General features: G+C 32.8%; 6 protein-coding genes across 10 annotated transcripts in view; 1 reads left to right on the top strand and 5 right to left on the bottom strand.

Moving 5' to 3' along the window:
- Nucleotides 1-11,989: 11,989 nt before the first annotated feature.
- LOC129798945 (uncharacterized) lies at nt 11,990-20,871 on the bottom strand. Of its 3 annotated transcripts, none has more exons than XM_055842460.1 (6): nt 20,424-20,871; nt 13,525-13,641; nt 13,250-13,460; nt 12,937-13,187; nt 12,427-12,882; nt 11,990-12,316 (listed from the first exon to the last, which is right to left on the bottom strand). In XM_055842460.1, the coding sequence occupies exons 1-6, from the start codon at nt 20,574-20,576 to the stop codon at nt 12,161-12,163; spliced, it is 1,344 nt and encodes a 447-aa protein (XP_055698435.1). In that variant the 5' UTR covers nt 20,577-20,871; the 3' UTR covers nt 11,990-12,160. The 3 variants fall into 3 exon arrangements, with proteins under 3 accessions (XP_055698435.1, XP_055698437.1, XP_055698436.1); XM_055842462.1 differs by having other exon boundaries at nt 11,990-12,311; nt 20,424-20,854; XM_055842461.1 differs by having other exon boundaries at nt 12,427-12,861; nt 20,424-20,854.
- An 8,361-nt stretch (nt 20,872-29,232) lies between these two features.
- Nucleotides 29,233-105,836, bottom strand: LOC129798940 (all trans-polyprenyl-diphosphate synthase PDSS1). Its single transcript, XM_055842453.1, has 8 exons — nt 105,648-105,836; nt 61,634-61,801; nt 61,184-61,326; nt 60,291-60,429; nt 40,472-40,561; nt 35,509-35,640; nt 35,247-35,441; nt 29,233-35,159 (listed from the first exon to the last, which is right to left on the bottom strand). Exons 1-8 carry the CDS (start codon nt 105,834-105,836, stop codon nt 34,938-34,940), a joined length of 1,278 nt encoding a protein of 425 aa, XP_055698428.1. The 3' UTR covers nt 29,233-34,937.
- Nucleotides 105,837-106,073: 237 nt separating this feature from the next.
- Nucleotides 106,074-117,749, top strand: LOC129798944 (39S ribosomal protein L32, mitochondrial). The gene is made up of 3 exons (XM_055842459.1): nt 106,074-106,223; nt 106,294-106,533; nt 117,337-117,749. Exons 1-3 carry the CDS (start codon nt 106,145-106,147, stop codon nt 117,597-117,599), a joined length of 582 nt encoding a protein of 193 aa, XP_055698434.1. The 5' UTR covers nt 106,074-106,144; the 3' UTR covers nt 117,600-117,749.
- Nucleotides 117,620-122,989, bottom strand: LOC129798942 (protein spindle-F). 2 transcript variants are annotated; one of them, XM_055842457.1, is made up of 2 exons: nt 122,118-122,989; nt 117,620-118,165 (listed from the first exon to the last, which is right to left on the bottom strand). In XM_055842457.1, the coding sequence occupies exons 1-2, from the start codon at nt 122,815-122,817 to the stop codon at nt 117,795-117,797; spliced, it is 1,071 nt and encodes a 356-aa protein (XP_055698432.1). In that variant the 5' UTR covers nt 122,818-122,989; the 3' UTR covers nt 117,620-117,794. The 2 variants fall into 2 exon arrangements, with proteins under 2 accessions (XP_055698432.1, XP_055698433.1); XM_055842458.1 differs by having other exon boundaries at nt 117,620-118,162.
- An 82-nt stretch (nt 122,990-123,071) lies between these two features.
- LOC129798941 (glycerol-3-phosphate dehydrogenase [NAD(+)], cytoplasmic) lies at nt 123,072-137,450 on the bottom strand. Of its 2 annotated transcripts, none has more exons than XM_055842456.1 (6): nt 137,244-137,450; nt 136,606-136,783; nt 132,593-132,988; nt 127,593-127,930; nt 127,441-127,533; nt 123,072-123,179 (listed from the first exon to the last, which is right to left on the bottom strand). In XM_055842456.1, exons 1-6 carry the CDS (start codon nt 137,294-137,296, stop codon nt 123,158-123,160), a joined length of 1,080 nt encoding a protein of 359 aa, XP_055698431.1. In that variant the 5' UTR covers nt 137,297-137,450; the 3' UTR covers nt 123,072-123,157. The 2 variants fall into 2 exon arrangements, with proteins under 2 accessions (XP_055698431.1, XP_055698430.1); XM_055842455.1 differs by having other exon boundaries at nt 123,072-123,503; nt 137,244-137,444.
- Nucleotides 137,451-141,186: 3,736 nt separating this feature from the next.
- The window catches only part of LOC129798939 (uncharacterized), an 8,715-nt gene continuing 6,731 nt past the window's right edge, over nt 141,187-143,170 (bottom strand). The window contains exons 2-3 of the mRNA XM_055842452.1: nt 141,945-142,032; nt 141,187-141,769 (exon numbers count right to left, since the gene is read on the bottom strand). Of these exons, the coding sequence (XP_055698427.1) occupies nt 141,296-141,769; nt 141,945-141,953 (483 nt within the window). The 5' untranslated portion in view covers nt 141,954-142,032 and the 3' untranslated portion in view covers nt 141,187-141,295. The remainder of the gene's footprint in view (nt 141,770-141,944; nt 142,033-143,170) is intronic.

Below are 143,170 nucleotides of genomic sequence, written 5' to 3'. Positions count from 1 at the left end.
AGGTTTGGGACAGGGGTAGTGTGGGACAAGGCGATTTTTTCAATTAATTTTTGAAATAAATGGGATTTAACCATTACTGTATCGTAGGCAATATTAAGATGTATCTTGACTAAAAGAATGGATATCCTCAGTTTTATTGTTTTAATTCTATGAACATTTTTTTTAAAAATTGATAAAAATCGTTTATTTTGACGTCTCAGTTTTCCTCTTTGTATTTTATACCAGCGATATATAATCAAAACTTTTTTATTTCATTAGGTAGCAGTGTAATCTGGGAACATATTTTTATAAAAGTTTCAGAGATTATACGTTCTTGTTTTTTACATAAAGGTTTTAAGTACCAAAACTACCGGCGGGGATGTTTGGGACACCTAAAAGGGGATGAATGGGACGTTGATTTTCGACAAGATTGTAGGTGGTATGCAATTGTTAAGTGTCAAAATGAAGAGTAATGCCCAGTTTCTACTGTAAATCTGCCTCTTGTGCAAAGTTTACCAGTGGAGCAGATTACTCTAACTACAGGGACAATTAAACCATCAATGTCTTGGGAATCAATAATTCCTTTTCGGAGGATATTCGATCTTTGTCCAATCTAGTTAAAAACTTTTTTTTTCGAAAATTTCTCGAAGAAGTTCTCCAGAAAAGGCAAGGCGAGAGATGATTCAGAGAATTAATGAGAAAACAGGTACAATGCAGTTGTCGTAAAATCAAACAAGAATCCATCAATGAGTTCAAAACTAAGAGTTGCAAGAAAATCTACTCGCCTGAGGAATTTGATAATCATGATTGCAATATTTAGAATAAAAAAAAGAAAAGAAAGGTAGATGGAAAATAAGAAGAAAATACTTTAAATAATTGATTGACAATAATTGACTCTACTCTACAAATAAAATTCATATTAATTTCTAAGTGTAAATAAAAGATGAAACATTTTTATTTCTATCAGAAATATTTTTAATCTGGTATTTAAAATTAATTAACGTGTTTCAGTAATACAAATTATGCGAGAAAAAACGCGTCCCAAACATCCCCTTTTGCGTCCCATACTGCCCCACATCGGGGAGGTTTGGGACAAAGCGTCAAGTAAAATGTTTTATCTTCTCCAAGAAAACTCAGTTGTTTTCCAAGTTCTATCGACTACTTTTTATAAAGTCAATACCCATAAGTATCCTATAGACCGCATAAAATTGTAATACACTATCGTGGTTTTTTGTAATAGTGTCTCAAAGTCAAAACATGAAAAAGTGTCCCAAACCTCCCCGGTCTCCCCTATTCCCGTAAAAACTTTCCAGCCTGTGTCATCCTCATCCTTGCAAACCAGATGACCAGCCAACCGGAGCCTATTGAGGAGTATTTTCTTGATGACAGTTACCTCTTGGTAGCGCTCATACATCTTATGTTTGTGTAGGCTCCTGAATTATCCCTTCTCACATACGGGGTCAAAAATCCCTCGTATAATCCTCCCGTCAAAGACAGACATGAGTTCGCAATTCTATTTGCTGAAGACCCACGTTTCAGACGAATACTTGAAGACTGGTAGAATCATAATCCTACAGCACTAGCTTAACCCTTTAAGGACGATTGGAACACCGGTGTCCCATAAAGAAAATAATTTTTCCTGACTACCTAAAGTTATTTTTTTCAGTAGAAGGTTGAAGGAATCTAGAATATTTTTTTGCAAGTCTCTACCTATTTGCTATGTAGTAAATATTTAAGATAAAAAATGGCGATTTTTTAAATTCTCAAATTCATAATTGATTTTATTTATTTTTTATACTTACAATTTTTTTTAAGCAAAACCCTTTTGGCAGTAAAAACTCCAATACTCATACGTAATATTTTTCATTAAAGCGAAAAATATTATTCATTGGTATCGTCAGAAAAATTACTTAAATTTTTGGGCTATTTTTGTCCCTATCGTTCATAGAAGCACAAAATACACCGAATCAGACTCTGTTGGACTTTCCAAGGTTATATGTAAGACTTATCAAAGATTATGTTTCTCAATTTAATTTTTATTGTTGATTTTCAGCCCGTAAAAGTGTCTCGTCGTTAAAGGGTTAATGATTAGGCCTCTGAACAAAATGCTATAAAAAATCTGTGAAAAAGTAGAGGGAAGTGGGGCACCTTTGAAACAAAGTACTTTTAAAATTGAGCTGTTTTCTTCTATTTTTAAATGGATTTCCGTGATATTTTTCAGCTCGATTAACTAATTATGAAGCTAAATTGCATTATGAGAAACCTCAATTCCTTTTGAAAACTGCGAGAAAAAAGTCCAATTTCAAAGGTTACGATTTTCCAAGGTGCCCCACTTCCCCAACCGCAAGGGACTACACGATAGGTGTCCGAAGAAGCACGCAAAGTGAATTCCATATTTTTATTGAATTTTAAATTTTATTCGAAATAATTTAGAAAAAAATGATAAACTTCTCTTCAAGTTTCCAAACAACACTCCTGAAAAAAATACAGTACCAAAAAAAACCAATTTGTATCAGAAATTATAAATTTTGACTTCAGGAGTTATATGCAGCATGTCCGAAATTTGGCACAGTACTTCTACTTTCTATGAGAATTGCAACTTCTGCTCTTCCGAAATTTTTATTTTAAAAATGTATTACAAATGTAAAAAAAAACTATTGTTTTAAAATTAAGACAGTGCATTATGCTGTGTTTCATACTACATTAACCACATCCCTTAAGCAAATTGCTGCTATATTTTTTATTATTAAATATGCAATTAACGTTATAAACTGCAGTAATGCAAATAATCTTCCAAGATGAAAGTGAATTAAATCTGTGACTAACGACACGCTGTAAAATATTTCATTACCAATGCAATTCCTAGTCTGACAATCACCATAATTTAATCACTAATTTGCAGATGATAATTTTTAATTTCTGGGTAATGAAAAAATGTGTAAGATTTATCTCGTAATTCGCTAATTACATCTCATGTTTCATTTCACTTTTCATAGAGACAAAAGCGTGTGGTAATTTTTTTCTGCACAACCAAATACAATTAATAAGACACCAAGCAATATTGTTGGGATCATTCGAGTGAATCAATGAGCTTCTGTTTGAATTTCTTGGCTCTATATGCTAAAAGATGGTGGTTCAGCTATAACTTGTACGTAATTTAACACTCTGGAAGATCAACACTCGCTGGTTTTCTGCTCGTTAACATGACGTGTTTGCATGAGAAAAAATTGTTAGAAATTAATTTAAAGGTATATCTCTGCAGAGCAATAAAATTGAGCATTTTTTACTACATTCGACACTGCTCATATCGGGGGGAATACACTAAATACAGAAGGTGTACACCCAAAGTGCAACCCGGAGGGAATTTCGAGGGGAACAAACTTTCTCCGCATCGCAGCACAAGTCCAGCGACAAAAAAATACAGATGCTGAAGATTATCGACTCTTGATCATCAAACAAATTCATTCATAAAAATTTCTTAATCGAAATCTCTGTGGGATCCACCATAAGGCCGGCGTCTTCTGGATCTCCAGCGGCGAACAAAAGACCATCCGCGTACCCCCAACAAAAAGTGCGTACGCCGGAAAATTCTGTGAGCTTTTGGGCAGCCAAACGCAGCTCAAGTGTTGAGGTGAATAATTATATCGGATGGATTTTGTTCATCTCAACGTGATTTGGCGCAATTCACCTTCCAGACTTTCAAAATGCTTGTGATCATGATATGCAAAATTCACGCTACATTCTTATGCTTATCCGCTTTCCACGGGACAATGATTTCAATCTCCATTTCGAGGGAATTCATTAAATTTTAATTGCATCATTGGATGATTGTTGATTTTGGGCTATAAGTTGAGATTTTGAGGCAGCACAAAAAGTACCTTGAAGAAGATTAGAGATTTTCTAAAAACTGTCTAATCAGTTTAATCCTTTCACCGCCCAGCTGCACCCTCTAACCTTAAGGTCATACCGGTTACCATATAGTTAGTTTTTTAAGTTTTACCAAAAAAAACAATTCTTTGTTTTAATAAAATAATAAGAAATTACATAAGAATTAGCTTTCAATAATATTGAATTAATTTCATTCATTATCGTTATACAAATCTGGATAGACTATATCCGATAGATTACAAAAAAAAAACAATTATTAAAAATTAAGGTAAGTATGTATTGCACCGGCTGCACCTAATTTAAAAAATAGTAATAGATTTTGTCAAAAACTAAAATATATCAAAATGGAAGGTTTTTTTTTAATAATGTAACGATATTTTTTGTATTTCAGTGATATGAAAGACAACTTAGAGAATTTTCAGGAAAATTTTATTATTTGTATTGCACATTCCAAATTATCAATTTGTGGCTAATGCTCTCTACACTGAGAAAAAAAGAAGGTGCGATTAACTTGTTTTCCTCATATCTTTAACACTTTTTAGGTGTAAAAATATATCAACATTTTTTAATGTTAATTTTACACCTTTTAAGGGTAAAATTAACATGAAAAAAGGTAACTTTAACCCCTAATACACCTAAAAAGGGTAATATTTACACCGATTTCGGATCAATACTGCAGGGTAAAATTGACATTTCCGAAATGTTATTTTAACATTTTCGGATTTCACTCACAGTGTAGTCTCTACACATCAGGAGAAATTTTTGTGGACATGAAACATTTTAAAGTAAATTGTTTGCACATGTGTAGATTTCATAAATGCATTAAATTGCTCCGTTTTTAAGAAATTTTAACCATTTTAACATTCCGCCAAATGGACTCTACACACTAGAGAAATTTATGTCCATTTTTAATGTAATTGAAAAAAAATTTAACAGTTCCTATTTCGAAAGAAAAGGTGTGTAAAGCAGCCGATTAAATATTGTTAAAATTTTGTCAAAAGGATCTTATTTTACAATTTGACACATTTTTCTTACATTTCATACAAAAAAAACCTTCTTTAACACACTTTGGACCAAGCGCCTGGCAAGTTGGCCTTTTTATATGGAGCTATTTGAAGCCAATTCCTAAATTGATCTCGGACTCAGCTCACAGTGCTCCAAGGAAAAAAATTATTTCAAGAAAAATTTAGTATATTTGTCCCTCCATACGGAAAGGTATCTTATAATACGGAAAAACTTCCCACTTTTTAAATATTTAGCATAACGATCACGAGTGCAGAAAAATTCCCATACGCATTTGTATGTGAAAGTAAGAAATTGGCTTCAACTTTGAAGCCCACTCGCCGGGAACTAGCTTTTGACAAAATCTAGACTAGATTACTACCACCGTGTTGTAGTATAGAAGAAAATCCTTTAAATTTAGACAAACGTCTTTTTTAAAGTGAAAAAAACTTGTTTACAGGATCGTAAACAATTGGACTCAGTTTGTGAATTACAGAGCTAATCTGTTGTCAGGAAATTGACTTTCGGTCTTCTTTAATTGTTTTTTTTTTTTGTTTTGAGTTTGTTTTTTTTCGGTTCAATGGTTGGGACATTCTTCAGGGCATCAAAATTTGGGAAAACAATTGTTGATTGTTTTTGTAAAAATCACTATTTTAGTGTTAGGGGAAAGTGCTCTCCCTTCGAACGTTCATGCCTTCGAATAATGTGAATTTCTTGTTTTTTTTAAGAGATTTACACTAAATTATCACGGAATTATCAACAATTGATGGGAAGCCAACTAATATTTATTTAATAAAAATATGTAGGGTAAAGTTTTGCACCTTCGTAATGTTGCAGCTTCGTAAAAGTTGATTTCTTTCCAAGTTACTAAATGAATTTCATCAATGGACATATAATCTAAAAGCTAGTCCTACATCTCACATTTCCTGACAAACTTGTAAGCCTAGGCTTTTTTTCCTGGGTCCAAAAGGCAAAAATAAAAAATGGGCCTAAAATCGTAATTCTGATGTGTAATACTTTATACATTTTTGCACACTGCAAGTGTCTTTTCGAAAAAGCAACTATTCCAGGTTATAGAGGGTTTATTAGGGTTAATATTTACCGTGAATATCTTTTTTATTTGTTTGAAAGCTTGCGAGATAGCTAGAGGCCAAACGGTAAGAGATATCTACTTCCGATCTTCGACAACCCCCTTTAAATCAATATTATCTGGGACACCTTTTATTCCTTTCCCCCACGCCGCCCCCCCCCTTCTCCACCAAAAACAAAGAGATGGTTTGTAATTTAAATCATTAGCAGTTTCATTCATGAATAATTTAAAAGTTACAGTCTTCAGAAAATAATTGTTCATCTACATACAAAAATAGATTTATTTCAATATATCGATTATAATTATTTTTAACCAAGTTTGTGTATTCTCTCTGTAAAATTTAAATTTTCCCAAAGTACTGTTACTTATTACAAAAATAAATAGTCAGAAATCTTTTACGGAAACATTAACCTACCTGTGATTGAATACCTTATCTGAGGAAAAAGGAAAAATAAAAATATTTTGCATATGCTGTATCATCTAAAGTTGGTAATGTTGGTAAACGTTGGAGGACTTTAAAGTCTTGCAGTCATTTTGTGCATTGATGATCGCACTAGGGGTTCAAGAGATTCTAAATTGGGCAAACAAAATTATATTCAACATTTAATCCCAACTTTCCAGCAACGCTTTCTTTTCATAAAACTCTTTAAGAGTGTAAGAAATCAAATTAACTTATTGTCTCATGCAAATCCATACCTTTCTCCATCTCAAAGCACATAAAATATTCCTCCCAAACAGTCGTAAAGGAGTCATTCTATCTTTCAACGTCACCATTAAGCCCATCATTTTGTGAATCAATGGGTGGAAATCAATTCCTCTTGAGACATACAATCTTGGGTCATTTGTCAGGTGGGACAAATGGAAGAAAGTCATCAAAGTGTCATCAAATCCATGGTGTTGAATTACCAAGAAATGGACTGTATCCACAAAATTGGAGTGTACGGCCGATTAATTGGACTCACGTGGGCTCCACCCAGAAGATGGTATTTCCGGTATAAAGAACAGCGCGGCAGAGCTTCTAACGGTGATAATGACCATGAATGTTATCCCGTGTACTCCGTCTGTTGCTCTCAGAAACCTGTGTCTCTTGCTCCAGGTTCTAGTGAACTCAAATCCCAGCCATGTGTACAGAAATGCTCTTGTTTATGGCGCGAAATCTACAGGAGATGAAGTTATTCAGTTCTTAACTAAATCTCTCGGTGATAACCTTCCATGGATGTTCTACAAGATGGATTCCTCAAAGTCCGTTGAGATTTGTGATACTGTGAGATCCAGCACTATCAATTTCATGTTCTTACAAGATTTACAGGTAAAAGGTTATCTTATATAAGTAATTCGTGAGAAACCTAATCCAATTACCACTAATTCGACTAATCCCAACTTGAAGGAAATTTTTCTAGTGAGGAGGATCAAAAGAAAAGCCGCCCACACTGTCATCATTCTCAATAACAGCCCACAGAATCGATCGGAGATTGAGAAGACCATGAAGATTCTCAAGAGATATTCCATACCAAACGTGGCCCTTATTTTGTGGCGCAACTCTATTGAAATTTGGACAGCTAACCACTTTCGCGAGATGTACAGCATTCTTGTTTTCTCCTCCAAGCACCACATCAACTTCAATCTTCCACCCAACTTACATGAACTTGTATTCTTCCCCAAGACCAATGATCTCCATGGAGCAGGTCTAGATGTCTTTGGATACAGCAAACCTCCCAAAATGGTCCGAATTCCCAATTATCTAAAGAGCATTTTTCCTGGTGTTACTTTTGGGGGCAGAGACGGTTTTTTGGCTCACAGTATCGCTGCCAAATTAAACGCCAAGCTCAATTACAGTATATCTCAAGTCCATAATTTGACGAGAACTGCCTCTCATGCCGTCCAATTTGTCGACAATCTCAATCACGATGTATTGTAAGTACATTTCTGTCTATTTGATTTGAATTTTGAGATGAAAGTGATATTGAATTGGGTTTTTGAAGCAAATTCCATAAAAAGCCAGAATTGATCTTGATGTCGAGCTACAGTGAGTTGTACAGCACTGACTATGAGTTGCTGCAACCGCATGAAATGGATTGCGTCGCAATTGTTATTCCCTCCAATGGAAAACCATTGTTGATTGGAATAAGGTAAGTTTAAATGATTTTCGAGTACTATTAAGTAATTCGGAATCATTATGTCTATTTTGGAATTTTGTGATTTTCTCACTATTTCAAATCTTCAAAGAGGAAAAGGAAACCATAAAAAAGTGCAAGACTTTACGTTCGAGAATACATTTTCGTTGTTGTCCAAAGTACACATGACTCCAAATTACCCCATATTACCCAAATGCCTTTAATTTATGAATTTTATGCTCAGATTCGCGAAAATACCAGAGTTTTTATGTCATGGCTAATTTAAAATACCAAAAGTAGAATATGAAAGTAATGGATAGAAAGTTACTTTCTACTATACTATAATATTAAATTAATCCAAATCGGACTAGAAAAAGGATTTTTGTAGCGAAAAAATTCAACACAGACAGAAATATATTAAATTGAATTTTCTGCCTTCTACTCCTACACAGAAAAATATTTCGTGAAAATATTTGTAAATATTTGTAAGCTTCAACTGGAGACTTATGCCCTAGACACACTTACGACTTAAGCCGAGAGACAGCTTAGTGGAAAATGATAGAAATGCGGTTTAACCATTATTTAGAATACAAATTACGCTAAGTCGTCTCTCGGCTAATCTACAAGTCTGTCAATGCCCTTACGAAACGCTTATGAATCGCATGACCTATTTTTCACAAACATCGTTTATAAGATGATCACTTAATGGGCAATTTTTGTTCTATTACTTTTATGTTCGTTAGATGATCACTTAAGGAGCGTATATTATTCTTTTACATACACTTTTTTTTGTAAATGTTCGTAAGCTCATAGAAAAATATTCGCAAAAGTTTTTCATTTGTTCGTAAAGTTTTGTCAAACGAAAGTGCACGAATTTTTTAACAAAACTTTACGAACAAATGACAAAATTTTGCGAATATTTTTCTATGTGCTTACGAACATGTACAAAAAAAGTGTATGTAAAAGAATAAAAAACGCTCCTTAAGTGATCATCTAACGAACAATGTTTGTGAAAAAAGTACAAATATTTACAACTACTTTAAAAAATATTAATTTCGTATAAAGGATCCAAATAACAGATATATCGAACAAATTTGGGATATGTTCGTACATACGGGTATCATCATGCCTAGAAGTCGAACAGTTAGTAACAGCGACTGAAAGTCTTCGGAGAATCTTACATAATAGATAAATCGACTCTATAGGACTACTATACAGCGTGACCGTTATATTTTAACCTAAAATTATATATTTTTTCTATTTATTGAAAACGCTTCTTGCGAAATTTTTCAATTTTGGATATGCATTATATAAATTTTCATTTATAAACAATTTTTTTAAAGATTACTCAAGGTAAAATGTTAAATAGCTTTAAAATACGTGTTTCTCAATAAATTAATGAAATTTACAACTTTTAACCATTTATGAACAGATAATTAATAATTTTAATTTGGATTTGAAATTCATTATTAATTCATATTTTTAGGCAAAATTAAAAGCAAACTAAGAATAAATTTAAATCAAGGTTTTATTCGATTGGTAAATATTTTAATTAAAATATTGAAATGGTAAATATCTTTAAAGAACAGTATTTTTTCTACAAAATGAAACATTAATATTTTGTTCTTATTAAAACGGTTACTTCAAAACAAATTTTTAGGGAATAAATATTACACTGAGAAAAAAAAACTAGGATGCGATTAACTTTTTTTCGTCATAACTTTAACACTTTTTAGGTGTAAAAATATATCAACATTTTTAATGTTAATTTTACACCTTTTTAGGGGTAAAATTAACATGAAAAAGTGTAACTTTAACACCTAATACACATAAAAAACATAATATTTGCACCGATTTCGAATCAATATTGCAGAGTAAAATAAACATTTCCGGAATGTTATTTTAACTTTTTCGGATTTCTTTCAGTGTAGTCAAAAGTTCTGTAAAACATTTAGATTTTACTTAAGTAGGCAATACACAAAAATTCTAAAAATTTCAAGACCTTTCCAACAATAGTACTTTTCGTTGTCGAATGAACATCTTAGAATGCGAAATCCTTAAAATGAGAAAAAAACTTATCGATTAAACCGCCATTTTTATTTTCTTAAAAAAACAATAGGGGAAAGATTTCATTCATATTTTTTTCTATCTTCATTTAACGAATCTGAATTATTTTTTCAGGAAATGTGTGACTAAGAGTAGGTATTAATATATACCATAGATATGTGTTATTCATTAAAGGAATATGCGAAAGATATGAAATGTTCGAAGCCAAAGTGTGCCCGAACCCTGAAGGCCTTCCCCTACTGTTCTAGGATCACATTTTTATAAATAATAGTTAAAATTATTTTTAAACTCCCTCTATTTTACTTAATTATTTCAGAGAAGTCCTTTCAATTCCAATTGTAAAACTCAGTCCGATAATACTCATCCTGGTTGTCATCGTATGGTATATAATTCTCATGATTAACAAACCACATCAAATGGATGGGACAAAGGTCATCTTGGATACTTTAGGAATATATTTAAGGACTAAAGCCATATCCTGTCCCAAAACTGCCTCTGAGAAAATTCTGATTATGTCACTTTTCATATTTACTATCATAATGGGAGGACTCTTTGCTGAATTTGTCTACAATAACTTGGTCAAGCCTCCTTTTGATCAGAACATCGACTCCTTGGAAGAATTGGCCGGCACTGGATTAAATATTTGGGCAGAGAAATACGTAATGGATTATCTACAGGAATACAGCGATAACATGGAGTACTGCAAAAAAATTTAATATCCTAGACAGAAATACGGCTTAGGTCAAAAGACGGCTTAGTGAGAAACTGATGGGAATGTGTCTAACTGTGTTATCACACTTGCACATTAAAATTTTAATATGATTCACATTAATTGTCGCTGGTGAGAGTCCAAATGTGTAATTTGTGTGTTTGAATCATTTTATATTCAAAATTTGATCTATTTGTTGATAAAAAGGTAGACTTGGCCCGCAAAATTTGATATGAATTGATTTATAGCATTAATGCGAAAAATTAATGCGATTTTCTCTTTAATTTTTTAATGTAAAAAATATTTGTGCTTTAGGTAAATTTAAACTTATTTTTGCAGGCCAAGTCCACTTCTTTATCAATAAATAGAAAAACCCCAAATATTAAGTGAATCAAAGACACAAATAACATATTTGGACGCTGACAAGCGACAATTAATGTGAATCACATTAAAATTTTAATGTGCAAGTGTGATAACGCCGTAATAATTATTTTGATTATAAATATTTACCTGAAGTAGTCTCTCGACTTAAGCCGTAGATCTATCCAGCACATAACCCTACTATTTAAGAGACTTAACCTTATTCTTTTCAGTGGAAGAATTCAAGAAATGATTGTCGTTAAGCATAGACCGGAGATTATAGCTGCAATCCTAGCTAAGAATTTCAGTCAGGGATACGCTCTTCTTCATAGCACCGTCGATATGTATCTCAAAAATAAGGATATGTACGAACATGGTGAAAATGTCTTTCATAAGCTTAGTGAATGTGTAATACCGATTCAAGTGGCTTTTAAGATCATTCAGTTCTCGCTTCTTCGAGAGACCATCAATGAAATGCTCCTAAAATTCGTGCAATGGGGATTCTTTCAGGTTCTAACCTCAATTATTTAGCCTACATGTTTCTAACCTCACTCTTTTCAGAATTTTCGAAGATTGGAAGCTGGTTTACTTCATAGAATGAACATTTCACATGAAATTCCTGAACCTCCTAATGAACATGTGGCTTTCACACTTGACATGACTTACTTCTTGGACATCTTCATCTTCTTGATTTGTGGACTTTTCGCCAGTTTCATGGTCTTCATCTGTGAAATCAGCGTAAATTACTACAAGATTAAAATGCGTCAGAAAAAGACCAAATAACAGTGAAATAGTATCATTTAATCTGCTTAATCTCAAGTACTAAGTCAGTAAATGTTACTACCATTAGATTCATCATCAACAATAAATAGATAACTCTCATCGTGTCCTAACTAAAACGAAATTGCTCTTTCTAGGACTAAAACAATTCTAATGGACGCTACTTTAGGACTAATTTGCTTTAGTTAGGGGAAGTTTGTAAAGCAAATCGTCTAAATTGAGTTTGTTCTTAATGTCACGCGGTGCTCCGTGTCCTGGACGACCCCAGAAACTGGTCCATGTCTCATAGTGCCGTCTACTTGTCTCCATCTCCAGTTGCTTGCTTTTCTGGAAAGAATATTCCAGTGAGAGGATTGACAAGGATTTATCCAACAAAAATAATAAAATTATCCCGGACTTTAATAGAAAATCTGTGGCTTTCTACTCAATACTCTCACCTCAAATGCTTTCTGCTTCCTATCCATCTGACGGCACAGATCATTGAGATACTGAATGCTGTAGTTCTCCCACTGACGAGCCTCCTTATACTTTGTAACATCAGTCGAGGAAAGGCTAATAGGACGCTCCTGGGCCCTTCTCTTGGCCAACAAAGGCACTAACTCAACGCCTCCCGAAATCATATATGATCTAGTCCGAAGATCCTTCCCATTCCTCTTAGGCTTTGTATTCTTAGGCTTAACCTCCGTGACCTTAGGAGTGAGTTTGTCACATTCCCGACGAATTCTCCTCGGGACAGGGTTCGACATAGGTGGTGGTGGTGGTGGTGGAGGAGGTGGTACATGTCTATTCTTACCATCCTTAACACAGAGGCAGTTGCACATCATGCAGCAAGTCGGATGAGGTTTCCTAGCCTCTTCTTTAATGTGCTTCACCTGGAACGGAAATACAAGTTTCTGGAGAATTTCAACTGAAACATTCCTTTCGTAATTCTTAAAGATTCGCTGTACCTCTTCTACGGACGGAGGAGTGACCTTAACTTTAATATTGGGATTTGTATAGGCTGAATGTGTCTCTGAATCCATCTTTTGCAGGAGTTTAGTATCTGTCCATCCCATTGATTCCATAAAAGAGCATCCTATGGCATTTGGCGGACGCCATGGAGTTCCTCCTGGACCAGCCTTACCCCAAGGATCTACTGTGGTCTTATCGCAAGCACAGTTCTCTTGTTTTCTACGCTCCTTCTCAGCCACGATCTTATCTAGAACAAAATGGGACATCACTCTAAAGTTTTCAACTAAGAAGGATATCCTATTCCAATACCTAGTTCCATTTTATAGGTTTTCTTTACTTTAGGAGATGTTTTGTACCTCAATTCAATATCTACGATATTTCTCGTTTGATCCTTAAACGTTATCGATGGATCATCCCTAAAGGTTGTAATCAAGCGCCCCGAATTACTACGGATTGGGGCTCCACCACCACCACCACGAATCTTTGGCATTGGTGGAGGGGGAACGTAGTTTCGAACAGTCTTTATGTAAAAGAAATTTTAGTCCTAGGATTTTTTTCAAAAAGGATCATACATTTTTACTTACATTTATGGCTTCAGGAAAGAGACCCTCTTTTGTGATGTTCGTCATACGAATATTGTCATTTGGGGCACCACCACCTGGTCTTCCCCATGGACAGTGCTTCTCAATCATTTGTTTGTACTAATGGAAAAGAAAGTTAAATTAAAAATTTATTTTGTTAAATCAAGGAAAAACTACATAAAGAGAAATAATGTGAAATGTACGTTTAGAACTTTAAAAAATCTTAAGAAATACCTATCAATCTTGGTCTATTATGTATTATCTTATTAATCTCTCTATTGACGTTCTCCAAGTATTAAAGCAAAAGGCTATTTAAAACCCCCTTAACCATTATAATTCATAAAAAAGTAAAAATAGTGACACTCTTGTGCCTTTAATTAAAAAAAATCACACAGAATATGAAAAAATCGTTTAACAAAACGAATACAAACATTTTTGGTTAGTTAATTAGCAGAAAAAAATCCTATTGGTCAGTAAATATTTAAAATGAATAATAAAAAATCTATTTTGGTCAGTATTAAAAAGTCATAGGAGTTTTCTTTAAAACAAAAGGAACTTGATAAGGAGATAGTTGTTAATTCTTAATGTTCTCTTTATCCAAGATTATTTCACTATTTTTATGCACTAACAATTTAATTCTCCAAATTTTATTATAAATAGTTAAATACTTAATCCTACAAGAAAATATTTAGAAGCAATGTACAAACAAGGAAAAAAGGTACATAATTAGTAAAGTTTTAAAAGTACTTAATTGATCTTTAAAAACAGTAAAAATTTAAGCAAATTTTGGCAAAAAGAAAATAAGAAGATTTTATGTACAATACTCTGAGATGTTAATTATGGAATCCAGTAGGAGAAGTCTGTAACATTATGACAATGTCATATGGCAAATTTTCATGGTGAATTCTGGAGTAGGACAACATTAAAATCCAGCGAACATCTAATGAACTATGAGGTGTATGAGCGATACCGAGAGGTAACTGTCGTCAAGCAAATACGCCTCAATAGGCTCCGGTGGGCTGGTCATCTGGTTCGCAAGGATGAGGACGACCCAGCCTGGAAAGTCTTTAGGGGCGGACTTTATGCTACGAGGAGACGAGGCCGACCCAGCCTCAGATGGACCGACGGCGTGGACCAGGACGCCAACTCATTAGGGGTGCGGAATTGGAGAACAGTGGCGCGTAACAGGCTCGAGTGGCGACGGGTCCTGAGTCAGGCCAAGACCAGTAATTGGTTGTAGCGCCAGATAAGTAAGTAAGTAAGTAAGTAAGAACATCTAATGGTCATTGTAAGCAGCTCTGTGAAGCTCTCAGTAATTGATATGAGTCGGATTTTTAATTGATTATTTCGAACTTACGACATAAAAAATTTAAATTTGTCATATGAGATTGTCAGACTTACAGAATTCCCCTACATTCGTAAAGATTTAGATTTTTATTAACTAAAATTTAATTTTAATATCACCGGTAGACTTTTTAGATCGGTAAAATTTCATGAAATCAAAATTCGCATCCCTTTCGTTTTTCATAATATTTGCATAAGTCTATCTCACTCTTTCGGACTCAAAATTGAATTGAACTGAATTTAATTTAATCTGATTTTCAAAAGAAGAAGAGTGCGAAAGAGTAGGATAGACATATACAAAACTTTTAAGAGCAAAAGGGTTGTGAATTTTGACTTTATGAAATTTTCCTAATCCAAAAGGTGTACTGAAGCCATAACTAATCAATTCTATTTTTTCTGTTGAAATGTAGTATTTTACTCGACAAGTTTATTTTTTTACCGCTCATTTATTATATTTTATTGGCCGTACTCAAAGAGAACAATATATAGCATGCCAGTGAATGTAACACCAGTTGAGATAGTACCGTAAGAGATATTGACTTTTGGTCTTCGATGACCCCCCTTAAAAAAGCATTATGTAAATACTAGAGACATTTACCGCGTTTTTATGGTCTATTTAGAAAACAACTTCAATGACTTCTTTGATTTTCAGATATGTTTAGGAGGTAACCCAAGTGAATATATCGTCCATAGATTCCTATTACCAGAAAAGTCGGAATTTCGAGTTTTTCAAAGTAAAATTTTAATTGCTGTAAAGAGATTTTATTTCAATCGATTTTATCCAATTTGATAAAATTTAAATTTCGAATTTCCAATGATTTATGACTCGGATTAAATCAATAATATACCGCGGTAAATCCCTCAAAAATACATAAACTGAACGCTTTGTTATCTCAATTTTTACCTAATAAAATTCTTTAAGATAATACACTGACTGAGAGAAATCCGAAAAAGTCAAAATAACATTCCAGAAGGGTTAATTTTACCCTGCAGTATTGATCCGAAAACGGTGTAAATATTACCCTTTTTAGATGTATTATAGGTTAAAGTTACCCTTACTTCATGTTGATTTTACCCTTAAAAAGTGTAAAATTAACATTAAAAAATGATGATATATTTTTACATCCAAAAAGTGTTAGTTATGAGGAAAAAAGTTAATCGCAACCTCTTTTTTTCTCAGTGTAGATCTCGCTTTTATATTATAATCTTTTAAAACTTTTAAAATTATTGCAAAAATTCCATTCAGTATTAACAAAATTCTCATGACTCATATAAAGTTGCGTGAAATGGCCTGATAAATTTACAAGTGGTACAATATTCATTAAAGAAAATGCTAATTGAAAGGCACAGGAAAATATTTACGGAAGCATTGACGCTTCCATCTATCTTGAGCCAACAATCTCTACCCCTCAGGCAGAACTTAAGTGGAAGCCAGAAGACGTTGCAGGGTGAATTCGTCCAGTATAAGAAAAGTATGCGGATGGAAGCTCACTTGAGTGAAAATGGGCAAAAGTTTGTCTGATGAAAAATGCCCTTTGACACGCAACACCTCATTTGCACACACTCGGCATTGAAATTCTTCGGTGTTGAGTCCACCCCCGAAAAAAAATCCACTTCAATGCAGTGCAAGTGCCTTCAAATTCACCAACATTCCGCACCCTAATGCTGTGGGGATGGCATTGGAATTTATGGGATTAGATGCTATCATTTTAATATGAAACACGACTTTGTTTGTTTTCGATTATGCTGGGGCATAAAGCATTTTAAGGGGTTGGATGAAGTGAGAAATAGTCGAAGGGGTGGTGTAAAAATTCTGCAGAAGGCCATCGATGCGTGCCGAACGCATCAATCGCTCACTTTATCAACATTTACGCAGATTGTATGGATATTGCCATGAAAATCAAATATTTACACAGAATGTCCTTAGAGTGAGTTGGTATTTAGCAGTAATTCCCTATAGTTTCACAGAGTAATTTTCCTTCATGGAAAACATTCTTAGTGAGGTTTCCCAGTGGAGGCGTCTGGTGAATATTTTATACGACCATTTGTCTGTGAAATAATGAGGTTCTCCGAGCATTTATCTCCACTTTGGCAAGAGCACTTTTGAAAACTTTAATTTTCTAGAGATAAAAAAATAAATGAAAGTTCTACTGCAAACACGATAAGGGAAACATTCAAGTGTCTTAGGTAGAACATAGCGGAAATGATTTTTTTGTGAAAATAAAATTCAATAATTCCTTGGGGAGCTATAGTTGTACAGTTTCACAGACAAGTTTTTAGTTAAAAAGACAACAGTCTTCTTTACAGAAATAACTGAGTTTTAATATTGTTTTTTTTTTCTTTATTAGTAACAACATAAATTTTCCATCAATTATATGGTAATCTTAAACTTTAAAATTTCATTAGAGCATTTCTTGCTTCAAGAATTTCTTTTGTTTCATTTTTTTTTATTTTGTAGCCTAATTAAAGCAGTTAGGAGAAAGGCTCATAATTTTGTCCAGTTTCTTATTTTAGACACTTTGAGGATAAAATTGGACACTAAAAATAAATTTATTAAAATGATGGATTTTTATTCCAATATTTAATGAATAATGAATTCTATTTAAATATTTGTTCTTTTTGGAAGATTTTAAGACTAAATACGTTAAATTTTGAATATGATTTGAGTTGACAATGCTTTGTTAAAAATTCAGTGTGAGCAATTGCTTACGAGAAATATGACAGAACTTCGTGATTACTTCAGTGTTATTTAGCTGTGATGAAGTACTAACAATGTTTCTTCGCTTTTTTTTAGTGATATTATTGAATATTCATTGAAAATTGTGTTGATTCACGTTAGTGGTGATTTGTACATTTGACCTGAAGTAAGATTTGCCTTGTGAATTAGATTTTTCGTGTGAAAAATGGGATTTTTTAAGACATTCACCAGTGTGGTGATACTCCTTATTTTGTAGAGGTGTCTTTCTCACGAAATTTTGTGAAGTTTTAGCTTTTGTGATGACTAGGTTGGACAAATGCCTGGAGAAACAAAGGAGCATCATCTCTACGAAAGAGATGTAGCGAGAAATGCCTTGAAAGGCTCCCGGAAAGGCCAGGGAATGAGCGAATCCGCACGTACTTGGAGTGCCGAAGTCAACTCACTTTAATGAATGATATGGAAAGTTTCCGGGCTTCTTGTGACATTCTACGTTTCCCTTACATGAACAGGAAGAGGACTTGGTTAGATTGGTTCATGAAATGAAGAACAATGGGCATCCTGTTGAGGCGGATTAGCTGTCCAAATTTACAGCCAAGTTATCCAAATTAATAAAGAAGTTGTCCAAAATAAGAGCCCAGGTCACCTCTACATATCAATTCATTTTTAAACGTAATAAAACTAATTTTAGTAAAAATAAGACGATAAGTAGCTTGCCAAGTTTCTAAACAACCCTTCTGAAAAAGAGTAACAAAATAAATTCAATTAGTATCGAAAATATCGCACTTCAATCTTGGAACATCGATGCTTATAAGCAGACTGGGCAAAATTATGAGCTCTTACCCTACAGCTTTTGAAAATTCACCTAACATTAATTGCTGCAAGTGCACCAAAGGACAAATCTACTTATTTGAAGGATACTGGGCATTATATGTAAGACATTTTAACTCTTCTAGCGTATGCAAAAAAAAATAATAAAACTTTTAAGGTTTAACTATGGGACCTATGGGACACACATCAATCACACCCGTGAAAGTATCCCAAAGTATCCCAGTATTTCGTTATTCTTTATATACTCTTGTAAATCTATCAGCTTATGATTTCTTAATTTCTCATATTCAATTGATCCCCATTTTAGAAATTTATCTACTAATTTAATTTCTAAATACTTAATATGTCGTAAATCTCTCTTTAAAATCTTATTTTAAACACTAAAAAATATTGGGCGGAGCTTAAAAACAAGCCCTGTCCAAAAATAATTTTCGTTAAACCCAATTCATTAGCAACGATCAGTTATTTTTTTAAATCAATAATGTTTAAGAAAAGGTAGTAATATTGGTGATCAAGGGCCAATACTAGGGTGTTTCAACAAGGAAAAAAATTTTGGCACTATTCTCAGGGTGCTGTATTTGATGAGACAAGAAAGTTTTTCTTCAACGACCATATGATCAGACGCCGTTTAGAGGTGGCTAAATGACCCTCTCTGTAGAACATTTTTCTGATTTTACACGACAGAGAGGGTCGTTCAACCACCTCTAAATAGCGTTTGATCATATAGTCGTCGACGAAAAACTTTCTAGTCTCATCAAATACAGCACCCTGAGAATAGTGCCAAAAATTTTTTCCTAGTTGAAACACCCTAGCCAATACCTGCCAGAAATTTAGTTTTGGGCGGGGCTTAATGAGGTCTCAGTTTTACAAAATAAGTCACTCCCCCATCAAACATGTAAGATATGTTAAGAAATGGAAAAACCACAATTCTAGAGATTGCCAACTAAAAGTAAAAATTAAATTTTAATTTAAATGACGGGCAAATAAATTAAATTAACCATGCCATTTAACCTCTTGCAGGTCTTGTTTACCCTAATTTTATTACTTATCCCGAAAGATTGTTCACAAGGTAAAAACAAGGTAAAAATTATTTATTAAAAATAAGAAAAATATTAGTATCGGTTCTTAATACTTCAAGCTAGATCGAGATTGAAATAAAGATTTGTCTATAAACCATAAACATTTCGTCACTTGGATCAACAATTGTCGTAATTTACTCGTCATAAATCAGTAATCCTTGTATAATCTGTTCTGTGTATTTCCATATTGTCACAAAAATTACTAATATATGATGTTAGGAAGTTACGAAAATTGCTGCTCTAAGCAAAGATATTTTCAGAATTGAAAATGTCAAACAAAAAAAGCGCAATTATTCAATTTTATAAGTAAAATTTTAACTAATTGTTTTTCTAAGGCGAAACAATTGTCAGAAATTTAAATGTCCAAAATTGCTCCTCTCGTCCTTTCTATTCAACTTTTACTCTCAAGATGCTTCATAGTCAATTGGATTGATAAAGCTAAAGCATAATTTTAAAGGATTTATATCAGACATACTTTCAAAATGATGTAATACTGTGGAAAATTGCCAAATAACTTTTCTTTTAAAAATTGCTATTACTATGGAAAGTTGACATCATACATCAGTTTGATTAAATATCTCATAAATCCTTTTGCATATGAGTTCAGAGTTGTAAGCAACAGTTTGCAGTTATGATAAGTTTTGCCAAAGGAAACAATACAATTTATATCTATAAATACTTTTCAACTCTGTTGGGAAAGCTCAAAAAAGAGGACAAAATCCATGTTGAGGAATGAATAGTGAATGGGGACTAAATTGGGTTGAATGTGAGAATCGTTGTGTGACTTCCTAAAAATAGAATTCTGTCGCTTATGCCTAATTTTTCCCAGCAAACTTTCATGGCATCGAGCCGGGGAATCCATCCGCAATTCATAAAATGCAAATGTTGGATATGGAAAATCAATGGAATCCGCGAACTTTTCTAATAAATATGAATATTTTCCGTGGGCTTACTTGCTCTCTCTCTTGGATTTTCTGCCTAAATTGCTGCTCCTTCCGCTGCTTGACAATCTTCAGACTCTCCTCAGCAATTCTCTTCTGCTCCAAACGACGTTTCTCCTCAGACCACAGTACCGGATGATCGTATCCGTGAAGAAATGTTCCCATCCTCCGATCACTAGCACTGCATTAAATTCTTTCCCATAACCACTTGAGGCAGTATCACATTTTCCCGCACATTCTTCGTCTCTCCCTAAATTGCGGAAAATGCGGAAAATCTACTAAACACCTCCCGAGTGTCTCAGGTATTCGCGCCAAGGCAATTAATTAATTGCTTTAGGATGGGGTTTGAGGTGTTTGTGGGAGCTTTTCAGCCCAAAGCGACTGTTCGTGCTGAAGAATGCAAAGGAACTGAAAGTTTCTGAGCTTTTCTCGCGCTCTCAATGCTGAATTTCGCAATACTGCACAGGAACAGAATATGCCTTTGCCAGAGAGACGCTTTTCCCTCCCCCATCCCCCCGAAAAACAACACAATCGATGCCAATTGAACGCAAGACTGTTGTAAGGCATACCACAGGATATTTTATTCTTTTCAATATTATCCTTTTTATTTTTTAATTAATTTATAAATTTATTTTTTTTTTCTTAAAGTCGCACATGAGAAACCTTTTCCATAACTTTTATAATTTTTTCTTTTCTTAAATTGTTATTTTCTTTTGTAAATTTAACCTTATTAAACACTAAACTTAATTTGTGTCTCTTTATAGCTAAATGTTATATTATATGTTAAATATAAACAATTATTTTGAATATTTTCCACATTTCCTGCATTTTCTGTTTCACTAATTTTCCGCTACCATTTATGACCAAAGTAGCGTTCTCATCTGGAATTTAGATCCTTCGACAAGATTTTTGAGAAAAATAATAGACTGTGAAAAAAGTCAGAACAAAAGAAATTACAGAAGCAATATTTTGACCTTATTAGAACTATACTTAGGATTTATCCTAGAATTACGTGATTTAAACTAGTCTCTATAGAGACGATAGTTATATATGAACTACCCAAGTAGCAAAATTTGACTATAGTAACAACTACATAAACAATCACAGAGGGTCGAATTACCCATTTTCCGAAATAATATATGGTTTCCCCGATCGTCGTTGGTTCCCCATGGATATATATTATTCTCTGGCTATAATAGTTCGAGTTCTCCGACATGAGTTATCATTTTATCATTTCCCATAAGTGCACAAATTCAGTCATAAAAACGGTATTTCAACATCTTTGAAATTACTTGAGCTCAAACACCTCTTTTTCTAATTGTTACATTATTTTCACCTGAAATAATGATGTCATAACTGATTAAAAAGATAGTGCAAGTTTCTCGAAAGTTTTACTAATATATACTTACGTAATTTTTTCGAGGTAACATTTACGTTAGGAAAACGTAAGTTTTTACAATTGCGATAATATTTTCATGCGCACGAATTTCATACTGGATTGACATAAATAATCTTTAATATCAGGATACTCAATAAATTAACTTAAGAACTTGCTTTATCATATAAGTACTCAGATTCGAATCCCCTTTAGGTCACTAGAATTTTTTTTAGGATTAAAGGTATTTCGGGGCAAGAAACTGACAATCCGATCCCTGAGAACAATCTGTTTCCAAAATCTCGCTTGAGAAAGGCTACTTCTATGGAACGATGTGCCAACAAAAAAGCGTAAGAGCCGTTTTCGAAATAAACCAAAAAAGGTTTTCAAAGGAGAGAGGGGAAAATAAAGATCGTCTAAGATAATGTACGCTTAATGGAGCGAAGGTCATTGAAGTCGGGAAGTCAATATCTCTTCCGACCTCTAGCTCGGAAACTAACTTTACGTCAAGTATAAAATAATTTCCGAAAAATGATTTAAATATTGGTAGGTGCTTAACCGATTCATTACTGATGAAGAACACTGAAGCCGGTTTCGAAATTTCAATATTTGTCCAAGAAATCCAAATTTAACTAAATCTGTTAAAAAATGATCCCTCCAAAGTGATTGACTTTTGCCCTTAAATAATTCAAAATGGAGATTTTTTGGTCATAGGAATGTATGGACGAAATTCTCGCCTAGGCTACCTCTAAAACATCGTCAGTTGGATCAGTAATTGTCGTATCTTCCTCATCATCCTACCAACAGTACTTCTAATATGAAAATACAGATACTATATAAGAACTGTTGATGCGGTGATGAGGAAGTTACGACAATTGCTTTTCCTACTGACTACATAGTTTTGGAGGTAATGGTGGAGCATGAGGGGAAATAGCAAAAATGTTTAAAGATAATGCTGTTTTTGGTGTTATCGAAGATCGAAAATTGGTATCTTTTTCCGTTTACGCTCCAGAGAGGTGACAATTTGGGGAAAAGCGAATTAACTAATCTCTCCTTGAGTTTGAGCAGTAAAATAACCTTATGGTGACTCCGTTTTGCTACTTTGGTATTATTTTTTGGTAGACTAAAAACGAACATTATACAAGGTTTACTTAGCCACTATAATCGCAATTGTGGCTTGAAATTTAACAGAAATAAGCAAATTTAGGTTCTTTTTTAGTTTAAAATGAAACTCTATATTTAGTATTAGCAGGATATCTAAATTTCTAAAATGTTTCTAAATGCATTGTTTATATAAAATATTTTTAATTTTTATATCGATAAAAATTTTATTTAGAAAATTAAAAATTTAAGTAATAAAAAAAAATTTTTTTTTTCAGTAAAAAAAAGAACAATACCAGTCAATAAAGATAACGACCAACAATAAATATTTAAATCATATTTTCCAACTTTTTTTTATTTATATATAAACAAAGTTTCATATTTTGTAAAACAGTACGACATTTTGTCCACTAAAATGAAATACAAAAGGAGTATTACAAATTTTTGTTTCAGTAAAAGAACATTTTTGAAGTTCAATACGGCTTTGTAAAATTCAATTTAGTATATAAAACCTGTTCTAAAATTTCTTAAAATCAAGAAAAATTTGCTAAGAGCTTATGCGGAAAGAAATATTTAGGGAAATACTGTAATGTATGGTTGAAGTATGCTCAACAAAAGAACCTCAGTGAAGACTTATAGGCAAAAAAATCAATACGAAAAGTTCTACCTTTTTTAATGGGATTTAGTTCTCAAATTCAAAGAATAACTGCCCAAAAATGTAAATAAACATGAACAAAAGTAGATTTCACGTGTAACTTCAATTCACCTTGGTTTTAGGCATGAGCTTCCACTCTCAGGACTATTATTCCTCAACACAGTCATCAGGACACAACCACAGGAAATCAATCGCTTTTCTGTGTGAGCTTTCGTGTAACGACTTTTCCACCTTTTAGCCCCAATTTCTCCCGCCCCTCGCACGTGGCTTCGCCAAAAGCTGCAAACCCTGACAAAAATAAAAACTTTCAGAGAGACCTTCCAACCAAATCTATTTTTGAGTTATTATTTCAATAGCAAAATTGCCAATTTAATAAGCCTATCTATTTGGAAGTGCGCAGAAAAAATCAACAGAAATATGATAAAATTTCCCACTTGAATATTTCCTCCCTTTCCTGCTTCTTGCGTGATTTGCAAATTGGCCATAAAGGAATTTTTCCTCCTTGTCTCGCCTGAATTCCACCAAGACATCCATCTAATTTGTTTACTACCAATTTTATTGAACTCTCTCGAAGAAAGTATTGATCAAGAATGTATTTTTCGGCGGAAGTCAGTGGGGCTTGAAGATGAGAAGCACGAAAACAGCTTGTTGATTGCTTCAAGGTGTGACTTCTTCTCTTACAATAGGAAAGTTCAAGGGTCAGAAGCCTCACAGCAATTCAGAAGAAATCTCCAGTTGTTTATTTTCAAAAAAAACATTTAGAATGCAGATAATTTTCTGGAACGACATAACAAAAGTCGATCAATTTCTTTGATATCTTTGAGAATCGTGCACGACAACAACAGATGTTCCAAATAAAATTATCCTCTTATATCAAGACATGGATCGTCCTAGAATTTATTATTCAAGGAAAGAATCATGCAGGTTTGGCAATAAATTCAAATTTACCTTCAGGGTCTTCGATGGAAAGATAAAAACAGTAAAATTTGAAAATGTGTATTTGCAAAACGCCTATCAATAGGCTAACGAGTAGATGATTAATTCAAATTTAACTGATATCTAAAACATAAAAGGTGAAGAAGTTATAGATAGACTTTTGAAATTTTAATTAATTTATTATTATTAGGAATTATCTTAATTAAATTGTTATCTTAAGATGTCCTTACGAAATTAATCGAGAGCCTGAATTAAAAACACAAAAATTTAAATTGTTTTTCGTGAAATTTTTAGTATATTATTTATGCATTATTTAATATGCATAAATTATTGTTTTCTTTAAGAAATTTGCAAAATGGTGGGCTAGTGAGTAGGTACTCCGTTGGAGTGCTTCATCATAGCACTCCTTAATTGGCGGGAAATGTGCAGCTCTTAGATTTTACCTGATAAAAATATCTAATAAAAAATTAAATTGTATTGCATTGTTAAACCAAGAAAAACCGAAGAAAATCGTAAAATCGGAACTTTTTCAAAAAGGGTTTAAAAAAACGCATAGGGGAAACTGGGGCACCACCAAACATGGGGTACCACCAAACACTGTGATTATTTAATCAGATATTCGACTTCTGAGGACAAGATGTACAGAAATTTATAAGCATTATAGGGATGCTTGTCCACCGAAGAAATGGTCGAGATAGTCCAAATAGTTTAGACATAAAAATTAGTGTTTGGTGGTACCCCGTGTTTGGTGGTGCCCCAGTTTCCCCTATTTTGTGATGAAATATTGACTTTATAATTCTGTAAGACTTAGAAACAAAGATAAAGTAACAAACAAACATATATAATTAGTAACAAACAAAGATATATAATTTAAGTTCAAATATTTGACAATTTTGGCATGTTCAAGACAATTTAAGTTTAAGTTTTTGTGCCCTAGACACACTTACGACTTAAGCCGAGAGGCGGCTTAGTGGAAAATTATGGAATCATTATTTCGAATAAAATTACGCTAAGCCGTCTCTCGGCTAATCCTCAGGTCTGTCGAGGCCCTAAAGACACTTAAACTTCGACGCTCTTTTGCTTTCCTCCCAATATCGTCAAAAATACTTTAAATTGACTTATGTTATTGTAAATTCACAGATGTTTATCTATCGATTTCAGTAATAATAATAAAAAATCGAGTCTGTTAATCTTGTAATTTAGGCTGAAATGTAAATGTGTTCTTAACTTGTTTAAGATTAAGCATTGGAGATTTATTAGATTAAGCATTAGAGTTTCTTACCTTTTATAATTTTTCATGAACTTTATATGAAATTCTAGAGTACCTTTGAAAATATTCTCGTAAGAAGGATAGATAAATATTCAACGAAAAATGCTTTAAAACCCAATAAAACCCCCGGTATGAGATAGAGGGAAGTACGACATTTTCTCGCATATTTCTAAAGGAAGATGACCTTGTCATAATTTAATTTAGTGAAATATTTTTCACTTTACTGCTCAAACTTAAAGAAAAAGCAGTTATATAATCAGCTTTTTTAAATTTGTTACCACTCTGGAACGTAAACAGTAAAACAATTTAATAAAAGAAAGTATCTCCAGACGCTTTCAGTTGTGATTCTTACATAGTCACACTTATATTCCTTTTTCCTCTACCTTCCTCCAATTCTTCCTAAACTCTAGCGCTATATTCTAAAAAAAAAAATTCTCCATACAGTAGAATCTCTCAAATTCGGGCAATTCGGAGCGAAATGTCACCTGAATTAGAGAAAAATTCGAGCGTCAAACTGTTTGAAATACAACAACTTTTTGTTTATCTACATTCTTAAGTCCAACGCACAATAACTTTTGTTTTGTAAACATGTTTTTGCCATTTCAATGAGAGAGAATGAAACAGAAATCTAGTTATTTCGTTTTCTCTCATAGGAAATTTTGAAAACATATTTACAAACAAAAGTTATTGTGCCTTGGGCTTTATATCAAGTTTACATACCGATATTTAACTTAATTTCCATGAAAACCCTAAATAATGCAAAATAACATCATAACTAAGAAAAACCATGGAAATTTTAAGCATATTTGCTTCATTTAACAAGAATAAGCAAATGTGAAAAATGTCAACAAACTTTTTTAAAATTTAACTGCTGCCCGAATTAAAAAATAACCCGATCAGCTGAATTAGCGAGAGTCTACTGTAATTTCCTTATCCCATTTAAAGATAACGATCATATCTCCCTAACCTTCTCTATCCTTTCTGTACCTTCTCTATCCTTTCTGTACCTTCACTATCCTTACTGTACCTTCTCTCTCTATCCTTAATGTACCTTCTCTCTCTATCCTTTCTGTATCGAGTGGCTGTGCTACTGTGGAAAATGTTTATTACAGGTGGGGTACCTCTGTGAGACCGGGTAGAGTGGTACTGATTGTAGTGGAGATCGGTAGTGTTCCACAGAAGTCCCGGTCCTTCCAAAATTCGCTTCCGCCACAAAACTATGTTTTTTTTCTGTTTATTATGAAAACAGCTCCTAACGGCCTTATCACACTTGCGCATTAAAATTTTAATGTTATTCACATTAATTGTTGCTAGTGAGCGTCCAAATATGTTATTTGTGTCTTTGAGTCACTTAATATTTGGGGTTTGTCTATTTATTGATAAAGAAGTGGACTTGGTTTGCAAAAATAACTTTAAATTTACCTAAAGCATAAATATTTTTCACATTAAAAAATTAAAGAGAAAATCGCATTAATTTTTCGCATTAATGCTATAAATCAATTTATATCAAATTTTGCGGGCCAAGTCTACCTTTTTATCAACAAATAGATCAAATTTTGAATATAAAATAATTCAAACACACAAATTACACATTTGGACTCTCACCAGCGACAATTTATGTGAATCATATTAAAATTTTAATGTGCAAGTGTGATAATATAGTTAAACAAAAGACAACTAATTTTGGAATAAATTCGATACACTACCATGCAATAAAAAATTATAACAAGTTACCGAGCACACTTAAAAAACATAACTGAAAATGTTCAACTTAAAGAATTCAAAAAGTTAGTGATACGCTTTGATATCAGGGAAACAGTTGCAACAAAAACAAAATGAATTGTATAGTCTTAAGTAAAATCTATGCATTTGTAAGGCACTAACTAAGTGTAACAATAATTTGAACTGAATTGAATTGAACTGTTATTAATCCATAAATCAAGCGAAAATATAATTAACGGATTAGCTCTATCTCGTGAGCATCAGCATTCCACAAAGCTGGGATGCTTTGCCATCTTATTTTTTTATTTATGCATTGCTCGGATCTCTTCAAATTTTGAAAGATAAGTAAAGCATGTATTGATCGTGAAGGTTGTATCTCCACTCCAAGATGAAATAATTTCTTAAAAAATTACTCAGTTTTTAACGAATTGTTTTTGCAACATTTTTTACAATATGACATTTTTCAAAAAACAATTAATAAAAAGCAGCGACTAATTTCCAAAAAAAAAATAATAATGAGGTTTCGTGGTTCTACTTGAAACTACTTGTCTTACATTTAAAAAGGATATGAAGGCTTTAGATTTAGATTGAGAATTTAAGGCCTCAGTTTTGTGTGCAATCTGCTGCAGCCTTTGGACAAATATTTACTAATTTTCTGTCACAGGTAGGGGAAAGCGCGCTACCTTTGGACGATTTATGCTTCGCACAAATAATTATTTTCAATGTTTTATAAATGAATTTGGTCCATTATAATATTATATTTTAGTAGCTATTACATTGCCTCAAATTTTCAGAAAAGAGCTACGGGTGAAATCCATAAGGAACATAGAGAAAAAAATTAATTATCCGAAGCTCGAGTCGTCCGAAGGTAGCGCAATTTCCCCTACAACTGATTATTTTACCTTAAAATTAAATAGGGGAAAGTGCTCTCCCTTCAAACGTTCAAGCTCTCGAATAATGTGATTATTTTTTCCTAAGAGACTTACACATAATTATCATTAATTTATAAAAAGCTAAATAATATTTAATAGAAATGTGTAAGTCTCTTAGAAAAAATAAAAGAAAATTCACATTATTCGAAGGGCTGGAAGGAAGAGTACTATTGATATTGATATTGAAATTTCCGATGTGTCAATTTGCCCCAGTCCTCCCTAAACTCTAAATTTTTTTTCTACAACAAAATGAATGATATCAACCTTTTACAAAGCTTATAGGATTTGACCGTAAAGCCATGTCAACATCCTCCACTTACCATTCTTTCCTTAAGATAGGTTAACTTGCTGTGAACGAAGATTTATAAACTTTTATTGAACTTCTCCTGGAAACATTAAAAGAAAAAGGGAAAAGCTCTCAATTAGCCTAAAGTTAGATGAAACTGAAATCCTCCGTTGCCGGAGACTTGAAAAATCTCATCAAAGAAAGAAGAAAGTAATTAGCTGCCCTTCCACCTGCCCCTTCTCTTCCACTTCACAGAGTCAGACTCGTTGATGGTGTCAAGATGGGAGTGTTAAGATCCGGCAGGTGAGAGTCAGACTGAACAGCACAACCTGCCACTCTTCCGAGAGCTTCGCAAGAAAATCGCGACGCTCGTGGACGCACAAGAGGTGAACTTCTTGAAAAAGCGAAAGTTGCTAAGACTGGCTGGTCTTCTGTGGGGGATTGGAGTTGGGAGGTAGAAGTGGCATGTGAGAGATGCAGAGGAATATTTTTGGCACGCATTCTTTCATGTCTTTCGTGGTCTCTCTCTCTCTGTCGGTCGAGCTTTATACATGAAAATGTTTTATTGGTAGAATTTTGCTTTTCTTCAACATTATTTTGTTACAACAAGAAAAAAGAGATGTTACAAGGCTTAAAAGAGACAAAAATTATTGCTTAAAAAAAGTTGTTTTTTTTCTCTCTTTTTTTTATATCTCTTTCATCTAATGCAATATATTTACAGAGACAATCTTTCTATCCTCTCTTGGTTATTTACACAGATACAAAGTATTTACTAACTTTTACTCATTCACACAACCATTCATTGGGATCTCTTTTTTTTCTATCTTTCGTATTCCTCTCTCTAACACTTCTTTTCTCTAATGAATTTTTTCCCTTCTTTAGAAAAAAAAGTAGTAAATCTAAATTTCTACAAAATATTTATTTTCAGCTAAAAATACCTTTCAAATAAAAATGAACAAATATTTTGGAATTGATATATTTTTTTCTCACTCTTTCCACGTCTTTCAATATTTTTTTGCATCTTCATTAAATAAAATATGCAAAAGAAAATAATCAGCAAATTAGATCAACATGTAATTTTTCTTCCCTTCGAATTTGTATGAAAAAAAATGGTAACAATTATAAAAACAAATAAAACAAATCGTTTTGCGGAAAGAAAACCATGTTTTCTCATGATACAACGAACAAAAAAAAACTATAAGGGGGGAGCAGAGACAAACGAAAAACTAACAGGGATGATTTATTTATATTGGAAATTACTCAAATTATTTATTATAATGACTAGCAATTGATTGGAAACTGCTAAAAATGACTAATTTCCTCATGTGATTTCCCACTGAAAAATTTATTTTCATGACCAGCGCGCGCTCAAACATCTTTTTATACAAATAGTTAAAAAAAAAGAATACAAAATATTTTGCATATTTTTTTTCTTCAAAGAATATTTTAAACATTCTCTCACTTTTTTTCAATAGGATTTAATCGTTTTTTTATCTCAAGCGTCTTCTTTTTATACAAATTATTTTTCATATTTTTTTTTATTTTGTTCTATTTAACAAAGTTTAAAATAATATTTCCACCTATCATCGATATGCCTAATATGTTATCGCTCATTTCCTTTCTTTCAATTTTATGTACAATACAACTTAAATATAGAAACATTCATACGTCTTTCACATTTTCACAAATTACAATTAAATTGCAATTAAATGTAAGGTGATTAATTTCTTTGCGTTCAGTGTAAATAATGTACATTCAAGTAGTCTTCTTAGTTGAATTACTTTACAAGATTTACAGAGAATTTATTTTTGCTGTAACACTTAATATTTTGAAGGAGATTTGAAGGTACACAATGCATTGTTTACATTTCGTAGGGGCTTAAAATTCGAAAACAAATAGTTTATAACTTTTAAAAAATGTTGAAAACATTTTACTGTTTAAAAAAAATCGTGATATCTGAAAAACTCAAAATTATTAGCATTGCACATTTATTTCTAAGACTTTTTACTAAATCCACTTTTACTGCAATCCTAAAAACGACATTAAGGCGAGAATTCGTGTTTGAACGATAATACGATTTTGAATTTTTTTGAGTTTCTTTATCATCATTTTTAACCGCTTATCCCTATTTGGGTCACAGAGCCATGACAGCGAGTTTAGCAGCCCACACTAGTCGATCCTCCGCCATTTCAGAAAGACGTTCGGGTTTAATCCCAAGGCGCTCCAAGGTTAAGGTTCTGAATTTGATTCAGCCACCTTATCCTAGGTTTACCCCGAGGTTGACGCTTCTTCACAATGGCTTGCATAGCTTTTCTGGGGAATCTTTTTATTTTTCGAATGTAATTTACTAATTTAGTTATTGAAAAATCCTTGAACTTTGTGCAGATTTCACTGGCCATACGTTATACTGAGGATTTAGGATCAAGGATTAGCGTTTTCAGCGTAAATTTCTATTAAATCTCCACACTTTGATTGCTGAGAGGCTTCTTAAGTGCAACATCAATGGATTTTTCGTACAGTAAGGAGCAATCTGATCTTCTCTTTACTCCAATTTTAATGCATTTTAAAATGTTGCAATATTGCGTACCATTACTTTCCATGTTTTTCACCCAATTGACATTTCGAAAAGCACCCAAAAACCTCCAAAACTAAGCTTTTTATTTTCAGAACTGGCGCTGATGTCGTCTAATCTCCTTAATTTCACTAGACCTCACGAATTTAGAAGATCTGCCTGATCCTCCAAATTTTGGGCTGATCCCTGAGTGTATCGACACCAATCCTCATTTTTCGGGCTGATCCCTAAGTCGATCCCTGTGTCTATTTTGGGCTTTAGGTATGTAGCCCGTATTAGGGTTTGAAGCTTGTGTAGCATGTTCAAAGATCAAATAAGTTCTAATCCTCCTTATTATTTACTGCTGAACTTCGACTCGGCCGTGTGAGTTTATAAATAAAATAAAAGCGGGATTTTTCGGTATAAAATTTTTGTTCCCAGATTATCCTTTCTTTGTAAAAGTTTCGATTCGGGATGGGATCTCCTTCAAGTCATGATAAGTACAGGGAAAACAAATATCAATCATTCACAAAAGCCTATTCTTCAATGAATTTTAAGAATTAGAAAATTTTAGCATTAATTTAGCGAAATTAAGCTAAAAATTTAGCTAAAGATAGTCTCCGACTATCAAGATTTTTGGAATATGTTCTTGATCTATTCCGTTCTTTATCTGATAATCTTAATATCCTAAAACATATCTGAGTGACTTTCCTTCACTTCTTGTACAGCCTACAACCTTTTCTAGAATTGTCGACGCAGGCAGTAACCGAACCCACAAATCCTAATACAAACTTCAGAGTCTTAGCTATATGGCTTAACTTCTCTAATTTCTTATGATTCAAGATTTTTTGGAAAATTATCATTTAAGATTGAACAGCATGGGCAAGTGATCCATTCAATTTTGAAAAACCTATAAAATTGGCTGCTATTTTGAATTTCGAGACCATCGGGAACTGGGCTAAACCTTAGGTCTGAAGCCGGTCTCAACTCTTTTTGAGAACCTAATAGGTCATTTATCTTTAATAATTCAAGTCAAAGTTAACTTTTTCCAAAATATCGTCATTGATAAGAAATTAGAACAGTTAAGCCAAATGGCTAAGCCTAGGTCTGAAGCCCGTATTATTCTTGTGTCGTTTTCCCAATTTTCTTGCACAATACTCCAACAGAGATTACAAAGGGAGTAGGATCTCCTACACGGGCCATCCTTCGAATATTCCAATTTTTCGGATTCAAAAAAAAATCATAAATATCGATCATCATTTCTTGTTCGAAATCAAGCCGCCTTCCTGTGCTAAGCTATTTCACATTCTGCTTACGGATTTATTCGTTCAATCCTTATCTGGATATCCTTATCGTGATCATCAGGTATAGCACCAAGTACCGCTTTAAGTCTTTCTCATCTTTTGGGACTCTTGATACACTAATTGAAATTAAAAATCATTTCTTGTAAATGATTCTGAACTATAAGAATGTCCAAATCCAGGATATTTCTTGTAGCACCTCGAATAATTCTTGCGTTAAGATATTATTGATCAAAGAATCGTGAAATTGACATTGCTGCAGATGCTGCGATTCCGAAAGGGTTAAACCTTTTAGTTTCAACTAAAATCAACCCTACCCCCATAGGGTTAAATAAACTAATTGTATACCGTGTCTAGTCCTTAAATTTGAGATTTTCTCACTGTTTAAGATGGACAAAGTGAAAAAGAAGAGCACAAAAAAGTAAAAGAGAATAAAGAATATTTTAGTTTGTAGGTCTTTTAAATCTTTTTGCTCTTCTTTTTCTCTTTGACGATCTTAAACAATGAGAAAATCTAAATGTTCAGGATTGGATTCAGTTCACAATTTGCTTATTTTACCTCCTAGTTCCATTCAAGTCCCTATGTGCCTTATCGAAAATATTAAAAATGAATGTATTAGGAGTGATTGAGGCTATTTACACCGCCGCATTAGATTGAGATTAAACTGTCCTAAAATCGGATTTTGGGACAATTCAATCTCAATCTCGGGGGTGTACTTGGACGAAATGAAACAGTTTATATTGCCGTCTCAGATTGAGTCTAAATTGTTCCAAAACCCGATTTTGGGACAATTCAATTTCAATCCAATGCGGCGGTGTAAATGGCCTCATCGACATAAGGTTTGAATGGTTCTAAAGACGAATCAAATCGAAGAGAAATTCAATATCCTAAGAAGCTTTAACATGTTTCTTCATAAATATTACGGCAAATAAAATAAAATCGCTTAGATAATGTACGCAATCCACCAATATATTTTCCAAATTGCATTTTTTCTGTATCAGTGCTTATGTTATGTTCTTTAAGACCAATTTGATGTTTTATGACCCCTGCACATTGTTTTCTTTTTCAAAACAATTTTCCATTAGGATGTTAAAACCGTTTTTGCAAGTAGTTCAAGAAGCAATTAGCAAAAAGTACGGGCAATAAAAACAATTGTAATTTGTGTTCCTGTCCAAATTTTTGCTCTGAAACTAAACGTAAGAAAAACCGATATGCCGTAGTAAAAAAAACGTGTAAACTTGAAATTTTTTCTGTTGGAATCTTCTCTTGGAATATATAAGAAGTATTTTTGCAAAATTACCCATAACTTTTTGCCTAGGCAGTATTTGAGATAGTGCCATCCATTGTTTGCAATTTTGGTTAATAACCAAAATCTTAAAGCCTGAAAATTCACTAAGAAAAAATCATCGTTAACTCGACGTTTAATTTGTGTTTGAGTCCTCAATGGGCAATTTAACTTTGTTTAAACAATTTAACAACGTTTTAATTTTTGTGAAATTAAAAATAAAAACAAAAACGATGCATTGTGTACGAACTAATCACCTCAATTGCAATTCCCTCACGAATTCCTCTTACATAGTTTACTTCCTCACGATACGTAATACATTTAATAAGTTTTCTTGCGTATCTGTCTCTGATATCAAATAATTATTTGTCAATTAAATAAATAATTAAACTCTTGATTAAAACGGCTGACTATTTTTTCTTTTTCTTTTTTTGGGAAATTAATTATGTCCTCTTTGAGAAAGGGAAACCTTCCCACGAGATGTCTTTCGAGAGAGAGATTTACAGGTGAGAAAAATTATTCTTTGCCCTCTTTTCAATAATAGTTACGAACAAAAAATAATTATTAAGGTGTTTTGTTGTTGTTCTTGTTTTTGTTGCATTTAACCATTGCATTCACACTTGATTCGCACAATCGCACATCATAAATTATTACTTCATCTTTTTTTTTACCTTTTTATAAATTGTTTTTTATTCAATATCCAACAAAGTTATACCAAGTGAGGAAGTGTACTTGCATTTTTCGTGTTATTCCTTCACGTGCATTCCCTTTGGTTGTTGCCTTGTCGGATATGAATTCTTCAACATCAACTCTCTGCCTTTTTGGACGTCGTTGAAGTGGAAAGAAAACTCAACCACCAGATAATGGTACAGAGTTTTCTTCTCCTTGTTCAACGACTCCCTGATGGTGCAGAGAAGAGACAGTTGATTGTCTTATTTGTAGCACTCTCGGTCACAATCACTTTCAACGATAAAAGTTGCATTCGCACGCACAAAACGATCAACACAAAATCTCATTCATGCACACAAGAGTATTCACCCACCCCACGATTTTTTTTGTGTTTCTTTTAATTGTATATGCTTGAGATAGTTGTATAGTTGGAAAGTTGTTAACTATTTCATTCTATTGAGGACTAAATCGCCAACGACCACCAGAGCCTTCTGATACGGCGACTCCGCCAATTCTTGTGCTAATCGAATCGCCTCAATGCAGTGTTTGCGCGCCAAGAAGCGGGTCTGCTCCAATCCCTGGGATTTATGCACCAATTCGAAGGCCTTTTCAACATCGCCTGGCTCTTGAAATCGTCTCATTATCATTGGATTTAATTCAGGATACTACAACAAAAATACACCAATCATTTCTCAATTCCAACCTCAAAATCAACTCAAAGACCAAACCAAGACCCATCCCAGAAAACTCACTTTCTCACAAGCGAAGAGAACTGGAGCTGTGGCCAGTCCCAATTTGAGGTCTGCCGCTGTTGGTTTTCCCATCGTTTCGGCCGTCGACACAAAGTCCAGCAAGTCATCAACCAACTGAAACGCTAACCCTATATTCCTGCCATACTGGAAAGCAATCTCTGAGATATTCTCATCTGCATTGGCCAACAGGGCGACCTACACCAAAATAATCTCAATCTAAATTCTCCTACTTTTAGTAAAAACTTAGTTAAAGTAAACTTACCGATTTTAAAGCATTGGCTATCAGTGAAGCTGTCTTTCTGTACGTTTTGGTCAAGTAATGTGCAAATCTCTCATTTTCTGTCTCCTTGGAACCAAGCTGCATGAGTTCTCCCTGAACCAAGTCAGTAAGGATCTAGAAAGGATTACAAACATGTTAAAAATACAATTTTTCAATGAAAGAGGTAGCGAAGTATTTCAGTTTTGCGAAATGCTCGTATTTGTTACTAATAGGCTATAGAGAAGGGATTTAGTAGCTTCAGGAATGCGAAAGGGACCAACTCACTTTTTGGCGATTTTGAGATTTTAATGCACTCAGAAAGGGAATTTAATAAATTTTCAGATGATATGAGTCAATTAGTAATTAATCCAAATTTAATTTTCAAATAGAATTCGTAAGTTGTTAATTGCAGTAGAAGCCGAAAACTATCACTTATTATAGAGTGTGCTATTTATATTGTCCTCTTAATATGTGCCATTTCAAAAATTTTTTTACCGTACTAAATTTCTTGATAGAACTTTCAGGTTTTTTCTTCATATTCAAAATGTAATTATATACAAGTTTATTTATTATTATTACTTTCATCATTTAAAAGCATAAGTTTTCGAAAAACAAAGCATATATTACAGTGTCCGAAACTGTGCTATTTATCTTGTCGCCACTGTAAATATGCGGTAAAATTATAAGCAGACCAATATTTTTTTTCCTTTCCTCTTTCTATAAACCCCCTTACCAAGGTCTTACGTCATGAGACCTATTTTGTTGACCAATTCCTGATACATAAAGTGATGATTTATGAAACTGTAGACATTTAACAAAATAAATAACTAAAATCATATTTTAATATCTTATTCAATTAAAACTTATTAATTAGGCAAAAAAAATATCAGCACGAGAACTACGATGTTTTTACTCATTGGAGGCTACGCATGGGTTTTATCTCCTCTAGAAGCTATGTCTGTCCCCAGAATGCACCCATATTCGCAACAATATAAGGCTAAGGATCCAACTATCTGGATAGTCCTGTTTAGGGCACAGTACCATTTAACTTTCATATTTGAAAAAAATATCTCAGTTTGAGATCTTTCCTCCAGGGGTCTTTTTCCTTTCCTTTTTTTTAGAAAGAAGATTCTTCTTTTACAATAGGGTTTGTTATCCGGAAATCTCTTTTGGGAGGTTAGATCGAAATTCTCGTCCAGAATATTGCACAGCTTCAGCAAACTTGAGTGGAAAAACCGAAGGAAAGTCAAAGTAGTGATACCGATTATAGAAGTGATAACGTTTGAAGTTCAATTTGAGAAAATTTACTTTTAAAAATGATTTTAAATAATTGACTAGTAGAATTTTATAAGTTTGATAAAGAGGATATAATTCCTTTAAATTCACTCAACAGATGATGATAACGGATTGATCTGTAAAAACTGGGAGATGGAACAGATGCCTGGTGACTGAAATGCATCAATAGTCATCCCACACTAAATATACAAGAAAAGTAAACATTTCGACTGCAAAAACTACAAGGAAATCGCGCTCTTGGATAGTGTGTTTGTCGAAGTTAATTCTTGGGGCAGGCTTCCGGCCTGGGAACTCATACGTGAAGGACGCTACCACAGGGGATTTCGGGATCAGGATAAATCATGAGTTAAAGTAACTATATACGGAGAACTCAGCTTTGTGGCCGATATCCAGACGAGAAGAAGAAGCTGGCTTTGTCATGTGTACCGAATTTATGATAAGATAATACCCAGAAAGCCAGAATCTGGAACCAGAGGGAACAATGTCGAGAGGCCATCCGAGAAGGAAATGCGAACCGGATGTGTATCGATGCTGGCGTACGACAATGGCAAGGTATGGTGGTGAAGGCCTTGTCCCTCAAAGGGACATAGCACCACCTAAGTTCATAACCGTTCATTAACGGTTTATTAACTGCTACACTCTTAAAAAAGTTTATACATCGTTACTAATGAAAATTAGTTGATCGGGTGATTTATTATCAAATTATTTAAAATGGTTCTCATAATCTTAAAAAAATCTCATAATAAAATTTTATTAGTAATTAGAATATAAGGCATTATTAATAATATTGGTCAACTATTTCACTTAGTTACCCTACCTAAATATATGGATGGGTCTATGCTTATTATATTTTATAGTTTCCATAACTGTATATGAGGTTGTTGAGACTAAATTTTTTTAAGAGTGTAGAAATCGGTTTAGACATCAAAGAACTTTCCAACGAACCTAAAGTTACTGCTACAAAACAAGAAATACCCTCCCTAGAATTGTTCTAATATTAATCTTGTAAAACTGTTAAGAAATAAGTGATTCAAGATTAATATCGGAGATGAACGAAAAACCAGCCCAGACAACTTTCAAAACGTTATTTAAAAAAAAAAAAAATAGGGTGGGGAACCACGATCACATTAATGATGCGAAGTTCGACTTATAACAATGATCCCTTGGAGACTTGCAATCTCTATCTCTAACCATTTGCCTTCTATAGCTCTCGTAATGGAATGGCCAAACAGAAAAAATCATAACATATTTTTTTGTTCCGAAATTATATAAAATTATTTCAGATCATTTATGAACCGGATTAAATTGATAGAAAATTAACGAATAACTACACACAACAAAATTCGTTAAATTTTAAAACTAATTTATGGCGAAATTTGAAATAGAAATTTTTGGCGAGAAAGTATTTTTCCGACCCAAAGGAACTTAGTAATTAGTCTTTGAACATTTTGCCTGGTTCCGAAAGAATCACAAAAAAGTTATATCTAAGTTTGGGCTTAACTTGGTTTAAAAAACTTAATGAAAAGTATAGACTCAACGCATTGGAAGATTTAATAAATTAAAACAGACTTCGTAAGACCGAAAAAAATTGCTTGTTCGGAAAAAAACGTTTTCAATTGTTACAAGGTTTAACTAAACGATTGCTAAAATTATCTTCGATGTATATGGTTTTCTTTGAATTCTTCCTACACTGGTAAAAAGAAAAGGATCAAATTGATCCAAATTTGATCCTTTTGCAAAGGATGGATCAAATTACGAACTCTGAATGCACATTTTTCATAATACAACATGTGAATTTGATCCATCCTTTGCAAAAGGATCAATTTGATCCTTTAATTTTTACCAGTGTAAACATTTCTTTTAAATTATAAATGGCTCAAAAATGTTTTTTTTTTTCTTAGATATCCAGAGTTCGGAGCCCTAAGAGACCCGAAAGGGTCAAACATTATTTTCTATTGAGCTTTCTAAAGTTAAAGTTATTTATTGAAAAATATTTTTTCAAGTGATAAGGATATTTTCTTTCAAAAGTATCAAGCGTTTCTGCTGTTTCTTTTCCATTATCACGATACAAACGATAACAATATTTTTTGGTTACTTTATTCTTTAAATTTATGAGAATGACAAAATTTTGTGATTCTTTGAAAGGACCAGATATCCAAAAAATACATAAATTCAATACTTTTGAAAAAAATCCTTTTCATCCTTGTTCCTAGTGTTCTTTTACCGTGCCTAAAAAGTTATAATGTTAGTAATATCCTCTGAAATAGGACGAATTCTCCTTATACTTTATTACTTCAGGACTCTCTTGCTCAAACGCTATCTTTTCAACTAATTTCGTTTTTTTTTTGTATTTGCATTGCGGCAATTTTGCAATATTGCGGCTTCCATATAAGAAATATGTTATGATCTTCAGTGGAGGAAAAACCTCACCTGTGTTTTTTAGTCCAAAACTTATGCAATTGTTTGCATCTTTATTTGATTGACATCCATTTCAGACACGCGAAATCCATTTAATTGTATAAAAAAAATGAGGAAATTGTGAATTAATTTTTAAAGTTTTAGTTAGTCTGATGTCACAATTAAAATGATACAACAATCGTCTGAATCAAAATTTCAAATCATTTCACCAAAATCCACAAGAAAAATTCTCATGAGTGTCTGCCCAAAATGAATATGGACATTTCCTTCTGTGAAAAAATACTCTCTTCATTCATACATTGTGCTATCTTTTGAGGTACTGAGGAATGAGAGAGAGAATGTGTCAAATTAAATAAAAGCTCGCACAAGTTGAGGAATTTGCTGAAATCGAGGACATTGGAATAAATTATGTTTCATTATTTGTAAAATCTTGGCTGATTGTATGTGTGTGCAAGAAATATTTTATTAACTCCATATTTCACAAGTTAAATCTCCCTCCATTATTATGAATGAGAAGATTCTCGCAATGGGTTGCCCAGGAAAAAATATAAAAAATATATATATTTCATGAAAATAAAATATTGGTAAAGATATATGGAAAAGCTTATAGAGATTAACTTATTTGAAGAAGAATAAACGATTGATTGTTTGCACAAGGTAACACGCCCCAGACTGTTGGCTAATTTAAAAGTCAATGTTATCTCTTGGTACCAGGAGAGAAGATAAAATCTCGGCACATGTGAGAAATCCCTCTTGGTCAGACGGACGAAAAAGACCCCCAAAAAGACCCAGAGACAGAGATTCGCACCCAAAGAGAAGGAGGTTGACACGGTGAGCTAAAGCGGATATTGAAATTTCATCAGATGAGAGTGAAGTTGAAAGTAAAAGCCAACAAATACAGCCATCATCATCGTCGGCCTTTTTTTTTTCTTGGCAACGGCACATTTTTTAGTATCAGACTTGCACAGCTTTAAAAAAAAACCACGAAAGAATGTATAAAGTTGTCGGTCTCATCGTCGAAAAATTTGCAATTTAAATGGCATTAAATGAAATAAGAAGAAATGGGAAAAGAGAAAAAAGGAAAAGTGAAGAAAGTATTCAGCGAAAAAATCATTCTTGGGTACAAAAAATTGCATTTTTTGATACTTTTGTTTTTGCACCAATTTGATAATAATTGGACATACTTTGCGGAAAAATTACTAAAATTAAATACGAGCTTTCAACAAAACTTCCTCTTATTGAAGATATTTACCTTACTGAGGCATATTGTAACGTCATCATGCTTTAGTCGGGCAATTGCAATGGAAGCTATGGCCAAAATATAGTCGCCAGCCATCGTCACCTGAAAAAGCAAGTTCCAAAAAAAAAACACTCAATTAGAATGAGCAAATTGTTACATACACATTTTACAGCTCACAACACGATAAAATTCTTACTCCCAATAAAAGTAATAACAATAAAAACTAATAGATCTTCAAAAGTAAAGCAAAAATTTAAATCTCAGGGATACTGTCTGAATTTCAGTTAATTTTATGTTGACAAGATAATATTTCCTCTCACTTTCGAATATTATTTCTTTTAGTTCTTTAGACTTTCTGCAAAATTGTTGCAACAGATGTGATGAAATGTAATCCAATGCTCTCGAAAAACTTCATATCTCACAAGTCTTTTAGTCTCAATAAAAAAAATTAATTCGATACCACAAAAACTGGTCGTAAAGAGGCATTCTGGGTTAATTCGTGACTTAATCATAATGCATCTTCAACGCCCCTGGCGGAAATCTGAGGAAACTTTTACATTCTAAAATGTTTGGTTTTTTTTATAGATCTTTTTTCTTTGCATTCTAACCGAATGAGAATAACTGATAAGGCACTGATATGGGTATTTGAGCCTTCAAGCAAAAATCAAAATTGGTAGGGTTTGTTCGATTAGAATTTCCTTATCAATCATTTCCACTGCAGGAGCTTATGCACCCACAACAGAAATTTAAAGAGGTCTTTAGGGGTAGGTCGTCAGATTTCAAACACTTCAGCTTTCGAATATTAAAAGTTTCCTCTTCTAGCAAAAATTCTGTTCTAGTGACGTTCTAATTTGTTAATTTGTTGATATTGGATTTTCAAGATTTTTTTCTGAAGAATGCAAAAAATGCAATATTTGCAAGCTGATGCCCTTGAAAGTTGACCACCTTCCCCTATTCTTTTATCAATTAATCTAAATTGTAAATCAAATAGAAAAAATATTTAATTATAAAAATTAAGAAGAATCGTTTACAATTTAAATTATTTAAATTAATTCAATAATCTAATTAAATTAATTCAATAATTCAAAAATTTCTTGGCAATAATAATTCTTTTCTAAATTATGCATCGTTTAGCATTTATCATTTTGCATAAACTCTGCATTCGAAATACGCAATAATTTATCAATAAAGATTAAATCCTATCAATATCTTACACTCAATTAGTTTTGGATGTAAAGCAATTACACACAAACTTATATCAAATGATTTCTATATTATGGTGCTATTGCACTGAAAAAAAAACAATATTTCTTTTTAGAACTTTACTATTCTCAAGTGCTTCTGCATAATAGACTTTTCTCTGTGGTAGTTCCGTTCATGACTGTTTGGTGATTTTGGAATACTACATGGACTGGGGATAAAAGTCAAGACAGGAAACAACAAAAAGAAATTTGATAATGCAGAAGCAACTTTAGACCAATCATCAGGAGAAAGATTTTCCCTTTTCAATTTTCATCGGAAAACCACCATTACTCCTTATTTGGCCACAATGAGCCTTAAAAATTTAGTGACCGTTTGCAAAGCCGTTTGCATATTATCTGGACTTCGGAGCCTTTATTAGGCCTTTCAGACTTAATAAGGGACGAGTACTACGGATCGGAATGTTAAGAGACATGCTCGATATTTAGTTGAAAATATAAGCTTCAAAAACACTGTTTGGTATTTTTGTGTGCTAATCGGTTTATTAGTGATCCATTTAACTATATCTGTGCATTTGCATTTTAAATTTTTACAATAAATTAATAAAAAGAATAGGTCTAATTGCAAATATGTACTCTGTACCTCGGACCGTCATGAACTTAATCAGCTGTCTCACGAAAAACTGGTTTTGTAAATTAAATCTGAGCTAATGCACTACATTCTTGTGAACATTAAATGGTAAAAAGTAGCTAATAATTTTTAAATATTCATTTTATTTGAAGCTACATTACAATATTAACCTGACGATCCGAGGAACACTGCCGATCGCTGGTGCTCTTCCCTTATCTCAAATTTCTTATAAATCGGGAATTAAAAACAGCATATTTTCCTGATATCTTTTTTCAGCATAATAAATTAAAATTTAATTCGAGTTCTTAAGCATATAAAAGTATGACATTTGAAATATATTTTCTGAAATTTTCATTTTAAAATTTTAAAGTTCAAGTACGAGTTTAACTCATCAGCTCACAGGAAATATTCTTTGCTTTCTGATTAATACACTCTGAGAAGTCTTGCCCACGGAAAAGTATGTTTTTTTCAAAATATGTCTCCGAAAATCAGGCTCCAATGGCTCAATTTTAAAGATTTTCAAATGAAACATTCAGAAAATATAATTTAAATATTGCACTTTTGTATGCTTAAGAACTTAAATTAAAATTAAATTTTTTATGCCGAAAAAAAATTAGAGAAAGTCTGGTGTTTTCCAGTCTTTTTGACCCCTTTAAGAACAAATCTAATGAATAAATCTAATTAGATTAAAAACTCAGCTAAAACAAAACCACTAAAACTGTTTATTATTTAGAATTTCAAGATATTTGAGAACTGAATTAAACCTCCTATCTGAAACCGAAATTAGAATCCTTATCAAGATATATACGGGCTTCAGATCGAATACTTAACCATATTGCTTAAGTACTGTAATTCCTTATCAATCACGACTTTTTGGAAAAACTTAGGATTGAATGATTAATGACAAATAACCTAGGAGGAAGTGGGACACCCTTTAATTGGGGGAGCTTTAAACTTGAGATTTTTCTTCTATCTTTAAATGAAACTGGACCTTATCATAATGTAATTTACCTTGACAAACCAATTGTAAAGCTAAATTATATTACGGTCCTCAATTCCTTTTAAAAATAGGACAAAAATGCAAAATCTCAAAGCTGCCACAATTCAAAGGTGCCCTACCCCACCTATAAGATTTTGGAAAAGCAATAAAATTGGTTTACGATTTTGAGACCTTAGAAAACTCGGCTAAACCTCTAGTATGAAAATGAAGACCGCTTTAAAATCAGAAATCTATTTATAAACATTTTCTTCAATTTAAGATAAGCTTATTTTGATCCGATAATGGTAACAGAACCTGTTGTCAATTAAAAAAAAATTAAATTAAATTTTACTTTTTTTGCTAAGACTAATTTAAACACCACTAATTAGAATCTGCAGAAATATCCCTGTTCTAAAAGGTCATTAAGTTCAAGATAAACTATTTTTTTAAATAGAAATTATAAAGAATAACTCTAACTCGACCTAAAATTCAATCAACTTAAATTTAAATATAATTGTGAATATATTCCGTAACAGTAACTTCAAAGAGCCTCTATGGTAATAAATAAGAATTTCTTATATTTTAAAGAGTTGAAAGTTTATGCTCAAAAAGTTCATAGTTTTTAAGCCCCTATGAATGTCTGTTAAAGTTTTTATATCCTAAAGTTTTCTCAATATTTCTAAAAAGCTATTCCTTTTTGTTGTTCAAAGTCAATAACTCTTGACCGAGATAATGAGAGTTTGAACTTCAACTTGAATCTCCTTACTAATCGTTTCTCTTGCAATTTATCTTTTCCAAAATAAAAAAAATCAAAAAACGCGGTCCTGAGGAAAGTGTTTTTGGTAATTGTTAAACTTTTTTGTACATGAAAAATTCTCTTCAATTACCAGCTCAAGCGTTGAAGAACCGTTAGTGAAAATTAATAATTTACAAGTCTTTAACATTGAAATATCTTTCTCTCTCGTGATCTCTATCTTCATCAGCGAGACTCCAGCACATGGAGAAACAGAAAGTAAGTGCTAAATTGGGGAAAAACGAGTGAGAGAATCAATGAATGAAGTAAGGTAAGAGAAAAAAAAAGATCTTCCAACAATCACGCGCCATCAGGTCGATTGAAGCTTGGATAAAAGTGAAAAATTTTTGAGAAGCATTTTATGAATGGAAAAATGCGGTTGGATGATTGACCATGAGTAGTTCGATGGACTTTTTGTGTTCATCTCTCTATTGAGCTCCTTCAAATGCGTAAAGAGCGAAATGGCAAAAAAAAGTGAGATGGCACTTGCGGAGATTTCTTCATCTGCCAAATAGGTTTTGATTGGCAAGACACAATAAATTCAGGTGTGCTCAATTGCAAATACAAGTGGCTCATTTGCAGACATCACACATCATTTGCACCTCCTCCGGTGGAAGTATATCGCGCAGGTTAAATGAATCTCTTTGGGGCCTTGAATTGTTAATTTTAGACCAGGAGAAGAAAAACCTGAAAAGAATTTAATCGTATCGAAGAATAGAAAGTGGGGAAAGTGGTCCATAAGTTAAATGCCAAGATACGAATTGCTTTGGCTTCTGATCATTTTGAAATTGTGGTGGAAATGAACACAACTCCGTGAAAACGTATACACATCAACAGCAGAAATCATCAAGAGGCAGCTCAAGAAAATTGGACAGGGTTCCACGAAAAATTTGCAGATTGAAAACTTCAAGTACAATAGGGACAAGCAAGGTTTTTCGGACCGTGATTGTTACGAAGATCGCAATTTGTTCACACGAATAACAGCTTAATCAGCTAAAACCAATAAAGACCAAACACTAAAAGAAAATTTAACGGAGTTTACAAATTAATAGACAGCGGGGCAGCTTCAGATAAGCAATGGTAAAAACTTTTTTTTTATTATTATTGACAACCTATCACTCAAAAGAGGCAAATAGGCAGCAGTTAAAAAAAAATTCAGTGTTTAAAAATTCTATGTCCGATATTAGGTGAGATTCTTAACAATCTCACCTACTATAATCCTAACAAAATTTCATGTCGTCCGATCGACCTCAAACTTGGCCAAAATGTGTTTCAGCACTTCCTGATCACGAATATATATGTGGCTAATTTACGTTCCCGGCCGGCCGGCCGGCCGGCCGGCCGGCCGCTCTTTGGAGCTTAATAGCTCCTAAACTAAAAAAGATATCGACTTGCGGTTTTCGGCAAAGGTTATATATCGTGTGAAAATTGCAACTTGGTGCATAGACCCCCCACCCCCCACCCCTCCTTCCGCCATTTTGAAGACCCACCTTTTTTTGTTTTCTCAATAGCTCCGCCCCTATGGCATTCAGCGGACTCAAATTTTAGGATGTTATAGCTGGGCCTTAGAGCTTTCCATCAATGCCAAACTTAAGGTCCCCCGACCCCCCTGACCCGAGCTATAAGGGTCCAAAAAAAATTTCTTAAAATGGCCATAACTCCGGTTGTAATTGTCAGAATTTAAAAAGTGAGGGCTTTTTGGAAAGCTCTCGTGAAATGCCACTTCCCCTTCTAACATCGCAAGTTCATAAAACCACCGCTAGGGGCGCTTTTTTTAAAAAGAAAATTTTTAAATCTTAAAAGTTAAATAACTCAAAAATTCCATTGTGCATCGGGCTGAAAATTTAGTATGTTGTAGCCGTTGATTATACCTATCAAACAAAAAAAACCTTAAGTCGATCCATAACCCCTGACCCGAGCTATAAGGGGTCAAAGTTCGAACATTGACCGGCCTCTATCTCCGGTTCTAATTAACATAGCGACCTAAATTTTACCTTTTTGGTTTCGTCTCGATGAGCACTTTCAGATGGAAGTTCAAAAAGTCACCACAGGTGGCGCTGTGATAGCGTCAAAATTCATCGAAATTCAAAGTCACTTTTCTCAAAAACGGCATTGTGCAAGTTAATGAAATTTTAGTATGTTGTAGTCCAGTCTAGGACGTTTCCAAAATGGTGCGTATGCGCGCTGTGGTTTCAATAGAACCGGAGATATGAGGGGTCAAAGTTCACGAAATTCAAAAAATCATATCTCCGGTTCTATGTGACCGATTTTGATGAATGAGGACTTAAACGAAAGATCTCACCAAATGCTACAACTTTCTAGAATATTTGAACTTCGTGGGACCAACACCAGGGGCGCCACAGTCGAAAAACCAATTTCAATATCACATAACCTCAATTATCTCGACTGTCGCTGAACCGATTTTGATGATTACTTCAACATAATTGTAGAGCACATTTGTCTCTATATTTCGTCCATACATCATTTTCCGCTCAGACTACGCTATCACTCCGATTTTGCCGTTTAAGTGTGAAAAAATTGATTTTTCCAATAATAACGCTTTGAAATCACTCAGATGCCAATTTGACTGCCTCTACTCCACAAAGACACTTAAAATAGGGTTTTAAATGGAAAGTCCCGCAAAATACAACAATTCTTTGATTTAGTTGAAGTTCAACAAATGACTACTTGGGGCACTCTGGATGAAAAAACGAGTTAAGAAACAAAAAACCTCGCTTATCTTGGCTTCTGAGTAATCGATGAGTTCAAGTTCTACGGCAAAATTATAGAGAACATTCTGGTCTACATTTCACCCATATAACACTTTTCTGTCAGTTCATCCAAATCCTTGATATTTTGGTTTAAATGCAAAATTTGTACAATTTCACGAATTTGATTCAAGATAACTGAATGGCGTCTCCCTACTTCAGCATCAAATCGAATTTGCATGCACTCCGAGTTAGCTCACGTTAAGAATCTCACCTACATAAGCCGGTTAGGATTATCTGTCCCTTTTAAGTTATTAGGTGAGATTCTTAACAATCTCACCTACTATAATCCTAACAAAATTTCATGTCGTCCGATCGACCTCAAACTTGGCCAAAATGTGTTTCAGCACTTCCTGATCACGAATATATATGTGGCTATTTTACGTTCCCGGCCGGCCGGCTGGCCGGCCGGCCGGCCGGCCGGCCGGCCGCTCTTTGGAGCTTAATAGCTCCTAAACTAAAAAAGATATCGACTTGCGGTTTTCGGCAAAGGTTATATATCGCATGAAAATTGCAACTTGGTGCATAGACCCCCCACCCCCCACCCCTCCTTCCGCCATTTTGAAGACCCCCCTTTTTTTGTTTTCTCAATAGCTCCACCCCTATGGCATTCAGCGGACTCAAATTTTAGTATGTTATAGCTGGGCCTTAGAGCTTTCCATCAATACCAAACTTAAGGTCCCCCGACCCCCCTGACCCGAGCTATAAGGGTCCAAAAAAAATTTCTTAAAATGGCCATAACTCCGGTTCTAATTGTCAGAATTTAAAAAGTGAGGGCTTTTTGGAAAGCTCTCGTGAAATGCCACTTCCCCTTCTAACATCGCAAGTTCATAAAACCACCGCTAGGGGCGCTTTTTTTAAAAAGAAAATTTTTAAATCTTAAAAGTTAAATAACTCTAAAATTCCATTGTGCATCGGGTTGAAAATTTAGTATGTTGTAACCGTTGATTATACCTATCAAACAAAAAAAACCTTAAGTCGATCTAAAACCCCTGACCCGAGCTATAAGGGGTCAAAGTTCGAACCTTGACCGGCCTCTATCTCCGGTTCTAATTAACATAGCGGCCTAAATTTTACCTTTTTGGTTTCGTCTCGATGAGCACTTTCAGATGGAAGTTCAAAAAGTCACCACAGGTGGCGCTGTGATAGCGTCAAAATTCATCGAAATTCAAAGTCACTTTTCTCAAAAACGGCATTGTGCAAGTTAATGAAATTTTAGTATGTTGTAGTCCAGTCTAGGACGTTTCCAAAATGGTGCGTATGTGTGCTGTGGTTTCAATAGAACCGGAGATATGAGGGGTCAAAGTTCACGAAATTCAAAAAATCATATCTCCGGTTCTATGTGACCGATTTTGATGAGTGAGGGCTTAAACGAAAGATCTCACCAAATGCTACAACTTTCTAGAATATTTGAACTTCGTGGGACCAACACCAGGGGCGCCACAGTCGAAAAACCAATTTCAATATCACATAACCTCAATTATCTCGACTGTCGCTGAACCGATTTTGATGATTACTTCGACATAATTATAGAGGACATTTGTCTCTACATTTCGTCCATACATCATTTTCCACTAAGACTACGCTATCACTCCGATTTTTCTGTTTAAGTGTGAAAAAATTGATTTTTCCAATAATAACGCTTTGAAATCACTCAGATGCCAATTTGACTGCCTCTACTCCACCGAGACACTTAAAATATGGGTTTAAATGGAAAGTCCCGCAAAATACAACAATTCTTTGATTTAGTTGAAGTTCAATAAATGAACACTTGGGGCACTCTGGATGAAAAAACGAGTTAAGAAACAAAAAACCTCGCTTATCTTGACTTCTGAGTAATCGATGAGTTCAAGTTCTACGGCAAAATTATAGAGAACATTCTGGTCTACATTTCACCCATATAACACTTTTCTGTCAGTTCATCCAAAACCTTGACATTTTGGTTCAAATACTAAACTTGTATAATTTCACGAATTTGATTCAAGATAACTGAATGGCGTCTCCCTACTTCAGCATCAAATCGAATTTGCATGCACTCCGAGTTAGCTAACGTTAAGAATCTCACCTACATAAGCCGGTTAGGATTATCTGTCCCTTTTTTCATACACTGAGAAAAAACTGGGGTTCGATTAATTTTTTTTCCTCATAACTTTAACACTTTTTAGGTGTAAAAATATATCAACATTTTTTAATGTTAATTTTACGCCTTTTCAACGGTAAAATTAACATGGAAAAGGGTAACTTTAACCCCTAACACACCTTAAAAGCATAATGATTACACCGATTTCGGATCAATACTGCAGGGTAAAATAAACATTTCCGGAATGTTATTTTAACATTTTCGGATTTCTCTCAATGTATAAATAAATATTCCTAACAAATTTACAAACAATTTTGTAAATATATAATGTGGCATTTTCTTTGCCTTGATTTTGTAGACGATGTTTGTCTGACCGTCCGTTACCAGATCTAAAATCTAAACGGTAAAAGATATCAACATAGAGCTTTGCAGGAACTCCTTGTAAGTCAAATACAAAGTCGAATAATTGACATATTTAATTTTCTTTGAAAGTTTGCTTTCAAACCAATCTGAAACGTTTTTATTGATTGACTAACTAGATTTATTATCAGTTTTCTCTTGATCGCAAACGGCCACATCCGTCTTAGGGTCTATTTGAACCTCCCGGACAAAACCGATAGAAACTCCCTTCGCTGACTGTATTACTATGCAATCGAACATAGGCACAGATAATTTGCATAGGAAGATAAGTATGACCACAGATAGAGATTTAGGAAAACCTAGTCTAAAGTAATATTGGTTATACGCAAATTTATTTTTACAACTTCCAGACTACTTTTCCAAATTTTGAGGAAATTTTCTTTATAATGTTGATGATATTATTCTTACCCTTTCATTCAAATCTTAATGTGTTTTACATTAAGCCCTATTTTAAAAGTACCCCACTTTAAAGGTGCTCCACTTCCCCCTATGATCTTGGTTAACTCATATAGTCAATACTCCAAGAGTTTACACTATTTAGTCAGAGCAAGTACAATATCTATTAATCGACTTTTATATATTTATAAATTCAATACGAAGATTGCTATCCATCCATGATTCATCATTACATCCCCTACATCCCATTAGTAATCTAGCCCTATGGTATCTGCCTCTATAAAACCGTTGTATTCAAATTTCTTAAACGGCGGAGCAAATGAATAAATGTTAACAAGAAGAAACTGAAAAAAGTGAGAGATCTGGCGGAAATCTCTATGAATACAAATTGTGGACATTAAGAAAATTAAAAGCTTCCCAATAGGAATCACACATGTCACACACACGTGGAGTGAATTGATAAGGCAACGTGGTGAGCAAGAGTTAAAGAAGAAATACCAATGTTGCGTCAAATATTTCTCAGAGGCCCTCTCTCTCTAAGTTCATTTTCAAGTCATCTCCCAAGAAAGTTTTTTTTTTAGTATTTCAAATGCGTCTTTTCATCATCTTTCTCGCCCAATGTCACTTTAACTTCTTATGCTACTCCCAAAGCAAAAAAAAATAACAATAAAAAAACAATTATTGTATTGCAATACAAATTTTACGGTTGTCTTTCTTACATATAACATATCGATTGTATTCAATGATCAACTTTCAGGTCAAATCGAAGGGCCTGCCATGGACCTCTTTCATCCACACAGGCCTATCAATCCTCTATCTCACTCTCACTTTCCTCTAGAGACTTTTCTTGTCCATCGTATTTAATATAAAAATCCGACAAGACTAAAATTTTATGCTGTGTGTGCCACTTATGCAAGAAAAACTCTGGAGATCGATGAACAAACCACGTAATCGACAACTTTTTAGCTGACGAAAAAAAATTACGACATAAAAAACTTCCAAAAAGATATCTTTTTTCTGAAAAAGACGAAATTTATCGGGTGGAATAGACAAAATTTTGTAATTAAACATTGATATATCTTCCCTCAAAATCCCATAATCCTCGTTTCAGTGACCAAACAACAATAAAATAAAATAAAATTGAAAATTTGAAAGCTTATTTTTCTAAGCAAAATTGCATTCAAATAATTTTATTTTTATAGATATTCACTCTATTAACTCTTCCTTTAAAACAAGGTTTCGCCGAAATTGTCGCAATTGCCATATTTTTTTTTCTAAAGTCTTCATAAAGTTGCAGCTCTTTTTTTTTTCAAGCATAGAAGAGACAAATTCACAGTAAGACACTAATCAACATTACAAAATGTTCGTGTGCTCTTGTATATGGGGGATGATGAAATATGTTGAGTTTTTTTTTTCGTACACTGGTGTGTCAATTGAGTGTCTTCTTCGTCATAACATCTCTTTTGGATAGTTTGACGCTCATAGGCATCACCAATTTATACAATGCTGCAATTGTAGATGCTGGAAAATGCATTACTTATGCACAATGCCATCAATGAATTGAGGCATTTCATGGAAAATTTGTTATTTGTCACTTATTTACTTTACATTAGCATTGATCCAATATTTCAGTTAAAACAAAAATTAAAGTGACATTCGTGGGAAGTTCTACAACTCCTCAATGTTGCAATATGTTTTACAAACATAACGACCCCCACCGAAATGCTTTCTTTCTTCTGTTTATAATATTCAAAATAAGTTGAGATTATGTACAGAAATTTTGTAGTGACGATTTACATTAATTTTTTGATTTATAAAAAAACATGTTTAAGCTACTAAAATCCATTTCCACAAATTTTTTTGGGCCAAGTCCAGCTTTTTGTCACTAAATTAATCAAATTCTATTAAATTAACTTATTGAAATCATTACTTTTAGAAATATATTCCGGAATTTTGAATAATAGTATAATATCACTCTTAAGATTTAAAACTAAACAGTTCTAGATATCGACTAATAGTGTTTGTGGAAATTTTTCTTCGATAATAAGTTAATAACAAGTAATCAACTCTGCAACATCAGTAATTACCGCTCAACATGTTTCCCTTTCTTTGATTTATATTTTTATGATCATACTCATTTACATTGATATTATTACTTTGTTACACAGTGACCAAAGAGCTATAATAGCTAGACCCGATTCTGTACCATTGAAGTACTCATAGACCAGGGGCCTCTCAACATTTCATTTTACCATACGTTTTCGCATAGAAGCACTAAAGACTATTGGCAAGTTTTTTCCTAAAGAGAATTGTCTTATAAGTCTGATATATTTCGAAATCGTGCATTAAAAGATATCTAAAAATACATATTTCATAATGCTCGCCGAAATAATACAACAAAATAATACAGGAAAAGTGAAAAATATCTTCACTTTATATTAGGCTTGATGGGCCCCTGTCATAGATAAACTCTCAAATAAAAAATATTTAAAAGTGTAAACCTAAAATCATACAACTTGTTTTTATCTAAGAAGTTGGCATCAACGTTAAGACGGCGATGGCCACAGGTAGGATTAATTGTTAATGCCAACGAAATTGTTTTACTTTAAAATACTTAACGATTTCATCTATTAAGTTAGTCAAAAGTGTTGCGTTAAACTAAAATTAGCAAAGTGCTTCTCGCAATTTATAAAGATTTATACTCAAAATTTGTATTTGGTGCTCATAATCACAAATAATATATACACTCATTTTTGACACTTTGAGAACATTGTTTTACATTTTTCTTTTCTCAATATCTCAGCTCCTTATTATTATATTAATCGGGCTCAGGTCTTGGTATGTTAAAGAGCCTTCAACTTTCAATAAAAATTTTTATCCTCAGAGGGGTGCAATTCTATTTATAAGGGATGAGAAAAATTGAATTTCTTCCGTGATATATCTTTGTTAGAATGGAATAGTAAAATAGCAAAGAATGGGGTAAAAAGTAACAAATCGAAAATTTCAAAATTCATTCTCCGAAAAACAAGGATACTAATTTGTACCATAGAGGTCCTGGTCAAAATCTCGAAAGCTAAAATCCCGAACGCCAAAATCCCGAAAGCCAAAATCCCGAATTCTTAATCCATATAATTTCATCCCTTTCAGGACTTTGAACATTCGGGATTATGCCCCTTTCGGGATTTTGGCGTTCGGTCGGGATTTTGGCTGCCTCCCCTAGATAGCATTCATGAACCTCCTTAAGCGTGTAAATTTTAATGGATTTAAACAAGAAAATAGTAAAATAAAAAACAACCTTGAAATATTACCCCCTGTTCTTAAAAATTTTCTTTACAGGAAATATCAACATTGACTGACTTAATTAAAATATATTTCTCATAAAGATAGAGATAAAAACAGGGGGAAAAGTATCCTATGCTTTGCGAAACGCTCGAACAAGAGACTTACTTACTGATTCATAATCAATATAAAACGATTCATAAATCACTCAGAAAATCGCCCAAAATGGCTTAGTAATAAAATTGATTTTCGGATAAAAATGAGTTATCGGTGCATAATCAGTTCATTCCCGGTTCGGAATCGATCAGACCGGATTGAGTCTTATCAGAAATTCCAACACTTTTCCAAAAAGCCCAACAATTATTAACCCCTTCGGTTGAGAAATACACTCTTTAGAGCATGTTTAACCTTTTCCATTGCTGGAAAATTATTTTAATAATTTCTATGGCATTTATTTTTTTATTTATCTTAAGAGACGTAATAATATATGGTCATAAACAGCAACATCCGTTCTGCATTGATCTAATCTTTAGGGGAAACCAGAGAAGAATTATCCAGAGGTAGAATTTGACTATAGGATTTTTCAATCTCCCTTATACGGGCTTCAAACCTCTTCAGACTGTAGCAGCCTTGTTCCCGAAGGTCTCAGAATGAGAATCTTAAGTGGCAACCAATTTCATTGTTCTTTCAGAATCCAATGAGTCATTTGTCCTTAATAATACAATCCTAAGTTAAATTTTTAAAATATCTTGACTGATAAGAAATTATAACAGCTAAGCCATATGGCTAAGCCTTAGGCCGTTTTCAGACCAGAGGTTTAGCCTAGTTCCCAAGGGTCTCAAAACCTTATACAGCAACCGATTTTATTGATTTTTCAAAATGTAATAGGTCATTTGGCCTTAATAAACCAATCCTATGCCAAAATTTTCCAAAAAATCTTGACTGATATGATATTAGAGAAGTTAAGCCATATGGCTAAGCCTTAGGTCTGAAGCCCGTATTAGGTCTGAATCTGAAGACCGTATAAGACTTAGCCACATGGCTTAACTGGTCTAACTTTTTATTAATCAGGATTTTTTTGAAAAATTCAACTTAGTAATTGATTATTAAAGACAAATGATTTATTAAATTCTGAAAAAAAAAAACAATAAAATTAGTTGCTCTTTAGGGTTTTGATACCTTCAGGCACTAGACAAAACCTCTAGTCTACAGACCGCTTTAGAAACAACATTGAGCAAACCACAATTTACTTAGACCTCCCTATTCATTGAAATATTTATCATATTTATCAGCCTGAATCTAATACTTTTTTTTACGAATTATACAGAACGGAAACTTTCATTTGAGAGTAAATTCTACCACGGTCTTCCCCTAATGTAATAATTTGTTTACTTGACAGGTTTAAAGCTGTTATCCTCATTACTCTTTCACAACAAATGAATTTTATGCAAAGATTCTTATATCTATGACTAATCTCCACAAAATAAGTCATTATAAATAATAAGATTCTGAATAACAAAAGATACAAATAATGATTTTTATAGAGGAAATATATATTAGATAAGTGCATAGAAGTTTATAATGTTAAGAATATAAAACTGCAAGGTTACCAGTAAATAATAAGATTAAGATTTAGGTCTGCAATTTAGCAAAAGGAAAAAAAAATGGATTTTATAATTTGAAACGATAAAGCCATAAAAAATGTGAGTTTAATGAGCTTAAGATCAATCTCCTCTTGCACATTGTGAAATGGTCACCCTTTTGAACAAAAACCTTGAAACACTCACAATCTAAGCGTATGTCTTAAGATATTTTATTGATTCCCTCTTCTAATCCCATTCCCGCAGTCATTCGACATCCAAAAACTGCAGGCTAGAGCAGCATCAGATCAAACTTGGACCAAATGAGATGAAGCAAGAAATACTGAGAATAAAACCATTCATCTTCTTGAAAAAAAATACACGCAACTTTTATCACTTTCTATCTCCTTGAGCTGAATAAGAGATTTCTATCATAATTCATCGAAATGTATTACCCTCACGGAACTCATTCACCTCTTTTGGTGAGAGTGCACCAGAGATATATTATAAAACCTTTTACGAAATTAAGCCGCCCAAAAGGAGTTCAGAGGGTTCAAGGTCTGCGGTATGCAAATGTCTAAAATTTCTGAGAAAAAAATAAATTTGTCATAACAATTTCTTTTGAAATCACTAATTAATGTGAATTCTTGCGCAAATAATCTACCACAAATTCCCCAGACTAAAGTACACCTCTTGACTCCTCCGGGAACTAAAATGACTGAAGATCTGTATCAACAGAACAGTGGGATTTTTCACTTCAAAAATCCCACTAAAACTCTTGAATTTTCTGTGCAAAAATTCCCAGAAAATATATGAGTTCACAAACAAAACTTATACCACAAGAATCGTGTGCAATTCAATTACAAATAATATTACTTTCAATTGTAAAAATCAGTGAAGTTAAAAGTAAGTCTGTTTCTTTCCAATTGAAAGATCACTCTCGATGCTTCACGGTCTAAATATTGTGAGCTCTCGAGAGCATTGAGGTACCACGTGAAATGGAAAAGAAATAAATATATTCATTGAGGAATATTAAAGCTAAAAAAAAGACGAAAGTGATGAAAAAAAAGTAACAATTAAATCCACGAAGTAATTTTGTTATCTTCACTCTTTTATCATACTTGTATTATTTTCAATTCCACCCTCTTTGGAATTTAAGTTCATCTCATGCTGAAAGTTATAACTTTAGGCATGGATGCACGCAAAATCTAAAAAAAATTTCTTTTCTTTTATATTTCTTAATTTTGCAAAAGAAGCATCTTTGATAGAGATTATCTTTAGTACCTCCTATTGCACTATTGTCTTATGCCAATGAGAAAGACAACAACACTTGCATTTTCGGTGTGATTCTTTCATAATCACACCTATTTCTCTTTCTTTTATAAATTCCTTTATCAAGTTCATGACTAAATTGAAAAATTTCATCACATTTGAACCTTCCAATCTAACGAATGTTGCATTCATGACATTATGTTGATTGTTACCTGCATGAAGTCAGTATGGTTGGTTCGATTGCCAAGAAAACAAGAAAACTTGTCTAAGATGGTGTTTTTTTTTATCTTCTACTTCTTTCAAGCTCTCCACCATCATTTGAACTTCTTAATAGGAGGTAAAGACTCCAAAGCCGATGGCTTTTGACTAAGTTGAAAAAAAAGCCCAACACACATGCATCTAAAACTCAAAATTGGTGCCAATGTGACTATAATTAGAAATATTGGTTATTTCATCATATTCCCCAACGACCGCATATGACATTACGCTCTTGGAACTCCTTGTCTTATATGTGGTTTAAAATGCAATTACGCCACAATTGATGCCGGCCAGAAGCAACTTAGTTGTGTTGGCAAAAAGAAGTGGCAAGGTTCGGAAAATTGTTTGAAAATTGCAAAGTACTTCGAAAACAACAATCTTCATTCACTATATAGCAAAATGCAAGTTGAGCGCGAGCAGCCAAAGAGCCGATGGGTCTTTTAGTTATATAGAGATAGGAATGGGAACAACTTGATCATTTTGCTCAAATCAAAATGATCTTGGAGTTGGTGAGTCAATTGGTAACCAATGAGCCATATGAGCCCCATTACAGGTACTAAATGCATTTTTAATGACTCTTCATACGAGAATCTCCAAATGAATCTTAATCGAACAATTTTTATCAGTTTTTTTTTCTCTTCAGTTTATGCAATAACACTATTATCACAAATTTCTTAATTGAATTCCTAAAACACTGGAATGTGACCTATGATTCGAACGTTCCAACCTTCTAATACTGCAAATCTTATCCCAGAAAATAATCCTTCAATATTAGACATTAAGACCATTTACACCGCCGCATTGGATTGAAATTGAATTGTCCCAAAATCGGGTTTTGGGACAATTTAGACTCAATCTGAGACGGCAATATAAACTGTTTCATTAAGGCCAAGTACACCCCCGTATTAGATTGAGACTTCATTGTCCCAAAATCTGATTTTAGGACAGTTTAATCTCAATCTAATGCGGCGGTGTAAATAGCCTCATTATTTCTTGTTCGGAAGCTTATAAAGGCTTCAGACCTAAGGCTTAGCCAAATGTCTTAACTACTCTAATTTCTTATCAATCATGATTTTTTGGGAAAATTTAACTTAGGATTGTATTATTAAAGATAAATAACCTATTAGGCTCTCAAAAAGCAATTAAATTGCACGATATTCAGGATTTTGAGACCTACGGAAACTGGGCTAAGCCTCCAGTTTTAAGACCACTTTACCGTTTTCCCTTCGTTTCAGTATAGGGGAAATCTTTCAGGCTTCGCACATACTCTTTCTTCAAACACTTCATATTTTTTCCATATTCCTTTAATAAATCTGAGGTAGTGGCAATATATTTTAACAGGTAAACATATATTTCTTGTGAAAAAAATGGATCAGATTCTTTAAAAGAATATGAGAAGAATATGAAGTGTTTGAAGCCACAGTATGTGTAGGATTATCTGTCCCTTTTACCTTATTCTATAAAATCTGGATATGTTCAAAATCAAAATCGTAAATTCAACTTAAATTAAAATTTAAGCCTAGGATTTAAAGAAGAAAATGAATATCCCTTATACTTTTTAATTTATTTTTTTATACTTTTGGAGTCGATCGGAGGACATGAGATTTTGTTAGCATTATCATTTTTCAATATCATGGATTACAAAGCTCTGCTGACCATATTTTTCAACAATTTGGGACAAGTTAGGACTCATTGGAAATGTCTTTAAATTCCGAAAAATGAAAACAGGATTCAATTAATTGATTCAACAAATTTTATCATATTTTCACGTGATTCACGAATCAAAACGCTTGTAAACTGGTAAATACTACAAGAAATAATTCAATCGAAATGATCTCTCAAAGTCGTAAACGTTACAATTAAAATTAATCAAGTGCACCTATTAAAAAAAAGGTTAATTGAAATCGATTTAATAACCAATAAAACTGCCATTATGAGATAAAGGGAAGTACGATATTTTTTCGCATATTTCTAAAGGAAGCTGGGACCATACCACAATTTAATTTAGTTCCACAAATTTTATAGAGCAAAATTACAATACGTTCAAGCTCAACTTACTTTAAAAATAAGTAAAAATATATATATATCCTTATATATCCGCCTCTGAATTGGCACACATTTGAAATAGTTTTTTTTACTGTTCGAATTCCACAAAGAAAGCAGTATAATCTCTCGATTTTTTCACTCACTAAAATTTCCATTTTCCACTTCCTGGAGACCACTTTTCTCAACATTATCTTCGCGTTTTAGACAATTTCTGAGATATGATATCACACTGTTTGTCCATCCGTCCGTTTGTCACGATTTTGTCCGTTCATCCGGCCGGATATTGCCAACTCTAGAGGCCAAACGGTAAGAGATAGAAGCTTGGGACCTTAGGGGGATCCTTCTATAAGTCAACCCTGGGAACGTTAATATTTTTCCCCATCTTTCTCCTACCCCTCCAAAACCATGTTTTTGAAATGAAAACGCGTCGTGTGATTTTTTTATTTTTGATCATGTTTTCATCAGGCGAACACTTCGTCCTTATTCGAAAATACCATTGAATCATTCCTAATAATAGTTTTTCAAGGCCAAAGGTTTCAAAAGCTTTAGGTCTTGGAATTTTCGATAAAACTGAACTGATTCCAATCGGTTATAAACAGGTTCACAGCCTAAAATTAATTGTCATCCGAAACTCAATTATATTACTCCTAAGTTATTTTAGCTATGCTTTAAGTGATCTATAAATCGATTGTGAACCGATAATGAACCAGTTATGAGCCGATAAATAATTTTTGTCCGAAAACTCAATTTTATTATTCTTAAAACTGTTTTGGAGGATTTTTTGAGTGACTTCTGAATCGGCTTGAATCGGTTGAGAACCGGTAAACGCTAAATAATGCAAAAGTACTTTTGAGGTATAGCATCTAAGTCACGAGTTCGAGCATTTCACAAAGTCTGGAACGCTTTGCCACCCCTTATTTAATGGAACTGGACCTCACAATGAGATAATTTAGCTTCACAAATCAATTATAAAGCTATTGCAGTAATCATAAATCTCAGTTTTATTTAAAAATAGGAGTTAGAACTCTATTTTAAAGGTATCCCTATTCAAGGGTGCTTCACTTTGCCCTATCAATGTAGCCCCTTTTCCTTCAATGCCAAGTAAAATTGATTTTTTGGCGGTTATTCAAACTTTCTTGTCTGTTTTTTAGCCAAATAATTAGATTACTAAATTAAGTAAAGATTATAAAAAAAATTGTGAAATAGTTGAGTTTAAAAAAAAGTCATTCATTTTCATTTGATACCTTTTCTACTTTTTACCAGAATTTTTTTCAGATAATTTCCCGAAAATTTCCATTGTTATTTTTGTCTAAATAGTGTCATTAACATTACAAGGTTTTGCTTGTTTATTGTTTTTTAAATGAAACCGCTATGAAATGAATTAAACAATAATTTCTTTTTAGAATGTTGCTCCAAAAATCCACAGTTTATTGGCATAGTTCAAATAAAAACAATCTTAATGCTTCCATCTAAACTTAATAATTACTGTCTAGATCTAAATGTTATAAAATCGTAAAGAACATTTTTTCTTAATCTTGTGAAGTTAAAGTAAAGTGAATAAATTATCTAGGGAATTAGTTAAACAAATTATCACACAAAAAAAATCTAAAGATTTTCCACTCGATTCTGAACTAAATCTTTAAAAATTTAATATTCTAAAACCGGTTAGAACCTGGTTCATCTTCTTTGGCAAAAACCTTTAAAGTTAAATTCGAATTTCTTATTCAAGTTTAAACAATTCAATGATGAAAATGTTCATATGAGCTTGTAATTAATTATCATTTAACACCGAATAGGAAATATTTAATTTTGCCAATAAATATTTAACTTAAATCGTTAAGCTTTCTTGACCTCAGAGAGTTGTAGAGATTTCTTTATAATTTGTATTTAATAAAAAAAAAGAAATATATTTATTACTGAAATCTTTAAGATACTGTATAAAGCAATAAATGCAAACAAATAAAAATATTAAATAAAAAAGATTATTATTATAATAAATCTTTTTCGTAGGTCTTTTTTATATGATTTTGCAGAAAGTTTTGTGGTTTTTACATTTCAAAATCTCATTGTATATTACTCAAAACATTTGAATTATTATATTGGGTAGTTAATTAAAAATTTGAAACTCACCTTCTTGTGATTCCACAGAATATTTACACTGGGCTTACCCCGCCTGCAATCTGACTGGTCTATGACATCGTCATGTACTAAACTAGCCGAGTGTATCATTTCAGAAATCATCGCCACTTGCCGCTGCTTATGCAAGATGCTACAAAATCGAGGAAAAATACATATATTGAGTTTGTGGCAACAATTAAATTTTCTATACACCTCTCTACTCCCCCCCCTTCTGAAGCCTCTTTTTTTTGTTCCTTCCCCCTGCAAAGAAGTGTACTCTATTGTGTCCCTCAATTGATTAGAGGTTAATCTTCATTGTCTCTTTGTCAACACGAAAAATAACCCTCCCGGCATTTATATTCATTTATCTCAAGTCAAGGTTTAAGTGTTTATCAACGCTTCTGTGCCTCAAGTTCCCTTCCTCCCAAGCAAACTACCAAATAAATATATATATTTTTCCAGCAGACATTGGCAAAAAAATTGCGCTATATTTTAAGTATCTCTCAAAGCAAAATACTTTATAGAAATATCCCGAAGAAAAATAATAAAAAAAAATCTAAATTCATTGATGACTTCAAAGAAATCATAATTGTCATTGAATATATTGGGAAAACATTGACTAATTTTTTTTCTCTTCTGACCTTAGACACCTTCTAAAAATGTTTTTCTTTGCCCATACACAGCCCACCCAAAGTGCTTGTGATTGAACAATTATGAGGAAAGTTTGTGTTACACTAACTATTGACCGTTTTACCTCTCCACGGACGTCCAAGATCAAAAGCAAGTGAATGGTTTTTTTTACAGGTGGCAGAGAAGGTGCAAAATAGAGAAACATCAAACAAGTCCTAGACCTTAACTTCGCAAAAATATTGTTGTATAGGAGACAAAAAAAAACGTCAATTTACCTATTGTCTTTGTTCTGAATGTGGTAGTTGATTGCTTTTGCCATCAGAAGCGTCACCATAGGCCGTAGGGCTTTGCCCTGACCATCAAAATAATATGAGGCGATTGTATCAAGTTCTGGCTGTTTTGTTGCATTTTCCAACATCTGCAAAAAATTTTAATTAACCTAAATATCATCTCTACGGACTTATTAAATTATAACCCTATTCTACCATCAAAAGCTTTTTATACATGAAAAAAATACAGCATATTAGTTATGTGCAAAAATTAGACTTAAAATGACGTCAATATAGTTAATTTTTTTTAATATTATCTAGAATAAAAAAAAACACACGTGCTAAAGCACCGGCAATGTCAAAGAAAATGTGAATAACAATTGAATCTTTGGTTACGCCAGTGAATCCCAAAATATTTCTCCTAATACAGAATTAATAACCCAAAACAAAACTTACCTGTCGAATATCATCGTAGATGAATTTGAGTTCATCCTCAAGGATAACGTAGGGATCAACCTGCACTTGGTAGTCTCTGACTGGTCCTGCTGGTTGCTGTGTGTGAACCGAGCTGTACTCCCGCATACATGGATGTGTGATGGGCAACAATGGTTTTGCTGTGCATGGCTATAAGTGCAAGAAAATACCTTGCCATTAGTCAAATGACTCAATTTACTAAATCACCATCCTCTATATTCACTTTCTTCGACCATAAGACATTCCAAACGGCCGAGGTCAATGATCACCGCAAAATTACTAGCAATTTTTTTTCTACCCTCATCAAACTATTGCAATTGATATAAATCAATTGTCTTATTTATTGCTGTCTGAGTTTTTGATTAACTAAATTCACTTTAGGTCAAATTCAGCTTCATAATAATCATTTCAGCAGTATATACCCATTGATTTAAACAAATCAGCAAGATTTATGGGTAAACCTAACCACATAAGTACACTATAACTTATAAAATAAATTAATAAATTTTATCGATAGCTTAAATTCCATCAAAATTATCGTAAAAAGCCAGAAACAAATTTAAGGGATCGTTGAGTAGTAACTTATAGCGTATAATTGAGCATCAAAGAAGCATTAAATAAATTAAATTTAATAATTTTAAGTTCCATTCTTTGCACTTTTACACCATCAAAAATAAGTGTAGGGGCAAGTGGGGCACGTTTGAAAGCGAGCCACCTTTAAAATTGGGATTTTTCTCCTATGTTTAAGTGGAAGAGAGCCATAACATAATGTAATTTAGCTTCTCAATCTCTTTGTGCAGCTAAATTATATCACGATAAGACTCAACTTTATTTAAAAATAAGTGAAAAATCCCAATTTCAGAGGTAGCCGACTTTCAAAGGTGCTCCACTTCCCCCTACTAGCTGTTGCGGTTAGGAAGATCATCTTTTGTTGATATTAACTCTCAAACGGACACGAAAAACGTATCAAGGCACATAGGGGAAAACCTTAACCCTTTACCTCTCTAAGTAACTCTTCTTATTATCACAAATATATTTAAGTTATTCATCCTACAAAAATAACACAGCAAACAAGTAAACTAGTCGTCTGGAAAATGTTGTGCTTTTTTACCTTTGTGGACGATTGGGTCATATATGACCCATAGTTTTCCAGGACTTCTAAGGGATAGGAAAGTTTTTTTCTGACCATAAATCTGTTATTTAGGCTAAAATATCGAGGGAAAATTGATTTCACTGAATTTCGCTCAGCGGAAAGCTTCTCGTCCTTAAAGGGTTAAGGCCTCGCACACAATCTAACCTATATATGGCAATAATTAGCGTTAAGCCACACATCTCCTGAAAAAATCGGTCTGATTCATTAAAAAAAATATATGGGAAGAATATGTAATGTTCGAAGCCAGAGTGTGCGCGAAGCCTGAAATCCTTCCCCTATTACAGCTACAATAAACATAAATGTGCATACAACAAATTCCATTTGACTTGCAGCCACTATTCCAGGTTATTTCAATCTTTTTTAAGATTAATTGTTGACAATTAATCTTTTAATGAGAGCAATAAGGAAATTGTTGAGAAGGTGGTCAGCTTTCGAACGTGTCAGCCTTCGATTATTGCATTTTTCTTAGCTTTTCCAAGCCCAAAATACTACTACTATTTTCATTTATAATAACAGTAACTTTTAGGGCAGGTTGTCTACTTTCGAACAACGAATGATGTTCAATACTTAAGAATTTCTTCTGAAGATTGGGAAAAATCGCAATATTAGGACATATATGGATGTCAGAATATTCCAGAGATCAGCTTCCAAGCCCGTGCATTTGGGAACTCACCTCCTTCCTTTACAATGATTATAAAAAATATACTTGCTTACACTTTTTTAGTAAATTATTATCAAAAGTTTTGCGCTAAACACTTTCAATAAACTTTAAATGACAAATTTGCCTTTATCTAATTCATCGAAAAGCTTATTTATTAACAATTTACAACTATACATAGGGGAAATGCTCATAATTTTGTCCAGTTTCTTATTTTGGACACTTTGAGGATAACATTGGACACTAAAAATAAATTGATTAAAATGATGGATTTTTATTCCAATATTTGATGAATAATGAATTCTATCTAAATATTTGTTCTTTTTGGAAGATTTTAACACTAAATACGTTAAAATTTGAATACGATTTGAGTTGAATCCCTATGTAAATGCTGCATCGCAATAAATTACAAAGTATCAACATTGGCCAACAACCAATATATACTTCCCAAAAAATTTACATACTCTTATCTCCGTACTCAATTTCTTTCTTTTGTGATATACTTTCTTTAAATCACTTATTGTTTCAACTCAATATAATTTCATAGAACATTTCCGCATAAATCATGCCACAACTCTATTCTAGATTACGTCAGCTTTCTTATAACTTTATTTTGGAATGCATTACTCCTTTAGTTCAGGTCACACATAAATTTTAATTTAAAATTTAATTTAATTTAAATTTGAGTATTTTAATCTGGATTAAACTGCCCTACCGACTCTCACCAGAAAGACAAATTGTCCTGTAATAACATAGTAACTGGACAATTAAAAAACGCAATAGTAAAATAACAGTTATTTTGGAATATTCATTAGTTTTGCCAAATTTGTATTTAATTCGAGTTTTTCATAAGGTTCTTCTTATTTCGTAACTTTTTATCAGTACCGGCTTATAAGCGGTTTAAATCCAATCATTACCTCAAAATATTACCATAATACGATAAAATTCTATGGCATTTTTTAATTTATTACTCGCCCATAACAAATCGATTACAGGATCATAACTGATTAGAACTGGTTCAAATTTATCAAGGATTCAAAAACCTTTCCAAGGACGTTAAACTTGTCCCAATTAGTTGAGAAATACTGTGTGGAGAGAGTTTCAAAGAGATTTTTGTGAATGGCCGAAACATACACGAAATTAATTGATATATTCTAAAATTAAAAGAAATAATCTAAAAGTTGACTTGGAAATTATGGTCATGTTGTTACTGGTCCTTGAATCGATATTTGAAGATACCCAGAATTCTATCTCTAATTGTTTAACCAATAAGTCTTATGACACCTGTACGGATCATATAAACAAACGTATGATTCCAGATGAGTACTTTCAGATGAGTTCGAGAATTAACCCTTTGATGAAGACTGGGTTATCAGTAATCCAGTGTTTCCATCAGTATTTTTATATTTTTTAAAATTTATTCTTTAATAAAACGTCTTTTGATAATAAATCTAGTCAATGACAAGTTAACTGTATCTAAAATAGCAAATATTAACACTAAACCTACCAATACCCAGTCAAATTGACCGGTGTAAAATTAACACACATTTAAACGGTACAATGTCACTATCAAACTTTATGAATTCCTTAATATATGAATATAATAATATTTTTCAATGTTCAAATTTTAATTTTTTGCTCTTTTTCAAGACAAATTTGTTGAGAATCCTACCCTACCGCGCTTTGTCATTTGACAGAAAATCGACAAAAAACGGTCGGTAGGTTTAGTGTTAAAACAAATATCCTGAAATAATAATTTAGCACAACCATTGTAAAAAAAAAAGAAAAACTGGGGCACTACCGGACATGGGGTAGCACCGAACACTGACATTTATTTCTACAGAACTTGAATTATGTCCAACATTTTTTCAGTGGACCTGCATTCCTATACACCATTTATAAATTCATATAGATTTCATCCTCCGAAATCTAATATCTAATTTAAAAAAAAAACGCAGTGTCCGATATTACCCCGTGTTCGATGGAGTTACCCTTATCATAATGTAATTTAGCTCTACAATTGTTTTATCGAACTAAATTTATACCATGGTGAACACCAGTTCCATTTAAAAATAGATGAAAAGCCGTATTTCAAAGGTACCCCATTTCTCATTACTTTTTAATGTAGAACTTTTTAATCCGATTTTATAAAACGGTAAACACCAAGCCCAATAAATTCAAATTACATTTTTTGGAATTTTGAATACAAAAAATATTTGTGTCATATTCATGTAGTACAAGAACAACTCTTTGACGTATTGGCCCCTAAAGTATGTTGACCAGTTTATGCTCAATGACTTAACATGGCAAGCATTATATTTCACCTATTTTTAGGTAATACCCAAAAAACGTGTCTAATGCATTAACCTCAGAGTACAAAGTCCCATATATGCTAAGTCCGAAGTTTTGTTTTCAATTGCCCTGAGGGCTGGAAAATGATATGGGTATAAATAAATGGCATGGAATGTTGAGGATGTGAATCAAATATTTCACTGGAAATACCGGTGAAATTCTAAAAAAAAACAAATTGTTGGTATAAGAAAAACCAGTGATTCAAATGAAAGAGACTCACTCACAAGTTGTCGCAGAAGGTTGAGTCTTTAAGAGACTGCGTAAAGTGTGTTAAAGGAGGGATAAGATCCGTGACACATTTAATATCTTATTATTAGTTCAATCAACAGTCAATAAATAAATTCCACCCATCGCATCACTACCATCGGCATCTTCAGCAGCACATACTATAAGAGAGGGAGACCTTTGAAGTGCTTTTTATGCTGGGGACACATATACATATGTATATATACAGATATAATGGCGATATTGAGAAAAGAGGTGCCTTCAGAGGTGCCCCAATGCATTTAATTGAGGAAGTGCAGCACACGTCAAATATGTACTTTTGCATATTGTGCACATATTGAACATTTGAGTTATATAAAATTAATAATTGTTGCAACATCAAACCACCACCTCCTGCTCTTTAAAATACTATATATGCATATATATATGTACACACAATTATTGTGCACTGGCCAACACAAGTTGATTATCAAATAAGCACACAGATATTGAATTTACCAGTGTGAGCACGATATAAACAGATATTGATTAAAAAAAAACTAATTATATAATAGAATCGATGAGTTTTTTTTTACTCCTCCTATTCTTCTACCCATTTAAAAATTTCATAATCAAAAACAATCAATGTACTAAATAATACCCAGTAGTCAATCAAAGGGTAAACCAAAGGATTATTTGGTTCATGTGAGATACACAAGAAAAATATTGAACATTTTCGCAAAATGCGCGTTCAATTCAATTTTTTTTCTAATGTTATTTCTAAATACCAAAGAAAAGAAAGAATGAAATGGAAAATAAACACATAATGGATTGTGCACCTGTAAATTGAACAATTTTCGTGTTCAATGAAATACAGCAAAAAAAAAAGAAAATATACATAAAAAAGAAAAGAATGATTTCATGTTTCAGAGGCTAGCAAAATAGGTAGAATAAAGAGAATAAATCATGTCTCTCAATCTCGCATTAAATCATACAAGACAAAAAATCATACGCTCAATTTGATGGAAATTATCAGATAAGAATCATTCAGAAAATATAATGGTCAAGAACTTCAATAATTCATCCTGTATTGCAACAGAACAATTTTCTTTTAATATTAAATCTCATCTAATTGTACGACACCCCATCAATGACACTAATATTTTTGTCTAATTAATAAATTACAGAGTATTGTGCTCAGTGGGTGATGAAGAAATCCTCCTTTTAGCATAACACAAATTTCTTTGTGTCTTTACAGGTGTTTCCATATGTTTTCAATACACCTTAAAACCCAAAGTTGAGCCAGACGTGCAAAATTTCTAGATTTTATTGAGATAATAGATTTTCTAACAAATTCCAAACTCATCATTTGGGTCTTTGGAAATATTCTTTAATTATTTCAGCACTCTTTTTTTTTTGCTCAATTTTTTCCCATCTCTCAGCTTGATCTAATCAATCAACCGGAAAAGTATGTTTAATCATATTTGTTGTGAAAATAATACAGTGCCTTAACTAAAGCGGTTGTCAGATCAAATGACCAACTCAGTTCCAAAGGCTTTTAAATTTATAAACAACAAGTAATTGTAGTGATTTTTTCAAGATCTAATAGATCAATTGGATTTAATGACGCAAAATTAAGTGAAATTTTTCCCAAAAGTTTTGCATATTATGAAATTAGAACACGTAAGCCGCATTTGAATATCCTTGTGGCTCCGGCACACCAGCTGGTCGAAATTTGGTACAGTTACCCTACATTGTTTTATTTTAACTTCGAGCAACAAATGAATTTGTTAAATATATATTTCAAATTTTATTTATATATTTTTAATTTGCTTGAATTTTGGATTTAATGGCTCCGGCACACCTTTTAGATCAGTATAATTTCATGAAGTCGAAATTCGAAACCCTTTCCTTCTCATATGTTTTGCATTTGACTATCTCATTCTTTCTCGTACCAAATTTGATTGAGCTAAATTGAATTTGGAGTGATGTTTAAGAGAAGAAGAAGAGTGCGAGAGAATGAGATAGACATGTACAAAACATGTGAGAATGAAAGGGATGTGAATTTCGACTTCTTGAAATTATCCTGATCTAAAAGGTGTGCCGGAGCCATTAGATTCAAAATTGAAGTAAATTAAAAATATATAAATAAAATTTGAAATATATATTAAACAAATTCATTTGTTGCTCGAAGTTTAAAAAAACAATGTAGGGTAACTGTACCAAATTTCGACCAGTTTGCAATTTCGGCCACTTCATTTATTTCTCAAAATTCTATAAAATTTTAATTTTTTTGGGTTTTTCGTTAATCATCTTGCTTATGCTTCATCTCTACGTTCAAATTTAATATTGTCACATTTCTTTTTCTCATATAATTTTCTTTTTTTTTTCTTTATTGCCCGTCATGCAATTGTAAGAAGATTGTATCCTATTTATTGTGATTTTTCAGAAAACTTTAAATTAAACTTAAACTTTTTCATTCTCTATAGGTTGTAAAATGCAATAAAAACAAAAAGATGTCGCTGCTACGAACGAGATGATGTGGAAAAGACTTTAGAAATGCTCCGGAAGGGCAAGGAACTATACGAGAATAAAGGTGGTGGAAATGTCTATATTTTTATTCATTTTGAAATGTATTAAGAATATTCTACAAAAAACAAAGACGATAAACTATCTACAAGATTCCAAAAAATACTCCTAAAAAGAAGTAACAAAGAACACTAATTTTTATTAAAAATTTTGACCGAACTTATGAACTAGGACCAAACTTATGACTTTGGTCCTTACATACAACTATGCCAAAATTTCGCACACTTACAATACATAATCCATAAAGGTTGGCTTTTTTTATTTCTTTGACTCTTTACTGTGACGCTTATCCCTAAAGAATTATACATCGTATCATTTGTCTGTTACTGACCTAGAAACCAAACAGTAAGAAATATCGACTTTCGGTTTTCACTGACCCCCCTCCGTAAGTGCATAAGTCTATTGATATGTTCTTCCCGTGTTCTTTCCACGTCTTTTATCATTTATAACATAGTGATTCCTTTAAAATTTTCTTCTTTTTAAAAAAAAACATGAACAAACTTCATTACATGCGATTTAATATACCGTTGCTTGAATCAGCAATTATCGTAATTTAGTTGGTTCGCAAATTAGCAATTCTCGTAACTTAGTAGGTCAATACGCAGTTTGGGCTTCTGATTTACGTAAAGACTAAGTTACAATAATATTACTGATCGGTCGACATTCCATCAAAATGTCGCTTAATTTGTCGTCTTTTGTCAATTACAAATATATAAATGTATAAGTGTCAAATAGACATAATTTACAAAACATAACGTGATTGTAAACCTAAAGCCCTTATACGCATGTTCCCATAAGTTGCATGAGACTTTAGACTTTGAATCATAATTTAGTCCCTTTTGATGTTTTTTTTAGATAAAATACTTTACAATCTCAACTTTTGTAGTCACAAGCGAAATTCAACCTCGTTAGATCGTGCTCAAACTTTGTATAAACACGCTTTGACACTTCTAGATCACGAATATGATGTGTGCTAAAAATCGTTTTTTCGTGGACGACCGTCCCGTCCGTCGTATAATCGCTTCTAGAAAGAGAATGGAGAGAGATATCGACAAACGGTTTTCGGCAAAGGTTAAATATCGATAGAGGTGGCTAGAAGTAGGTAATTTCAGATTAACCCCCCACCCCCCCCCCCTTCCGGCATTTTGGAACGCCCCCAAAATTTTTTTCTCAATAATTGAGCCCCTATGACATCGATCAAACTCAAATTTTAGTATATTATGGCTGGACGTAAGACCTTTGGGCTTATCGCTGGTTTTAAAGATATTGTTGAAAATTCAATTCAGTTGAATTTATAGAAAAATATGAATTTTGGTATCATTAAACAATTATTGATAAAATCATTTTGGATTGTACTGTGCTCCTCTTCCTCGAGATCAAACTATTAGTTTGATCACCTACGAAGGGGAGCTCTGTACAATTTGTGATTGAATTTCACTAGGTAAGTTCGTTTAATTATTAAATTAAACCCAAAAACAATTCAATCAAAATTTTCCAATTATTTTAAGTTTAATTACCTCGAAAAAACTTTTAGGCTTAAACTATTAAAGCTGACCTATAACAAATTGTTAATTTTGTACTAATTCTCTTTTATTGTTTTATTCCTGGTTTTAAATATAATAAAACCAATAAAAAATTTGTTCCAAAACAGCACCCAATAAACATTTACCAATTTATTGAATTTTTTTACAACCTAATATGACTTAATAAAAGTTTATAAATCTATTTCTCAACATTGTGTGTTTTTATAATTATTGCCAGTACTGTACTGGCCGAAAATTGAGAAACCTATAAATTTTATATCTATTGTGCCTGGTGGAATCCAACTCTGATGAAATTCAATTTCTTATAATGTCGATGCCTCTTTGAGTTGCATCTATGTTGGGAACAAGGTTCTTGTGCACGCTGGCCACACCTTGATGCACATCTTTGGTATTTTATTTATCACCTTAAGATAAAATATCATGAAACGCACATTAGATTTTCATCTCTTCTTCCCACCCAAAAACGGCCACTTCTTTCTTGGACATTATTGATGGATAAAAAGCTCTTGGACTTTGAGCCTTCGACTTCTTGCAAACATACCATAAGACCAGAAATATTTGGGTTATGATCAGATAATTTATTCATGAGGCAATCACTATAGAACTGTTATAAAAATTGTATTAATTTCAAAGTTAACCAGTTTCCATGAGAGCTTTTTTTTCCTCCTCCTTCCAATACATACACACACACATTCTTTCATTTGGAGTGCATTTAACTCTTGAGAAAAATCCAATTTGCATTGCACGCGTTTAACATTGATTATTCCTTGGCCAAATATAATTTTTCAGAGTTGAATTTCAAAAGAATCTCTCTTTTCCGAGCACAAATAAATCGCATTTGATGTGCTTCAGTTGGAACAAATAAAAATGATTTGCCTATATATTTTTGTAAAGTCTGTGGAAAGGTGTTTCCCACAAAAAAAAACACCATGTTGCAATTGTCTTGTGAAAGAGATAAAAAAAGGGTTTGGCTTGGTTCAGAGATGTTTTAGAAGAAAAAAAAATGAAGAAGATGCTCACACCCGCCAAATATTCGCATAATAGACCAGCACATCCATAAAATGAACACCTTGGTATCAATTTCACGACCTATGGCTGCTGTTTAAACTTCACCTACCCATATTGAAACCTCATAAAACAATGTTTGATTGCTACTTCGGGAAATGAGAGCTTTTCTCAATGAACATTATATAGTATATTTTCATAATATATTGAATAAAAAAACAAACCGACGCATCTCTTAACTAAAATGACCATGACTCGATAGATTGAGAAATTGCAACAACTTGCTTTGTGACATCAATAAAATCACATTTATTTCCCTCAAAAGTTTCTTTTACGAGTCAATGCTTGTAAATAAATAAAAAGGTTTATTTTCTACCATATATATAATACGCGAAAGAAATGATGAAGAAATCGAAAGAAATGACAAAATTGTCACCTTTTGAACAATGCTCATCAAAAGGTATTTTTGTATTTTTATATATACGATCTCTTGCCACATTTCTCAGTCCCATCCACGAAATATATATCCATAAGAAAATCAACATTAAGATCCTCTCTTGTATAAATGGACTTGTAATTGCGTTGTATCTCAATTAAGTCGCCATGAAATAAACAAAAACAAAGCACCAAAAAATGCAACATTTCTCAGTTACAACAATGAAAATGACTTGAGCTATTGTCAATAAAATTGCTACCTCAAAGCTAAAGCAAAATTCCATTTGTACATAGCACTGACAAAAAGCTCTCTCACCACCAGGCGTCTCCATATCTGAGGAATTTGTGTGTAAGATCAATTTCACAGCTTCTTAACGATGACAAAAGCGTCATATACAATAAATTAAATGAACTCTATTTATAATTTGATCATTGCATTATATGCATTTTCATGTTATACCAGATATACCCATTTGTGGGTAATTTATTTAATTTCTCTAACCATTTTATGTGTATTTGTGGTATGTATTACTATCTTTGTGGATAGAGTTCTCTCCCCAACAACAAAATTATGAAAGTATTTCGCAATCTCTTTGGTGGATTTTTAGCTTCAAGCAATATACTGAAATGGAAAATGTATTCACTAAACCATGGTAAATGACAAGAGAAAATGAGAAAATAGGCTTTTCAGCTTAGAAGAAAATTTTTACGTACGCATTTTCAATTTGCAAAAATCACGCATTAATGTTGTTATAGACTTTTTCCTACCTCCACCTTAACTTTTGTCAGTTAATCTCGCTCAATGTCATTGCGGGTGGAGTTATATTGTTATCAATTAAATTGTGTAAAAGAAAAATGTTTATAGAATTCTTTAAGATTCTATAAAATAAGATTGACCTAAAAACTTTTTTATAAATGATTTAAATTCACAAACAAAACCACAAAATATGACAATGACCTTGAAAGAACCCACAATGTATTTCAAGGTCATATTGTCACAAATCAAATTTACACAGTAATTTACACAATTACACAATATACCACCAGATTAAATGAGTCCTACTCCACTTTAACCATTGGATTTCAACAGAAATATTGTGAGCACATCGCAAAGTCTCTTTTAAACCCACTCAGTGCATTTTCACTTGCAATTATTTTCAATCCACTGCCAACTTGTACATAAACACTCAACATATTGCAGCATCAATTTTTATTGGATTACCATCGAGACGTATTGTCTGCACAATTACTAAATAAAATGGAATGCAAGTAGTTTTTCAACAATATTATTTAAATAATTCAATTGATTTTATTTTTCTCCACATCATGAAGAAATATAACAACTTCCCAATAGTGTACAAATGTTTGCAAATTACATGATATCAAAAGAAATTTAATAAATTTTTGCCAAGAAAAATAAATGTGTGGTGTTGGAGGTAAGAGAGTGAAAAGATGTAGATGTTTCCTTGTACTTAAGATGGCATGTTTTGCTCTTTAAAATTGTGCAAGTTGCTCTCTGCAGATGATTAAGTGCTTTTTAATGATATCGGCGCACAAATGCATCATTTATACTTCTTGGAGTATTGATTCAAAAATTAAATCAGCCACAATAGCTCATCATTGTGGGGGCATAGAGAGTTATATATATGAAGAAATATCCCAAGAGAGACAGGTGATGGAATATCGTTCCAATTTGTCTTATTTTGCCATCTCTATATTGAACCAGCTCTATAGACGTTTATATATGTCTTTTATTCACTTTCTCTTTGAATATCTGTGTTCATTGTGTTTTTCTTCCACTTCACACACATAACATTGCTTTTAAACTTCACTTCATTCGACGTATCGATGGAATATAATCATTGATTGAGATTTTGTGTGAATTCTCTGAATATACTATAAGGTAGCTAAAGAGATAAGAAAATCACTCTTTGCTCTCCATCCACTGAATTTATTAGATATTTTCTTATCCAAAAAGCATTTAGTAAATATTTTACAATACCCATATTTGATTAATCTATTAGAGTACTTATCACATAAAAATTTTCTTTTTCTCTTGCGTGAGGTGAGAAAAAGAAGTCCATAGTATATTATACCTCAATCATATTTGACATTGACACAATTTTGCACAATATTTTGGGTAGGAAGAAGAATGATCTTCTTTTCATTTAATATTTGAAAGTTAATGTGAAGCACTTTTTTGTTGTACTTTTTTTACGTTTTCCTTCTTCTTCTTCTTTTTCTTCTTCTTCTTGGGGAGGGACAGAAAATCTCTAAAGAGATTATTTGTTTGAGATATTTAGCGTGTATAGCAAATTCCATTTCGACGCAACTACATATACAAGACATTCCATGTGAAAGCTGGCTCAATCTGCCAAGGTGTAAATTTTGATCGTCAACAACATGACGAGATCGAGAGAAAGAGAGACTATATGCTCATGACCCGAAAATTCAACTATACAATTCACCAATTTTTCCGAAGTAGCATTTAAGAAGGAAAAAAAAACTCTTTAAAAGTTCACTACGCAATCTTCCCTCGAGTTCGTGGGTTTCCTTCCTGACCTGTCATTGAAATCTTTTGAATGTCTCTTAAAAGCTTTTTGCCAAACTACAACTTATTTTGCCAAATTATTAATTTGGACACCTTTCATCATTTAAAGTCTCTTATTTTTAATGCAAAAAAAACACCCCATCAAAAATCAACATTATAATATGACAAGCAATAGCCTTAATCCACATTAGGTGGTCAAAAATTTTCGCATGTGCTAATTGATAAAATGTTCACCCTTGACACTAAAACTTTTAACTTGTGCCGTTTTTATTTTTTCAATATATACAATGCATCTAAGCTAAAGTGCCACGTAAACTTCCTACAAATCATTCAAGTAGGTACTAATCGTTTCTTCATCTTCATCATCGAAAGCCGCACACATTTTCAATCACGACACTATTAAGTTCAACATAATTAGAGGTGAATCGAAACATCTTCACGCACCAAAGATGAGAGAGAATTGTGAAATACCACAAAACTCTCATGATTTGTTACAAGGATACACTTGTACGACTTATTGTGTAAAGTGGTCAAAAACAAATCATATATAATATAAAAATAATTAATAAAATGACGATAGAGATTGAAGAGGGACGAGGAAAAATTTTTGCGTGCTCAAGATGACAATATAAATTGATTAAACATCCATTTGTGATATTTGTTAAATTATCATTTATGAATGAATTTCGCAAGAATTCACGCCTTTCGACACATTTCAGAGTAAACATGGCATTAAAATAATATATTGTGGCTTTTGCGTCAATTCACATGTTATTAGCTAATTATAGAAAGATTTTACTACCAGTCAGTGAATCATTTCACCTTTCATTGAAGAATTCTTTGCACTCGAGACACGGATTCGCCACGCGCGCTAAAATTAGAAGGAAGGTGGGGCAATTTCATGAAGACATTCCGACTTAGAATTTGCATGTTGAAGGGACTTAAAACTTGCTAATGTTCTATTGATTGCCTAAATCTTAAAAAGTCCTAATAAAATTTTATCCTTCGAATTATCTTTCAAAAAAAAACGGATCCGGAAAAGTTTATAATAATTTTGTAAATACCACCGAAAAAAAGTAGATATCTTAATTTAACATTCTATGATAAGTGATTTATCCTTGTATAGTTAAAATAATAAAATCATTCTCTTTAATTAATAATTTTCAGTTATATATCTTATGAAAAGAACAGGATGTAAAAAAATATTATTATAATTTTCATTTTAGGCATATTAGAAGCGGAATGACGATTTATTTTAGATAAGACATTAGAATACAATAGCAATATCTACAAAGGCAAAAACTTGTTAGTTCAATAGGATTCTACTAGAAAATTCTAACACAATTTCTTTAAGAGTAGACAAAATTATAGTCGGTAGTATCGGTAAATATTGCAAACTAATTTGACTTCTTATCAAAGAGTAGATAACATGCTCGGAAGATGTGCTCATGCGCACTCTTTTACAATAATACCTCCTTATCGTTGTTTACAAAATTAGTTTTGAATCTTTAAATCTGCTAATTCGTTTTTTTCTTTAGATAGGGTAAGTGTGCCAAATTCCGGCCAGCTTGCAATTCCGGCTACTTTTTTTGTTCCTCGAATTTTCATGAATTTTTAGTTAATACATACTCTAGAGATTATACAATGCAAAAGAATGATAAGAAATTAGCTTCGACAAACGAGATGACGTGAAAAGGACATTGAAAGAATTCCCTAAGGGCAAAGAACTATGAGAATGAAGGTGGCCGAAATAGGGCACCAAAGCTATGTCTACATTTTTATTCATTTTAAAATGTATTAAGAATGATTTTAGAGTAAATAAAGACGATAAAATGTTTACAAGGTTTCAAGCCACACTCCTTAAGACGAAGCAATAAAACAATTAATTTGCATTAAAAATATTAAATTTCAAACTTGAGAATTTAGCGCTTGCATGCAACTATGCCGAAATTTGGCACACTTACCCTAAACATTTTTAAGTTTCCAATTGTTAAACTGCCAGTCTAGAGAACAAGCCTCATAAAAAAATAAACCGACATCGAAAAACGGGAAGCTTCTTATGGTAAGATTGCATCTTAAATGTCGTTCTTAACACTTTCTAAACCTTTAAATACTTAAAATTCGTAGAATAAATGTATTAAAAAAAAACATTATTAACCTTTAAACTACAATTAAAAATGACCTCAATTCTAAGACCAAAATCAAAATCAAGATCAATAAAATTTCAAGATTTTGGTATTCTGAAATCTAAAAAATCAAGATCAAGACGTCAAATTTCTTGTTTTCTTGAAATAAATTCCAAGAATCTCTCGGAGGTCCTTAGAATTTTCAAGATTCTAACAATTTGAAGAGTTTCATTGAATTGAATTGAATTGAACTAAAAAAGTTTTTTAGAAAATTTCTAAAGAAAAAAATAACATAATAATAACATAGATATAAAATGTCCTAGAATTACTTTGAAACATTTTTTTTTAATTTTATGAAATGAATTAAAAAACATATTTTAATTTACAACTATACTGAAATATTGATAAAAGTAAGTATATATTTACAGTTTGAAAGCACTTTTTATAATACTTTCCTAAGTTTGAATCTTAGATGCTTTTTAAACCAAATCCTCTTATTTGCATTTTTTTTATTTTCATTGCTTTCAAACTCTTCAAATGTATTTTTTCCTATTATTTCTTCACTTTCGCAACTGTAAAAGAAGTGACCCATTGATGTGATTAAATAAACATTACTAAGAAACACAAGTTTGTTTTTGTTAAATAAGATACTTTTAGGAATTTTCCGATTTTTAACACCAACAGAACAAAAACATTAAAAAAATAAAAACAAATAAAAAAGAAATAGGGAAGGGTTTCAGGCATCACATACAGTCTGGTTTCGAACACTTCACATTTGTCCCATGTTCCAATAATAGACCTGACCTATTTTTTTCAGTAAATGTATGCTTACTCTGTTATCACACTTGCACATTAAAATTTTAATATGATTCACATCAATTGTCGCTGGTGAGAGTCCAAATGTGTAATTTGTGTGTTTGAATCATTTTATATTCAAAATTTGATCTATTTGTTGATAAAATGCCAGACTTGGCCCGCAAAATTTGATATAAATTGATTTATAGCATTAAAGCGAAAAATCAATGCGATTTTCTCTTTAATTTTTTAATGTGAAAAATATTTATGCTTTAAGTAAATTTAAACTTATTTTTGCAGGCCAAGTTCACTTCTTTATCAATAAATAGAAAAACCCCAAATATTAAGTGACTCAAAGACACAAATAACATATTTGGACGCTCACAAGCGACAATTAATGTGAATCGCATTAAAATTTTAATGTGCAAGTGTGATAACGCCAGTTACTAAAATATGCCATAGATAGGTCATATTATTTAAAGTATTTAAAGGAATATCAGAAAAAATTGAAAGTGTTTGAAGCCAGAGTATGTGCGAAGTCTAAAAGCTTTCCCTTATATGTAATAGGGTTCTATGTACTTCAGCCCTAAAGTTTATCCCTATGGCCTAACTGCTGTAATTTGGATTGTAAATTCGGATAAATTGACCTTAAAGTTATTGAAATTAAGCCGTCTCTCGGCATAAGCCGTAGGTCTGGGTAAAAGAATCTAAGGATAATTTGTTTTCATTCTTACAAGTCAAGATTTTCCCTAAACTCGCGCATGTTATGGTATTATTTAAATTAATCCATGTGACTATTGTTTTAAATCTAAAAAGGAAGCGTTTTTAAACGTTTTTGTACTACTACTTTTATCTTTTAACAAAAAAAAAACGCCTATATATTACTATCCTGTCTTTCTCTAATCGGTAAACCAAAAAACACAATACCTAGCCTCCATTAGGTAAATTTATTAAAAATGCGATCAATAGTCAGTCAAACAATATTTTCGGAGGCAATAAACTTTTAAATATTCACAAATCTTCCGTTTGCTGAATTTCTTTGGACCATTTCAAATTCATTTCCAATATTTCTTATTTCTTCTGACAACAAAAATTTCTCAGAAGCATATCTTCATTAGCATAAATGTACAAAACACTTTGTTTTGCGTACCATGAAGGGGAAAAAGATTCTAAATGAGATACTTAGAAGAAAGGGATCAATGGTAGATGATTGTTTGGGGAAAACACACAAAAAAAAATCACGAGGTGAGACTTGATGTCACGTTTATTCCCCATAGCATAAGACAGTTGAAGAAAAACGTAACGATGTACGTTTCATACGCGGAAATCACCGAAAAGAGTAAATATTGTATGAGTGTGCTGGAAAAAAAATCAACAAGCTCTCGATGGGGAGCTTCATGGTGAAAAATCCCGAAAAATCTTTAAAGCGTTGATGTGGAAGAAAAGACTTGAAAACGTGCAACAATTCAATATGCGTCCTATGTCATCATTTTATGGTAATAATATGTGAAACACCTTGAAGTCACAAATTCCTCCTCCACCTTTTTAATACCATCTTCAACATACAAATACTCTCAATTACATATTCATCGCACAGTCTCTCGTCAAACAAATGTTCATACAAGAGATTGCAAAGAAATCTCCTAGGCAATGAATGGTCAGAACACAATCTCAATCATAAATAATTAGCAACAGAATATCTTATACACTATGTATGATCTGACCATCTTTGTCGCTCTTTTTTTTTGTTCCATTTTGCATGAAAGATCATATTAGTGATGTCTTGCATAAGAACACTCTTTTTACAAATTAATTTACACAATTATTTGCATATTATTTCAATCAATTTCCCAGAGACAAAATTATCTTGACATTTCATATATCTTATTGTCCATTCACGCAAATATATTTATTTGTAAGAGAGCAAGAAAGAGAAATACATACATTATCACAAAGTTACACACGTAACATCAAGTGGACATAGTAAGTATATTAAAATTAAAAAGTATGGGAAGCTACTTAATGCATTCCAATTTTGTAATTTTAATAAACACTTCAAGCCTCTTTTATACTTCTTTCATCGCACCTATATGTCTGCCCTGAAGCATTTTATTTGCACATTTTATTGGAAAACACCATCATCATCATCACCGTGAGAATACAATCTTTTTATTTCTCAAATCATCTTCATGATCATCTCTTTTCAATTCTTAAAGAGAAGTTCAAATGCCAAGGCACGAGAAAAATCGCCAAGAAGAAGTGCAAAAAGAAAAATAAACATATAGTTATGTGGTAAAATAATAAGGAAATATTTGATATAATATAAATATCAATTCAATTAACCATTGAGGTGTGATCATCCACAATTATGTACATAGCAACAATGTGAGAGATAATTAAAGAGCAAATAGATTACAATTTTTTGGTTGACGGAAATTTTTTTACATTCAGAATTTAAAAAAAAAAGATGTTCAACGATCCACGCATCTTTACACTGACATTATTTTAATCCCAAAATGAAAGTCCCTCCTAATGACTACTCATAATTTAACAACATAATATCTTTCAACATAACAATATGCATAATATTTTTAATTCCTTCCCACAATATCTTAAATACTTTTGATTAATCTCATCAATTAAAAAAAAAGAGTTTTGTAACTGATATTGTCTAATTTTTACCTCTCTCAATTTTTCCTCCCTCATTTTAGCACGTGCATTATACAGCTACTTTGTCGTTTCACCTGCATCTCAAATATTTTCTCACGACATGAAGATGATGAAGAGAGAAAAAAAAGTGTTGCATGAAAAATCGTGATGGATTTTCGCCACCTTGAACCCAACGACATTCAACGATTGCACCTTAAATAACAAAACTACTTCCAAACTTAGTGCAAGAGTACATTATGGCAGAAAAAAAAATCATCTCACTTGTATCTCTTTTACTTCATACCCAATTGGCTACTAACTTCAAATGATTCCCACCGCAATTTGAGAGGCATTTTCAGAAGAATGACAGACATCACCAAAGGGAGATTGAGTAACAGAATAAAAACTTGTTTAGGTTCATTCATATTCCAACTGAGAATGAAACTAAACATTAGTCTACAAAGTGTTAATATTGAATGGATTTTTCAAAAGCTGCAATATTTCAAATATGAATCATATAACCGTATTACAATGAGATTCCAATAAGCCAATTTAGCTAATAAAAAAAAAAGAAAACCCGACCTAGTCTGACTGGACCCAAACTTTACATAACACTCATTGATCGTTAAAATGATATCCGCTAAAAAATCAATTTTCCGGCCATCCGGCCGGTTTCGGTCATATAATCACATTTAGACAGATAACAGTATATATCCATCCTATTATTTATGCGAGGTTTGCTAATGAGAGTGATGATAATTTAAGGTTTTTAACAAAATCTTAAAGCCTATCTGAATCGATACAAGATGATAAATACCGAATATTTTAGCCCTACTAAACCTTTTTAAAAAAAAATAATAAAAAAGAAAAAGTGGCCGATATTGCAAGCTAGCCGAAATTTGGTGCAGTTAATCTGTTTGGAGGACCAATACCTATAGGACATTTTTGAAGTTTTAGAGTTTCGGAAAGTATGTCATGGCGTCAGTTCTTTATAATTAGCGGTTAAAAATAAGTTTGAAATCATATATCATAATTTCAAATCATGTCTAATTTGGAATTTTGCGATTTCCTAACAGTTTTAGATGGCTAAAGGAAAAAAGAACGAAGAAGTACTATCGAGTCTTGTACTTCTTCGTCATTTTCTCTTTGACCATCTGAAACAGTAAGAAAATCTCAATAACATGATTCCAAATTATCCCATCTTCTAATTCATTTTAGAATTAAAAATAAAAATTTACCGGTTCATTCCCGATACTAAACCGGTTAGAACCAATTTTGATTTTGATCCAAATTTAATTTTTTTTAAATAAATCCCAATTTATACCACTCAGTTAAGGAAATCCTCTCTCTGGAGCCTTTTTATAATGATTGCTGTAAATGCGAGTGAAACTGTCCTCCGAGGATCACTTTGGCTCCCTACTTTTTGCAAGCTTTTCATTAATTCTAGCATTTAAGGATGGTATTTAACAATCGAACATAGTAGATCAGATCAATGAAGACCATCTAAACCTGCTAGAATTAATAAAAAGCTAACAAACAGCAAGAGTCAAAGTCATTTCCCCCTACGATAGTTCAAAAAAAAATTGATAAAGAAGCGTAAAAGCCATTGCCGGTCTTCTTTAGTCCGCCAGGCTCTTTCATACAACTGTCACATTTCTTTTTTAATTATTCGTTATTAAACAATAGAAAGTAATATTTACAAATTAGCTATAGAAAACATCAAATAACGTTTTGGGACCTCTGTAATAGTTTCAATTTTTATGGAGCATTTTTCTTAACTCATACAAGTTAAAAATTAAAGAAAAAAAATTGGAACCATTTTCAAGATATTTTGAGAAAGAGAGGTCATGTTTTTTTGTATTTTTAAGGGTCTATATTTTTAGGGGTCTCTCCTCAAAACCCCAAGTTACTATCTCTAATCGTTTGGCCTTTAAGTTTGAAATCGAAGGAAAGGACGAAGAAATAGTACTGCTTTATATTTTATAAAGCATCATATTTACAAAGCCACATGGAAATAGAACTCTCTTGTGGGTCTGCAACAGAATTTAAGAAAAAAATTGAAAATAGAGCGATTTTATGGAATGTAAGAATTTAGATTAATTTTATAAATTTGGCCTAAATAAATTAAAGTCACTTATGTCTTATTTAGTTACTTATCTACTAGGGGAAAGTGCCAATGCTTCAAGTGCGTCCCAAGCTTTGTAATGACTAAATTTTTCCTATGTTTCTCAATAAACGTGCCCAATTTTTTAAACTCTATTGCGGAGTCACATTTATTCAGAAGCATAGGAAAAAATTAGTCATCACGAAGCTTGGGATCATACGAAGCATGAGCACTATCCCCTATATCATTTTGCATAATATATAATAAAACTTATGACATCTACACACTAGAGAAATTTATGTCCATATTGAAGGGTTTTTCCTAAACAATCCTAGGGAATTTACTTCAATATGGACATAAATATCTCTAACAGAGGCCATTAGTCCTAGATCTATTTTTATTAATTTTTTTTGGTGGCTAATCTCATTTCCATTCAAAGCAAACAGAAAATATTAAACGGTTTGCAAAAAAGATAGAAATTAATCCCCTGTTGAAGTGAGCTACCGCTTAGATTGACCATAATTGCCATTTACAAGAAACATCATTGCACTTACAGAGTGCTAAGATAGACACTGTATTCGGACAATTTGACATTGAATAACGTTGATTCGAATTATCGGAGGTACAATTTAATCGCTTCTTTTCACTAATGTTTAATGTTTTTCAGCGAAACGTTCCACTTTGATTGATTGCAATAAAATTGTACATTTCACCATTCAACCATCTGTCAACAGCCATTAGCAGACCCAGACGAAAAAATATATAGCAAATAGTGGTAGTGTACAAAAAAAAAGTCTGGGGATTGTAATTAATGTGATTGAATATTTCCTTAATTTTCGTTTATCACTCATTAATTTAAACCTTTTTTTACTCTTACTCCGACGTAAAAGTTTTTGAAGCTTATTTTTTTGGGCATAAGTGTTCACTTCCAAATCTTTTTAATTAATATCTTATTAAGTAATTGTATCGCGATGACTAATAAATTAAACATAATAATAATAAATAATAATAATAATGCTGGCACGACATTCCATTAAGGAACAAGGCCTTCCCGCAAGGGGATTTCTAGACATGCATTATTATTTTTCTTGTACGGGATGAGGTTGTCAGTCCCATGCCCGTGGAATCAAGTGCAGTGAACCTCACTGGATGCAATCCGAACACCTTTAATTAAACATGCTTTTCATAATTCATTTGACGAGTCATACATTTCAGGCGAATAAATGAAAAATTTATTTGAAAATACAACAACAAAAAATAACTCAAAAATTTCTTGTTATGAAACTATCCATTGACGATATAATTTGAATAAATAATGATGATCTTCTCTTTTTACGATTCGAAAGTTTTCTACTTATTGCGTTTTCTGCGGATTCAACAAAGGAGAAAAAAAATGAAGTTGAAGTATGAAAAAGTGATTCAAGATTTTTCCAACCTGCAGCGCAATAATGGAACTTACTCAAAATTTAATTTATTGCAAATGCTCTCTATAATATGCTTAATAAAATCATTTGATTATAATTTTTTTTCAGATAATGGAAAAAAACTCGGAAACTCCAAAGGATTATCGCGTATACAGCAAACTAAAAAATTAATTATTATTAATAATACACCTTCCACTAGTAATCGCCAAATTTGTGTCAAGTGAGAAAAAGTGAAAAGTTGTGAATGAATTTATAAATTGTCGAATAGTGTGAATTTTTTTCACCTCTCTCCCCTCCCATCTTAAATTTATGTTACACTGTAACATAACAAAATATAGCAGGTCAATGAAAAGCTCTAAGACATTCGACATAACACGAGATCACAGTGCGAAATGTTGTTAAATTTATACAGCTCAAAAAAAATCAAAAAAAAAACACTACCGTATATTAAAAAAACATTAATAATTTACACAATTTATTGCTTGATCTTAAATAGAAGAGCAATACACATAACGTATCAGCTTTGAGCTTTTAAGCACAGATAATAGTATTTTGCTAAATTTTTAAGGATTTAAAATTATGGGGAAAAATATGCTTCGGTATTCGTCCATCTAAATATCCTTGTGTGTGTCGAATGGTGATCAAACAGAGATAACAACTTCAGATTTTCGGAAGTATCTCTCTCTCTCTCTCTCTCTCTCACCAGTTTCATTTTGTATACCATCCCTATAACAATCTTAATGCATTTGGTATGAAATTGGCCCAGCAATTATCGTAACTTAATGGGCTCACAAACTAAGAATTCTTCTAACTTAAGAGAACTAAGGAAACTGTACCAAATTTCGCCCAGCTTGCAATTTCGGCCACTTTTTTGTTCCTTAAATTACTATGAATTTATAATATTTGCATGGTCTAGAGGTTATAGAATGCAAAATACAACAAAAAACGTCGCTTCGACGAACGAGATGATATGAAGAAGACCGAAACAATTCCGCAAGGGCAAGGAGCTATAAGAATCAAAAAGGCCAAAATATTACCCAAAGCTATGTCTATATGGGTCCCGGTAAAAAATTCTAAAAACCAAAATCCCGAAAGCCAAAATCCCGAACGCGAAAATCCCAAAAGCTAAAATCCAGAATTCTTAAAAATGTCATACTACTCCCACGATTGTACCTACGCTTGCTGAAAGCAAAGGGAAATTTTCTGTGTTTCGGGAAATTATTCTAGGCATTATTATCCTCCATATAATTTCATCCTTTTCAGGATTTTCAACATTCGGGATTTTAGCCCTAAGGATTTTGGTGTTCGGGATTTTGGCTTTCCCGATTTTGGCTGCCTCCGGTATATATTTGTATTAATAATGATTTTAGAGAAAACAAAAACGATAAACTGCAAGGTTCTAAGCAACACTCCTTAAAAATAAGTTTAAAAAAAGTTAAATTTGTATTTGAAATATTATATTTCAAACTCGAAATTTAACGCTTACATGCAACCATGCCGAAATTTGATACAATTGCCCTACATCAGTTTACACAGGAACTGCTAATTAATAAAACATGTAAGTGATGGCAACTGCTGATCCAAACAATGCTCTTATACAGATAAAGTCATAATCATCAAATTGTTACCATTAAAATAAAACCTAGAACCGGGGCAGCTTTGTAAAAATTATCACTAAATTTTCATTTTCCTGTAGAGAAAAGTCCAACGATTTCTAGGAATTTTGTAAAATAGAATTACAAACCTAATAGTAAGAGATTTTTGCGACTTAGTGGTATAATTGATGCAACTTGTGTTCCATTCAGTAAAAAGTCTTGAAACTTGGACATCATTTTCTATACAAAGCTGCACTAGTCCCCTATACTGCTCTTCTAACCTTATTATTGGTTCATTTTCTAAAAGCTGAAGTCACTATCCTCTGGACAAAGTATTTCTTAGGCAATTTGAGCAAGATATCATATCCATTTCAATGGTTTTAAAATACCCAACAAACATGGATCATTCTAAAATCGCTAATGAATATTTATTAAGTCTGTTAGGGTAAGTGTGCCAAATTCCGGCCAGCTTGCAATTCCGGCCACCTTTTTTGTTCCTCGAATTTCCATAATTTTTTACTTTTTACATACTCTAGAGATTATACAATGCAAAAGAATAACAAAAAATGTAGCTTTGACAAACGAGATGACGTGAAAAAGACATTGAAAGAATTCCCGAAGGGCAAGGAACTATGAGAATGAAGGTGGCCGAAATAGTGCACCAAAGCTATGTCTACATTTTTATTTATTTTAAAATGTATTAAGAACGATTTTAAGGTAAATAAAGACCATAAACTGTCTACAAGGTTCTAAGCAACACTCCTAAAGTAGAAGGAATGAAAAAAGATCAATTTCTACTAAAGATATTACATTTCGAACTTGAGACTTTGGCGCTTGCATGCAACTATGCCGAAATTTGGCACACTTACCCTACTTAATTTTTATCACAAAATCAAATGTTTTAAGTATATTTGAGATAATTTGCAAATTAAGCTAATTAATTGATGCAGCACAATATTATGTAGAAGATCTAGGCCTTCTCCCAATCGAGATCTCCAAATATGCTGTATTTATTAAGAGCAATAATATTCTAGAAAGTTTCTGATGACCCAAAAGGGATTTGAACCAAGGCTATTGCAACATAGAGTAAGTGCTCTACCACTTAACCCATTGCATGTCGAAGCCTTTTAAGTTCGAGAACTCCGCAAATTGTCTTTGCCATTGTTGTTTTTGTTAAACCCCATGCAAAAAGGTGAATTTAAAATGAAAATGAAAACATTTAGTGATTTTCCACAACACGTCTCACAAATTGTGGCTTTGGCATTTCTTGCTTATTCTCCGTTCATCTGGCATATGACTTTTCTTGCGCGTCCACTAAGCTTTTATATCACTCTATTCACCATTTGATATAATAACAAATTCAGAGACACTTTTGCGCAATATTCTTCAATCCAGTTTCAAAATAGTTCGACTGCACTTTGTAAAGCTTTTGCAAATCTACCACACTAATATATATACACAAGAGTCCAACTACAGATGACTAAAAAAAAAGAGCAACCATTTAAGACATTCTCGTAGTGTGTTATTTAAAAGTAATATGATTAAATCACAATTGTGTGTTTGCAAGAGTTCAGCAACAGGTGGAATTTATAATTTAAATAAATCACACAATTTTATTCCATGCCACTCTTTTTTCCCTTCTATTGTATGTCAATGCTGTTCCTCATGCTCTTTTTTTATATTTCTCTTCATTTCTTTTCACTGCGCCACGGAAGTTCATTGAGACCTCCTCCACGTCTTTTTGAAGCGCGTGCTCATGACCAAAAAGTCAAATTTGTTTGAGAGGGAAATGGCACAAAAATCTAAAAGAGACTCTCTCGCATGAGAGCAAAGAAGGTGAGAGTGAATAGCAATTGTGAATGCAAAAGTCATTCCAATTCATTGTCATTTGATCGCGAGGAATGTGATTTCTATTTGATTGAATTAATGAGAGATAGCACTTTTACCCAGGGGTTAACTAATCCACCAAAGGGTCACTATAAATATGAGAAGTACGAAAAATTGCCTATAAAGAAGGTCATAAAATTTGAAAATTTAACATTAAAGTAACAGTTACGGCAGTTCAAAAATCAATAAAATTTAAATTAATTTAACGTTCAAAATTGTCACTGTAATCTGACAGCTGTCAAATTCTTCTTGACAAATCGACATAATAACACTGTTAAATATGTAACACTGTCTTTTTCAAGCAATATTTTTCGGAAAAATTCAAATTTTAAATCATTTCCTATTCGATTTAACAGATAAATAATCGAAAAAAAAACTATATTACAAAATTAATTAGCTTTCATTTCTAGTATCACGTGAATAAAAAATCAACCCAAATTTAAATTTGATAATACTGTATATTTGTTATAAATCTCTTTTGATCCGTTGCCCTAAGCATCAATCTACAACAAGACACATGTAAATGAGCATACAGATTATTTTAATTGACTGGAAATCGCATAACTTAATAAGTGGATTTCATAATAAATTTTTCAGCTGATCGAGTTATAAATTTATCTAGAGCAGACTCTACATTATGTTGCATTCTTTTGATGAAAATATTTTGGCTGTGACAAATACGTTTTCTACAATAAAATTATATTTAAAAAATCTTTCTCGAATTTATAGATAGTAAATTAATTTTTCCCAGATTGTCGCTTTTTTAGATTGATAAACCCTTTTCTCATGTTTATTTTTATTATAGGAATTTCCGGGAATAAATTTAAATCGATGAAATAAACTGAAGAGGAAATTTTTCCGTCAAAATAGAAGCATATTTATTTGAAGATTCTGGAGACTCTTTTCGTGTTTTATCGCATCTTCTTTTTTTTTCAAGAACACCAAGTTTCAATTGGTCTTCTGCTAATTGTTAAGCGGAAAAAATTAAATATTTGCATTTGTCAAATTTTTTCAATCAACTCTCCTCAATATCTCGTCGAAGGTCTATATCAACCTAAGAAAAAGTCACTGAAACATGAAGTTCATAGATCATTTTACTCAACATGCTCCCCACTTTTTAACAGTTTGGTTAAAGGTAAGAAAAAAATCTTTATGGGTCTGCATTTTCAATCGTATGATCAATATTTTCCACCTCCTGGCGAGTCTGTTCGAGTGGCTATTTTAGCTGATAAATGGCATCTTCCTCTGGGCATAAAATTTTGTGAGAATTTTTTTTTAGCCATATCTATATACATAACACACCCGAATATCAATGGTATATGTGCGTGAATTTTAAAATATTCTAAAGTCAACATCATATAACTCGAAGTATAATTATCATTAAAATTATATAATCATTGAAAGAGCTGGTTTTTGTCAAGTCCCAGATTCAATGGACATTCAATAAAGTGCCAAGATATGCAATCGTATCTGAGAACTGCAAGAGATACTATATACAAAAGAGATTACATTGTAAGTCTGGTAACTTTTAAGAGATTGCATTTTTTCACTTCTTTAGTACAATCTCAGCTTTTGTGGCCCGACATGATGTCTCACCTCGTTCAATTAGGCTTACATTTTAATAACCTAAATATCATTTTTTCTGATTAGTGCGAGAGTGAACGGAAACAGATCATCTGTTGAATCGACCATTGTCGTAACTGTATTTGTTTTGTATCTGCATTTGGTTCAAGCTACGATACAAGCGTCGCATTTTGCGTGAAATGCTAACATAAAAAATGCAAATACAACTACAGGATATTGACAAGTGATTTTCTGCAAAGATTAAATATCAGGTAGTCGATAAAATATAGGGATGTCAGATCCATCTTCTCTGCCAACTCAACCCCATTAGTGCTACTTTTTGAATACCCCAATGGCAAGTATAGGGCTCAATTTTTAGTACGTTAATTAGGCCTTAGACCTTTGATTGTTGCCTGAATTCCTCACAAGCTTGAGCCAATTTCAATCGGTTATAAATCGGTAATGAACTAGTTCATAATCGATAACAATTTTTTATCCGAAATATAGGGTAAGTGTGCCAAATTCCGGCCAGCTTGCAATTTCGGCCACCTTTTTTGTTCCTCGAATTTCCATGAATTTTTAGTTTTTACATACTCTACAGATTATACAATGCAAAAGAATAACAAAAAATGTAGCTTCGACAAACGAGATGACGTGAAAAAGGCATTGATAGAATTCCTGAAGGGCAAGGAACTATGAGAATGTAGGTGGCCGAAATAGGGCACCAAAGCTATGTCTACATTTTTATTCATTTTAAAATGTATTAAGAATGATTTTGGAGTAAATTAAGACGATAAACTGTCTACAAGGTTCTAAGCAACACTCCTAAAGTAGATGGAATGAAAAAAATCAATTTCTATTAAAGATAGTACATTTCAAACTTGAGACTTTGGCGCTTGCATGCAACAATCCCGAAATTTGGCACACTTACCCTAATTATATTACTTGTAAGGTGTTTTGGGCTCAATGTTATGAATGATTTATATATCAGTTCAAATCAATTGCGAACCGGTAATACACCAGTTATGGACCGATAAATTATTTTACTCCGAAAATCAATATTATTACTCTTAAGACTATTTTATAGGATCTTCTGAGCGATTTGTTGATTTGAATCGATTCGGTTCAATTCGATTAATAACCGATAAACGGTAAATGATACGAAAGTATTTTTGAGGTATAGCATCTAAGTGACGAGTTCGAGCAATTATCGCAAAGCCCGGGACGCTTTTCCACACCCCTTTTAGTTTTTCAATGCCTAAAATTTATACCACTTCAAATAAATAAAAGAGCGTTTAGTCTATACGAACGAGATGCCATTTAAAAATCCTAGAAGACTTCCGGATCGGAAAGGCTAGGTACTTTAAGGTTCCATACAAAACTCTTGCAAATGAAGTAAAAAATAATAATTTCATTTAAAAATATCACATTTCAAACTTTGACCTTTAACTGGGAGTAATTTTTGTAAAAAACTGCGTTTTTAAGAAGATTTCCCCTATCATTGTAGACAGAAACGGTATTTTTTTAAAGGCCACTTTTGACGAAAATTGCTTTCAATGTGTAGAGGCCATTTCAATCTGTCTGAAATTGAACACAGTCCACCCCCCTCCCCTATAAAGAATCGAAACCATAACTCCTGTTTTAATTTTTTAGATTTTGAATCCACATGGAGTAAATGAAGAGTGTAAAGCGATACACCTCCTCAGAACAACAAAACATTGTTAGGGAGCTGAAATAGAAAAATCGATTTTCGAAATTTCGATGTCGAATATCTTGAAATATATTTGATGAAATTTTTCTATCTTGTACTTCGGATCTAGACCTTTTCAATGATAGATTCTACTCCGCCTCGATCATCCCAGACCTGAAGTAATACGATCATATTTTAACCATATATTTAGTGATTATTTATCGATATCGATGAACCGTTTTTCTTTTTTGTATTCTGAATTTAAACTATTTAATATAAACAAAACAGTCATAAACCCAAATAACCTTATGTTAGCTAAGATTATTTACAAGCAAGAAGTGTACCAAGAACCCGGTATGTTTACTACTTGGAATGCGTGACAATTCGATTTTGAGTTGAATTTTGGGATTAGAGAATCCGGTCGAGCCAATCAATTTCGACTGTTGAGATTAACTTCCTCAACGGGTTCTTTTCTGCTTAAGTTCAACACTGAAACGAATTAGTACGCAAGTTGCCTGTAAAGAATCTTAGCTACCAGAAGCTTATCTGGGCTTGTCGGTGATTTTGAAATATAAACTATTCTTCCAAAACCTCAAAGTATTCATCATTAACCAATTGTCATTGTGGTAATTTTGTAAATAAATTTTGCTCTTTCTCTCTCTTCATCTCTTTTGAGTCAAATTGCCCAAAGAAGTTTCCATCCAAGTCAGGCAGAACAGGAATATTGAACTCTAATGTTGGAGGAGAGAGAAGGTGATTTTTAACTAAAAAAAAAAAGTTGTGTCTCAGGCCACAGAGTGAGAGTTTTTCGAGAGACTTTACTTTCAATCTCCATGGTGCAAAAATCCACCTCTCACGTGCACCAATCATGTCTTTTTAGCAGGTTGTTTGCTCTTTTTCTCCATCTCCTTCTCAACAGAATCCAACACGATTGCCCATATAGTCAAGAAGGTAATAAACCAGTGAATTTTCTCGCTACGGCCTTGATTTCGTTAAATTGCCGAAAGTAGGTTAACTTCTTCACCAAAACCACCGATGGACTTCTTTGACTCCACTCTTGTAACACGATATGGAGTGTGCAAAAAAATGACCACTCATATTTTACTTCAATATAGTCACTCGAAATGGTGTAAATTACTATTTGTCTCTCTGAGACCACCTTCTTTTTTTTTTCTTGACACCTGCAAAGTTCGTTTTATGATTTATACTATCACATGCATTTAATTGACGACTCTAAAACCACATTTTAAGATCTCAATTGGGGTATTTGAAGCGAAAAAAAGCACACCACTAAATATTCATCGTTTTGCACTGAAGAGAATTTTGTAGGCAGAAATTTTCAAAAAGCATCACACACAGGCACCAGGCGTCTCCATCAAAAAGCTCTTTTCCTCCTACAAACAGATTTGATTTAACACAGCAATTAAATCTATGGTATGCACAATAAAATATACATTTTCCACGTAATAAAAAAAAATCAACATGGATTTTTTTGTGGGCTACTCTACTGGTGAATTGAATTTTAACGACCTTTCAATTTTCGCCTGACTTTTACAGCATTATAGAGGCATCATAGGGCGTTCAAATTGCTTGTCTCATTAAAATGTTTATTTAATTACAAAGCCTAAAATAAATGAAATTAATTTTTCAAAAACTCAAATATTTAATTAGTTTCATAAATCTTTTAAAGTACAGAAAATAGATTGTCTCACTTATAAATTCCTTTAAGAAAACAAGACGGAAAAATTTTTGCTGATACTTATTTAAAAACCAAAAATATGTTCACATAAATATTAACGACATTAGGATATTGTAAAAGATTAGCCATTGTCATTCTGATATTTAAAAAATAAAATGAAATATAATCCATTTTATAGGAAAGAAGATTTATTCCCATATAAAGTTTCTAAAACATGTTTAAAAGAAAATAAAAATATTGTGAATGAAACGGTGCATACAATAAGTTTTGTTTCGTAAATAGGTATCCAAAATTGCCAATGAGAGGGACCGATATGACTAATATTTACTGAAATCTGAAATGTCAAACACATGTTTACAAAAGCAAAGTTATTTTGCGCTAGGCATAATGCCCAACGCATAAAAGCTGTTGTTATGTAAACATGTTGTCGGAATTGCCTATGAGGGTAAGGGAAATGACTAGATCTAGATCCAAATGAAGAAAAGTGTAATCACAATATAATCGTCTCACTTACTCTTATATGCAGTTTCCAAAATAGGCATGTTTACAAAATGAAATGTATTGTTATAAAAATTTTTTAGAAACCGTCTATCAGAGTAAGCGAAATGGCTAGATCTTTTCATTCACTCTTACTGAAATGTCAAAAATATGTTTACAAAACAAAAAGCACAAAAACATTTGTTTGAAAAGTTTTTGACATTTTAATGAGAGTGGATGAAATTTAAATCTATTTATCTCGCCCATTCTCGTAGGCTATTTCCAAAACATGTTTACAGCTTTTGTTCTGTAAACATGCATTTGATACTGCCTATAAGAATAAGCTAGGTGACTAGATCTAGCTTTCGTTCACTCCCACTAAATTGTCAAAAAAAAATGTTTTGTAAATAAGCTTTCAAAAGTGACTCTAATGCCCAGCGCACAATAACTTTTGTTTTGTAAACATGTTTTTGACATTTTAATGAAAGTGAATGAAATCTCGATTTAATCATCTCGCTCACTCACATAGGCTATTTTGAAAAGATATTTACAAACAAAAATTATTGTGCGTTGGGTATAAGAATAAGCGAGATAACTAGATATTTTCATTGCCTCTCATTGAAATATCACAAACATGTTTACAAAACTAAATTGATTGTAAGTTGGGTATAATACGCAGCTTGGTTAAAATATTTGCAAATCAAAGGTTATTGTGCGTACGGCATAAATCAAACCTGTCAAAACCCATTTGAGTGTTTTGACAGTTCATCAATGAAATCAGCACTTGTCGTAACTTCCTTTTGACTACTTTTCAGGAGACAAAATTTTCAGTTCTACCTTATTTTTCCTTAAAATTAGCTTTCATTGCAATACTTTTGAATCACAATAGTAAAAATGGCACGAATAGACTGTAAATTACCGTGAAAAATATCTATGTATTCGCTAAGTAATTCCTTAGTTTGTAAAGTCGTAACTTCGATGTATGGAGATTTAGGGAGTTAGGAAAATTTGCTAAAATGCATTAATCAATTTTAATTATTCTAATGATAATTAGGGCTTTTATTTGACCATATTAGTTTAATTAATTATTATCCCTATCCCTAAAAGGTTTTACTTGATAAGTTTTGTTGGATAAATTTTGTGTGTTGCTTGTTTTGTTTTGAATTTGAATTAATGACAGATAGGCCGAGAGTTTGTACGCATTTTTTCTCACAAATATTCAATTAAAATGATTTATTTTCGTATTATACACAAAGTCTTAAGATATTTGAAAAAGTGACTTGAAGAAGTTACAGCAAATAATGTTGATTAGGAAGAATTTTATATAGAAATTTAGCGTAACTTCACAAAAATGGAAGTTACGACAAATACAGATAAATTATTATTAACTACGGGCACTTACGATAATTTTTTCAAATAATTTTTTTAGGATTATAAAATTTAATTTACTCAATCAATCATTTTACTGATTTATAATTCTCTGTTCATAAATACATTTAACATTAAATAAAAAGTTCGCAAAATTCTCACAAATTACGACAAATGGTAATTTAACTGACGATTTGTTTGTAAAAACTTTTAAATAAATTAACTAAAAACTGATTTCTTTTGGACAATTGAAACTAGATTTCACACAGATTGTTGGAATAGAAATTATTTTGTCAAAGGAGTTAAATTTTTTATTGTGCGCTGCCCATAAGATTTAATCTTATTTAGTAAATGTTATATGAGAATAAGACACTATGAACACTATCTTATCTTAAATTACCCTATATTTCTTGAAAAAAAGCCTTTCAACTTCCACTTTAGATAACTTTTAACTTCTGCCTAAAAAAAATTAATTTGACTATTTAAACTTCAAGACGTCCATAAAAAAATTCATATCAAGTGCCATTTTATTAAGAGTAAACGAAAAAAGTGCAATGATTTTTTTATAATATTTAATTAAAATTCTTTCACTGCTCAACACTCTCAAAACAGCCAAAAGAAAAATATTTCAAAGGTACGGCATTAAAAAAAAAGCGTCTTACTCTATTTCAAATAATAATTGGTGTGATATTATTTTAATAAAGAAAAAGACATAAAAGAGTATGTACTAATAAATTGGCTATGTATTTTCATTTTGCTTTGAGAAAATTACTTGTATTTGGGGAGGAGTTTGGCAAGACTATTTTGTTTTCTCTTTCATCAACCAGAGCAGAATCTATAAAAGAAATTACACAAGAAGTGGCTGGCTTTTTTTCATCAATTTTTATAGAAATTCTTCTCAAATTATTTCACCTTTAAATTGCATGCACAATGAAAAGTTTTTTTTGCATATAGCAAGACACTCAATGGACGATTGCAAATAAAAATCCACGGGTATTTTCATAAGCATATTCTAGGGAGTGTGTGGTGTATTTTTTTTTTGTAATGTGCCTTTCCTATTGAAAAACGTCCTAAAAGACATATGGAATGTCGCCCCACCATCCCCTTCTTCTTCTTCTTCTTGGCCGTCAGAAAATATCTCTATGTATTCACCTGTGTGGAGTGATGAAAATGTGACATCATCACCTGCCCGGAATACGAAATGATATTTAAGTAAATATTTCACTTGTAATGTACAATTTTTATGTTACATCCGGATTTGAGAAAAAATGCTATGTATTTTTTGCCCATGAACCCCTCTTCGCCCCCTCTCTCACCTACACTCCTCACCACACCTCTACCCAAAATTTAAGAAGAAAAAAACAACAGATATAAGATTTTTTCATTCATGAAACTCTTCATACATGTCCCCAAGAGAATCTCGCCAATTTGTACAATATGAAGATTTCTCACTTCTTCAATTTCAACCTCGTATGGCTCGAGAACGTGGGAGAAGGGAGGCTGAAGAAGGTATAAAAAAAAAGAAGACTTTTCACGCCATAGAGAGAGACTTGAGCAAACATTATCAATTCTAATTAACATTTTCTTTCGTAACCGTACCGAGTCTGCAAAACTAGCTTGAGACGTTTCGACGATAGTTTGGATAGGGACAATATTTAACTTATGCGGCCATTTATTTTATTAGTTTTCTTTTTAGTTGCCTCGACTCGTTTTTTTTCTGTCATCATCTCTATACCTCAACACTTCTTCGATTCAAAGTTGATAGGTAATTTTTTTAATTGTCGATCGTGAGATAAGAAAATGGTTTTTGGCCTATTCAAATTCAAAAAAAGTTTCCTATTGACTCTATGTGGAAAATTAATCGTATTACCCTGATCGCCCTGATTCGAAATGAGCTATAAAAAATTAGTGATCTAATATTTCTAACCCGAGATATTTTATAGGACAGTAAAAAAATTAATATTATCTTACCAAAGATAACGAAATCAGATATAAAAAAATTTTCAAAACGAATCAGTATATTTTGTGAAATATTTGCAATGGGTTATGGAAGCTTGCACAATTCTTCAAAAGTAGCTAATTTTTATCTGACATTTCGAAAATCAAGAGGTGCTATAAAAATCTAATAGACATTGTTAGATCTCTCTGCTGCAACTAAACAAATATACAAGAGAATACTGAAGCATCAATTCAATTTTATTTTATTATGAAATGAATTTGTAATTGATTAAGAACAAAAAAAATCTTAAATATTTTGATGCAAGTTCACTAAAGTCAGCACATAATTCCTAACGCACAATAACTTTTGTTTAGTAAACATGTTTTTGACATTTCAATGTGAGTGAGTGAGATTTAGATCTAGTCATCTCACTCATTCTCATGGGAAATTTTGAAAACATGTTTACAAACAACATTTATTGTGCAATGGGCATAATGCTCAAAACAGAATACCCCATGTTTTGTAAACATGTTTAGGAAACTGCTTATGAGAGTAGTAATCCATGCACAATAACTTTTGTTTCCTAAACATATTTTTGACATTTAAATGAGTGTGAGTGAGATCTACACTTAGTCATCTCGCTCACTATTATAAACAGTTTTAAGAACCTGTTTACAAAACAAGATTTATGCCCTAGACACACTTACGACTCAATCCGAGAGACAACTTAGTAGAAAAAGGATGGAAATTAAGTTTAACCATTATGTCGAATATAATTACGCTAAGTCGTCTCTCGGCTAATCCTCAGGTCTGTCAAGGCCCTGATTGTGCGTTGGGCATAAATGATGACTAGATTTTGATGTCTTTCACTCCTACTGGAATGTCAAAAACATGTTTAGAAAATAAAAGTTATTGTGCGTTCGGAATAATTACCAGCGCAAAATAACTTTTGTTTTGTAAACATGTTTTTGACATTTCAGTACTGACCAACGCACAATAACTTTTGTTTTGTAAACATTTTTTAGCCATTTCAATGAGAGTGAATGAAATCTACATCTATTCATCTCGCTCATTCCCATGGGAAATTTTGAAAACATGTTTACAAACAAAAGTTATTGTGCGTTGGTCATAAGAGTGAATGAAATCTCAATCTAATCATCTCGCTCATTCTCATAGACAATTTTGAAAAGATATTTACAAACAAAACTTATTGTGCGTTAGACATAACCTAAAAATTAAATTTGTTTTGAATTTTACGAAAATATTTATGTGTGACATTGAAATATCATTAAGTCATTAAATTAACTCTTTCAGACCGAGTGGATCATCCACCAATAAGAAAATAATATTTTATTCATCCCTTTACAAAGGTAAAAGAACAAATGTACAGTTAAAAAAAAATAAATTTGATATTACTGACCAAATTTAATTTTAATCACACGTATAGATAATGTTAAAGATAAAAGTTTGACACTAAATATTTGATATATTGTATTTAACCTTCGTCTATCTCAAAATTCTGAGATCATTTTTAAAAGATCAATTTCGAATAAGTATAATGAATATCGAAGAATATTTCAACTAACAAAAGCCTTGAATTTTTTTATTACCAGTTCTTGCAGATAAAGCCATTACACCATGTAAGACCTTTCTGTCTGACAAATAAAATAAAAGAATTTATGTTTCTTGTGCTAAAATTTTTTGCACATTTCAAAGTTTAATGCCCACAGTGTCCCGCAATTTGTCTATTCTAATTACAGTGCCATAAATTTATTTTAACGATTTTCTGTTTTCTTTTTATGTAAAAACCGCCTATTTTCTCATTTAATGGAAATGATGTATTTTCTCTAAAAACTTAGAAAGTTAGTACATCTAATACAATATTATTTGAATAACAAATATTTCATTTCAATTTATAAAAACAAAATATTTATAATTGGCATTTTATGAAGTAGTCCTACGTTTGTAGCATCAAAATTAATTAAGAATTTTAAAAAAGCACGATCTTAAAGGAGCCGAATCAGCGAGAGTCTACTGTATTCTGAAGGATAAAAACAACGAAACAACTTTTTATTCTTCTTTTACTCCTCTTTCGTGATTTTCTGTTTCTCTTTGCCCATCCGTAAAGGCCCAAATAGGCTCAGGTTGATCCTCGGAAATATTTAGTCTGTAAAATTTGGTAGTCAAGATTTATCCCAAACTGTCATTATACTGAGGCCTTAAGATCATCGATTTGAAGTCCTTTACATAAAGTTCCTTTACCCAATCCTTTATCGCCAAATTTTACAGGCTAAATATTTTCGAAGATCAGGCTGAGCCTATTTAGACAGTAAGGGCCTTGACAGACCTGAGGATTAGCCGAGAGACGGCTTAGCGTAATTATATTAGAAATAATGGTTAAACTGCATTTCCATCATTTTCCACTAAGTCGTCTCTCGGCTTAAGTCGTAAGTATATCTAGGGCATAACAGTGAGGTAATCTAAAAAATGACCCACATTGAAAATGGTTCCAAATTACCCTATTTTACGCTAATTCCAATTTGATTGCTCGAAGTTTTGAATTATCTGAGAACTGAAGAATGTTCGAAAAAAATCATTCTATTTGTCCGGTTATTCATAATGGCTCTCACAGAACAAGCTTCTTGCGAACCACCCACCCCCCCTCTGAGTCTACGTTTGTATCATAAATATGACCTTCACTCTTCTCCTAACCCTGTCTATGCTCGCAGTCAAAACAAATGTTTTATTCCGGAAACGCGTCTTGCATTTTTCTGTCAATGAACCTGAACTATTCCTAATAACTTTTTCAAGATCAAAGCTTAAAAAGGCTCCATTAAGCGTATTTCTCAACCGATTGAAGCAACTTTGGATTCTTTTGAAAGGTCTCGGAATTCCAGACAAATCTGAATCAATTCCAAATGGTCATAAACCAGCAATAAATTGATAATCAAAAGCTGACATTCTATTGTGTTAATAATATTGCTGCCACAACATCCCATAGATGAACTAGACCTTCGCGCAAGCGGAATTTCTATTATTTTTTCTTACATAGAGGTGGAGTTATCAGTCCCATGCCCCGTTGAATCAAGTTTATTGCCAAACAACTTTCTGATGACCTAAAGGGGATTCGAACCCGGAACACTTGTATCGTAAAGCAAGTACTTTATCAATTGACCCATTTTGAGATATTTCCATCTAAAGACGTATATATGGGGTATGACGGAATAATTCGGAATCATGCCTTTTTTTAATTTTGAGATTTGCCCACTGTTTGAAATAATCAAAGAAAAAAAGAAAACCACGAAGAAGTACAAGACTTTACATTCGAAAGTACATTTTTCTTGTTCCTAGGTGGAAAAGTCAAAATTCTGTCAAAAATGCAGGGGCCTCTCAACATTTCATTTTTCAATGCGTTTTTGTATAGAGGCACTGAAGACTAATGGCAAGTTTTTTCCTAAAGAGAATTGACTTATCAGTCTGATATATTTCGAAATCGTGCATTAAAAGCTGTCTAAAAATACATATTTCATAATGTTCGCCGAAATAATACAAGAAGTACGAGCAAATTTGTTTAAGTTACGGTGCAATATCTGCTAAATTTTTAGAAGGAAAAATGAAAAATAGCTTCACTTTTTATTAGGCTTCAAGGGCCCTACAAAAAATGCGATTTTTGATGAAAACTGTTCCCAAATACAAGGTCATAATTCACGAATTCGTATATTCCGAAAAACTAGAAAAACTTTGATATCCATAGTTCTTATTTCTTTTCAACACAAATATTGTAATGTTTTGTAAATAATAATAATATATTTATTCTATCATCATATCTCAGATAGCGGATGTCAACCGACTTCACAACCGGTCTTCCTAAGTAAACGGCAGAAACCTTATTGGTACACAGATCGTATAATCCAAAATATAGTGCAAATAATTCATTTAAAAAATTCATTAGCGAAAAAAATTAAGTGTACAATCTCACTTATAGGGAGAGGAAGAGGAGTCATAAGTATGGCAGATGAGAGAGATGGGCTAAGAAACATTTGTGGCTCATTTCGTTGTTACTGAGTTCCAATGTATGAGTATGAGCAAGATGGCTAACCTCTTTTCGCTTACTCCCAGTCAAATATCAAATACTACCAAAATAAAACTCATTTTATGTTGATCATAAAGAAATTATGACTGCAAATTGGTATTTTTCCTATGTTTGAAGTTGTCAAAGAGAAGTTACGACATTTTTCAGATAAAAATTGTTGCGAATTACAGTAGAGCCCCGCTATTATATAGTCCACACTTTATCGACCGTTGATTTCAAAACACTGATTTTAAGTTAGGTTATGGTTTTTAGTACGCGACATGCAATGTTGTCATAAATATTTTAATATTTTTGGCAAACTTTATTGAGTAGTTGTGATAATTGTGATCCATAATAAGGAGAGCGAGGGCAAGTACCACAATCGTAAAGAAAGTGGAAGCTGTTGAGCAATTTCAATACTAAAAGTCGTTGATAATTTTAAAAAATGACATGGACTATGGTGCGACCCAAGTGTCAAATCTGGAACCAACCCGTCAAATCATTATTCTCCCGTCAAATAATATCTGCAGATATCTTTAATATTTCTGTAGAGAAAATCTACACCTCTACAGAATATCTGCAGATAAATTCTGTAGATATTCTTACGAATTTTATTTGGGCTTGGGACAAAATTCGTCAGAATATTTCGGCAGATTTTCTGACGAATCTCTGACGAATTTCTGTAGATATTCTGTAGATTTTTTCTACATTCCAGACTTTCCAGACAAGATGTGTCAGAAGAGATGGAAAAATTTTTCACTGAAGTTTGCAAAATTCTATAGAGTTATTCTTAGTGATATCACGGTGTTTATATAAAATAAGAATTCTGCGACGCCGTGTTACAAGTAGAGAAAAGTGAAGTGAAAACTTTAAACAGAGTGTCGACCAAAATTTCGTGTTTTTGTATCATTCGATTGGCGATTTTTAAGAAATTAGTATTTTTGCTCGCAGTTTTTTTACTTATCTAAAATGTGTACTCGGTAATGCTTGTTAAGCAGAGCATACAATTTTCTTTATAACTTCTACAGTTTCTTCATAAATCAACAATATTTTTGTGAAGTAATGGAGGTTATGCAGATTTTCTAGGGAGAAATTCTGCCGAGAATCTGCAGATTTTCTCTGAATGTACTAGAATATACCGTTAAAATTCAAAAAAACCTCCGAGTAAAATCGGCAGGTAGAGCAATGATTTGACGGGCTACCTGCCGATTTTACTCTGAGGTTTTTTGAATTTTAACGGTATATTCCAGTGTATTCAGAGAAAATCTGTAGATTTTCTGCTGAATTTCTGCTAGAAAATCTGTAGATTTTCGGCAGAATTTCTGCAGAAAATTCTACAGAAATTCGTCAGGGATTCGTCAGAAAATCTGCCGAAATATTCTGACGAATTTTGTCCCAAGCCCAAATAAAATTCGTAAGAATATCTACAGAATTATCTGCAGATATTCTGTAGAGGTGTAGATTTTCTCTACAGAAATCTTAAAGATATCTGCAGATATTATTTGACGGGAAATATGGATTATACACTATAGCAGGCCTGAACTAAAATAAAAGCCGAAGTGAATTGGTGGTGCCTGTTGGGATTCTTCGAAATGCCGCGAAAATTCACATAGAGAAAATTAGAGGATTTTTAATGTGAAAATTGTTTAATTCCTTAGAGTCAAGTCATTTTCACAAAAAAAAATCCTTGTTATAATTTAGTTGATTACAGTTATTTTGGGTTAATTGTGAATAATTGTCGATATTACAACAAAAACATTGGGAAGAAATTTTAAGCTGGAAGACTCATATTCTTTTGAGCTGTCCCAAAATTCAGGATAGGTTTGAGAAAAACCCTTTTGTACAACACTATTTTGGTTAATAAGGAATGCAAAAGTACATATTACAAGAAGGGACACGACCTGCTAATTAGGATAAAATAGAAAAGAAAATATTTTGTCGCACTTCAGAGATATTTTGCAACTGCAGCGCCGCCAGACGTTTGTCAAGTGAGTTATTTGTGTCTCTATCTCTCTCCTGAGTTGAATTGTGCGCTATTTAGGAAGCTTGTCATTTGAAATGATATTTGCATTTAATTTCTTTATATTTTCGCAAGATTCAAGTAAAAGGGTGTTTAGTGAATAGCTATCCGTCTTCCGACAAAAATATCAAGAAGACAATTTATTTTTATGAGAGTTTTTCTTTCTATTATGTCTTTTTGGCTCAAAAATATTCATCATAGCACCGTGAATAAGCGGGATTAGTGTAACCAGCATGTCAATCTGCATTTTCGATTAGAACTATCAATACAAAATTTCCGATACTACACGACTTTTAATAAGCACAGGTCTGCACTATAGCGAAATTCTACTGTACAGTAGACTCTCTGTTAATTGGGCATTTGGGGCAATATGTCATCCGGTTTATCGATAGATTTGGGCGTCAAAGCCTTTGTCAATTCCACAAAAAGTGCTCAATTATAAAGAATCACGATAAAATAGGAAGAACCACAGCGAATTTGAGCAAATTAGCTTCATAATTAAACGTGAAAATTGTCAACAAAATTTTTCGCCCGATTGAAAAAGAGCCAATTGAGCGAGAGTCTACTGTATGTTATGAATTTTTAGGTTATGCGCAACATAACCTCACTTTTTAACTTATTTTTATCTTGGTCTATCTTACATTGTATGAAAAAGGGACTGTTCAAATTCACATGAAACTTATTTGCATTTTAGAATTTCGTGCAAATTCAATTTCAAAATTCAGTATATCAATTGGGAAAAAAAATAATTTACAGTGTTGTAAAAGCTGCCGAAAGATGTTGAATGTCCACGCATTTCATGGCAATTTCATCAACTTTTTGGACATTTTCCCACCGAAACATGCATTGAATAACAACTGGGTTGGGTCTTCTTGAGTGTCTCTCCTCGAAAAAATTTGCATCAATTTTGCATTGATTAAAAGAAATTTATAAGTAAGGTAGAAAAAAAAAAGAAGAAAAGCTCGTTGGTGGGCAAAGAGAGTTGGGTATAGTTGTGGAAGATGCTTCTTGTCCCCCATCCCCACCGTTTGAATCGTCAAAATTGAAAAATTTCTCTCTCTCATTCACACTAAACGATTTTGAAGTCTATGTGGTGGACTTTATGATGAATAAAAGAGCTTTCCATTGGATTTTTCTTTCACAACCATATCATATATAGTTCGATATGTGTCTTTCTCCCCAGTACAGACTCATTTGGGGCTTGTTGTGTGTACAATCGGGAGGGAAAAAAGCAATACAAGTTGTGTGTATACCCAATATGAGGCGTAAGAGCGCAACAGACACCGTCTAAATATATGGGATGGAAAAATATATGTATGAAATAAAGAAAGTGACGACGAAAAATGTTATTTAAAATTGAGAAAGTCGCGGGCAAGTCACAACCACAGACCCATCGCAACTTTTATCGCCACCGTGTATAGCTCTCTACATATATATATATATATATATATGAGAAACTTATGGACACGCGACAAGCTAAATATCGCGTACAATTTTTATTATTGGATGAAAATTATTCGAATAGTTATTTCTTTATTTTTTTTTCTTTTAATGGAGACATGGGGGGCTTTCCTTTGGCATCAGCATTTTGGGTATTTTTGCATTTAATCAAAACCCGCACTTCATCTATTGAGGCAAAATCAACAAGGTTTTTTTTTGGTAGGGGAAGGCTTTGATCGTTCGCACATACGCTACCTTCAAACACTTCATATTTCTCCCATATTCCTTTATGAATCTCACATATGGCTATATATTGTAATAGCTAGCCTTAAATCCCATCTTTCCTGACCAAAATTGAGAGTCTAATCCTTTTTTCTTGGTTTCAGGAAGTAAAATTTAAAAACAGGTCCAAAACTGTAATTTTGCTGTGCAATACTTCAGACGATTGTCCACAATTAATATCACTTTTCTGAAAAACGACTATCACAGAGTGTAGAGGGGTTATTACGGTTCAGATTTATGTAAAAATCTTTTAGGCTGAAGAGATCACTTTTTGTGGGTGGAAGAAAATTCACAAACTTGACTCACATTGATCGATCGCACATAGAAGACATTGCTTCTTCGCACATTTTCCAGGAAACTTCATTTTAGATGCGATCCCTCATTTTCACATCTACTGTAATCTACCGATTTGATCCACAACTAAAAATTAAAACTTAAAAATCCTAAACTTGATAAATAAGAAGTAATTTGACTCAAACAGACCGCAGTTGAGTAATTTTTAAGCAATTTTGCATTTCTTTGATGTAAAAATATTTTTCAAGCTTGCACAAACTGAATGTGCGATGAAAGAATCACATCTACAATAAGCTCACACAATTTACAACTGGTTTTTGACAATCTTTGACATAACCTCACTTTTGTGTTGTTTTTATGTCAAAGAAAAAAAATTGTCCGTGAGAAGCTGTTTTGTGAAAATTTTAGCCTGTTCACCATCTGAAGCTCAATATCTGTGCTAAATCCCGATTCATGCAGCTGCAGGAACAGAGAAATCTTCAATGATGCGCATTCAAACGTTTTTGTGCATATCCGGCTCCGTGGAGGAATGGTGGAATCTTGTGTGATCTTCTCGCTTGCAGAGTTTTAGTCAATTTTTAGCTTGAAAAACTTATTGATTCGTGTAAATTTGGTGATATTTGGACTTTTCAAGAAAGTTATTCATCAGATTTAACCGTTTCCGGAGTGAAATTCTCATAGAATCAAGCAAAAAAATGGTTTTTAGTGTCAATAAAACATCTCTCAGAAAAGTTCCAAAAAAAAGTGATATTAAAATGTTTTATTCATTGTACAAACGGTTTAATCAAGTAGATTAGAGTTCCCTTTAAACAATGATGTGCAACTTTTAATATCCGGTGCAAAATTTACAGTGAAAATGGGGTGTTCAATGATGGCTTGAATCGTGTGCGAAGATGGAAACTTGATTGATCTATCGCACAAATCGCCATTTAATTTTCATTTTCCTCTGGTGGAAAATCTAAGGATTTCCTGGGATTTTGTGTGGTGGGATTATAACATTTTTTTTGGCATAGTTGGACAATCCATACGGTTTGCATGGTAGTCAGAAAAAATCACTGAACTTGAACATGATTTTTGTGTGCGAAACATCAAAGTTTCCCCCTAAGTATTTTTTTTAGGTGAAAACTACACACAGACACCAAAAGACGATCGCAAACACTTTTTTCCATCATGCACAGCCACCAAAACTATGGATGATCTCTTGGACTTGTGGCTTCGAAATCATCAAAATTTTCATCTATAATTGTGGGGAAATTTTTCAACAACGCGCGATTTTATGCAAATAGCGCAGATTTTTTTTTAACACCTAATTTGCCTTGGAGGAAAAGAACAGTCAATCTCTCACGATAGTTGAGAAAATAGTATTTATAATTTAAAAAAAAGTCCCATCCACGGTGACTTCAAAAAGCTTCTTTTGCACTTTTATCTTGTAGTTAACGCGGAGTTAGATAATCATTTTACATTATATATTGTCCATTTATTGATTTTTTTTATCCACCTCATTCGTACAAATATTTATCTGTAAAAGTGAAAGGAACTCGAATTTTTACATAATTTTTCATATCCAACGCGCTTTTTTTTCATCACATATCGGGACGGTTTCAAAACGGGCGGGAAATTTGCCTTTTTTACCAATTTGAATTTGAAAATTGCTGTTGTCGCTCAGTTTTGAAAGAGGGTTGCGCAGCCCTGTAAATCCCAGCGAAAAATTTGCGCTTTTTCTTATCCAAAATGAACTTTTAGGTTATTTTCCCGGATTTTTTTTTAATTTTTTACATTTTCACTCACGAGACTGTTTTATGGTAGGTAAAATCACTGCAAAATTTCTCTTTTTTTTTTTTGAATCACTGTCAGCCACGAAAAGAGGTCACAATTGGCGCGAAGACGGAAAAGGTGTTAAAGTGCAAAAGTCAGTTATGTAACAGGAAAAAGGGGGATTTTCTCAGGAAAATTCACACCTGTTGAAGCTGAATTTTGACCACACGATACCCAGAGAGTCCACAAGACTTCCCAGAAGGCCCCCATTGGGGGAAACACACAGAAATGGACTGCTAAAAGGGGGTAGATTTGATAAATCCTACCTGACGTAAGAATTTTCCACACAATCCTCTGAGTGTCTGTGGTTGTCCGGAAGCTGGTGAATAAACTACTGTGGATGGAGCTGCAAAACGCCGACGGGATTGCTGATAGTAGTTTCTATTGTTACTTAAAAACTGGCACAATTTCTCTTGCACTCGGGTGGCTACCCGATTAGAACTGATACACGCCATAGTCAAAACAATTGTGAGACGATATGTCCGTGTACATTGGCACGGGGCCCCCAAAGTATAGTCAGTGGCCCTACCACCACTCCACACCACACACCAGGTTCCCTACTCCTCTGCAGCGGCAGAAGAGGCACAAAACGAGAAAATATACGATAAAATGCCGTTGATTCAGCTGATTTTGACATCTTGTGCCACCATTTTTCCCCATGTGCTTTTGAACTCCCACCCCGAACTCTCCAATAAAAATCACCTTTTTGGAGACTTTCCCCATGCTGTCACTGTGATGCTGTGAGTCATCATAACCTCACAAAATGTTGATAAGAGTGTTTAGTGCGACAATTAGAGCTATTGAAAATGCAATTTTTCCACAATTTCCTCGGCAGTTTCCTGGTAAATACCAATCTCAAGCTTCAATACTATCCCCATCGGACCTACTTACATCACTTGCACACCATTTCAGGCCTTGCAGTAGCTGGTTTCGATGATCGTTTCCAGCCGAAGATTGGTGCCTGGGAATCCTTGAAAAACACCCTCGAGGATGCCATCCTCTGGGCTGTTCCGAAGCATCGACGCACTATTGAGCGGCGCCTTAAGAGAAAATTCGGCAGTCCTCAGTATAAAATGAAGACCCTGCAGCCAAAGCATAACCTCAAGATTTGCATCACCTGTGGACATCATCATGAAGTGGGAGTACTCTGTCGTAAGTCCAAATAGAGCCCTGCCCCTGCATACCCGACCCGACCCGCGGTAACCCGCATGATTTTTCACCCTTCAAATTTTCGGGTATTAATTAAATATTTATCCGACCCGACTTCTAGGATTTTTTAAAAACATTTTTTAAATGGCTCCGGCACACCTTTTAGATCAGGAAAATTTCCTGAAATCGAAGTACGAAACCCTTTCTTTCTCGCATGTTTTGCATATCACTATCTCATTCTTTCGCATACCAAATTCGATTGAGCTAAATTGAATTTGGAGTGATGTTTAAGAGAAGAAGAAGAGTGCGAGAGAATGAAATAGACATATTCAAAACATGTGAGAAAGAAAGGGATCCGAATTTCGACTTCATGAAATTTTCTCGATCTAAAAGGTGTGCCGGAGGCAATGTTTATTTTTTTATATATTAAACTTTGTCGAAGTTTACAGAAACATAGAAAAAAGATATGATAATCAAAGAACAATTTAAGTGATTGGAAGAGGATATGAACTTGAAACAGTAATAAAGTGGTCTGACGAAGACAAATAATAATTACACTAGATCCAGGAATTACGCACCTGACGGGATTATGCTATTATGCTCATACAATTAAGTATATTTGCCTATAATTGGAAATCAATTTGTGTATTTATATTTGATTTGAAACAGTTTAGACTTATTTTTTAGAAAAACTTTCTTTTATTAAGGTAAAATTTTTGAATATTCTAACAATTTTTTGAAGAACTCCGGGCAAAAACCAAAATGTCCTTTTTATAAATACAGCTCTTTTAGACTTAATCAAACGCAATCACCTCTAGGTGCATAATGCCATTTTCCTCGATTTTTTCGTGCGCAAAAATGTACATATTCCCGGGATAAAGATTGCAAGATAATTGCTCAAATACTTTTTTAAATCTACCACGATTATCGGAATTCTACCCCAAGACTATGTTTTCTGAAATTTAATAACGCGACAATATTATTTAGTATTATAAATTTTTAAACTTGTTTAGGAGTATAATTTGTTAAATATGTCCTTGAAAAATTTTCTCATAAAAATAAACTCCAATTTACTATTGTTCTAAAATATCTTCTTCTCAATTATTAGGAAAACTGATTATTATTTAATTAAAAATTTGATTCACTGACAAATATATGTAAGTAGATTAGCTATTGTATAATCCACTAATATCGAGCAATCCACATTGACCAATACTCAACAGCTCAATCATAAAACTACTGCGATTGCGCTTAAAATCACGCACAGCTCAATCGTAAAACGGTAAATGTGCTAAAAATCACGCACAGCTCAATCGTAAAATGGTAAATGTGCTAAAAATCACGCACAGCTCGACCATAAAATGGTAAATGCGCTAAAAATCAGGCACAGCTCGATCAAAAAACGGTAAATATGCTTTAAATCACGCACAGCTGAATTATAAAACGGTAAATGCGCTTAAAATGACGCACAGCTGAATCATAAAAAGGTTAAGAATGCGCTTTTTTATGCGCATTCCTAAGCGTTTTATGTATGAGCTGTGCGTGATTTAAGCGCATTTACCGTTTTATGATTAAGCTGTGCGTGATTTTAAACGCATTTACCGTTTTATGACTGAGCTACGCGTGATTTTAAGCGCATTTACCGTTTTATGATCAAGCTGCGCGTGATTTTAAGCGCAATCTTAACCGTTTTATGATTGAGCTGTCCATGTCTTCAATAGATTTTTTTAAGCGTAATCTGAGTGATTTTATGATTGAGCTGTACGTTAGGGTGTGTCAAAATAAAAAAATTTTTTTAGATCTTTTTGGCCCAGGTGGAAAAATGTTCTATATGATGAGACAATTAAATGCTTCTTAGACATGAAAAATATCGGACGTTGTTTAGAGGTGCTCCAAGGCCACTTTAGGTACAGTGAAAATCACCAAAAATTCATAAATTCGGCCGGAATAAATTTATCAACGACAAACTACTGAGAATTTTATCTCAATATTTTAGTGGAATATTGCTAATTTAGTAGACAATGTTTTTGCAAAATTTCATTGAGATCGGATAAGAAATAGATTTTTAAAAAAAACAATTGGTAAGTTCAAAACTTTAAGAAATAAGAATGTGCCAACTCACATATTCGCTAATAATTCATCTTCTAGTGATCAGAAATTAATTAGTGATAGCTCATTGGAAAGGTAATGAGTTGTACTACAATGTTTGTAAACATACCAAGTTTGGAAAATCACCGCAAGGTGGCTCAAACATGAAATGTCAGTAAAAATTGCCAAAATTTTACCCTAGAGTTGGTAACTTGAAAATTCATCTATAGAAAACTTAACAAAATATTGAAGTACTGTCTTTTGCTGATCGTAAAGGATACTTAGGATTACTTATTAACTATATGATCCCCCGTTCGGACCACTATAAATGCATGATTTGTGTGATAGAGGCTTTTCCTACAAAAATACAAACACTCTAGCTTAGAGCAAAATTCACTGGAAATTGTCTAGAGCGCACTGAAAATGTAATTCTATGGAAACTCTATCAAGTGGAATTCTTCAGGGGGCCACCTTGATTAGAATCAAGCGTCAATTTGATCTTTAACATCTATTTATTAAGCACAAAGGAAATTTCTTGAGGACATAGGACGTTCCAAACATTTTATTTTCTTTTTTTTCCTCACTTTTTAAATTGATCTAAAAAGTAACAAAAAATGTCCTAATGTTTTCTTATGTTTTCAGACATAAGAAAAAGATTGGGCGCTGTTTAAAAGTGGTACAATGGATTTTAAATTGGTTAAAAATTAAGAAAAATAAGTACGATTGTCAAGAAATCAATTTCTATACTGAAACTCAAATAAAATATTTAAGAAGTCTCTTTTTCTTCTTGTAAGGAACACATAGTACTGCATTTCGTTTGTCTACGAACTCCTGCTCTGATTATATAAAAGGTTCCATTTCAGTGATAAAGGCATGGATAGAGTCACCGGAGTTACCTTAAATATAAAAATTGAAATCTGTCTTATCCCTTTTAGAGAAATTTTGTTTTCCACTTTACTTCAAGATATTTAAAAAGAATGCCTTAATTTCTAATTCTTTTACAGTGCTATTACACAAGGCTTTCCACAATTTAACTTTACATTAAATTTTGAGCATTAAGATGTTACAATGATAATGATTTTACAATTTAATTGTTTTTACAATGGCCTAAAACGCAAAATCCTTTCCTCCTAAGATCTGTCCTTGACAAATTTCTTTTAACCCCCAAAAGAAATCTTCATGTAAATTTTTTACGAAGCTTTTTTTTAATTTACCCAAGTGGCAAAATTTTTTTTTTTAATTGACCCTGTCTTTACGTCGACCTAAACAAAACACAAAATTCTTTCCTCGTAAGACCTGTCCTTGATAATTTTTTTAGCCACCAGAAGACGTTTTCATATAATTTTTTTACGAAGCTTTTTTTTAATTTACCCAAGAAGCAAAATCTTTGTTTTTTTTAAACTTTTTTACCCTGTTTTTACATAGACCTAAATCACAAAATCTTTTCCTCCTAAGACCTGTCCTTGATATTTTTTTAGCCCCCAGAGGACGTTTTCACGTAAATTTTTTACGAACCTTTTTTTTTAATTTACCCAAGAAGCAAAATCTTTGTTTTTTTTTTAATTTTTTTTACCCTGTTTTTACATCGACCTAAATCACAAAATCTTTTCCTCCTAAGACCTGTCCTTGATATTTTTTTTAGCCCCCAGAAGACGTTTTCACATAAATTTTTTACGAAGCTTTTTTTTTAATTTACCCAAGTAGCCAAATATTTTTTTTAATTGACCCTGTCTTTACGTCGACCTAAAACAAAACACAAAATTCTTTCCTCGTAAGGCCTGTCCTTGATAATTTTTTTTAGCGCCCAGAAGACGTTTTCATATAAATTTTTTACGAAGCTTTTTTTTTTTTAATTTACCCAAGAAGCAAAATCTTTGTTTTCTTAACCCTGTTTTTACATAGACCTAAAACACAAAATCTTTTCCTCCTAAGACCTGTCCTTGATAATTTTTTTTAGCCCCCAGAAGACGTCACGTAAATTTTTCACGAAGCTTTTTTTTTAATTTACCCAAGTAGCCAATTTTTTTTTTTAATTGACCCTATCTTTACGTCGACCTAAACAAAACACAAAATTCTTTCCTCGTAAGACCTGTCCTTGATATTTTTTTTCAGCCCCCGCAAGACGTTTTCACGTAAATTTTTTACGAAGCTTTTTTTTAATTTACCCAAGAAGCAAAATCTTTGTTTTTTTACCCTTTTTTTACATCGACCTAAACCACAAAATCTTTTCCTCTAAAGACCTGTCCTTGATATTTTTTTAGCCACCAGAAGATGTTTTCACTTGAATTTTTCACGAAGCTTTTTTTTTTAATTTACCCAAGTAGCAAAATATTTTTTTTATCCTGCTTTTGAATCGTCCTAAAACGCAAAATCCTTTCCTTGCGAGAATTGAAATTTGACAGATATCTTAAGAGTCCAAATGTAATAATGCTGAAATCGAGAAATTACCCGGAAGGTGTGTCATACCACTATCTGAAAGATTATAATTCGGTTCAAGAATTTTATGACTGTTGCTGAGAAGCCAGGACTAAGTGGCCGAACCTCTAATATTCAGGACAAGAGGATGTAACAGAAAGTGCAAGAGGTTTTTGAGAAGCAATTCGATCTTTTCTTGTAAAATGTTGGCAAATAAATGGGAATACATTGGAGCTTCGTTCATAAAAACAAGAGGAGGAATGATTTAATAACTTTCAAACTTCAGGCTGTTCCCATTGGATCGACAAACAGCGTCAAAATGCTAAAACAAGGTTGCGGAAACTCAAAGTTCATCTTTTCAAAGGTTTCAAGGCTATGGGAAACATATTTAACCCGTCCTACACTCTGGAAGATTAAGAAATACTGGGGAATTTTGAAGACAAATCTCAGGAAAATGGGTCAGACATCTGAAAGCTTACCAGATTTTGATAGGAAGTGTTAGAAATCCGCTCAAAATCGTGGGTTTATCAAGTCCCTAATTGGGGGAATTAGGAAGAAGGTGTGATAATTCAATGAGAAATCATTGGATTAAAAAAAACCAAAATTTACATGCTTTTATAAAACATTAGATATGGAGATCTGGTGCCAGAGATACTTGGGAACCCACGCGAATTCGGTCCTGGTAAGAGTAATAAAGTAATACAGAATAAAATAAAATAAATAAATAAAAATAATTATTTCAATTCAATTTTTTCAATGTTTTTTTTTTATTTGTTCTCTTTTTGCTGCAAGAGCGCTTGAAAATTAGTTCCATTTTTTTGTCATTGTATTATACGACTTGGAATTTTCAAGGCCAATGAAAAAATTCCGTATGTATTTTTAACTGATTTAGACGAAATGTAGAAATGTAGTATTTTCTGATAGATCTTGAAGTTTTACACACGTTCGATCAATTTTAACTGCTCAAACGTCAAGAAAGAACAGTTTTAACAATCGTGTTTTATCAACATATCTCGATCCTGGTTACCAAACGGTAAGAGATATTGACTTCCGGCCTTCGCTGACCCCACCCCCACGAGTCAACATTTTCTATCGAACTAATTTACCAAAATTACCCCCACCCCTTTATCCCCTCCAAAAACATGTTTTTGACTTTGAAAACAATTGGCCTTGGCGATTTCGCTCATTTTTGGAAGTGTTTTAGAGGTAGTCAAGCTGAAGATTTCGTCCTTTGACACCTTTTACCGAAAAAATCGTCAGTGTCAATTTTTAAAGGTCAAAGGCCTAATTTTCACCCGATTTGGTCAATTAATTACTTAAAACTTGAATTTTGAAACCCTCTTCATGAACAATTTTCAACTTCAAGACGGTTTTGTGGTGATTTATAGACAAATTAAATTCGACAATAATTTTATATGTAGGGGAAAGTGACCATGCTTGATACTGTAAAATGATGTCCAAGGTTTGTGATTTTTTTCTGATTAACACACAAACCGAAGCGATTCTTCCACTATGACAAAAAAATGTCTCACTTATTAGGTTCATAGTCCTAACTCACATAGTTCCTGGAAATCCTTAGATTTTCCTCAAGAAGAAAATGAAAATTCAGTGGCGACTTTTATACAAGTCGGGTCCGGGGCCTTCCTGTATAATAATTGATTCGACAAATCGGAGGCCCATTTTCACTGCAAAAAATTTACCGGATACAAATAATTGCACATCAATATTTAACCGGAACTCTAATCTATCTGCTTAAATCCTTTGTACGACTGATTATTAGTTTTAATATCACTTTTATGTAATTTTTCTGAGCCATGCTTTTATGACATTAGGGCGCTAGCGAAAACCATTTTTTCACTTGGAGTCCATGAAAATGTCACTCTGCAACCTTAAAGTTCAGGCAACAGGGTTGAAGGCTATGTCAATTGTCGATAAAATTGGCGGATTTCAATAGGTGTAATTATGAAAGAATCACATCTAATGATATAGTTGCCACAATTAAATAATCATTCATGGACCTTTTTAAAATATAGGATGGACACAGGTAGAATTTATGAATTTGTCACCATCCTCAAATACAGTGTCCCCAAGTAAAAATATTTTTACATAAATATTAGTACTGATGACCCCTCTATGTGCCTATGATAGTAGTTTTCCTGAAAAGCGACATTAATTAAGAAATACTTATAAAATATCATGTATCAAAATTACAGTATTAGACCTATTTTTGATTTTTGCTTCGTGAAACTAGGAAAAAAGAGCTAGGATCCTAATTTTTTTTAGGAAATGTGAGGCTTAGCACCAGCTATTGAAATATATTGCGATGAGTCATAACTATTGATTAACATAGGAAAAAAATAGTTATTATTAAGCTTGGATCGTATCAAGCATGGTCACTTTCCCCTACCAGAAGAATTTCGAAAATGCATAAAGGCAAAGCTTTTTCTCTGGTGTTCGAGCGGTTCGCCAAGCCTGGGACGCTCTGCCTCCCGTTTATTTGGTTAAATTTTTTATGCTGAAATTCACTGCTGTAAAAGTTTAAAAGCTTATCTCCTACATTCCAAATAGTATTTTCTGAACGATATTGATGTCTGAGGATAAAATGTTCGCCTTAGCTATATCTAAAACATATCCAAAAATGAAAAGGATCGATGGTTTCGATCTGAAGATATGTCCAAAATAGTGATCTCTAGAGGGGAAGAATAGACATTGGGATGAAACTGAAGTTACTGGATCGATTTATGGGGGGAACTCAGAATATTCCAAGTTGATATCTCCATTATATTGTCCATAAAATGGGATAAAATGATTTAAGTGAAAAATTTATGTGAAAATGTTTTTTGGGGATTAAAAGAAATTTGTCAAGGACATGTCTTAGGAGGAAAGGATTTTGTGTTTTAGGTCGATGTAAAAACAAGGTCAAAAAAATTTAAAAAAAAAATTTGCCACTTGGGTAAATTAAAAAAAAGCTTCGTAAAAAATTTACATGAAGATTTCTTTTGGGGGTTAAAAGAAATTTGTCAAGGACAGATCTTAGGAGGAAAGGATTTTGCGTTTTAGGCCATTGTAAAAACAATTAAATTGTAAAATCATTATCATTGTAACATCTTAATGCTCAAAATTTAATGTAAAGTTAAATTGTGGAAAGCCTTGTGTAATAGCACTGTAAAAGAATTAGAAATTAAGGCATTCTTTTTAAATATCTTGAAGTAAAGTGGAAAACAAAATTTCTCTAAAAGGGATAAGACAGATTTCAATTTTTATATTTAAGGTAACTCCGGTGACTCTATCCATGCCTTTATCACTGAAATGGAACCTTTTATATAATCAGAGCAGGAGTTCGTAGACAAACGAAATGCAGTACTATGTGTTCCTTACAAGAAGAAAAAGAGACTTCTTAAATATTTTATTTGAGTTTCAGTATAGAAATTGATTTCTTGACAATCGTACTTATTTTTCTTAATTTTTAACCAATTTAAAATCCATTGTACCACTTTTAAACAGCGCCCAATCTTTTTCTTATGTCTGAAAACATAAGAAAACATTAGGACATTTTTTGTTACTTTTTAGATCAATTTAAAAAGTGAGGAAAAAAAAGAAAATAAAATGTTTGGAACGTCCTATGTCCTCAAGAAATTTCCTTTGTGCTTAATAAATAGATGTTAAAGATCAAATTGACGCTTGATTCTAATCAAGGTGGCCCCCTGAAGAATTCCACTTGATAGAGTTTCCATAGAATTACATTTTCAGTGCGCTCTAGACAATTTCCAGTGAATTTTGCTCTAAGCTAGAGTGTTTGTATTTTTGTAGGAAAAGCCTCTATCACACAAATCATGCATTTATAGTGGTCCGAACGGGGGATCATATAGTTAATAAGTAATCCTAAGTATCCTTTACGATCAGCAAAAGACAGTACTTCAATATTTTGTTAAGTTTTCTATAGATGAATTTTCAAGTTACCAACTCTAGGGTAAAATTTTGGCAATTTTTACTGACATTTCATGTTTGAGCCACCTTGCGGTGATTTTCCAAACTTGGTATGTTTACAAACATTGTAGTACAACTCATTACCTTTCCAATGAGCTATCACTAATTAATTTCTGATCACTAGAAGATGAATTATTAGCGAATATGTGAGTTGGCACATTCTTATTTCTTAAAGTTTTGAACTTACCAATTGTTTTTTCAAAAATCTATTTCTTATCCGATCTCAATGAAATTTTGCAAAAACATTGTCTACTAAATTAGCAATATTCCACTAAAATATTGAGATAAAATTCTCAGTAGTTTGTCGTTGATAAATTTATTCCGGCCGAATTTATGAATTTTTGGTGATTTTCACTGTACCTAAAGTGGCCTTGGAGCACCTCTAAACAACGTCCGATATTTTTCATGTCTAAGAAGCATTTAATTGTCTCATCATATAGAACATTTTTCCGCCTGGGCCAAAAAGACTTTTTTTTTTGAAACACCCTACTGTACGTGTTTTTAAGCGCAATCTTAACCGCCTATTTACAATATTTTGATTAGTTTTCTTTATGATTGATTCGCCAAGTTTGTTTTTTAATCACAGTATAGCAAACATAGCGAACATCTTACAATCATTTTAGAACGGTACATTTGTAATTTATCATCTCGAAATTATTTTTTCGATAATATATATATATTTTTTTACTTTTCAAGTTTGAACAAAATTCTGTTAAGATCAGTGAATTATTTTCAGTTTACATTTAACTTAATTACTTGGTAAAGCAACTCACTTTAAAAACAAGTTTAAAAACATTTATTTTTGTCCGGCAGGATGAAAGCGATTCAAGCGGAATCACAGGAAAAAATTAATCATTATAAAGCTTTGGATCTTACAAAGCATATGCACTTTCTCCTAACCTTAATATTTTCAGGTGGTTTTGAATTTTATATTATTTCGAAGAAAAAAGTAATATATCGAAAAGAATCCTAGCCCGAAATAAAGAATGCCGTAGATGACGTCTCGAGATTCGTTTCTTAATTGCGATTTATGACAAAAATTAAAGTGCCATATCTCGGAAGATTGTAAAGATTTTTCTATATTTGTTTTATTTGAAAGGAAATTTTGTTATTTTTGAGACAATATACTTGATCTTGAATAAAGTGTTCAAGTTTAAGGTGTTCAAGGTGTTATTAAAAAACTAAAAGTGATAAGTTTTAATCAGTAATATTGAATGCTACATTCCATGACAGGATAGCTTTTACTACATTTTCACTAAATCAATGAACTCAAAAGTGGAACTCTATTACTAATGTTTAAGAATTGGTGTTTTGTTACAGATTTTTTAAATCGATTTATAACCATTTACACACAATAAAACCGTAACATTTTGAAGTAGAATATTGTGTTAAAATAATATTGTTATTTCTTTATTTTCGGAAATAACAATTTGAGAAATTTTTATTTATTGCTGTTTTTACTAAGTACTCCAAGATCAAGAAAAGTCGTGATATAGGTGCAACAATATGTTGCAAAATACACGAAATTATAGTAATTCAAAGCTTAGAATAAAAATCAAGCATAAATATTATTATTATTATTATTATTATTATATCCCATATATATTGTATAAGCATGCATGGGACATTTTTAATTTTTATTTTAAATCTTACAATTATTATTCAATTTTTGCTATAACGCGTCGATAAAACTCTCACTCAATTAATGTAAAACGATTGAGATATTGCGTAAAACGGTCTTAGCCGCATTAGACACTTAAGTGTTCATCCCTCGCAATACTTCAGCATAAACTGCTCTAAAATTTGTTATAGTAAACTCGCACACATACAGGGCAAATATAAAGCGATTGAAATTGCGCTGTTACAGATGGTGCACAAAACGGTTGTGATTAAACTTAAGACAAGAAACAACGGACTAAAAACACGGATACCTTAATCACAAAAGGTATGATAAAAACACGAAATTTATGTTCAAAAAGTTGTCACACTACGAAACTTGACATTAAAGTTCTAGAATTACTTATATTGATCACTTTTAATTCAATTGTATCTTAATTCAAATGGTGTGCGAGGATTTTGATTTTTTTCGGGTTAATATCGTTTGAGACGGGTAAATTTATATATTTCTTGCGGGTCGGGTCGGGTACGGGTATTAAATTTTTTTGCGGGTAGGGCAGCACTAAATTTCAACGGGTCGGGTCGGGTACGGGTCAATCCTTTGCGGATGCGGGTTGTAAAAAACCCTAAAACCCGACCCGTGCAGGGCTCTAAGTCCAAAACCCCATCCCATCCCTATCTAACAAATTCCCTTCGCAGCACACTGCTACAGCCGCGTCAAAGCTGAAACTGAGGCAATGCAGGAAGAGATCCAGAAAGAACTCGGCCTGCAGCCCATCGACAAAGATGTCATCGTCCTCTACGAAGGAGAAAAGCTCCAGGGAGCTCCAGAAACATGGCAAGGAAAACGTATTGTTGAACTAAAACGCCCAAGGCCAGCATGGTTCAGCAAGAATCTCCTGGAGAAAACCACCCAGCCTCCAGCTACAACAAAAGAAGTCAAGCCAACTGATCTTGGTTAATCCCCAATTAAAGTCCAGTCTCTCCTCTATTGTAGTTTATTATACTGATAAAATTCTTCAGGAATTGGTATCTGAAGGGTGTTTTTTTCTTGAACACTATTTACAATAAAAATCTGTAGTCTCTTGAATAAAAAAAAAGAAATACCTCCATGCAAATTTTCATAACTCTCCGTGGAAGAAAATCTTCCCGGAATGTCAGAAATTGGACACAATCTCATAATTCCTCTCAAGACTCAAGTCCATCTCATTCTCATCCACAAAGTGAGATTCCACGTGCTCCTGGAACTCCTCGAATTTGCTCGTGGTGCTGTAGATTTTGCCACACATCGGGCACATCTTGTCCAGCACATCAGCCAGACGCTTCTGTTCCAGGAAGTCAATCCGATTGGGCTCAATGTGGCGCGGACGAGGCTGTGGAGGCACAGTCGGTGGACACGGTGGCTCGGGAATTGGAGGGGTGACTGATCTACATTGCTCCTCAAAGTCAGTCTGGGAATCAATTGACACTGTCATAGGTTTCGCAATCTCGGCCCTCTCTTCACACGCTCGGCAGACTTTGAGCTCTGCTTTGGTGGAATGAAAAAGATGTTAACAAAGAGGGTGAATCATAAATTGGCTCCCGAGCAAAAGACCATTGCAGTATGTTGTGCAACCTTCGGCCGAGGTCGAAAATTGCACGTAAATTCTTTACAATTTATCAAGTGTAGACAATCGAAGGAAGCGTAAACAATTAAATCAGCCTCGAAAAATAAATAAGAAAATGGTCAATTTGAGTTTTCGACAAGGATTTTTATAGAATTTGGGCCTGATCATTATTTTCCTCCTCGCCATATATAATCCCAGTATTAAAAATCTAATGGCGCTATCTGGCACATCTTTTCAATTGAGTGAATTTCAATCGATTGAAATTTTACCTCTTACTCTTTCAAACTGAAATCAGATGTAGCTGTCCCTTTTTCGCAAAGGAAAATTGAAAATGAAATTAAAATTTCAATCTTCATTTGAGAAAAAGAGATAAATATATCTTATTTTAGTTTGAAAGAGTAAGAAAAGAAGTAAAATTTCAATCGATTTTCACTAAATTGAAAAACTGTATCAGCGCCATAAAGATACACAAAACAAATTACAACCAAAACCGTTTACGTTACTGAGATGGTTTACTGTTTATTATTAATTCAGAAAAGAAAAAAATATAAACGTTTTTAAAAATAAAGTTACTAGAGAAATCTTATCGGGCCACCACCACTAATTGTGCTACTATGTCCGATATCTAAGATCTCGGTTCTCACATAACGTTTAAGGGTCACTCGAGACTAGCGTTTAACCTTTTTAAACTTATGAAAACTTTTTATGTTGGCGCTGAAAATAGGCCGAAAAATTGATGCCAAAAATATTTTGCATACATCACAGTGTCCCTATTACTTATTCCAGAAAATCCCCTGTGGATATGCAAATTTTTTGAGTGCATAATGCTATTTCGCGCAGTTTTCTTTGACTTCGAAAACGTCCATAATCCCGGGACTCCGTGTACCGACAACGAAAATAGTTTCAAAAAAGTTTTATATTTTCTCACTTGGCGGCTAAACTAAAAGAGATAATGAAGAACGGATGATAGTTTTGAATTAATTGGATCATAATAAGTCTAGAAAATATTATGTCACTACTTCTTTTTGCACTTAAAAGTTAAACTTTATATGGCTTGAGGCTTATTACAAAAATTACTTCACAAATTGGCTCCCAATGATAAGCAAACATGTATAATTGTGTGTGCATTATCCCGAAGTGCAGAATCCTAAGAGCTCGTGTACCCCGAGCTCGAACATTAGTTGTCAGATAATGGACACTGTACTGGGATAGCAGGTACCACAGAGCATTGTGATTTTTTAATTCGAAAATTAGATTTCAAAGGGTAACACCTACATAAATTCATAGACACTGTAAAGTGGCTTGCCCACTGAAGAAATGATCAACGTAGTTGAAGTAGTGTAGGAATAAAAACTATTTTTGCTACAATTATGAGATTTTGCAGCTGTAATCATTAATATTTTCTTATCAAAAACAGGAGATTTACAATACTTCTACTATCAGAAACCACAGTGTCTTGTAAACAACTCCCTCATTATCTGATGACTTAGTTTAGATATCGTTTCGGCAGGCATTTTTCCGCATACTCCAACATAATATCCTTTACCCACTTAAAGGTTTTTAATGACAAACATTAAACAATTGGAGAGAATCTGACGGAAGAACAATGCTATCACTTAATTGCACAATAATTGAAATTCGGTAAATCTCAGTAAACCAGGTTTAACTCTTTCGAAGCCGCAGCATATGATGATATAATACAAGTCAATTTCATGATTTTTTGATAAAGGTCAGGTATTAATTGGGCTCCTAAAAAAATAACCTACATTTGGACATCCTTATAATTTATAATCATCCATAAGGATCGGACTTTTTATCGATTTTGAACAGTCCAAAAAAATTGTTTTTCCCTGAATATCCATATTTTGCTTTGGGAACTCAGAGTCCTAAAGGAGACGGAAGAGTTAACTAGTTAAGAACATCGGTTCAATAACAAATAATGAACCAATGAATACAAGGGTAGGTAGTAATATAGTTTTAGTTTAGGAACTGAGATTAATTGGATTTTGTGAGGAGACCTGAATAAAATAATAAATTTTCTTGAAAATTGCTAAATAGAGTTCCAAGTTTGATATCATTTTTGAAACATAGTCTTAAAAATCGACTTAGGTCATACTTTCAATCTGGTTTTCGGAAAAAGACACAAAAATTGGTAAGATATCGATTTAAAACCGGTTAAAAAATAAATTGCATTTCTCCACAGCAGAGGCATTAATCTTCGTCACATGCTCAGAAATTCTGAGGGTCGGTGAATCAAGGAGTATGAGGTTTTTACCCTAACAGATCACTCATTTTAGAAACAGGTTCACTTCCCCTTTATTAGTAATTATTACATTTTATATATTTTTTTAAATACCCGTTAAGAAAAATGTAATATAACGAAATAAATAAATTAGAAATACCATTAACTCTTTCCGGACCACAACATATCCAGCGAACGAATTTCAGTAAAACTCACTTTATTGTAAGTCTTAGTGGTCAAATGTGATACTTTTGTAGAGAAAGAATTTTCTCCGTCTCTGGGAAATTGGAAAACTCATGGGAACTCTCGCCTCCTAAAGAACGAAAAGGAGACAACAAACTCCAATTTTCTAAAAGCCAATAATATCAATTTTGTGAATTATTTTTGCGTGTCAAATGACACCTTTACAATGTTGATCACTAAAACTAGAAGAATTATCGACCAGTATCTTGTGGGATGTCCAGGAAGTGCTAAAAAAGACACTCAGCTCCTGCTTGTAAACAGATTCCTCATAATATTTTACACATAACACTTTAAAACACATTTCTCTCAACACGATGTTATTGCAGACACATTAAGCTTTCTCAAGAGCCAAAAAAACACTTCCTGGACAATCAGAATTCACCAAAATCTAGAAGAATAGGAAAAACTTCCTCGAAAGCAATCTCCCTCGCTGCCAAATGTCAAAATTATCGGCCATATTGGCAAAAATTTCGCTCCCGCTTGAAATTTTCTTACAAGGTTGGTGTCAAAAAGCAAATGGCGGACCTCTAGATTTTTGGGGACGAGAGTACCCATAAAGTTTGAACAAGTTTTTTGAAAATTTAAGAAAAAATTGTTTTTCCAATTTATGTAATCTGTAATTGTTAGTTATCATACTTATTGGCCCCGAGAGGTTTTTCCTTATTCGGGTCTAGAAATACGAAAAAAGTCGCAATATCTGCAAGGAAGCAGAAAATCGAAAATTCACGATTTTTGACCAAAAATATCTTAGCTCAGGATTTAATTAGGATCCTGCAAAAAATATCCTAGATTTGGACATCCTTATAGTTTCTACTTATCCAAAGTAGTACCCAGTGCCCCAAAGGAGACAAAAGAGTTAACACTTTTTAGGTGTAAAAATATATCAACATTTTTTAATGTTAATTTTACACCTTTTTAAGGGTAAAATTAACATTTCCGGAATGTTATTTTAACTTTTTCGGATTTCTCTCAGTGTATAAAATAAAATATTACAAGCAACTCCATCTCATCCTCTGATTGGCTGAAGCTTTGGTTGCTTTAAAATCCTAGCCTAGCCAATCAAAAAACGCGAAGGGACCAAAATATTTATTTACCTTAAGATAATGTAAACAAATTGTAAATAAATTATTAATCAATTTTCACCCGGTTCAAGCACCTAATCTTTTTAGATTGTCCCTATTCTTTTTTAGGGTATATTTTTTGCGAAAGTTGCCATAATCTTACTTTATTATCAATTGCTGTAAACAAGAAACTTTTTGTGATAACAAACTCCAAAAAAAAACCCCAAATAAAAGTTAGAACGTTTCCTTCTTTTGTCTACACCAAAAAATTGTAATCAAGCGTATTGTCTACGGTAATCAATTCAAGGTGCATATTTTGTTACTCACTTCTTCGGGAATTTTTCTCCTCCAGTAAGCTCCTCAAGTCACTCTGCTGCTTCATCATCGTGGCCTTAAGTTTCTTGTACTTGTCCAGGCCCTTTGTTAACTTCTCTGTCACATCTCCCTCTGCCTCCTGGCTATCGTCAGCCAGAAACCCAAATCCCATGAGCGTCTCCCCGTCTGCTGTGCTGGCAGTCATAATTTCCTGGCAACTCTTCTCGAGCTGTTGCTTGGCATCTGTGACCTCGTTCAGCATTTGCAGGGATATCTCTTCGAGACTGAGGTTCTCGCTGTCCGGAAGTTTGTCGCGTAATTTGGGATTTGGAGCATTCTGGGTGAATGTCTTGGAGCGAATGAGGTTCTGGCTTGTGATGGGTGAGGGTGGGCTCGCCTTGGGTGGCCTACTGTCCTTCGTGAGGCGCGACAAGCGTGACCAGAGCTGGCGATTCTCAGTGGCCACCATTGCAATGTGATCCGTTAGCTGGACTTTCTGTCTTGTGAGATCGGATACCTTTGCCTGGAGGGCTCCCACCTCCGATTCTGCACTCTCCCCAAGGTCTAGGTTCTGCCTGTCACCCAATTTAAGTCTCAGCTGATGATTTTCCTCCTCAACAGCTGACAATCTGGCCTCCAACTTCTGACATCTCTCCCGGAGCGTTGTTAGTGCGATGTGAAGAGCATAATTCGCCTCATCACTGCCTGCCATTGCGTTCCTTTGGATTGTTCACAGTCTTCTCACTTATATAACACCCCTAGTTCATTGCTCCACTTCACTGTTGATGAGCAGGAAACCCAAAAAATGCACTATCTGATAGGAAAAGGGGATTTTTCTTCACTACAATCTCTCAAGGACGATGACGAAACTGACAGCTAAACATTGGAGACTTTCAACTGCGCCCTCTGCCAGCATGAATACTGTGACTTTTCCCGCCAAAATACCCCAATCCCGCCAAAAAACAATTTTATTCAACTCAAACAATTTTTCTTTATTTCTTCTCCCAAAAAAAAATATCTAACACTGTCTCAAAGTAAATCTATATTGATTTTTACTTGGCACCAAATGTTTGCCTGTGAATAAATTAGAAGAAGAAAGAAAACAAAGAATTACCAAAACACAATTCACCCAATTTTCCTTCACAAAATGCACAAAATTTCATTAATAAAAAAAAACTTGTATGAAAAAATCATTACAAAAGTATAAAATACAAAAGCTGGTGCTCCTTAAAAACTATTTTAGTAGACACAAGGAGGTGCAAGATTTTTTTTCAAATGGAAAAAAATATCAAACAAATACACAGTCCAGTCTGGCAGGGCAATTTTTTTTTTTGGAATCATCTTGTTAATTACATTAACAATATTGTTTTCTAGAGCTTGGCATATTGCGGACGAGGCCTAAAATAAAAAAGGATGTGTAGTAGAATAATTTGAAATAATTGAAAAACCAATTATACATAAATGTTTGAAGAGGGATTTGTGTTGGGAGAGTCTTTTACTTACCTAAGAAATTGTGTATAAAATAATTATTAACTTGAGGATAAACCAAAAGAGGTATTTTGCGGGTTTTGTACACTACACAAAAGAACAAAAATCAATAGAATTAAGGATTTCAATTTTTTCATAGGAATTCAGAGGATTAGCGACATTATTCTGAGTTAATAAAAAAATTGTTTTTATAATAAAGATATCAGATTAAAGCGATTAAAGCATTAAAGAATAGAACACAATTAAGTAAATTAACATACTTCTACAATATTCTATTGTATTTTCAAACGGTCAAACAAAATTATAAAAAAGAATAAAATGATCTGAAAAAAAATCTAAAATTTTCTACAAATTGTTGATTTTTTTTAATATATTTTAAACTTTTAAAGATAAAATATATATTATATATAAAAATTTATAAAACTTGGTTTTGCGAAATTTGTCAAATATATATTTTAAAAAAAGTGTTTTCTTTAAAATTGTTTAATGTATTATGATGATAGGGAAAACTGCGAATATATGTGGCAAGAACCAAAAATTTGCAATTAGCACATCCTTATAGAATAGTTATCGATCTACAACAACCCCTACAACGCGTATAACCCAATGGAAAATTATGCTAAAAATTGATTCAGACGATTCAGACACTGAGAGAAATTCGAAAAAGTTAAAATAACATTACGGAAATGTTAATTTTACCCTGCAGTATTGATCCGAAAACGGTGTAAATATTACCCTTTTTAGGTGTATTATGGGTTAAAGTTACCCTTTTTCATGTTAATTTTACCCCTAAAATGTGTAAAATTAACATTAAAAAATGTTGATATATTTTTGCACCCAAAAAGTGTTAAGGTTATGACGAAAAAAAAATTAATCGCAGCCTCTTTTTTTCTCAGTGGAGAAACTTCTCAAAAATACTGAGTCAAAGATTAACAGAAATGGGGTTAATTTGTATCCATCAGAATATCGATTTAACATATTTTATTTAGAAAATTTATTCCTTTACAACTTTATTGCAGATAATTTGTTTCCATTGTAAGCCCTATGGGGCTCTTCCAAATAATAAACGCAAGTTTAAGATGGAAAATGGGAAACTGAAGATACCTGTAAGGTAATTCTATAACAATATGACAATGTCATATGACAAATTTTTGTGGTAAATTCCGTCACTGAGAAAAAACTTGGGTGCGATTTACTTTTTTCTGCTCCAACTCAAAGAGAGAGCAGTTATATAATCGACTTTTTTTTTCAACTTCTCACTGTTCTGGAGCTTAAACGGTAAGAGATATCGACTTCCGGTCTTTGATGACCCCTCCTCAAATGACATTATCTCATACCCAACCTCTTTACTTTTCCCCCCTCCCCTTTCATACGTTCCCTATCCCTCAAAAATAGGTCAAATTGAGGTTTTTCCAATTTTGCAAAAGTTGGCCCAAGCTTTTTCAATGATTTTTGGATATTTTTAGAGCTGTTCCTGGCGAACATTTCGTCCAAATATACCTATGGCCGGAAAATTCGCCAATTTGAATTATTGAAGGTCAAAGGTCAACCACTTTGGAAGGCTCATTTTTCTTTTTGCTTAAAATTTGATTTTTTAGAAAAGTATTGCAAATTAGAATCCGGCTGCATCGGTCTTCATCGGTAATGAATCGGTTAAGAACCGATTTTTTGATTTTGAAATGCTTTTGTGATTTATGAATAAATTTGATCTCTAGTAGATCAGTGATTCCAAAAGATTATGCAAAAAGCTAATTCACCGTGAGCTCTGTCTCGTGAGATCGAGCATTCCGAAAAGCTGGGACGCTTTACCATCTCTTTTTTTATTATAGTGAAATAAAATTAAAGAAAATGTTATGTTTTGTTTTTAGTCTTCTTGACCTATGTAACCCCTTTAAGGGGGCAGCCTGAATTAGAATGCTAAAACTTAGAAATTATTCGCTTTTATTTTATTTTGAAGGAGACGAAGTCCAAGGTTCATGAAAATTTTGATACATGTTTATACATATTTCAAGTGTTAAGTTCTTTTTTTCGAAATAAAATTATATAAAATGGTGGACTAATGAGTAGTTCAGTGAAGCGCTATATCGCATCAGAGCAGCCAGAGTGATCCCTTAACCTTTTAAGGATGATTGTGACCCAAAAATAATTTTTTCTGCGGTCTTCTAAAGCGGTACTTTGCTCTAAAAAGTTAGAAAAAATGATTCTGACCCTCGATTTTTGACCTTCTCGTCCTTAAAGGGTTAATGAAAAATATCCTCTTATCTGGTTTTAAGAGACAGAAAAGGCGAAATGGACACCAGTGGACTAAATATAAGTACTTTAATAGAGATTATTCTCCAATTATTCTCCATTAAAGAATTTTTGATACACTGTGAGAGAAATCCGAAAAAGTTAAAATAACATTCCGGAAATGTTTATTTTACCCTGCAGTATTGATCCGAAATCGTTGTAAATATTATGCTTTTCAGGTGTACTAGGGGTTAAATTTACCCTTTTTCGTGTTAGTTTTACCCCTAAAAATGTGTAAAATTAACATTAAAAAATGTTATATTTTTACACCTAAAAAGTGTTAAAGTTATGAGGAAAAAAAGTTAATCGCACCTCCGTTTTTTTCTGTGTAGGAAACCTATTCGAAATATCTTAAATCGGACAATGTATTCTTGTTCAGGAGATCCATATTATTCTGTAAACACTCACTAATGGTTAATTTTTTGAAAATTAGTTGATCAAAATTGATATCTTCATTGGGTAATGTATTTTAGAAAAAAAGACTTGACATTTCGATTTTTTTTATTCTCCAAATATCTTGCTCGAATTCCTTAAAACTTTGAACGTTTAATCTTTAATCGATCCTTATATAAAGACTATCTTGTAAATCTTTAAATCCTTCACTGAGAGAAATCCGAAAAAGTTAAAATAACATTCCGGAAATGTTAATTTTACCCTGAATTATTGATCCGAAATCGGTGTAAATATTATGCTTTTTAGGTGTATTATGGGTTAAAGTTACCCTGTTTCATGTTAATTTTACCCTTGAAAAGGTGTAAAATTAACATTAAAAAATGTTGATATATTTTTACACTCAAAAAGTGTTAAAGTTATGAGGAAAAAAAGTTAATCGCACCCTCTTCTTTTTCTCAGTGTTGTTCCCATTTATCTCCAAAGGTGCCAAATTTTAAACTTTTTAACTTGTCACATTTTGCCCCATGTTCCCCTATTCTCAATTCAAATTTTTAATATAAAACAAAAACACTTTTTCTTAAAAATCTAAAAGAATTATATCCCAAAAGACATTTAAAAGTTTTTTTTCATTAACTCAGATAGTCGCAAAATCTTTTTTTACCAAGCAGAAACTTACAGAAGCCAACCAAAATAAGGCACAGCGGGGGATACAGTTATGGAAAAAAGAATAACTACGAATATATTGTAAATAACTGATGGGAATATTTCAGATTTTTATTAACAAATATTAACAAAAAAGACTTTCTACAGTTTTCTAAAAAATAAAAACAGACTCACTTAATCTTGGATTAGTCAAAAAAATAAGGAGTATCTAAGACTAGGTTTAGTGATGAAATAAGATTGTTTTGGCTAAATAATAAGGCAAGAGGTAAATTTTATTTTGAACAAAATATAGATCCTGATAACGAGATATATATAATTTTTTTGTTTAGAAAAATAAAATGTAAAAAATCTGGGGCTCAGAGAAATTGAGATGCAAGGAATACTCTAAACTTGGAAGGTTTCCGGGAACTTTAAGTACAGAAACATGAGTTCTATGGCATTCCTTGGACAAATTTATGTATAGGAGGGATATTACCGACTAGGCACTTGAAAACCAACTTACATGTGCTCTGGATGAGTGCGTATCGCATCGATGATATCCTTTGGCTTTAGAACACCCGTGCAAATTCGATGGATGGCCGTGAAGAGGGGGAACCTATCGAGAAGGGCAACCGTCGAAAAAAAAAGGAAAGAAATATTACCAAGCCTACTCACTTGTCCTCCATTGACTTGTTCTTCAGCATGAAATTCACTTCCTCAGCCGTAATGGGACCCTGCAACTTCTGACCATTCAGCATTTCATCCTCAAGCTGTTTAATAGTCTTCCCGGAAGTGACAAAGGCCTCAGAGACTTTGCGATTGCGACCTCCGTAGCAGGTGGTGATTAAATCAGCCACACCACAACTCTCAAAGAAAGTCGACAATTTGGCTCCTGGATAGAAGACTTCCACAAATTTGATCATTTCCATAAGTCCCAAACGAATGATGGCAGCCTTTGTATTGTCTCCCAATTTGAGTCCATCCACAAAACCCGCTCCACAAGCAACGATATTCTTCAAAAGGGAAAACATATGCTCAAAAAATCTAATCAAAAAGTCAAAAAAAAAAAAACATTTAGAGAAAGTTTTAAAAGCTGAAATGATTTTTTTTGTATGAATATTTGATGAAGAAATTGAGACGTTTGGACAACTCTTACATAAAGATGGAATTGGAATTGAATATTATTGACTCTCAAATGTAATTCAAACGCAAAAAATCATTCATTTTTAATTAAAAGCCGATGTCCAACAATTTTCTTCCAACTTTCTTTCTATCCATTTTGTTGTTTGGCAAATGTTCTTGGAACTAAAGATAAGCGTGAATTTTATTTGATAGGAGTAATTTATCAGTAGTGTTGGGTATCAAAGGTTTTACTTGGAAGACTTTAAAAGCTTTAATTCCAGATAATATACAATCAACAGTTAAAATTACTAACATATTCCAAAATAGCATGAGATGTATTTTTTTCTTAATAAATTAATTGCACTTTTCGCTTTTGTGATGCTTTTCAACATTTTACATATTTTAATTGTCTTTTCTTTGACAGATCTAAAGACAATGGTATTTTTCAATTTTCAATTTCAAATTAAGAAATAAGGTGCTCCATCTTAATTCATACACTGAGAGAAATCCGAAAAAGTTAAAATAACATGCCGGAAATGTTAATTTTACCCTGAAGTATTGATCCGAAATCGATGTAAATATTACCCTTTTTAGGTGTATTAGGGATTAAAGTTACCCTTTTTCATGTTGATTTTACCCTCAAAAGGTGTAAAATTAACATTAAAAAATGATATATTTTTACACCCAAAAATGTTAAAGTTACGAGGAAAAAAAGTTAATCGCACCCTCTTTTTTTCTCAGTGTAGGTGTATTAGGGCTTAAAGTTACCCTTCTTCATGTTATTCTTACCCTTAGAAAGGTGTAAAATTAACATTAAAAAATATTGATATATTTTTACACCTTAAAAGTGTTAAAGTTATGAGGAAGAAAAGTTAATCGCACCCCGTTTCTTTCTCAGTGTAACGGAAAGGGCTTGAAGAATGCTGCATTTTGATAAATAAATCACGCCATTTAATATAATATTGAAAAGTAAATTTAAATACAACACCGCTAAAGGGGAAAAAATTGGGAATTTCAGAAATATAATTGAGAACTGAATTTCTGCTTTTAACCATTAAAAAAATAAAACAATAAATAAAACATTTTGGACCAATGACGTTATCTAATTAACTAACACTTAGCCTATATCTGAAATGGGTTTCAGTCAGTCAAAAATCCGAAAGCTAAATTTTAAAATTCCAAAATCCCAAATAGGTCGATGTCCCTGAATAGACAAAATCTATAGAAAGAACCAAAATCCCGAATGACAAAATTTCAAAAGCAAAAATCTCAAAATTTCTAATAAATCGAAATCATGAATAGCCTAAATCTAGAAGGAACCAAAATCCCGAACGCCAGAATCCAGGTAGCCATAATCCCAAACACTAAAATCTCAAATTCCAAAATCCCGAATAGGTCGAAATCCTGAATAGCCAATAAGCCCAAAAAACCAAAATTCCGAGCGCCAAAATCCCAAATTCCAAAGTCGGGAATAGGTCGAAATCCTGTATAGCCATAATCCTGAAAAATCAAAATTCCTAAATGACCAAAATCCCGAACACCAAATTTTCGAAATAATCAAAATTTTAAAAGCCAAAATTCTGAATTCTTAAAAGTGTCTTAGCTACTCCCACAATTGCACCCCGCTTGCTGATGGCAAAAAGAGATTTTCTATGTTTTTGAAAATTATTCCACACATTATCCTCCGTATAATTTCATAAATTTTCAAAATTTTGACAATTCGGGATTTTGGTTTTCGATATTTTAGTTTTTCAGGATTTTGTTTTTTCTGGATTTTAGGTTTTTGGGATTTTACTTTTCTGAAATTTGGTCGATTTGGGATTTCGACCCATTCGGAATTTTGGTCAGTACCGATCTGAGACCGTGTTAATAATGATAATAAATTACTAATATTATAAATTATCATAATATTTTGTGATATTTTATTTTTAATTATATGTGGAGAATGTTTTATTTTTATACTTTGTCCTTATGTAAACATTTTTTTTTTCATACTCTAAATAAATACCTAAACCCATACAATAGGTTAGTGTTAAACCCATTGCGTTCTGTGATTTATTTCTGTATTTATGTAAATTATAGTTCTCATTCATGGCTCAGGTCAGTTCTAAAAGTTTTAGGTTCCGTTAAGACTGCCTTAACTCAAGTGCCTGTGCACTCAATGAGTCAAGGGGTAGAGCACTCGCTCTATAATGCAAGTGTCCCGGGTTCGAATCCCCTTTAGGTCACCAGAAATTTTTCTGGCGTTAAAGGTGTTCGGATTGCATCCAGTGAGGTTCACTGCACTTGATTCCACGGGCATGGGACTGACAACCTCATCCCGTACAAGGAAAAATAATAATGCATGTCTAGAAATCCCCTTGAGGGAAGGCCTTGTTCGTTCATGGAATGTTGTGCCAGCATTATTATTATTATTATAAGACTGCCTTTAAAAATTAAAGGGATTTCAATTTGTTTCTAGAACCTCTTTATATTACTACAAAAACAACTGTAAAAAAGTTCTTTGATATTTAAAATTAATCAAATCTTAACTTAGAAATGTAGAACGTCATCGTGAGAAAAAAGAGTAGGATTAATTCTCTTTTCGTCTTAATGGTAACATATTTGTAAGTGTAAAAGTATATCAACATTTTTTATGTCAATAATGCGCCTTATTAGTGGTAAAATTAACACGAAAAGGCTAACTTTAATCTCGAATACACCTAAAAAAGATAACACCGATCTTAGATCAATACCGTAGGGTAAAATTAACATTTCTGGGATGTTATTTTAACTTTTCGAATTTTTCTCTCACTCAGTGATTGACAATAAGCAATTTCTCACACTGAATTTTCAACAAAGCAATTTCAACTCAAATGATATTCAAAATTTAACTTATTTAGTGTTAAAATCTTCCAAACAGAACAAATATTTAGATAGAATTCATTATTCATCAAATATTGGAATAAAAATCCATCATTTTAATCAATTTATTTTTAGTGTCCAATTTTATCCTCAATGTGTCCAAAATAAGAAACTGGACAAAATTATGAGCCTTTCCCCTATATGCTTTATTAAACTTCGAAATTTGTCTCAGTATTAATTCATAATCTCACATTCAACCATAACTTCTTACCAAAATAAAAAGAAAACCTAAGACAGATTAAATTTCTTAGTTTTTGAAAATTGAATGTAATTTAAAATTAGAGAGATCTAAGCCCAATCCAAAAAAATACTGAAATTAGCATTAAAAGTAAGGAGTCTTTTATTTAATAAATTTTGTCTGATTTTGTGAGGTTAGATGCAACACAAACTCAAAATTTTAAAAGAAAATGTATTGGCTTCATTCTAAAATGCTTCATTTTTATTCTTTTTCTCTAAATAAATTTCATTATATGCCAGGACAGGAGGTTAAACTCTCTGTCTTTCTCTGCAAATTTAAAAAGTTTAAGGATTGTAAATAAATTTTGAACTTCATTCCTTTGTTTGTAATTTCAACTCAAAATTTTGGAAATAATAATACACCTAAAGATTTTAATAAAGTTGTTAATAAATTGAATGGATTCAATTCACTTAAATTTATCGGCTGAAAGACTGCTAACTACACTTAATATATTAAAAATATATTTTAGAATTTTAGACCAATTAGATTACAAGAATTATAGTTTTTACACGGAATAAAGCTTTTAATTTAAATGTTTTTTTTCGATATAAGAGAAATTTATAATTCTAATGAATGAAAAATCGAATAAATTAACAAAAAATTGCGAGTTAATCATTATGAAGCATAAATGCTTCTTCTAAAATCCTTCCTGACATTTTTTAATATTAAGAAATCAATGCCATTTACTGTCATAACCGCGATTGGATTAAATTTGCATAATTTATATTTAAAAGTGCATAAAATAAATTTGTTTCATAAATTATGTTCAAATTCTGGCAATATACACTTTTAGACAAGGAATGTATACGCACTAAAATAAAGAGTCAAAAATTATTTAAAATTCACTTTTAATGTTATCCGAAAGCGAAATTGAAAATTAATACGATAATTTAATTATGAATCCCGGTTAATCATTTATTTAGAAAGTTCAGCGTTGAACAAAATCCTTTCTTTAGCGAATTTCCAATGACGAAAGCAATAATATAATATAATATTAAAGTGTAGAGAAATGACTCGAAAGCAATCAAGGGATAAAGAAAATGTAATTTTTGTGATAAAACTAAAATAGTCACAAACTGATACCGGTTTTAAATGCAACAGAATTTCTTTTAAAATAAATCTAACTTGTAATATTCAAGCTTTCACAGAAGCAATTTGCCAATTCTTATAACAATAGCTGTAAAAAAAATTAAAGAATAGCAACTGAAAATGCTGAAACATTTGAATAAATTAATATAATTTCAGCAACAACCTTCACGACAAAGTAAAAGTAAACATGACTCTTTTAAACGAAAAGTCTGCCCAATAAAATGCGACAAAATGCGAAACAGTCAAAAGTATCACTAATTTACTCTCCAAGGTGATAAGACTTAAAGAGTATAATCGCAATTAAAATAACCAAAAGACTCACCTTGAGAGCTCCACAAATCTCAACGGCATCCTCATCGTCTACCACAACCACTCGGAAGTACTCAGTTTGGATGATGTCCCGAAGAACAGGAGCAATTTTCATGTCCTTGCAGCCTATCGTGGTCTCACAGAATTTCTCCTCGGCCACCTCATTGGCCAGATTGGCACCCATGAGAACTGCACATGGGATATTGAGGTAACGTGTAACAATGTGGGAAATCAGAGCGATTCCACCACCTTCAGCCACGTCGAAGCCCTTGATAAGAGATAGACCAACAGCTGTTGGCTTGATTTTGCCCAGCATCTGGCCAGCCAAGCCCCGGATAAACTGGTGAGGGATTACGAAGATCAGGATATCTGCATCTTTGGAAGCTTCCACGACATCAGGAACAGCGACCTTTACAAAAAGCATTTAAAGTTCAAAGGCACGATTATAAAAGATTCTCAAAAGTGCATTTGAAAGAGTTGAAATATCTTTAAATATAAATTATAGATTAAGATTATGATTCCGTTTTATATCAATAAAAATAATTTTACCGAAATATTTGCTTTTGTTGATGGTCTTATCGACTTATTTAGCGATCTTTGATCCCAATAAAGTATATCAAATTGATTGATTAGATATTTCTTGGAGTGATTGAATATTTGATGGGCTCAAGGGAGAGATATTTGGGTCGGAAGTGGTGTACAGCTGAACATGAAATGCTTGGAAGTCTTTGGAAGTGGGAGTACTCGTATATAAAGTCTTTTCTATATCGCTCCTTGGAAATTACAAGGGGCCAACTCAATCTGAGCCATTTTTCAGGAGACAGCATGAAAGATTAAACTTTGTATAAATAATTATCTCATATATGTATGTTAATAAAAACAATTTATTTCTTTTCTATTTGTATGAGCACTAATATAAACATCGAAACATACATATTTTTACCATTCAAAATATGTTTTTTTACGAGTTAGCTCTTTGTCATTCTAAATGATGCGTAAATTTTCATGAAATTAGAATGACAAGGGATCAACTTGCTTCAGTTAGTCCCTTGTTTCACAAAAATTTGAACGATTAATATATTTTGTGCCCCTTGACTTCAAACAAAACCGCGCAAGCAATCATAAAGAGTAAAATTTTGAAAAACTTTTCTAATAACGAAATTTATTGACTCATATCATCTGAAATTTTATTAAATTCTCTGTCTGAGTGTATTAAAACCTCAAAATCGCCAAAAAGTGAGTTGGCCCCTTGTAATTTCCAAGGAGCGATATAATTCCGTATTTTTCAGACTACGTTACTTTTACTTGAGATTTTTAATTCGAGCGGCAGTATAATTTCGAAAGGGTTGTTGAAATTTTCAAGTTCGTCTATTAAAATGAAATGGAGCAAATACGCTCAAATTTATTATAGCTTAATTTGTGTCGTAATTTTTCCCAGGAAAATATTCAGTTGAACAATAATTTTCCTTAATTTTTGCAGGAATTACAAATTCATGTAGTGGCTCGCAAATAATAACATAGAATTGCAGTTGACTTTCAATCAATTTGATTTGACGTTTTTGTTTACCTTTTTGCATATACAGGAAAGATTTTAGTGTATTACATCTCTTCAATGCCAAAAGTATTTGACAAAAAAATAGATTTGTGCTTTTGAGTACTATTACAAAGTGAGGAAAACGAAAAGAGCATTTGTAATATTTAATGCTAGACTAATTTTGGAAAGGTCTAAGTGATGAACTTCCATTAAAGACACATTTTGGGGGTTAATTTAGATCGCGTCCGTGCTCTAAGGATGATTATAAAGTGGCTTTGAAAATTTAGAAATAAGGATTTTTTTTCGAAATATCAATTCCATTTTAACTCTTTCGTCTCCTTTGGGAGTCTGGGAACCCATGGAAAAAAGATTTTTTTTAGACTATCTAGAATCGATAAAAATCCGATTCTTCTGGATAATTACAAACTATAAGAATGTCCAAATCTAGGATATTTTTTGCACGATCCTAATTAACTTCTGAGCTTAGATTTTTTTTTCGAGTACTGTATCTGACGCAGTTGTATATTCTTCTTCTCAAATCAAAGGCCAAATTTTTCTCCAAAGCTTTTAACCCTCGGTATGGGTCTTCCTTCACAGTTGTGGAACTGTGTGTGGAACAAAACCACTGAAGAGCAAGCAGCAGATAAAGAATAAAACTAAATTAATAAAAAAAAGTAATAGCAAAAATTCCCATATATAAGAAAGAAAAGTAAGATTTGTGGCTATGTGTAGTATTAAGAGGACGAAAGACGTTTCTAAATCATTAGAAAGATTATAGTTGACCCACTGAGGAAGACCCATACCGAGGGTTGAAAGCTTTGGAGAAAAATTTAGTCTTTGATTTGAGAAGAAGGCAATCTTCTGACGAACACCGGAAGAAACTGAAGAGAATTAGATATTTTTGGTCAAAAATCGTGAATTTTCGATTTTCTGCTTCCTTGGAGATATTGTGACTTTTTTGATATTTGTAGACCAGAATATGAAAAAACCACTCGGGGCCAATAAGTATGATAACTAACAATTACAAATTACATAAATTCGAAAAACAATTTTTTTCTTAAATTTTCAAAAAACTTGTTCAAAGTTGATGGGAATTCTCGTCCGCAAGAATCTTGAGGTCAAATGTAAGGTTATCCCGCCAATGCCCACCATTTGCTTTTTGACACCAACCTTGTAACAAAATTCCTAGCGGGAGCGACATTTTTGCCAATATGGCCGATAATGTTGATATTTGACAGCGTGGGAGATTACTTTCAGGGAAGTTTTTCCTATTCTTCCTGATTTTGGTGAATTCTGATTGTCCAGGAAGCCCAGGAAGTATCTTTTATGCTTTTGAGAAAGCTTAATGTGTCTACAATAACATCGTGTTGAGAGAAATGTGTTTTAAAGTGTTATTGTGTGAAATATTTTGAGGAATCTGTTGGCAAGCAGGAATTTGGTGTCTTCTCGACCACTTCCTGGACATCCCACAAGATACTGGTCAACAATTCTTCTTGTTTTAGTGATCAACATTGTAAAGGAGTCATTTGACACGCAAAAATAATTCACAAAATTGATATTATTGACTTTTGGAAAATTAAAGTTTGTCTCCTTTTCGTTCTATTGGGGACGAGAGTACCCATGAGTTTTCCAATTTCCCAGAGCAGGAAAAAATTCTTTCTCTGTAAAAGTATCATATTTGACCACTAAGAGTTACAATAAAGTGAGTTTTACTGAAATTCGTTCGCTGGATATGTTGTGGTCCGGAAAGAGTTAAGGCTCTGGCTAGCCAATCATAAAAAGAGATGTGAGTAAAATATTTTATGAGATTAAATATTTAATTACATGTGGACTAGCTTAAATACGAAAGTGACGCCCTGCCCTAAGTCATTAGTGTTAAGAAATTAATCAATCATATCGCATAATTAATTTAAATCTGAACAGTGCTGTCTATTAATGTTTTTATGTTTTTCTTGTCTATGTTTTGCAATAATATAATGTTATGAGTTTTTTTTATTGATTTTATTGCTTTTTTCTCCTGCAGACTTTGCTTTTTGCAACAGGTTGTTTGTAAACAATTATAAGCACGTAATCGTCCAAATACAAATCAATTTTTTTAAGAAATCAATAAACGAAAGAAAAGTTCTTTACTTTGTAATTTCTCATAAATTAATCAATCGTGCCAATCATGCGTTAATGATAAGCTTTCTATCCTTGATCTTGTGCACTTTCAACTCTCTTCCCACGTGATTACGGGGACACTTTATTAATAGAGATAAAGATTTTTCAAACACACCATACTCTTACATAATGTTCTCGCAGCAATTAAGACTTTAAATTTCTCAGCAAATGGGAAGTGATTGAGAGCCCATTGACTGACCCACATTTCACAGACTTTTCCACGAGAAATTTCACATTTGTCATCTCTGGTCGAGATGGGCAGGTCAGGATACAAACTAATAGTGATTGGAATTGGGCCAGGACAAGCCTCCAAATTTCAAAAAACTACTCACAACATTGGGCGGCAATTTGTGACCAGGAAGATACTTGACATTCTCATGCTGCTCATTGATGATCTCAGTCAGTTTCTTCCCATCGATCATCTCCTCGTACACGTACATTGTGACCCTGTCGCAGAAATTTGGCAATTTGGCTGCATTGTGTCCGACTATTTTGGCAATAGCTGATCCCCTGGAAAGCAAGAGAGTCCAGTTAGAACGGTTGTCGATGGTCTGATAAGCTACCGAGATAAGGGTTTTATTGGATCGAAGGGCAGTCTGGTTGAATTTTCATTCGCATGACCTCATTGCATAAGAGTTGGGGATTGGTAATTGGGAAAATTTTCCTTCAGTTCCTCCTTAATTGCATTTTCCTGCAGTGCGGAAAATTGCTTCATGAGAAAATGGAGGGAAAAAATAATTCGAATGAGCTATTCTTGGGAGACGAAAAAAAACACAATGGGCAGCGGAAAATGATTTTCCTGACCGTGACCTTTAAACGACACTCTGTTTTCCCAGAAAAATTCCCTCGAGACTCAACAACACAGCCGAAGCATTGACCTTTGGAGCGCGAGAGATCAACTCCCGCCTACAATTTTTTTTACGTGCAGAGAGACTAGTGGAATTTACCGGATGGACCTAAAGAGACTCACCAGTTTCCCGATCCCACAACACACACTTTAATGTTATCCGCTGGCAGAGACATTTCTAACTCTCTTCAACTGACTTGTCTGGTGGGCTTCAGTGATGACCGGAAAGTTGCAACAGGCCCCGAATCACTTAGAAAATCAACTGAAAGGAGGATTCGTGTTGTGCTGGCCAGATGCTTCGGACTGGGCGGGATGACAGCATGCTATAAAACCTCAGTCTCTCTGCTATAAATTCCTGTTTTGCGCGGGAAAACGCTGCTCTAAATCGTGTCGCCAATAAGACAAATGACTCTCATTAAAAACCTATAGTACATATAAAAATACTATTTATATTTCTTGAAAGGGTATTTCATTATGATTCAAATCCTCTTTATGGTTTTTTAACTCGATCACTCAGATTTCTCGACCTCGTTTTGGCATTTTGCCTCTGCTTATCCGTGCGATGGGAAGCAGCTTGAGCTTTGTACGTTTATCAATCTGTTATTCTTTTTGATTGTCTGCACTAAGCTCTTGGAGAAACCCAGCTTTTTGCCCACATCTCTGACTGAAAGGCAAGGTTGCTTCTGGAAAAGCGTCAACACTCTTCTCCATCCTCTTGTCTACAGCTCCAGGATTTCTGCCACATCCTGGCTTTCCAACAACAGTCTTGAGTTCCTTGAAGCGTAATATAACCCTTCGCACCGTAGATGGACACTTTCCGGTGATCCTTTCGATTTCAGAATAGCTCGCTTTTGGATTCTTTAGGTACGTGTCCACGATCAATATGCGCAGGTTCTCCATTTTTATCACTTTTCTCAGCCAAAACACAACCTTTTTCAATATTTTTTTCAGAAATGAAAAGCTGACGGTCAAAAAAACAAAACTGAATTCCTATTGTGACTAACTTCATGTCGAAAAACTTGCAATTTAAATCCGGGACACGCTTTAGCATTAGCATACACTGCCCTGACCAAGATTAGGAACACCCCGTATGGTCAGCAAAAATGATTCGCTGATTGCTTGAACCGTTTGAATTGAAGATATTAATGACTGATTTTTTATGATTTCATAAATTGAGATTGATTAAAAATCCCAGGACCTTTTTTGGATCCTTTTAATAAATTTTATAAAAAAAGAGAACATTTGGACAGCTGAACCATTGGATTAGGGTAAATTAAGCTAATTAAAAACCTGCTCCAAATGGAAATTTGTCGCTACTCCAAATGGAAACGTCATTGTTTTTACGATAAATACAGTACTAAATTATTATGTTTATATATTTTCTATTCTATACCACAGTTTCATTATTTAGTTAATTTTGCTCCAAATAAAGCGAAAATCCATTTATATTCACAAATTTTAATTTGTTAATTTCTCAGAAAAATTAAAAGTGTTCACGGTTCACCATCGAATAAATCGAATAAATTTCACAATCGAATTTTTCATCGATCGATCATGTTTTCCAATGAAAAACACAATGATGTGACTGTTGTTTATTCGTTTCGTTTAACATTTATGTCATATTTCTGGCTAATTTTAGTTAAATTAAGTTCTAATTTTTATTGTTAACGGTACGTGAAGTTTTCAAATGAAATAATTACTTATTTCGTGAACAATAAGGGTTTTTCTGAAGTGTCTGCAAATGCTTCAATTGGAAACCCCGGAAACATAATTTTTTGGAGAGATTTTCTTATTGTTTTAGATGGGAAAGCAGAAAAGACCAAAAATAAGAACAAGTCCTACACTCAGGACCTCAGGAGCAACTCAACAAGATTTTGGAAGCCTTTCGTCCCTGTTTCACTTACACTGTTTGTCTCCAATTAGAAACTTTCTCTTGTCTCCATTTGGATTAATATGTTTCCAATAGAAGCATTTTACGCCCGCGTATTTTTCTTGTATTTAAGAAGTTTTTAAATTATATCTAAAGAATTTTCACTAAACAGTATCATTGTAGAAGAGTCAAGGAGCAAATTTATGTAATTCTCTACAGAAAAAATGTTTACAGAACTTAATGTTTTGAATCTTCTGTCAAAGTTAAAGCGTCTGGAAATGGTTTTGAATTAGGACATTTACCCTAATTATTTTTAAAATTTTAAATTGTAACTCCTTCACGGGATATAAAATACACAGTAAATAAATAATATACAAATAATACACATTAACATTAAATAAATAAAAGCTGAAATTGCAGAATTTTTTTTACACTTGTGCTACTCAGGTGTGTAAGTAAAACGTGTAAGGTAAAATTAGGATAAGAATTTGATAATCTTCTAATAATTTATAATGCAGCAAATCTACAGTAATTTTGAAGAATATTTCAATTAATTTTTTTATCAGGTTTTAAGAGACATATCTACGAGGCGTAACGAAGAAGTTGTTCCTTTACACAAAATAAAAAAAAAAACACCTTATAAATAATTTTAATTTCCAATAACTCTAAGAATTAGCTAACCTTAAGGACTTTATCAGCCAAAAAACGTCTTTACTGGCTCTTGGAAGAACTTTTGTTGAATCTGAGCTTTTAAAAAACCCAAAGTCATTCAATTTGGATTATAAATGGTTTTACGATTTTTACTGCTGGAACTCAAAGAGAGAGAGTGAGAGAGAGAGAGAGAGCAGTTATATAATCAACTTTTTTTTCAACTTGTCACCTTCCTAGAGCTTCAACGGTAAGAAATATCAAATTCCGTTCTTCGGTGACACCCCCCAACCCCTCTAAAATTATGTTTTCTTTTGATTGTTTTTTTTTCGAAAACGGCTTCTACGATTTCTTTTATTTTTGAATATGTTTTAAAAGTGGTCCAGGCAAACATTTCGCCCAAACATACCTATGACCTTAAAAAATATCGCCATATTAAATTTTTGAAGGGAAAAGTTTTACTACTTTAGACGGTCTCCGATTTAGTTAAATCCGATTTAGTTAAATTTGGATTTGCTGGAAGGGTCTTGAAATTTCCAACCCGATTTGGTCAGTCGGAAAATGTAATTAATCGATTAAGTACCTGTAAATGATCAATCTTTTTTAAATATCCTTTTCTGCCCGTAAACTTGTTACCCATCTAGAGGCGAAACGGTAGGAGATGCGAACTTTGAATCTTCGGAGGACCCCCCCCCCATAAGTGTACCTAAGGAACATCATTAAGATTTTTACCAATTTCTACTTTACCAATTTGTGATTTTGAAATGCTTTTGTGATTTATGAATTAAGTTGATTTCAGTAAGCACGTGAGTTCGAGCATTCCGCAAAGTCTTCTTGATGTCTTTAGCAAGCTTTCAACTTTCAAAATAATACCTTTTTTTACAAGAATTTCCACTAAAAACCTTTTAAAAATGTTTTATAAGTTTTAGTGGAAATCTTCTCTTCATGATAAATTTGAAATCATGAAAATCGATGTGGAAAAGGATTTATGGAGAATTTTTAGAAAATTTTTAGGAAAATTTGAGCTACTTTACCTGAAAATAAAGTAGGGTAAGTGTGCCAAATTTCGGCATAGTTGCATGCAAGCGTTAAAGTTTTAAGTTTGAAATGTAATATTTTTAATACTAATTGAATTATTTTATTACTTCTTAAGGAGTGTTCCCTGGAACTTTGTAGACAGTTTATCATCTTTATTTTCTTTAAAATCATTTTTACTACGTTTTAAAATGAATAAAAATGTAGACATTGCATTGGTGGCCTATTCCGGCCATCTTCATTCTTACAGTTCCTTGTCCTTCCGGAATTCTACCAATGTCTTTTTCAAATCATCTTGTTTGTCGATGAGACATTTTTTGTTATTTTTTGCATAGTATAATCTGTAAAACTGAAAATTCATGGAAATTCGACGAACAAAAAATGTGGCCGAAATTGCAAGCTGGCCGGAATTTGGCACACTTACCCTAAAGGTGTTATTCACTCTTTGAAAAAACAAAAAAAAAACTTTAGAGAATATAAACCTTTCTGTTCGAACAGTAAAAATGCAAAATCTTCTCAACAAAATGGCAAATTCTTTATTTCTTATCATGAAGCTCACATAATTCTCTGTGAATGGGAATAAAAGCAATTTCTGGTGTCTTGAGACTATATCACGTTGAGATCACTTCTGCTGCAGCTTCTTCATTAATTCTTCCTTGAATAAGGCGTAGTATTCATTTGTGTCCTCCTCAAAGCTCCTTTTGACCTCTAGCATAAATTGCTGAAGAAATTCCTCAAGCTTTAGCGGATGATTTTCATCTGTAATGGCTTTGTAAATAATCTTTTCCCAAGCATAACTTGGACAATTGTTCAAAAGTTCTTCTGTCCTGTCATAATCCATTCTCTCACTGGGATGCAAAGACAGCACTTCCTGGCTGATTTCATAGCAAAGGAGGTATCTGAGGCACATGGGATTTTTCTTGTAGGAACCAGTATGTCGGGATGGATGGAACTTTTCCATATAGGCTCTGAACATTTGCTTGACTTTAGGATCATCAAACACGAGATCTGTACGTCCCATCACAATGTCCTGAATCTCCTTCTCTGTGAGTTCAGAACAGTCACAGAAGCACCGAAATACTTTTGCTGTGACCCCCTAAAAAAATGATAACACAATTGTGTTAGAAATTAAACTATTTGTCTGCTGTTCTTATCACTTAATCCGGCTTCTATGAGAAAGCCAACACAAATCTCTAAAACAACTACTTCAGCAGGAAGTACAGCTAATCAGAATCATACGAATCAAAATAATCCACCAATTTTATACTCACTTCTGCCATGATGAGGTATAGAGAAAATTAGTACCATCTGCCGCAGATTAACCGTATAAGCCCCAAATTGAAAACACTCTTGAAATTGCTGCAAAAAGACCAAAGAAAATGAAGAAAGAGAAGTTGGAAAAAATTTATTACATCGATCACGAAAAGAAAACAGCTGTAATACTTTAATTGCAATTTTAACAAAATTCCTAAAGCTATTGATATGCAAATAGGGGAACACTCTTTAGTTGAATGTGTGTTTGTTGACAAGCTTTCCGGTATTGTTTGAGTAGTTTGAGCCACTCAAACACTTCATCAAGTACTTGGAAATATCTTCAATTTGACGCACAAAAGGCTTTACATTCCTAAGAATTTTTCATATCATTTCACTGCAATAGTAATAAAATTTTAAATAGTATATTGGTGGAGGCAACATTTTTCTAAGTTTGAAACAGTCAAACTTGATTTTGATTTAACCCTTTAAGGACGATTGGAACACCGGTGTCCCATAAAGAAAATAATTTTTCCTGACTACCTAAAATTATTTTTTTCTTATGTCTGTATGTAATTGTAAAGTAGAAGGTTGAAGCAATCTAGAAAATTTTTTGCAAGTCTCCTAGGTATTTGCTATATAGTAAATATTTATGCTCAAAAATGGAGAATTTTTAAATTATCAAATTCATAATTGATTTAATTTATTTTTTATACTTCCAATTTTTTTTAAGCAAAACCCTTTTGGCAATAAAAACTACAAAATACGTAATATTTTTCATTAAAGCGAAAATTATTATTCATTGGTATTTTCAGAAAAATTACTTAAATTTTTGGGCTATTTTTGCCCCTATCGTTCATAGAAGCACAAAATACACCGAATCAGACTCTGTTGGACTTTCCAAGGTTAGATGTAAGACTTATCATTGATTATGTTTATCAGTTTAATTTTTATTGTTGATTGTTGTTAAAAAATTATCTGAAAAGTTATTGCACGGAATTAAGAAAGGCAAAGTTTCATTCAATTTCTTAAGAAAATTTTGCTCCTTGGGGATAAGATATATGAGAAATATATGTATGTAAAAAAAATATCTAAAAAATTCTTGACTAACAAGAAATTCCAAGATTTGAATGTTATTAAAAAAAAAACAATTTATGATAGTGGGAAGTGAGGCACTTTTGAAAGTGGGGCACCTTTAAAATTGGAATTTTTCACCTATGTTTCAGTGCAACTGAGCCATATCATA

This window comes from Phlebotomus papatasi, chromosome 1, assembly GCF_024763615.1.
Source record: "Phlebotomus papatasi isolate M1 chromosome 1, Ppap_2.1, whole genome shotgun sequence".
Lineage (NCBI taxonomy): Eukaryota > Metazoa > Arthropoda > Insecta > Diptera > Psychodidae > Phlebotomus > Phlebotomus papatasi.
This window is presented reverse-complemented; position numbering and strand designations above follow the sequence as displayed.

What these genes read in the sequence shown, in the direction of transcription:
- LOC129798945 (XM_055842460.1), bottom strand. Translation starts at nt 20,576, where the DNA reads ATGGGAACATTTCTTCACGGATACGATCATCCGGTACTGTGGTCTGAG. An exon ending in TCTTTCCTGAAGCCATAAAT is followed by an intron (nt 13,461 to 13,524) that starts GTAAGTAAAAAT and finishes TTTTACATAAAG; the next exon opens with ACTGTTCGAAACTACGTTCC. An exon ending in AACCTATAAAATGGAACTAG is followed by an intron (nt 13,188 to 13,249) that starts GTATTGGAATAG and finishes ATTTTGTTCTAG; the next exon opens with ATAAGATCGTGGCTGAGAAG.
- LOC129798940 (XM_055842453.1), bottom strand. Translation starts at nt 105,836, where the DNA reads ATGGCGTGTATCAGTTCTAATCGGGTAGCCACCCGAGTGCAAGAGAAA. An exon ending in ATTCAGAACAAAGACAATAG is followed by an intron (nt 60,430 to 61,183) that starts GTAAATTGACGT and finishes TCGATTTTGTAG; the next exon opens with CATCTTGCATAAGCAGCGGC. An exon ending in TTCTGTGGAATCACAAGAAG is followed by an intron (nt 40,562 to 60,290) that starts GTGAGTTTCAAA and finishes TTGCTTTTTCAG; the next exon opens with GTGACGATGGCTGGCGACTA.
- LOC129798944 (XM_055842459.1), top strand. Translation starts at nt 106,145, where the DNA reads ATGTTGATAAGAGTGTTTAGTGCGACAATTAGAGCTATTGAAAATGCA. An exon ending in ATTTCCTCGGCAGTTTCCTG is followed by an intron (nt 106,224 to 106,293) that starts GTAAATACCAAT and finishes ACACCATTTCAG; the next exon opens with GCCTTGCAGTAGCTGGTTTC. An exon ending in TGAAGTGGGAGTACTCTGTC is followed by an intron (nt 106,534 to 117,336) that starts GTAAGTCCAAAT and finishes TTCCCTTCGCAG; the next exon opens with CACACTGCTACAGCCGCGTC.
- LOC129798942 (XM_055842457.1), bottom strand. Translation starts at nt 122,817, where the DNA reads ATGGCAGGCAGTGATGAGGCGAATTATGCTCTTCACATCGCACTAACA. An exon ending in GGAGAAAAATTCCCGAAGAA is followed by an intron (nt 118,166 to 122,117) that starts GTGAGTAACAAA and finishes ATTCCACCAAAG; the next exon opens with CAGAGCTCAAAGTCTGCCGA.
- LOC129798941 (XM_055842455.1), bottom strand. Translation starts at nt 137,296, where the DNA reads ATGTCTCTGCCAGCGGATAACATTAAAGTGTGTGTTGTGGGATCGGGA. An exon ending in GTTGTGGGATCGGGAAACTG is followed by an intron (nt 136,784 to 137,243) that starts GTGAGTCTCTTT and finishes CTTGCTTTCCAG; the next exon opens with GGGATCAGCTATTGCCAAAA. An exon ending in AGATTTGTGGAGCTCTCAAG is followed by an intron (nt 127,931 to 132,592) that starts GTGAGTCTTTTG and finishes TCCCTTTTGAAG; the next exon opens with AATATCGTTGCTTGTGGAGC.